Source organism: Myotis nattereri (genome assembly GCF_964212035.1).
Source record: "Myotis nattereri genome assembly, chromosome: 2".
Taxonomy (NCBI): domain Eukaryota; kingdom Metazoa; phylum Chordata; class Mammalia; order Chiroptera; family Vespertilionidae; genus Myotis; species Myotis nattereri.
In genome coordinates this window covers 9,895,363-10,039,541 of record NC_138076.1, presented here as the reverse complement: position 1 = coordinate 10,039,541, position 144,179 = coordinate 9,895,363, and the positions used below count along the sequence as shown (strand labels likewise).

Below are 144,179 nucleotides of genomic sequence, written 5' to 3'. Positions count from 1 at the left end.
ATGTTTTGTTTTATTACTACTGACCTTTGTGTGATCCCATTCGATGAGGAAGTTCTTTGGATCAGAGTACAATATTGGTCTCTAAATGAATGCTTCTTTTGGAGTTCATTTTCTGGCTAATTTGCATCCAAATGGCCCTCTCAGAAACACTGATAACAGGGCTAAAGATAGTTTAAAGACCCAAACCTTCAGGAGAAAGCTTATCAGAGTTCAGCTTGAAGAGTTGTATTTAAGCTAGAAGATCAAATTTCCTACGTAACAGTTTTCCAATCTGTCTTTTAAACGTATACTAATAAACAGGCTTCCAGGTTATTACATAAATATAACTTGCATACATTTTACAACCGTTAATAGATAACAAATATATTAAAAAGCGAAAGAAGTTGAAACATATTTAAGGGCTTGCTATGTCTCAGACGTTGTTAAATATTTACACACGTAATTTTAATAACCTACTGGGTAAATGTCATGTACAATTTTACACAAGAAAATGAAGGTTCCAAGCTGTTAAGTAACTTGTTCCACATCACAGGTAGGTCTGTCTGCCTGCAAACCCCACCTCTTCCCAATGTATCACGTGCCCACTTCAGCAACACAGTCCTGTCAGTAAGCTTCTTCACAAGGTTACTGGGTGGACGCACTGAACGAAGTCTTTGCACAGGAAAGTACAACGCAGACTTACCCAGGCAAGGGTCAGATCTGAGCCTGAAATAAAGTTAAGTGGTAGGGAATTTCATTGGATGCATAAAAACATCCACCGCGTTTTAAAGTGGGGGTTTCAAAGAACCTTTCTACAATTAGTTTTGTAATTTTGCCCAAAAATGAATTCACGCATCTTGCCACGATGGTATATCCCAGTGCCACAATTAGTGATGAAAAATTGCTTGGTCTGCCCTGTCCCTTCTCAGAAAGCATCAGGATTGGAGTCACCATGTCCTGTGTACGCAGCCTGTCGGGGACAGCACATATCAGGGATGCTCGATGGTATAAACACTGTGATGTGAATAATAAGATGCTTGCTTGTCTTTGAAACCTTCCTACTTAGCTAGTTATGAAACTGCCTACGTTTCACAGAAGAAAGTTTTAAAATAAAATGCAACACCAAATAGAAGTTGCCTGAAGAGTGGATTTCAAAAACTAATTCATCATCCATTACAGAACATTAAACTTAACAAAGAAAGAACTTAGTGCATCTTGAAGGTTCTCAGAAGTGGGTTTACTTGAATTGCTCGACCAAAGTCTACCAAAAAGTTAGCCTTCTTAACAGAATCACTCACTATTTTTAAAATGTACACTAAAAAACCACTGTTCAAAAATAACTATTCAACAGGAAGTATTTGGACCTAAAAGAAAACCAGAATATATTTCCATTGCTAAACACACACACACACACACACACACACACAGTCTAAAGGCAAATTATATACATTTTTACTTAAACAGGACATCTCAAAATCAGAATATATATATTTATATATATATATATATGAATATATGTATATGAATATATATTTAAATGAATATATATTTAAATAAGCACCTTTTTTTCCTTTTTTTGTTTCTTTTCTTTTTTTCTTTTTTTTTCTTTTTTTTTCTTCTCTTTTTTTCTTCTTTTCTCTTTTTATCCTTTTTTTATTTATTTTTCTTTTTTTAAAAATAAGCACTTCTATTGGAGTTCCTTTCCTGGCTAATTTGCATCCAAATGGCCCTATTCAAAACCCTGATAACAGTGCTTAAGTGACCCTCATACCTTCTTCCACTTGAGCAGCATTAGAGAATGCCAGGTATCTCAGTCATCCAGACACAGATTGTGCTATTTCCTAACATGATTCCAGAAAATGGGACAAGACCTCAGAATTTGTGGTGCCTGTCTTTGGTGCCATCATCTCACCGTCGGCTCTTATTTGCAGTTAGGGCTGCTGAACAGAAGGCATGGATTGGCAGGTAGCCACTGTGTACAATGGAATATCCTTCAGCCATTAAATAGATGGAGATCCTGCCATTGTAACAACGTGGACGAACCTGGAGGACGTTTTCCTAAGTAAAATAAGCCAGGCATAGAAAGAAAAATATTGTATGAGCTCACTTATATGTGGAATGTATTAAAGTGAAAATCACAGAAGCAGAGAGTAGATCGATGGTTACCAGGGTGGGGAGGTGGGGGAATTGGGAGATATTGGTCAAAAGGTACAAAGTTTCAGTTACTTAGGATGAATAAGTTCTGCAGAGCTGGTGTGCATACAGCATGGTAACCATAGTCAGTATACTGTACTGTGCACTGGAAACTTGCTCAGAGAGAGACCTCAGAGGGTTCTCTCACCACACACACACACACACACACACACACAATCATGTGAGGAGATGGAAATGTTCATTAGCTTGACTGTAGTGATCATTTCACTACGTATGAGTACATCAAAGCATCAGTTTAAAAATAGCACTGTAGCTGCTATTAGCTTTGTGAACTGATGGTCACTGGTGTCAGTTCAACGCCCACAGGAATCCCCAATTTGGGGTGTGATGAAGAAGAAAACTTTATTCAGTGCACACCAGCTCACTGTGAGGCAGCAGGGCTGCCAGGCAGCCATAGGGCCAGGCCCCTCCCAGGCTAGACAGCTCTGCTCTGCTCATGGTCTGCTCTGCTCTGCCCCTGGCTGGTCTGCCTCGTGCTGGGCTGGGCTGCTCCACATGCTGAGCCACAGAAAGGCAGTCTTCAGGATCCGGGAAAAGGGAAGGTGCTTTCTCCCAGCAGGTGGTGGGCTGGCTTACATGGACAGAAGTCCTTGCCCCTGGTGGGACTCCTTTATAAGGGCGGGCTCAGGTGGCAGGAACGGTGCCGGCAGGCGGTTCAGTACAGGGGCAGGCAGTTAAGCACAGGCTCCTCCGCAGTTTGCAGGAGAGGCCCCTGTGCAGAAATGGCAGCTAAACTGTTTTCAAAAAAATGGAATCAAGTTAGCCATCTTCTTAGTAGGTGTCTTTTTTTTGTCGGGGTTCACAAGCTTCATTGGGTTGCACTATGCTAGTGTACTCACACTTGAACACATGTCCGAATCATCTGCAGGGTCTACGACAGCAGATTGCTCAGCCCCCCTGGGAGTTTTGGATTCAGTCAACTTTGGGCAGGGCCTGACCTCAGCACTTCTAACAAGTCCCCAGGAAATGCCGGTGCTGCTGGTCTGAGACCACACTTTGAGAACCACCGCTCTATACGAACACCTTTGTTACCTGGAATATAGAAAAATAGTATGGGTGACGGCTGCCAGGAAACCACACCCAGGATCGCCAATGGCTGGTTTGAGAGTTAATTAATGGGCCTGCTTGTATCATTTGGGGTCCCAACTGGAAACAGATGGCACACTTCAAATAGGATGAATTCCCTACAGCCAACAAGTGGATGTGCGAATCTTGTTAGGCCCTGGGGTTTTGTACTGACGGTCTAAACACACAGGTAAAAAACTGAACTGTGCCCATCTCCACACACACTTGTTTAAAACAGCTGACACGAGCTCACGGTACCCGGTTACATCCACCTGCACGCTAGCTGAAGGCCCACGTAGGTATCTACTGTACACTCTGAAACTTTTACTGTTTTCCTCCAAGAGTACCTGGTGGCCTTGACTGCTTCATCCCACCAATTCATCTTCACTCATAGCAGGACTGTGGTAATTTTAAGTACCTAGAAAAGCTTTTCGTGATGGATCACACTTTTATCTAGGCAGTCCTGTCCCCTTTCTTCTGATCTATGTCCCCTTTCTCTGCTACCCACTCTAACAGCTATTCTCATGTCAACACATATGCAGAGGAGTATTTTATTTCCTTTCATTTCTGTATTTGAGGTCATATCTGTTCTTGCTACCCTCCACTTCTCCAAATAGCTCTCAAACGGGTATTTAACAGACACATTGAAAACTTTAGGCAACAGATGAACTCCATCTATGGCCCTAATTATTACAACATTCTCCTTTACTTTTGTTTGGGTGTTAAATATTTTTAATAGTAATATGGTAGTAAAAGAACTCATGTAAAATATTTTAAGTTAATAAGCACAAAATGAATGCAATCATTTCCTATCTCAGAACTAGAACAGCCCAGTACCTTAACGTATCTCCCTATCCTACCCACCAGCCTTCTCTCAAGCAACCACTATCCTCATAAAACATTGAATACTCTATATCTTACGAATATTTCCCTAAGCATCATATTGTTTAGTTTTTCTGGATTTTGAACAAATGTCTACATCTACTTCTCACTCCACATTATATTTTTAAAAATCATTCATACTGTTACCTGTCATTGCATGTTCTTTTTCCCCTGTGTAAAAATTCAGAGTGTGAAGATGCTGCAATTTATTCATTCCTTCTCCTATTGCTGGACACTTGTGTGTTTTCCAGTGTTTTGTTATTATGAACAAAGCTGCTCTAAGTTTCTATAAAGCTCTCTGCTGGCGTACATGCTTTAGAGTCCCCCGTGGGTGTACTAAACCCAGTAGCTGCAAAAATTTGTAATCCTACCAGTACTGTGTAAGAGCTCCTGTTAAGCCGCATATTCACCACATCTGATATGATCAAACATCTTGCTTTTTGCCGATATGGTAGGTAAACAAGGGTATTACATGGACGACTTAACTTTCGTTTCTCCGGTAACTAAGGAGAGTATGTCTTCCTATGCACTGTATTGTTTTCAGCATTGCCATAACAGAATACTACTCGCTGGGTGGCTTGAAACAACAAAAATGTATTCTTTCCCAGTTCTGGAAACCAGGCGTCCAAAATGAAGGTGTTGGTTTTCCTTCGAAAGCTCTCAGGAAGAATCCGTCTTTGTGTCTCCCAATTTCTGGTGGCACAGGCATTCCTTGGCTGGTGGCTATATAATTCCAATCTCTGCTTTTGCCTTCATATGGCCTTTTAGCTCTGTGTGTCTCAACTGAACGACTCTCATAAGGGCACTTATGATTGAATTTAAGGGCCAGGTGGATAATCTAAGAAGATCTCATTTTGAGAGTCTTAATGTAGTTACATCTGCAAAGGCCCTTTTCCCCAGTAGTTCACATTTATACTGGTAGTTCTGGGGATTAGGACATGGACATATAATTTCTGGGGGATGGGAGCATAATTAAACCTACCACATGTATAATCATCACTGATAGTTCCTCTTCCAAAATACAGGTTTATAATTTTCCCCATTTTTTTCTATTGAATCTTCCCTATTTTTCTATTGAAACTTCTTATTGATTGGTAGGACTTTAAAATACTAGAGGCCTGGTGCATGGATTTGTGCACCAGTGGAGTCCCTCAGCCTGGCCTACACCCTCTCGCAATCTGGGACCCCTTGGGGGATGTCAGACTGCCAGTTTCAGCCCAATCCCTGCAGGCCAGGCCGAGGGACCCAACCTGTGCACGATTCCATGCCCCGGGCCTCTAGTATGCATATAAGATCTTTGGTTAATCTCTTCCTGCCCTCCTCCTTCTCCCCTCTTCTCTGAGATTCATCAGTCTGTTCCATGTTTCTATGCCTGTGTGTTGAATGTCTGTCCCCTGGTGGTCAGTGTGCATCATAGCGACTGGTTGAACGGTCAAACAGTTGCTTAGGCTTTTATATATAGATAGTAAGTTTTATCAATTATATTTGTGAACTGAGTATTCTCCCAAACTGGGGCTTGCGTTTTTACTTTTTAAAATGGTGTCTTTTGATAAACAGAGGTTCTTAATTTTTATGTAATTAAATGTGCCAACCTTTCATGATTAAAACATTCTGTGTCCCTTCTAGTAAATCCTTCCATTAAACTCACATAAATTACTTTCTTCTAAATATTTTAACAATTAGCCTCAAAGCTTTACATATTTAATTCATCAAGAGAACATTTTTTATGACAGTATGAGGTAAGGATCCAATTTTCCTTTTTTCATGAATGGGGATAAGGAATTCCCCTTCATCCTCCCTGAGCAATGCCTAGGGCAGAAGCAGTTATTTTGTTCAACCACAAGCTTGAGAATGAAAGGCAAGATCTGACATGACAAAGGGACATACATTAGAGAGACAGTCAACATTGAAGACAGTCAGCTTTCGTACAGAGCACAATTCAACATGTATCACTTAGAAAGTATAAGAGAGCCCAGATGGACATCCCTACTCTTCTAACAGCATGAAAAACATGACATCCTGTAAGCCTTACCTGATACAACTTTGTGAACACTGAAGTCTATCTCTAGTCAGGTTTAACTGTCATCGAAAGTAACCTAGAGAAGTTGTTTTTGCATTTAGAGTTATATATATATAACAAATGACATCATTGAGCAAAGTGGCGCCAAGAAACACTCAGGTTATTAACTCTCTCTGACCCACCAGAGGGATGAATCAGCAGTGCCCTCCCTGTGTAGTTAAGGCAAGAGTTGGTTCATTGCATCCCTATACAAATCAATGATGCAAATTAGCCAATTGTGTGAGATAGTCAGCTGAATCCATAATTTCAAGTCTAATAAATGACACACATACACACAAAAACAGTGGTCGCAGAAAACTCGGTTTTACAAAAGGTATTGCCCTTCCTTACACAAGGAAGGAAATAATTGCTTACCTTAACCCATAATTTCCAGATTTCATAAATAGCATGTGCCTTCTTTTGTTTCATTTTCAGGTTGTAAGAGAAAGCTACAGAGGTAGTAGAAGTGGGCCACCTGGGCTGCATAGGCTCGGGATACAAGTTACAGAAGCAAAAGAAGGGCCCTTGGAGCTTAGGAGAGAGAAAGGCAAGGGTAATGCCCTCGGGGGAAGGAGAGAGGAAAGGGAAAGGCACAGGTGTGCCCCTGAGAGGGAGAGTGGGCCAATGTGTGTCTTCCTCAGAAAAGTCACAACTGGGAAAGAAAGCGTGCATATGGTTTTTATGTGCTGTGTTCTTTTTGACTGTTTTGGAATAGTCATTAGTTGGTTTTGAAACTTCTAGACCTGTTCTGTCCAAAATGGTAGCCGTGAGCTACCTATGACTATTTAAGTTGAAATGAATTAAAATTAAGTAAAATAACTAATTCAGTTCCTCAAACTTTTGCACTAGCCACATGTCAGGTACCCAATTGTACCACACAGGACAGCATAGGTAGAACATTTCCATCTTCACATACAGTTCTTCTGGATAGTGCTGTTCTAGACCTTGTCTTACGCTCTGTTCATATGGTTCTAGCATTCATGGAGTACTTGATGGTTTACCAAGTGTTTTCTCATCCCTGCTTTTACTGAGTCCTTGTATTATTAGTAGAAAGCCATTAATCCAAATTTTTTATCTATGGCTAAGTAACAAATTCCCCCTAACACTTAGCAGCTTAAAATAACAAACATGTATTATCTCACATAGTTTCTGAGGGTCAGAAATCTGGGAGCAGCTCAGCTGAGTGATCTGGCTAAGGCTCTCTCATGAGGCTGCAATCAAACTGGATGTTGGGGCTGCAGTCATCTGAAGGCTTGACTGGGGCTGAAGGACCCACTTTCAATCTTATACATGTAGCTGTTGAAAGAAGCTTTCAGTTTCTCACCATGTGGGCTTTGGGCTTACCTCAGAACAGATAATGAGATAGATGATAGATAGATAGATAGATAGATGATAGATAGAATGATAGACAGATGATATATGGATACATAGATACATAGATAATAGATAGATAGGTGGGTATGTTATCATCTTTTATAACCTAATCTTAGAAGTGACGTACCAATCCCTTCTGGCTTTTTCTACTGTTACACAGACCCTGGTTGGGAGGATATGGGAGGAGACTAACAGGGTATGAATGTCAGGAGATGGTAATCATTGGGGCCCATGTTAGAATACAACTGATCACGTTGCTGTTTAAGAAGCTCAGTATCCTGCCAAGCTCACACAGCTAATAAATGTTAGAGGCAGAACTCTCACTCAGCCCTCTGATTTTTAACTCCTTTCTTCCGCAACACTCTGCCTTCACCTGTCTGGGTACTACCTCAACCTCCTTAAACAATTTGGCTACTTTTGCAAAGCAATGACAGACTAATAACGTTAACCTGCAAATATTACAGCTGAGAGTCAAAGGGTCTCAGACGCTTGATTAATAACAATTATTTTTCTCCTTTTGTTTATCTTTGGTGCGGGGGGGGGGGGGCGCGGGGCGGGGGGACAATTATAGGAGAGTAGAAAGAACGGAAGGAGAGTATTAGAGGCAAACACTCTCTCTTTGACCAAACTCTAGACAGGTTCCTTTGATAGGCCTTGAACTTGGTGCCCGTCTTTGTCCAGCCTGCATCACTCAGTCATAGGAAGAATCCCATTAGGTTGGTTTAGCCAGAATCCCCTACCCTGATATCTAATCGAATCTGATCACCCTGGCTGTTCTTCAGCAAGAATCCTGTCAGATCAGTTTGGCCAGAATTCCCTCTCACTCCTGACGATTTCTTCTCAGTAATTTCTTATCCACTAATCAACACCTACCCACACCCCGTCTGCCCACACACACTCTTCCTTGGCTATGAATCTCCACTTAACCATCGTTGTTATGGTTAAGAAAAATGGGCAGTTTGCAAGACTGAATCATTTTCTATTTCCCTGGTTGTATTTCGAGTTAAGCCCAGTCCTCTACTTCCTGCTGCAAAATGCCATTGCTGTGGTCCTCACATCTGTCGTGATGGTCCTGAGGAAAGTCTGCCATACCGTTTTACCAAGTGTCATAAATACGTTTTTATCAACACTATTCCGGAAGAAACATGGCGTGGAAGAAATAAGAGGAAGATTACTCTCTCCTTTGTCTCTCATACCCACACAGGAGAAGTGACTTTTTACAAATTGTTACTTAGAAACGGGACAGGGGCAAACTGTCTTCTAGATGTACAAAACAACAAAGCCGACTTAAAGAGGACCTTATCTTCAACCACAGCACATCTTAATTACATTTAAAAAATAATTCTATTTCAAATAATGGGCAAAGTGTGGACAAAGTGGGCCGTGGTATATAAACTGATTTCACTTTTTGACTTGGCATTTGATATTGGCAACTGGAGGGACAAACAGATTCAAATCCCAAATGTCATGGATTGACCAACAGTGGGCACTCCAGCTGACTGCTGTATCCTCTGGTAATTATTTGATGTCAGGGTTTGGTTTACGTTCATTGGAAATCCTAAGAAATTATTTCTGGGAGGTCTTTACAAAGGAAATATGCTAGAAAGGCTTTGGACACTGAGAGGAATGAAGAAAAATCTTTTAGTTGAACAAATAAAATTTCATATTCTTATTTTCATCGTTGTTATGGTTAAGAAAAATGGGTAGTTTGCAAGACTGAATCATTTTGTACATTTTGCAGTTTTTTCCTCACCTTTAAGGGAAAGCACCAAGAGTCCTTCCATCTCATCATCAAAGTCAGTCTCAGTTCCTATTGGCCAATGAGTTGAGGAGGTACATCATTTATTTTTTCCCCCCAAATAATTCCTAGTACATTTAAAAAAGGATTTTATAGCTATGGGAGATGATGTCAGGTACAAGTTACCCAAATCCTGACACAGCCAACTTAAATAAGATGGAAACATATGCTCTCCCATAAAAAGAAGCCTTGAGAGAGTTGATTGGATTCATTGAGAAGCCTCATCTGACTTCCCTGGTTTAGGCCTCATCCTCAGCGAGTGAGAGGGGTGCAGCAGTCCCAGGCATGGCACCCTCACCTGACAACGCCCAGTGAAACACATGCTGTCTCTGGCAGATCCCTCTTAGGAGGGAGAAAGATTATTTTCAGAGGCCTCCAGCAAACTTCCTCTAATATCTCACCTGCTACCACTGGTCTCCATGCTCAGGACAAGGGGCAGAGAACTACCATGGAGGGCTTAGAGAAAGGATGTTGGGGTCTCTACAATCCTTATTTTCTAAATGGGAACCTTTTAATTTCTATATCGGATTAGCTTTTATGAACAAAAATTTGTACGAGGAGAAGATGGGTTCTTAATAGTAAAGATAAATACATATCGACTAAGAGAATTGCCCATTTTGTCATATGAAAAATAATAAATGAAAGAAAGGAGAACTGGTGAGATCAATGAACACTAGTCTGCCCAGACCAGCAAAGGGAAAAACAAAGTATAAATTTAAATGCTGATCATGAAATCCTGTGAGATTGTCCTTGTCAGAATTCATTGAGAATCATTGGTGTGTGTTTTTCTGCTGTTCAGACTAAACAAGTTAAAAGCCAGGCAGCAATTTTGAATTGAAAAGAAATGTGTTTAAGAGCATGTATATCTACCTAGGAAAATATGTAAGCCAAACAAATGATGGATGTACAGCATTACATATATATTTCTAGACACAATCAGTAATGCTTTCATTCTGTGATTAAAGGACCCACCTTTAAACAATTTTTAAAAATCCATACTCAGTGTAGCTGCTGGAAAAATAGAATCTTCCTCCAGACATCATTGGATAGCTTTTTGTTCTCCTCTTAGGCTGCTTTTTAAACCACAGCATTACTGACAGCAGCAGCCTTGGTTCATAAAGGGTGAAAATGAGGTTTGGAGCATAAGGAGCTACTGCATAAGAAGAGTGCTGGCCATGGACTCGGCTAGCCTTGGTTCTCAGTCCAAAAGGTGATTCAGTGTGAGTTGTCTAACCTCCTAAACCTCAGTTCCTCATCTGTAACATGGTGCTAGGCTATTCATTGCTACCATCATACAGTATTTTATAAAAATTACATGAGATTTGCATATAAGGAAGTTGGAACAGAGTTTGGAGCATAATTGGCATTACATCGATGTTACTGATTGCTATTGGTTCTACAAAGCCTCATAACTGAGTTGGGAGTGGTAGGGTGAGAAACAGTGGGGACATCTGAGTAGAATAACGGCATTGCAGTGGTTATCTTCATTTTTTTTTTTACTGGTATCTCACAATTAGAGAGGAAGATTTAAAAAATAATTATATATATATATATATATATATATATATATATATATATATATATATTGATTTCAAAGGGGAAGGAAAAGGGAGAGAGAGAGATAGAAACATCAATGATGAGAAGAATCATTGATTGGCTGCCTCTTGCACACCCCACACTGGGGATTGAACCATGACCTCCTGGTTCATAGGTTGACACTCAACCATTGAGCCACACCAGCAGGGTAAGAGGCAGATTTTTTAAAGACCATTTTAGAGATGCACTTTTATAGAGGAAAATACAGCTTCTCAAATTTGGTAATAACCAAATCCATTAGATTTTATGTGGTAAAGATGAAACTCAAACCAGATTTACTGACTTCAAGTGTAATGTTCTTTCTACCACCTCTGTTGAGAAAATATGTTTACGTTTCTGCATGATTCACTGCTTATTGTTCAAAAAGGTAGACTTAGAATCCCTCAATCACTGAGCTGGAAAAGCATCACAGGAATTATATTTCTCCAGCAAGATCTGTTCCCTAACCACCTGGGAATGTTGATCTTATATTTTTAGGGACAGAAAACCCACAACCAGCCTATTTCACTATGTATTTATCCCTAAAATAAAGGTATACTTTTCCTTTTTTATTGCTGTTGTTAACAGCCATCCGCTAAGTGATTTGCAATGCCTCTAAATATTTTCCCAACTGGCTATGGCATCTGGAATTTCACCACTAAGTGTAAAATTTTATCTTTAAGGTGTAGCTTTAGAAAATACTTGTTCTGGTGAACATAGAAGGGATCAGGAATACTAACATATTCATACCCATATTAACCTACTTATGCTTACCAGCTGACTAGTTGTCTGCTCTAACGGCCCCCCTTGAAGATCCTGGAAGAGAGCTGTGCTTCAGTGAAAAGGGTAAAATAATCCCAAAACTAGGGAAGTTGAAAGGAATGATTATTAGTATGTCAGCTTTTGGAAGTGTAGGCAGTAAGGGGGTGCAAGCCAGTGAGAAAGCAGTGGCAAGGAACGGAGAGCATAGCATGCTGGAAGTCAGTCAACTAACTTATAATTATGTAGTCCTAAGACTAGTCCTAAAAATGTCTTAGAAATAATTCTTGCTTTAAATTAAGTATTTCCCCTGGTTTTAGTACTCAACAATGGTTGAAGACAACTGAAAGGGCATGTTAAGCCATGTCAACCAACCTGCCTCCCTCCCTCCCTCCCTTCCTTTCTCTCTTTCTTCTTTCTTTCAATTCCTTTATGTTCTGCATATTAGCCCTTTACCAACCAACACTATCACCATTAATGTACTGTACATTTTAGTTGAAGGCAACCATTCTACAGACTCATTTACTTATATTAGACAAAATTAATCTCATCAAAAACTTACTGCAGTTTATAAATTCATATAAATACATAAAATGATGCAAGTAAACAAAAAGTTCAGCTTTTTTTTTTTTAATTCTTAGACTATACCTTTCTCCAAAGGGAATAATTTCCTGCCCCATGATCAGCAATAGTTACAGTTCAATTTAACTACATCAACTATTATACTTTTATTTTTAATTAATTAATTAATTAATTTTTATTTATTTTTAGAAAGAGAGGAAGGGAGAGGGAGAGAGAGAGAGAGAGAGAGAGAGAGAGAGAGAGAGAGAGAGAGAGAAATATTGATGTGAGAGCAAAACATCAACTGGCTACCTCCACTATCAGCCTTTTATATCTTTAAAAAAAAATAAGTGAAAATTACAATTTCTTACCAAAATGTTTAGTATTTTCCAAATTTCAAATATTTGCTTCCCTGCTCTCCACCCCCTTGGGTTATTGGACGTTTCAAATAAACTAAAAATAACCACATCTCACCTGCAACATTCAACAACAATCACTTGATGCATAAAATTTATCTATGTCCCCAGTTATTTTAAGACACACAAAAATGGCTGTCTATCCATCTAATTCTTATAAGTTAGAAATACCACATTTAAGAATTAACATGAGAGTTTCAAATTTCCTCCAGTTTAGGCATTTATATCTTTGTTAAGCCATGTTAATATTTCTTTTTTAAAAAATACTCTCTAGAGGATATGTTGATTGATTTTTTTAGAGAAAGGGAGAGAGAGAGAAACATTGATGCTAAAGAGAAATATTGATTGGTTGCCTCCTATATGTGCCCTGACCGGGGATGGAACTGGTCTATTCCTAGGTATGTGTCCTGACCAGGAATAGTTCATGCAACCTTTTGGTATATAAGAGGACGTTCCCAACCAACTGAGCCACTTGGCCTGGGCAAGCCATGTTAATATCTTTTAATCACCAAACATACCTAACTCATTAAATTTTGAGTCCTTCTAATTCCATTTAGTATATTGTTGGTACTTGATAAATATTTGTGGAATGAGTGAATCCTTCTGTGATTCTTTTCTTTTCTTTTTTTAAACTTTGGAAATGACTTAGTATTGGATGCATCAAGATTATGATACAAGATTATGAAAACCATAGCAAAGTCTTTAACAGTGTTGCTCATAATGAAAATGTTCTTTAATTGGCCCTGAACAACATGGAAGACATTGCCCACAAGTATGTATGTATTGAGTACTTGACAGGAACTAGTCAGATGAAGAACTGGAGTTTAATAATAGCCTCTGTGGCTAGTGTCTGCCTATGGTATTGGATCTGGCAGGTTTATAGGTTTTATTAAATGTTTTCTGCCCCTCTCACTTTGTTTTTGAACGTAGCTATTTTGATTGATTCCATCAAATATCCTATCTATTATTAATAGACAAACATGGTAATTGACCATACCTTCACTACGCCTCCCATTGGATAATCAGCACAATATGTAAATTAACCGCCAACAAAGATGGCGGTTAATTTGCATACTGCAGGCAGGGCAGGTCAGTGCCATCCCGCCTTCCCCGTGCCATCTGGGCCTGCTATCTGCAACCCAGGGCGGCAGGCATCTGTGTGCGACTGGACCCGGGGCGGCCGGGTGGGGCAGCAGCGATTGGCCGGCCCGCCCGGGCGTCCCATGTGTGACCCGACCCAGGGCGGTGCCCCAACCCCCGGATTGGCCCTGCCTTGTTCGCGGCCCGGGGAGGCGGGGCAGGCATCAAGGGATCGGGCCTGCCATCTGCCACCCGGGGAGTGGGCCTAAGCCAGCAGGTGGTTATCTCCTGAGGGGTCCCAGACTGTGAGAGGGCACAAGTGGGGCTGAGGGACACGCCCACCCCCTCTCCCCCACCAGTGCACAAATTTTTGTGCACCAGGCCTCTAGTCCTATATAATAAAAGCCTAATATGCAAATTGTCCCCTTGAATGGGAGTTCGACCGCTTGATATGATGTGAGCTGACCACCAGGGGGCAGCGCGGAACATGGCGGGCATCAGTCAGTGGGCAGCAGTGGAGGCACTGCCGGCACTGATGGGCCTCGAAGAGAGCAGGACCTTGGTGAAATGGTGGAGCAGGTGAGTGGGCGGCACCAGGCCAAGGTGGGTGCAAGTGGGGGCCTGATCGCCCCACTGGTCGCCCCACAGATGGCGACCAGAAGCCCTCAAGCCCTGATCTCCCAATTGGGGCCAGCCCCAGGCTGGGAAGGGGAACTGGGGGTGGGTGGCAGTAACCAACCTCCTGAGGTCCCTGGGCCGGGGCTTCGACCTCTTGCTGGCTACCTGGAGGCGGGGGTGATGGGACAGAGGTGCGGTGGGAATGTGGGGTGTCTGCGAGCTCGCTCTCACTCCCCCTACTATCCTCCACTAGGATGCCAGGGCTTCCATGTGGGGAAGCCTCCCCCCCCCCCCCCCCCCCCGCGCTCAGATGCCAGATGCCTATGAGGAGCCCACATGACCTCTTCCGGATGAGCCAGGCTGCAGCTGTTGGGACCGCAGGGGCCAGTTGGGCTCCCCATGGGTTCACGCAGGAGCTGGTCTGCAAGGCAGGCTGGGAGAGAGCGTACTGCCTGGCCAGGTTCTGTGTGGTGCCACTGGGTGGCCCAGACGCCCTCGCTGCACCGCCCCACTCATCGCATCTCTGCGTGGGGACTCAGGCACCGTCACTCAAGCGGAGGGAGGTGCACAGGAGTCTGGGGGCCCAGGTGCTGCCCAGGGCCCAGGGGTCAGTTGGGACCTGCCCTTCCACGCCAGATGCTCGCGCTTTGATCACCAGGCAGGCCTAGGGACCACACCCATGCACGAATTTCGTGCGCTGGGCCTCTAGTTATATATAAAGTTTCTCTCGTGTATATTTTTCTTTTTTAATAGAAATAATTAGATTTACCTAATAACTCTAAAGATTAGCAAATCCAACTGACTTGCACAGCAGTGTCTGGGGGAATTTACGTGTTATCATTTATAGAACTTGTAATACATGGCCGGTTTCTAATTTCAACTACTGACATAAAAGGAGTGAGCCTGTGCAGTTCAAATAGTGAAGCATGAGGAGTCTGTGCTTTGCAGGGACAGGCAGGCCTTTCTTTTGATGGCCTCCTCCTTCATCTAGAACCTGGTACCTTGGGGCAGCCCCCTGGCTTTGTGGGGCCTCTAAGTTTCTTTCCCATAGCTCTCCATTCTCCTAGCCTCTCCGTGCTCTCCCCATTCCAAATCAAAAAGTACCTTGAATGATGTGTGATAACCTCCCTTGAACTCTTCCTAATTTTATAGATGAGAAAACGGAGACATTACAAAGAACGAGAGTGGGTAAGACAACTAATATTACCTATGTGCTTGCTAGACACTTTATTCGATGCTCAGTAAGAGTACTGCCTGCATGAATGAATGCTATACCCCAGGCAAGTAAGTGGCATTCAATATATATTTTTTGAATGGGCAAATACAGGAGTACATTATTACCTTGTGGGACACGTATTATTCCCTTACCACAGATGAGGAAACTGACATTTAGATAAGTTATATGACTTCCTTAAGGCTAAGGACATACAACACTCCAACAGTCAATCTTTTATTCTCTTAACTGTTTAATTTCTTGTCTTGCTTCCTGTGCCCTCCGGGGTTTGCTCTTTACCTTTCCAAGACAGGGATCAGCTAAAATGACCGCTAGATGTATATGCAGTGTTGGTAGCCGCTTATGCTTGTAGTACTTCCCCCCAGCCCAACCACCCCCAGCCCTTTCCCAGGAATCTTAGAATTTCAATGCCAACTTTCTGGGAATAGTGTCAACCAGCTCACAGAAATGGCTCCCTGGGAATTTCACGCTGTTAGGATATATTTTATTTTGGTATTTTAGCGACATTAAAACAAATTCCACAGCAGATTTTTTTCCTGGGGTCTGGACAATTACGTAAAACGACGCATTCATTTATAAATTAAACGTCAACACTGCTTGCATGCATCGCAGGCTATTCTACGAGGAGCAGACAACTGATCTGTGTATTGGCCCCTGTCGCGATGGAAGACTTAGTAAGAAACATCAGAAATTGGCTCCTCCTCCACCTCTTCCCCTCCTCCCCCCCTTGGAACCTTCTCAGCTCCCCGAGTACGGTCTGAAAACCTAGGCTCTTTAGGAAAGGATTTGCAAATTAAAACATGGCTCCGTGATTTTCAACACAAAGACCACAAGCTGCGCTGAGCACAAGAAGTATTTAAAACAGATCACCTCCAGAAGTTGGAGGGCTGCAAAGTCCAAGGCGCCCCGGCCGGGCTGCAGAGGCTGTTCGCGCTTCCTTCCTGCAAACCCCAGGCAGGCGACGCGTCGCGACGAGTTTCAGCTGCAGAAGAGGAAGAGCATCACCTGCAGCTCCAGGCGTGGGAATCGCGGCCGGAGGGAGCTGGAAAGAAAGCCAGCCCGAGAGGGGCGCGCAGCGGGGGCCCGGGCCCGGGCCGGGGCCGCTCGGGGGCTGGGTGCAGGGGACGCCAGCGGTCAGCGGAGCCCCGAGAGGCGGCCGGAGGGAGAGGCTGCCCGGGAGGCACGGCAGCTCCGGCAGGTGAGGCTCTGCACAGCCTCCCAGGTCGCCGCCGCTACAGTCCCGGAGGCGGACTCCGCCAGAGAATCCCTTCCCAGCCCCTAGGCTGGGGCAAGGCGGAGCTCTGACGTCACCTCCCCTCCCCCCGTTCCTCCAAGAGGGAGGGAGTGGGGAAAGAGGCAGTGATCCACCGCCGCTCCCGGCCGCAACTCTCAAACTCGGCGGCTCGCTGCCTGGACAAGTCCAGGCAAACTTGGCTTCTCCTCGGCCCTCTCGCTAGCCCTCGTGCGTCTCAGCCAGCCTCGCTTTGGGACTCAAGTTTCGCCCGGGACGGAAGCCTCCGGAGATGGGGCCACCTGGGTCCGGGCAGCGCGGGTGGGTCGCACTCCGGTTGGGGACATGCTGAAGAGCCGAGGGAGGAGGCAAAGTTGTGGGACCTCAGACAACAGGGCTTCTAACAAAAATCCAAATCGCGTGGGGATTACCGAGCGGCCGAGGACCTTAAAGCGGAGCCCCGAGGACTCGGCTGGACTGGTGAGTTCTTTGTTGAATGCAAGCCTTGTGTGTTTAAGTTTCCACGTAAATTAAATTACGTGGGGTATTTGGCCCTAAGCGAGTGCCGGGAAGCGTGGGCATCCTACGGGCTCTCCACTCGGCGAGCTGCGCGCCCTCGGGCCGTGCATGGCTCGCGAATGAAAGATCGGTATGCGTAGGTTTGGGAATTCATAAAATACATACAGAGCACTGTTAAAGAAAACTTGAAAAGCTGTGCTGTCTGTGCATTATTTCGAAGGTAACTTATTATAGAAATAGTGCCCAGGGAGGGCGCATCGGGGCCGCGTGATTCGCAGGGGCGCAGCGCCCTCTAGGCCGGGCACCAGGCAAGGCGCGCGCTCCCCGCCGGCTGGCTTGCGGACCGCGAACTTGGACCTGCTCCTGGGACGTGGGCGTGAGCTCTGTCGCCGCCACCCCAGCCTTAATTACCCGCCCACTCCGGCCCATTCTATTCGTGATTTACCAATGCTAGCTCGAGTGGACTGCATTCAGAGGCGGTGTTGGGAGGAAAGCGTTTTTGTTTTTCGGGAACCAGCCCCCAACCCCCTGATTTCAGAGAGCCTTTGGGGACAGGGTTAGGGAGGATCGACTATTGAAGGACAAACGTGGAGCTTGAACTACATTTCTCCTTCGTGTGAAGGTAATCCGATGGTTGCAAAAAGGCACCTCGGTTTCATTCATTTGAGGCTAAAGGATCAGGGAAACCGTGGCAGCGCCGGAATCTGACATCTTTCTCTCCGGCTCTCCGCGTTTCTGTGGCCGCCCCGGTGGAACTTCTTCCAGGCAGTTCTGTTTCTCAGTGAGCTTGGAACAAGGGGATTCCCAGACAGCTGTTTCAGCTTGAGTAAACCTTATCATTTAGTAACGAATGGTAATTTTCTCCAGGAATTCTTTTGTGCCATTTTAAAAAAAATCTCGTGATTTTATGTTACAGGATGGTGTCTTTTTACCGTTGCCCCACCCCCACCCCAGCTGTTGGTGTATCTCGTGTGGTTGTGTTTTGTTGAGAGTTAGAATTCGGCGAAGGGCGCAAACCGGTTGAGCTTGGAGATCAGGCCACCTACTTTCGAGGTGTTCCATGTAGGAAATGGAGCACTTTGCGCGTTGTGGCCGTGGCCAAGAGCCTGGATGATAGTATCTGCTGGGTGTGTGAAATGGTGTGTATTCTAAATAATGCGCAGGGAATACACTGCGTGCCCTTCTCAGTGCTACGTACTAATCAGCACACTCACTCTGCAGGCATTTTCCTTCCCAGCCAGAATCTGCTAGGGACCTTCCCCCCCGCCTCCCACCAATCACCTTCTTGAAGATGGTTTTTTAAAAGAAGACTGCATTAACGTTGGAAGGAAATTCTCTTTGAAATCTAGACGTCCCTGCCCCCCCCCCCCCCCCCATCAGCCTCGCGTTCTCCCTGCAGTCTCCCCCACAGGTTCCGGGGAAATCAGATCTTTGTCCTTTGAGAGTTAAAATGTTCGCGCCCCAGAAACTTTCCGAGGTCACGCCCGCCCTCTCCTCGGGGCTATGTCCCAACGCCCGGGAGCATTTCAGGCTTCGGCGGCGTCTCCGTGCGCGGAGCCCGCGCGTCTGGAGCTTGGCTGGCGCGGAGGACGGGCTCAGAGCCCGGCCGCCGGCCTGCGCGCCCCGGCGTGGGGAGTTCATGGAGGGCAGTCTAGGCGTCCTGGGCGTCCCTCTCTCCCTAGGGAATCTGTACCTTCTAGTAAGAATGGGTTCGGTTTGCGGGATGCGGCTTACTGGCTGGGAAAGCGCACGAGGCGGCAGAACTGCCTTTTGTCCCGCCGACCAGGGAGTTGGGGGTGTCGGTCCGGGAAGGCGGGTATTGGGGTTCCTCACCTGGGTTGGGAAGTTTGGGGGTCTAACTAGCTCCGAGCGCACAGAGGTCGCGGAGGGAGCGCGTTCATTTCCCTGGCTCTTACCTTACTGTAGATTGGAGGAGGAAGTCCTTCCGACCTAACCGCATTCCTTCCAGACCTTTCGGAGGATTTTGTACCCCCCCCCTCCCCCTAAGCTATTGCAGACCCGGAACCGAGACATTCAAATGCAGATTTAGGAATTCCCTGAAGGTTCTAGTCTAGAGACTCTAAAAGGAGGCGTGGGAAGCTTTCTCATTTGCCTTAGCTGACTTTTTTTTTTTTTTTTTTAAACTTCCCCATTCCTAGCAAGAAACATTCCATATGAATTCTCTGCACAAATCTGTGCTGGCCTCACTTAACTCGGCACTAGAGCCAGCCCCACCCTGCTCCTTGGAGTGTCGCCAGATCGCCCTCGGTACTCGCTCCTCTCCTCGCCAGGTGCGGCTGCCGTAGCCGCCGGCGATCCCTGACCCGTGGCGGTGTCACTGCCCGGGGCCCGCGGGCTGCGTCCCGCCGCCGGGGAAAGTCTCCGCGAGTTTCCGAGCTGGAGAAACGAGCGCCGGCGCTGGCGGGCGTGGCCGCGGGCGGAGGGATCTACTCTGCCCGGCCGGTCGGGGAGCGAGGTGCAGGGTGGCGAGCGGCGAGCCGGGGACACCTGGCCGGCGGCACCATGCGGTCCTGCGGGCCCCCTGAGACCCCCGGCCGACCCGATCCCTGCTCCGGGGCGCGCTGAGGCCAGGAGGTGCGGGGCCCCCGAAAGCGCCGCCGTCACCACCAGCGCCGCCACTGGAGCCAACTTTGCTGTAAGTTTGATCGGAACGAAGTTGGAGCCGAGGGCGGTGGGCTCGGGGCGCCGCGCGGTGAGTGCCGGGGAGGCGTGCCGCTTGCCGCGTGGGGTGGCCCACTTGGGGCTCCGTGGGTGCTAGCCGCAGATCGCCTGGCTGCGGACCCTGCTCCCGCCCGAGCTCAGAAAAGGGGATGAAAGAAAGGGCCGGGCTGGACGGTGGCGGTGCGGTGGCGCCTGCCCACTGCAAAGTTCAGTGCTGGCCCTGGATTCGGCGGCCGGCGAGGGGCGGAGGCGGGGCGCAGGGGCGGGCGCGCGGGGACGGTCCGCGACTTGAACCGAATGGGAATGAGCGAGCAGGGCGCTGTAGAGAGCCGGCCCCAGCCGCACGGCTCCGGTGCTGGAGCCATTGCTGGAAATCAAAGCGGCGCCGCGGCGCGGGGCTCCCGGGCGGCCGGGCGCGAGGACTTCCGCTGCTCCCCGGAGCTGGGAACCCTCCCGCGCGCTCCCCTCTTCTCTCCGGTAACACTCGTGCCTGCGTAGGGCTTAGCCGTTCTCGGCTCGATTCATTCTTCCAGTTTATGAACCAGTACTCAGGGTGGAGGGGAGATGAAAAGAGGGGCCAGTAGTCAAGAGATGGCATCTTTGAAATGGAGTCTCCGAGTTCTGCCAGATGTGTTGCGCCCTGGAGGAGTGCTGCTCTGAGCTTTCTGTACTAACTGGTTGAATGGAGAGAGATGCGATCGATACATTGATAGGTGCAATTGATTAATTTCGGGCTAAACCTTTGCACAGTGTGCTGGTTGTCAGTTTGTTCCTTTTTTTTTTTCATGAAAGAGAGATGCTTTTAAAGAAAGATTCTGGTTCTTTAATGATCTTTCTTCCTCCAAGTGCCTTCTTCTGGGAAGCTAACTTTCTGTTGTCTGTAGGATTGTTTTGTTCCCACTGATGTGAACTGCAGGGCTTTGAAAACAAGGACGCGATTGTATGCATTAGGAAAGTAAACTCATAAATATTTTCTATGCAGTTAAAGGGTTTTTTTTCATGCTTCTGAACTATGGTTTCAGTAAGTGGTTTTGTTAAGCAACTCCCTGGTGCCTGGTAGAGTAGATTCTTTAAAAAAAACCCAAAAACCTGGATATTTACAGTGACTATTACAATCGAGAAAATATTTAAAAGGCAAATTATCTGGTTATGTATTTATCTTTACAAAAGCAGATTCTTAAATCTTTATATACTGTATTCAGAGGTAGGTTTCAGTGGTTTAAGAAGATATCTATCTGCACGTGTTAAATCCAGTATGGTGGTGGTTTTCCATTTACTCCTAGAGTTGTTGTTATTTACTACATCTAGTTAGTAAAGTTACTCATGAACATAGATTCTCCAGTGATATAGGTTAATTCAGATACTTGGCTTTGTCTTTGTGTTTTAGAAGGACCAGCCCTGGTTCCACAATTATTCCTCTTTCCTTGGTATATATTTAAGCTTTAAGATGTATGTAAAAATACTTAAAACATTACATAACTTTAAAAACAGTTGCTATAACTCTTAAGTTATGCCAAACATAGCATTTAACCAGTTCAGTGCAAGGTTTGATTTGAATCAAGTATGCATTTGTGTACCCATGTCTGGCAAAAATGAACATCTCAAAGGAACCAAATTCTTAGTCACTCTGAAAGGAAACCAGGTTGTTAGAGGACTTCAAAAAACCATTCAGGTCAACTGTGTATTCATTTGTGTCTTTTAATTAATCACCAGAACTATCCCAGTATGTTCTTAGCATGTTAATAGATCATTTAAATCCATATAATGGACAGGTGCCAAAAGAGGAATCTAAAATCTATGTGCACACTAACAGTTTTCATTCCTTTGATCCCCTGCCTTAGACTTAGCTCTTGAGCCACCAATGAGCGAGCAGTCAGTCACTTTGAATGTCATAGGTGAAAGGGATCTTACAGATTAGGTGTTTTCACTCCCTTATCATAAAGTCTACCACAACCTGTTTCACCCAAGTTTGGCAGATGTTACATAGAGGCAATAAGTTGAATCAAATTAGTTCATTATTGTTGCATTCAGTGTTGTCTCTCGGCCTAGACCTGCTTTAATAGCTGGAAGCCATAAGGCTAGGTGTGTGTTTAATCTTTATGAGTGGGAAATTGCTGTAGGTAAGCTCTCTTTTGACCAAATTATATAGATGATGAAGCCAAACTGTATCTTTCTCTCTAGCTTAATTGTTCAATTTGCAAGTGTTAGTGTATCCTTAGGCACTGGACAGGAGTTTTTGAAATGAGTTGATGCAGGGAACTCATTTAATGAAGATCAGAAAGTTGCCATTTTTTCTTCTCATATTTGAGAGGAGCCTTTTATTTCAAAAATTTATTTGATCAGATGAAGAGACTCTGGATATTTCACATTTAAACTTTTTAAAAAATTCTATCTTTTTTAAGTCCTAGATTTAAGTATATTGCTAGAATTCTTGCTTAATTTCATAGTCTATTATATATGTGGAGATAACTCTATATTAATAAGTGTGTTCTACAGACCTCTTAGGAAAATCAGTTATTGTTTACTCCTTATCCTTCATGGACTCTTCAAGAATGGTGCCTCATAATAAGGTCGGCAGTGTAGACACTGATCTAGCATCCCCTCTAGCCAATTTGGAAGGAAGCGTTGTGAGGTGGGTAGCGACCTCTTCTGAGCTGCTGGAAATTAGAGCCATCTGCAGTCTGCAGTGTTGTTACTGGCCTGGTGGTTGCACCTGGATTTCCTGTTAATTTTGGAGCAATGGATATATTATTATCTCATGTTATCCCTCCTTCCCTCCCCTCCCTGCTTCTCCCCTTTCCTCCTTCAGTCCTGTCTGCCATTCTCCATCCTTAATCCTCCTCCATCTGTTCATTCACAAACCCAACAACTGTGGCTCTCCTCTGTGCCAAACATTGATTGGGCCAGACATCGTGCACAGGGTGAACAAAGCATGTCTTCTGCCTTCAAGGCGCTTACAGTCCAGGTGGGAGGACAGATAAAGAGTTAATACCCGATGTGACAAGACAGATGCATCCAGGTGAGAGCAGTTCATCATAGCAGCTTAGTGAGCTGGGTGTGGGGTGGGTGGATATTAGGGTGCTCTGAGGGAAAGTGAATCTGAAGGGACTAATTCAGGGAGCGAAAATGACATGCTGTAAAGCAAGTTGTAGAAATGTTAATTACTTGTCAAGTCTTACTTGAGGATTAGGGATTAGTTGCGATTTGATTGTGGTGTGATAAATAGTGAGAAAAGAGACCCAAGACTTAAGCATGCCATGTTATCTTTAGGAAAAGGGTTGGTTGGTGGATCATCACTGCTTCTTTAATTCTGTTTTCACTTGATTATGAATTGTCTTTTTTCCTTTGTGTAGGTCTATGAATAGGGTTTACATTGGTTTACAAAGAAAGGGAGGACAATGTTATGGGCAGGTACGAAGAGAAGGAAATAAAGAAAAATGGAAGAAAAAGGTGGAAATAACAAAATTATATGGGAGGAGTGAAGGACAGGAGAAAATAAAGTGATAATGTTGGCATGATCTTTTAGAAGGTATGAGATGGAGATGTTACAAGATTAGAGCCCTCACCACTAGATGATTTCCTCAGCTCAGGACAACTGGGTTGTTTCAAGCTGTAGTACAAGCATGTCAAACTCAAAGGCTAACATGGGCCAAATAAGGTTTAAGTTTATGTGGGCCACTAAAAGCAAAAGCTCCCATTTTCATAGAAATGTAGGTTTATTTCGATAGAGACATGCTGAATACAAAGGGCTTAAATAAATGAGTCATCATTAACATAAAATAATAGAACATTTTAATAAAAATTAATATATTTTTGAACATCAACTTATCAGACACCGAATAACTGTACAAATTAATAAGTGTAACGCAAATAAATCTATTTTTCTTGTTCTTCGAAAGGAAATATTTCCTGTTGTGCACACCAAACAAGTCAGTCCAAGACTAATGAGGTGGCAATCGGCTGCTAAAATATTCGCTGCTAGTATTAGTGGAGGGAAATGAATGCAACACGATTATAGTAATCAGTCATTAGCGAATGATGTAGTTCGTTACTAATATGTATATCAGGATATTGTAAAAATTAAGTTACGAAACTTTTATTAGAACGTTTCTTACATACCGTTATATCGGCTGGGCCGCAAAAATACTGCTTGTGGGCCGCATGTGGACTGCGGGGCCGGGAGTTCGACATACATGCTGTAGGACATACTATTTTGGTTTGAAATAAGCAGTAAGATTGGGAGGTTAAATTAGTGAAGTAGGAAGTGGTAGGACTATTAAAGGTAAAGACCTTTGTTAATGTAAGGCTGAAAAGAATATACTTAATCAGCAGGCTAAAGGGAAACACTATTTATAAACTAGGGGCTAATATTACAAAGAAGCTTCAATGGGATTAACTTGATTGCAGTGTATAGGTGAAATAGTGTGGGGACCGGAAGGCAGGGAAACTGAAAGGCTGTGCAGGTGCTGTGCCTGAGCAAATACAAACATGAACTAGGTGGCAGCGTCAGACATGGAAAGGGAACAGCTTTGAGAAATCGAGAAGAAAAAAAGTCTGGAGAACTTGGTAGACCTGGAGGTTTGGAAGTTGAGAATAAAAGATCATAGAAATCCTGAATTTTCAGACAGAGTGTTTGTGGGTGTATTTAGAGAGAGGTGTGTGTAAAAGATTATGTATCTGTGGGATTGGGGTGGAGGGGGGGGGGTGGTAGTAGGAGGCTGTAAAGATTTTAGTCCAATCTCTAGTTTTTCAAATAAAGAAATGGCATCCAAGGATTAAGGAATTTCCTTCCATTCACAGAGTTGATTAGTGACAAAGTTGGGGCTGGATCATAGGTCTTATGTCTCCCAGTTCCTTCTTTTTTATTTAATTTCTTTTTTTTTTTCTGCTAAAAGCTTTATTGTTTCATTCGGTCTAATGCATGGGAGAGGGGAGGGCTCCAGGGTGGTTAAAAGAGTGGCTAGTAGTTTGGGGGAGAGGCTCAGGCAAAAGCCAGACACCAGGGGGTGCAGAGGGGCCCCTCAAAGGCCTCTGGCTCCAAAGGCTCCTAGTGGTGCTTGAGGTGAGCCTTTGGAGAGAGGGCAGCCTGCGGAGGTGAGTCAGGTGTGGCCCATCTTCTTGATGAGTTTCACCTGCTCACCCGGAAGTGGTTCTGCAGGAAGTCACAGAGACCAGGTCTGTGCGGGTAGACCCAGGGCCTGCAGCTCCCAAAGGGCCTGGGTCGGGCTCCTCTCCAAGGCCAGGGCGGCCTCCATGGCACCCTGAGTTTCGCCCACTTGTCCTGGGGGGGCTTCAGCACGTCCTGGAAGGGGATGCGGCCACCACGCTGGTTTTGCAACTTTAAGAGCCGCTCAGCACCCTCAGCTGCTTCTCCACCAACTTGAGGAAGAAGTGGCCCAGGCCCTCGAGAGCCACATCCTCGCGGTGGAAATGGAAGCCCAGAGAGAGGTGGGTGTAGGCGGCCTGCAGAGGCAGGTTGGCCAGGCGGGTGGCCGCAGCCTCCACCCGGGTGGAATAGTGGATGCATTTGGGAGCTCACGGTTGTTGGGCAATAAGGAGTTAAGGTGGAAAACACCCGGTGTGTTGGCTGGTCCTGGGGGTGGTTCTGAAGGTGGTGGCTGGATGAGACGAAGGAGAGAGGCCGGAGGCTGGAAGAAGGGCGTCCCAGGGTCTCTTCCGTCCAAACGCTGTTGAAGCAGAAGACAGAGCTGGGACTGCCGAGGGCACTCTTTATCTAATTTCTTAAGTTGCAAACTTGGGTGATTTTGGAAGAGGTGAAACTTCTCCCTAATAGGAAAATACAGTGGAATCCCTGCTCCAGGCACACCTTGTTTTATTTCTTTTCATAGATACTGTTTTGTACAAATCGAAGGTTTGTAGCAACCCTGAGTCAAGCAAGTCTGTAGGTACTATTTCTCTAATAGTGTTTGCTCACTTCCTATTGCTGTGAAACATTTTGGTAATTCTCACAATATTTCTATTTTTCATTGTTCTATTTGTTATGGTGGTCTGTGATCAGTGACCTCTGATGTTAATATAGTAATTGTTTGGGGCACCACAAACCTCCCTCATACAAGACCGAGAACGTAACCCATAAACACGTGTGTTCTGACTGCTCCCCTGACCTGGCCTTTCCCCTCTCTCTCCCGGGGTCTCCCTATTCCCTGAGACACAACAATATTGACATTAGGTGTTCAAGTAGAAGAAGAGGTGCATGTCTCTCACTTTAAATCAAAACTAGAAATGATTAAATAGTGAGAAAGACATATCAAAAGCCAAGTTAGAACAAAAGGTAGCTCCAAACAGCCAAGTTGTGAATTCAAAGGAAAAGTTTTTGAAATTACAAGTGCTACCTACCCCAGTGAACACAGGAATAATAAGAAAGCAAAACAGCCTTATTGCTGATACCGAGAAAGTGTTAATGGCCTAAATAGAAATCCAACCAGCCACAGCATTCCCTTAAGCCAAAGCCCAATCCAGAGCACAGTCTCAACACTCTTCAATTCTCTGAAGGCTGAGAGAGGAGGAAGTCGCAGAAGCAAAGCTTGAAGCTAGCAGAAGTTGGCTCATGGGGTTTACGGAGACAAGCCATCTCCATCGCATGGAAGTGCAAGGTGAAACTTGAAGTGCTCATGTAGAAGCTGCCGGCAAGTTATCCAGAAGATCTAATTAATATTATTAATCAAGGTGGCTACACTAGACAATAGATTTTTCAGTGTAGACAAAGCAGCTTTATATTGGAAGATGCCATCTAGCATTTCATAGCTGGAGAAGAGAAGTAATGCCTGGCTTCAAAGTTTCAAAGGACAGGCTGACTCCCTTGTTAGGGGCTAATGCAACTGGTGACTAAGTTGAAGCCAGTGCTCATTTATCATTCTGAAAATCCTAGGACCCTGAGGAATGATGCTAAATCTGCTCTGCCTGTGCTCTCTAAATGGAACAACGAAGCCTGATGGCAGCACATCTGCTTACAACATTATTTACTGAACATGGGGTGGGACAAAAGTAGGTTTACAGTTGTGAGTATGCAAAACACAGAGTTTAATTCTTGTATTATTATTAATTATCATATCATTTTCCATACAAACAACTGTAAACCTATTTTGCCTCACCCTGTATTTTAAGCTCACTGTTGAGATCTGCTCAGAAAAAAGAAAAGAAAAGATTCCTTTTAAAATATTACTGCTCATTGACAACGCACCTAGTCACCCAAGAGCTCAGATTTATGGGAAGAGGTCAAAATGTCAGTATTAGCAGGAGTTTGGAAGAAGTAGATTCCAATTCTCATGGATGACTGTGAGGGGTTCAAGACTTCAGTGGAGGCAGTAACTACAGATGTGGCGGAAGTGGACTTAGCAGTGGAGCCTGAGATGTGAATGAAATGCTGCGATCTCATGATAGGACTTGAACTGTGAGGAGTCGCTTCTGATGGATGAACAAAGAGAGTGGTTTCTTGAGATGGAGTCTGCTGCTGGTGAAGATTCTTTGAAGATTATTGAAATAAACTTAGTTGGTAAAGCAGGGGCAGGGTTTGAGAGGATCAACTTCAATTTTGAAAGAAGTTCTCTGGGTACAGTAGCATCGCATGCTACAGAGAAATTGTGAAAAGAAGAGTCAGTCATTGTGGCACACTTCACTCTTGTCTTGTTTTAAGAAATTGCTAGAGTCACCCCAACCTTCAGCAGCCACCACGCTGGTCAGTCGGCCGCCATTGACATCGAGGCAAAACCCTCCACCAGCAAAAAGACGGTGCTGAGGTTCAGATGATGGTTAGTATTTTTCGCAGTAACATACTCTATAATTAAGGTATATACATTGCTTAGTTAGACGTAGTGTTATTACTCACTTAGTGGACTACAATATAGGGTCGCCCATTTATACGCACTGGGAAACAAAAGGAAATGGTGTGACTGGCTTTATTGCGATGTTCACTTTATTGCGGTGGTATGTGGCAGGATCCACACTACCTCCTAGGAATGCCTGTATGTTGCAGTGGGCGGTGGTGAAAAGGCCGGATAGCTTAGGTCTGATGGCATCTCAGGAGGAGTGTTCTGTGGCATTTGAGGGAGTTAGGGCTGCGATGTGGGATTCTGTGGCAATCCTTTATGATTAAGGTATAGCGGATGAGATCTTTAAGGGTCAGAATATGTGCATGTATACAAAGAGTTGGAAGACAGGAATTTATAATACCAGACTTTAAGGTGAAAGAATCGGTATGAAAGTATTGAATAGAATCAGGAAAATTGTGTCCTTTATTCTTTATATGTTATAGATTGCCTCTGTGTTATAGGCAGTCTGTGACAATATAGAGGACACAAGGGTATTAGGGATTAGAGGTGAATAGTGTCAAATGTGGCACCAGGTCCAGGAGGATGAGTCCTGGGAAAAGGTCCTTTGATTTGGCATTGGCTTGTGGTGCCAGAAGGAACTTTGTGTTGCTGGGTGGACCTGAGATCCTGTGGAACAGTTGAGGGCAGAAGGCATCTCTTCAGAGGGGAGAGAGTTCTAAGGAAGTCAGGGCAGCACAAGAAACTACTTTTTTTGAAACTCTTTGCCAGTAAAAGAAAGAGAAATAGGGTGTTAGTTGAAGGAATTAGAGGTTTGGATTAAGTTTATTTTTAAGTAGGGATGAACCTGCAAGGAGTCATTTGAATGCCATGTTTGAGTGGGAGAGGATTTAGGGAAGAGCCTCAGATGAGGCAGAATTTTAGGGCATCAAGGATGTCTTTATTTATAGCTGAAGTTGGGGGGGGGGCACCTCTGAGATGTGGGAAGAAGAGAGAAAAGGGGAAGAGAATCTTGTAAGGAGAGGAAGAGGAGGGATCTTCTACCTGATCACTTTCATTTTCTTACTGTACATTGAATGTTCACATTCTTCTCCCATTATTCACTGAGATACCGGTATGTGTACCGAAATACACAGGAACCTCGTCATTTGACCTGTAATAAAACCTTACTAATTCGGGCTTGGAAGAATCGGCCTGTGTTAATTACTGGCTACCCTGCCAAACCATCATTTGAATGATTTCTCTTTGCAGAGAAAGATACATCCAGCGAGATTATCTTCAATCACAAGAGGTGAACAGTCTGTCTGTTGCGCTTCTCTGTGGGCAGAGTTTGCCTTGGAGTGTGGATGAAGAGAAAGTGGTCATGATAGTGAGGAGAGAGAGAGAGAAGGGGATAGCTCAGGGGTGCCTGGCCCAGCCAGAAACACAATACACAGCCCTTGGTCGCCTGTCTCGTCTCTTAGGTCACAGTAGCATGGAACCGCCAGAAATAGTCATCTTCGAAATGCCCACAGACATGTTTTATAGGCTCATGCAGCCGGTAAATTACATAGTACATTTTATATGCAGGCTATTTAAAAAGTTAGGAAGTCTGTTTAACTTTCTTCAGGGCGAGAAAACTTTAAAAAAATTATTTGGGATTAGTTAAATCATGTAAATGCTGACATTTACTTTCTGAAAGAGTTGTAATATGCTGAGGAGAGAGATTGGTAGTTTTTCCCTGTCAGCATCAGTAGTTTAAGGACTGTTTTCACTTAACTTGGAATCAGTTGTTGATCATTTGAAGGCAATATGGGAATTAAGTTATTGCTAGAGTAATCAGACTTATTGCAGCAACAATAAAAACTTAACAACATACAGAGTTACCAGAGGTAGTTAAATATACACTAAGCCTAAGGCTGCTGTTCAATTCTGGGTTCATAGCTGGGCCCCCACCCAGTTTTATTGAAAAATGTATTAGGATCGCTTAAAAAGATTTAGTATGCGCCCAGACAATAAAGACCTACCCATTAATTTTTTCAGTGTAAGAACGAAAGCTTTTAAAAGTCCTGTCTATGACTATTAGAATGTAATTAGAAAATGCAGATTTTCTTCCCTGATATAAATGTTATCTGGAAGCTGTGAATTAATTATAGCTGAGTGACAAATAGGCTTTCTTAGGAAGATACAGTGCTTTTATTTGACTCCTTAGTAAGTGATTTGAGATCATTAAACATTTATTTAACATACGATATTTAAAAAACCAGGAGTCATTTAATTTCACATTTTGTTTTTTGACAACTTCATGACATTTTTATTTGGAAATGCAGTTATCTTCCTTGCAATTTAGACATCTTTAAAAAATACTCTAAAAATGTGACACTGTTGAAACCGAACGTTAAGCTCTAACTTTGAGTGGTCAGTTAGGATCTAGTTGCATCCCTGGCCTTGGTACGGGTGGGAGCTGCAGGAGAACATGAGGAGGAACACAGTTCTCGGATGCTGTTGCATGTTTTTATCATGTGCAGTGGAGAGTGTAGTACTGTTCCCCTATTGCATCGAGGGCTAGAATGACTGAGTAATAAATATACACCACCAAGTAGAATCTGTGTGTTGCGTAACCCTGTGTCCCACGCAGTGTCCCGTTTCCCAGCGTAGGAAACGCTTCTGAATCTGCAGCGTTCCACCTAAACATGCGCAGCCAGGTCCTCAGCACGGGGCTGGGTTCAGATCTGTGAAGACTGTGCAGTCACAGGAATTGATTGGAACTCTTTATGTGAAGCTCTCCCTAATGCAGACATATGAGCATAGTAATATCTGAGCTCTACCAGGAAAATTGTTTTTCTCTTCTTTTTGCATTTCCAGGGGCCTGTACTAAAGATATTTAAGCTTTGGACCTGAGCCCCTTTCCCTAAAGGCTGCACTGGGTGAACATTCTTTGTTTTCACTTTGGGGAAGGCGGAAGAAACCCCGAATTACTGCCGAGTTCCAGTAGCTGATCACTTTCAGAATATCAAAGTGTAGCCTTTGGCTAAAATGGGTTTTGGAGTTTAATTTTCATAAGCATGCACTCTAGGTGAGAATGTACTTTTTTAGACTTTTTAGATGAAATGGTATTAGTGTCTTCATTCCCTTCAGCTTGCTTGTTATGCATAGAGGAGCAGCCATAGTTTTTCATTGTTTGTTTGTTTTTTGCTCAGGGCATTTTATAGTGAAACCTGAGTTCACAGTTCTTGGTTATATTACTTACTGCAAAGTTAACAATATCTCCTAAAAAGTGGCCTTACTTTTTTCTGATCAAAAGAACTGCACGTAGTCATTTATTCTCATTACCATGGCATTCTGTTAGGAGGCTTTGCTCAGAACATTCAGGGTTTTTAAAGGTCTTGGTTTATAACGTGGCGCAGTAAGTTTCTTCCAGCTGCGCCGTGTCCCACGAGAAGTGTGGTGGGTGAGCTGAGAGAGGTGACCGAGGTGTTTGGGAATCCAGATGAGAGAAGTAAGGGGGTGCTGGCAGAGCTGTGGTCGGACTGAGTGACTGAGATGCCATGGCCAGAGAACAGCTGCAGTAACTTGACATGTTTTGTGTTTCCCTAGTGACCTGTGGGGTCAGGGGTAGGGGTCGGGGGGGAGGTAAAGAGGGGATCCAGGGCCTTTCAGTGGTGGGGGAGCAGCATGGCATCAACGGGTATTTATGGGTCATTCATATCCAAGTTCTAATCTGGCTTCAGATGTTCAAGAAGATTGGTTTACTTATGTCTCCGTTACACCCGTTTCTTGCATCTACCTCCTCAGCTGCTCTGTCTCCTTCGCTGGTTCCTCTCCTTTGCTGTCCTCTAAATCTTGGGGAGCAACGAGGGTTGCTTTTTCCTCTATCTGGGTGGACTCCATCCATTGGTGATCTCAGTTTTGTGGTTTTCGATACCATCTTCTATATCCTGACCATTCTCACATTGATGTCTCCAGGCTGGTCCCCTGCCACACATCTAACCACCCATTTATATTTACAACAGGCATTTCCACCTTGACTTGTCCAAAACGGAACTCCTCATCTTACTCCCTTAAACCTATTCTTCCCTCTTTCTGTCCCCGACAGCTCATTGTTTCTTGCTCAGCACACCATCCTTGGAATCTTCTCCAATACCTTTCTCTCCTCCCCTCTGCTTCCAATTCATCAGCAAATTCTGAAATAGATCCACAATGTGATCACTTCTCCCTCCACTGTTACCACCATCACCTGGAACTGGCCTCCCTCCAGCTTTGCCCTGGCCACCCTGCATTCTATTCCCAACACAGGTGCCAGAGCCAACCTTTTCACTTTACTTAGAGCATGTCACTCCCTGTTCAAAATCCTCAAGTAAAGCTCAAAGTCCTAAAAGTCACCTGTCATCCTGATCTGAAGAAATGATTGAGTACATACACAAGTGGGAGAGACTACACAGATCTCCCCGTAGAAGAATTCTAAATAATTGATGAAACATAACTCTCCACCCCTTAAGTGTGGGCTGAGCATCATGACTTTCTTCTAAATAGTACAGAAAAGGGGGGAAGAGTAACTTCATCATAGAGAAACCTGGCAAGCACCGAATCTGCTGAGCAAGATCAGCACCTACATGGAGAAGTCATGGCGATGGGATGTGATTTAAAACAGCACCTCCCCTCCTCCCCCAAGCACATAGCCCAGTGTACTCATGGGAAGAACATCAGGCAAATTCCACTCTAGGGACATTCTACAGAATATATGACCAGTGCTTCTCAAAACTGTCATAAGGGAAATCTGAGAAACTGGCAGCCCAGAGGAGTCGGAGATAGGATGACCCAGCGCAGCGTGGGGGTCTTGGGTTGGGATCCTGGGACAGAAAGAGGGCCTTCGGATTTAAATAGTTAACAACAGTGTATCACATTAGCTCACTAGTTGTGACAAAGGCACCATAATAATGTGAGAAGTTACCAATAGGGGAAACTGGCCTTCCTAACTTGTCTGTACATCTGAAACTATTCTAAAATTGATGGATTACATAAACAGTGGTCCTCTGACTGTCCTCCCCTCCTCCATGTGCCCTAGCCACAAGGATCTCTGTTGTTTCTCTAACTGGGCTTCTCTCCTGAAGCAGATTTTGAGCCCCAGAAGATATTTGGAAATATCCAAAGACACTTTTAGTTGGTGGGGAAGTGCTGCTACAGGCTTGTAGTGGGTGGGAGACCAGGAATCATACTAACATCCTGTAATGCATGGGAGAGCCCTCTAAACCTTACTCACCTCCCCAAACCCAGAATGTCAACAGTGCTGAGGCTGAGAAGCCCTGGATCTTTTGAAGTTAGGGTTCGCTCTTTCCCTTCGGGTTACTGACCAGTGTCTCTTGCCCTGATTTATTTATTTTTCTTCTTAGCACTTTATTGTCAGCCTCCGATATGCAGGGTTTTCTCATTTGTCTCCGGGAAATGTATCACCATGGGGATGTATTGGTAGGTTGTGTGGTTCATTTTTATATCCCCAGCATCTACAACTAATCCCGGCATATAGTAGGTGCTCATTAACCGATTAACTGCCATAAACGTCTATAGATGCAAGCAGTGGACTTTTTAAAATTAAATTTAAAATTTCATGGCAGTGAACTGGTTAAATGTTTGTTGAATGAATCAAATAATTGATGAAGGGAGTGAATGAATGACAAAGATAACATATGCTTATGCCAAAACATTTGGATAGAAAAGTGAAAATGTGAACATTTCTCCAGCCGCCTAGTCTCCAGAAGTTACCACAGTTAACAATTTATTTTTTTAATTTGTGTCCAGAACGATTTGGTTCATTTTTAAGCACATTCATGTACTCTGCACACAATTTATCTCCCCCACCCCCTTTTTTTTGCACACATACATGGGATCAGTTTAGATTTTCCAGTTAATATATCTGGACATCTTTACATATCAACATACAAAGTGTGTTCTTACTCCTTTTAATGCATAATATTTTATATGTAGAATTAAGCAAAAATATTTTAATTGCTTACAGTAGAATCCTGGTATAATACTTGGCTGTAAAGTGGGTAATAGTAATTATATTATTTCCAAAAACAAAGAAATGCTTATTTAGCATATCTTTTTAAGTGTTCTTTAAAGCATTTTATATATTTATTTATTTATTTATTTACTCCTACTTTTAAATACCTCAGGATGGGCATCTCTGCCTTTTAAAATGATCTTTAGTTCCATGTGCCTTTGTATGGGCTGTTCCATAGCAGGCTCTCAGTACCTGGAGGTGGAATGGAATTAAGTTTTCACTTGTTTTGATAAAATTACTGGATCATTACAAAATATTAAAATTTCCCTGGGTTGTAGATTTGCTGGCCAAATTAAGAAATAGTTCTGGGAGGAAATTGCTTTGTTATTTTATTTAAATGAGAATTTTTCTTTTAGAGGCTGGGAATCTAATTTCCCTACTTCCCATGCGAGCTGAGGGATGATAACCGAAGAACAGGTTAGGGTGCCCAACTTGAACGTGATTCAGTTTCAATTACGCTTCTCATTGCTTCCAGCATATCAGGCATTTTCCTTTTTTCCCCTGGTGAAATGAGCAATGGGGCAAAGTTGGCAGTAGCAAGCTGCGCTAAGATACTGTAAATTAATGCTGCCATTTCAACCTGGCTGCTGTCCCTTCCAGCTTTGGTAGCATTCACATTTGGTGAATGGCCACTCTGCCAAGGGTACCGTCCTGTCCTCGCCTCTCAGTGCTGGGCTGTTTTGTGAAGCTACAGTGAGGTATAAGGTGAGTTTGTTGGCATTTAGGTGAACAGATGGTCGGGAAATAATTGTTCTGCTCTCCTGCCAGACCTCAGCCCGTGGACTGCCTCCCTTCCCGACGTCTCCCTCTGACCTGCAGTCCCTACCTCCTTGTTGCATTGATTGGGCATTAGCTTAGGTGATTTGGCTGTGTGTGTGTGTGTGTGTGTGTGTGTGTGTGTGTGTCTTATGTCCTGGTGACAGGTGTTCAGTGCCCTCAGGACAGTACTAGTTGTTGACAACAGAAGTGAGAAAACGTTGGTGTGGTTGGTGAGATGTGATTGGTGGACTTGGAGAGGCAAAATTCTGTTCATCATCAAACTGCGGGTTTTCCTTTTGTAAACTGACTCTTTTTTTTGGCTTGTGGTGGATAAGAGATGGCCTCAGTATCACACTGAGTGACATAATTACTTTAATACACTTATGTTGTTGTATAGCACTGAGACAGTAAACCCTCACATTATGTAGGGAGTGAACTTAATCATAGAAAGAAATACTTTCAGGATAAATTCTGGGAAATGAGATTACAAGCTATCATTATGGGAGTTGAGTGTTTTGTTGTTTTACATGAGTTGTTCAAAGCTTCCCATGCTTAGGAGAAGGTAATAGAATGAAGTGTGTGAGCTTTTGAGCAATTATTATTTGTAAGTAAATCTAAACAATGTCCTTATCCATTTTTTTAACAATTGCTTATACTGTATCTGCCCTGAAGATTTAAGTATAAGAATACACTTTAGTTTTTTGCCAATCTTTCATCTGATGCCCATTAGGATTCTTTTTTTTTTTTTTTAATTAATTTCAGAGAGGAAGGCAGGGGGAGAGAATGATAGAAGCATCAATGATGAGAGAGGATCATTGATTGGCTGCCTACTGGGTGTGGAGCCCGCAATCCAGGCATGTGCCCTGACCAGGAATCAAACTGGGACCTCCTGGTTCATATCAGCCATTGAACCACAGCGGCCAGCCACTCATTAGGATTCTTTAACTTGAGTCGTTAAAATATGAAAATAGAGTATTCTTCAAGTTAGTATCTCTAGACAAATAAGTGTTGATATACTTATATTGGAAAACAGAAAAAAATCTACAACCGCTGCATTTATTCATATTCCACAAAGTTGAAAATGCTTTATTAAAACCTAGGGTCTAAAGTAAAGTGTAAGAAAACAGTTTACATGTTTTGGCTTTCTTTCCCCGAAGTGATGATTCTTCTTCCTCTCGTCTGTTAGGTCCCTGCGAGGGGAGCGATGGGGAGACACCTGGCCGCGCTCCTGCTGCTGCTGCTCCTCCTCCAGCACTTTGGAGACGGCGATGGGAGCCCGGCGCCCGACCAGGCGCCTCCGCAGTTCACCCAGCCCCACTACAACGTCACGGTGCACGAGAACTCCGCCGCCAAGACCTACGTCGGGCATCCCACAAAGATGGGCATTTACCTGACCCACCCAGCGTGGGAACTGCGGTACAAAATTGTCTCGGGAGACAATGAAAACCTATTCAAAGCGGAGGAGTACGTGCTTGGAGACTTTTGCTTCCTAAGAATAAGGACCAAAGGAGGAAACACCGCTATTCTCAACAGGGAAGTGAGAGACCAGTACACCTTGGTAGTCAAAGCGGTGGAGAGGAACACGAACGCGGAGGCACGGACCGTGGTCCGGGTGCAGGTGCTGGATACAAACGACTTGAGACCGTTGTTCTCGCCCACCTCGTACAGCGTCTCTTTACCTGAAAACACAGCCATAAGGACCAGTATCGCAAGGGTCAGTGCCACAGATGCAGACATAGGAACCAATGGGGAGTTTTACTACAGTTTCAAAGACCGCACAGACATGTTCGCTATTCACCCAACCAGCGGTGTGATCGTCTTGACCGGGAGACTGGATCACGCAGAGACCCCGCTGTATGAGATAGAAATCCTCGCGGTGGACCGGGGGATGAAGCTGTACGGTAGCAGTGGCATCAGCAGCATGGCCAGGCTCACGGTGCACGTGGAGCAGGCCAACGAGTGCGCGCCCGTCATCACCGCGGTGACATTGTCGCCGTCAGAATCGGACCAGGACCCAACATACGCGGTCGTAACCGTGGAGGACTGTGACCAGGGAGCCAATGGGGAAGTAGCGTCTTTAAGCATTGTGGCCGGTGACTTCCACCAGCAGTTTAGAACGGTGAGGTCCTCTCCGGGGAGTAAAGAGTATAAAGTCAAAGGCACGGGTGGCATCGACTGGGACAGTCATCCTTTTGGCTACAATCTGACGCTTCAGGCTAAAGATAAAGGCACGCCTCCCCGGTTCTCTGCGGTGAAAGTCGTCCATGTGACTTCGCCACAGTTCCGAGCCGGGCCGGTCTGGTTTGAGAAGGATGTTTACCGGGCAGAAATCAGTGAACTGGCTCCTGCCAACACCCCCGTGGTCATGGTAAAAGCCATGCCCCCTTATTCCCACTTGAGGTATGTTTTCAAAAGTGCGCCCGGAAAAGCCAAGTTCAGTTTAAATCACAACACTGGTCTCATTTCCATTTTAGAACCGATTAAAAGACAGCAGGCATCCCATTTTGAACTCGAAGTAACAACAAGTGACAGAAAAGCCTCCACCAGGGTCCTGGTCAAAGTCCTAGGTGCTAACAGCAACCCCCCTGAATTTACCCAGACCTCCTACAAAGCATCTTTTGATGAGAATGTCCCCGTTGGCACCACTGTCATGAGTGTGAGTGCAGTAGACCCCGATGAGGGCGAGAATGGGTATGTGACGTACAGTATTGCAAACCTCAACCCCGTGCCGTTTGTGATCAACCATTTCACTGGTGCTGTGAGCACCTCAGAGAACTTGGACTATGAGCTGATGCCTCGGGTTTATACCCTGAGGATTCGCGCGTCAGACTGGGGCCTGCCATACCGCCGGGAAGTTGAGGTCCTGGCCACCCTTACTCTCAATAACTTGAATGACAACACACCCTTGTTTGAGAAAATAAATTGCGAAGGGACGATTCCCAGGGATCTAGAGGTGGGAGAGCAAATAACCACCGTGTCTGCCATCGATGCCGATGAACTTCAGTTGGTCCGCTATCAGATTGAAGCTGGCAATGAGCTAGATTTGTTTAGCTTACATCCCACCTCCGGGGTGCTGTCCTTAAAGCAGTCGCTAACGGAAGGTTTGGGGGCAAAGGTGTCGTTTCACAGCCTGAGGATTACAGCTACAGATGGAGAGAATTTTGCCACGCCGTTCTATATCAACATGACCGTGGCGGTCAGTCGCAAGCCAGTGCACTTGCAGTGCGAGGAGACCGGTGTTGCCAAAATGCTGGCGGAGAAGCTGCTCCAGGCAAATAAGCTGCACGGCCAGGGGGAGGTCGAGGACGTCTTCTTCGATTCTCACTCGGTCAATGCGCACGCCCCGCAGTTTAGCAATCATCTTCCCGCGGGCATCGAGGTGAAGGAGAACCAGCCCGTGGGTTCCAGCATCCTCCTCGTGAATGCTACCGACCTCGACACTGGCTTCAATGGGAAACTGGTCTACGCCATTGCTGGAGGAAATGAGGACAGCTGCTTCCTTATTGACATGGACACTGGAATGCTAAAGGTTCTATCTCCCCTGGACCGGGAGGCGACAGACAGATACACCCTGAATATTACCGCGTCTGACCTTGGTCTGCCGCAGAAGGCCGCGTGGCGCCTTCTGGATATCAGGGTTCTGGATGCCAATGATAACCCCCCCGAGTTTCTACAGGAGAGCTATTTTGTTGAAGTGAGCGAGGACCAGGAGACGGGGAGTGAGATCATCCAGGTTGAAGCCACCGATAAGGATCTCGGGCCAAATGGACAGGTGACGTACTCCATCCTCACGGACACCGATCAGTTTTCCATCGACAGCGTGACCGGTGTGGTGAAGGTCGTGCAGCCCCTGGATCCGGAAGTCCAGCCCGTGCATTACTTGAAGATCGAAGCCAGGGATCAAGCCACGGAGGAGCCCCGCTTGTTTTCCACGGTGCTTCTGAAAGTCTCCGTGGAGGATGTTAATGACAACCCCCCCAAGTTCATTCCAGCTCATTACCACGTGAAAGTGCGCGAGGACCTTCCCGAAGGGACCATCATCATGTGGTTGGAGGCCTATGACCCCGACCTCGGTCAGTCTAGTCAGGTGAGATACAGTCTCATGGACCACGGCGAAGGCCACTTCGATGTGGATAAACTCAGCGGAGCGGTTAGGATTGTGCAGCAGCTGGACTTCGAGAGGAAGCAAGTCTATAATCTCACCGTGAGGGCCAAAGACAAAGGGAAGCCGGTTTCTCTGTCATCCACGTGCTACGTGGAAGTTGAGGTCGTCGATGTGAATGAGAACCTGCACCCGCCCGTGTTTCCCAGCTTTGTGGAGAAGGGGGCGGTGAAGGAAGATGTCCCTGTTGGCTCGTCAGTGATGAAAGTGTCAGCTCGTGATGAGGACGCAGGAAGAGATGGGGAGATCCGCTATTCCATCAGAGACGGTTCTGGCATTGGTGTTTTCAAAATAGATGAAGAAACAGGTAACTATGTTCCTATTTCTCTGTTTGCTCTCCCCTCCTGTTTTTTCTACAGTGACCACCTGCCCTGTGCTAGCTCCTTCACGCTCTCCCCTGTAGGTCCCTGTTGGCCTGTTAGGGCTCAGGGTAGCAGTGGCAATGCCCGTGCGTGCTTTTCGTCCTCTTGCAGGTGTCTGTATGTATAGTGAGTCACGAAGATGGAACCAATGGAACCTGGTTGAGCTGCCCTATAATCAGTAAAAAACAAGGAAGCATTGAAATCATGACCACCGATATGGATCTCTTTGTTTCTGCTCTTATCTGATCAGAAGCATCCTTGTGGTTTTGCTTAACCTGGAGAAGCCTCGGCAGAGTTTTTGCAGCTAGAATGTTTGCAGCCTTAGAACAGTCACTACCACCCCGGCTAGCATGCCATGCAGAGGTTACTGCAAACATGCAGAATTCTGCAGTGCACCAAGAGAAGGCTCTGCTAAAACTTCCGTCACATGATCTGCTTTGCTCAGTGCCCCCTGCAGGTCTTGTTTAAGAGTCTGATGTAGAATGTTGAGTGGAGAAGACCTGGATTGGAGTTCTGGCTCCTTCAGTTGTTAATTGGGTGGTTTGGGACAAGTTCATTATCTTCTTAAAACTGACTTTCTTCATCTGTAAGATGGACACACTCAAAATTACCACAAGGTTTACGCGAGGATGAAGTGAAATAACACGGGAAGGATTCCTAGCAGGTGTTAGAGTCTAATAGTGTCTTGGAAATGGTAGCGGTGCTTTGTTAGGCTAGTCTCCCACCTAGCAAAGGTCCTCACGCCAGATCATCTGAGGCAGCCAATTTATGCTAGAGAGTACTGTTTTGCACTTTGTACGTATCTCTGAATTGAGCTGCTTTACATAGATAATTCCTGTAGTTATATGTCATTCTCCTCTGATGGGATGCGAACCTTTGCATTCCTTTGCTGGGGCTGCCATAATGAAGCACCACAGACTGGGTGGCTTAAACACAGGAATTAATATTCTCAAAGTCTGGAAGTCCAAGATCGAGGTGTTGACATGGGAGGTTTCTTCTGAGACCTCGCCTTGGCTTGTAGATGGATGTCTTCTCTCTGTGCCTCCACATGACTTTCCCTCTGTATGTCGTTGTCCTAATCTCTTCTTATAAGGACACCGGTCGTATTGGATCAGGGACCACCCTGATCACCTCATTTTAACTCCTTTAAGGCCCTCTCTCCTAGTACAGACATGTTCTGAGGTAGAGGGATTAGGACTTCAATACACGAATTTTGGGTGTTATAATTTACCCCTAAACCACCTCTAAGGGCAGGCTTTTAATGGTAGCTCATGCGTTCTCTATCCTCAGCATCTAGCCCAAAGTGCCTGCCATGTAGAAGCTGCTCACTAAAGATTACAAGGCTGAATGATTAATTTAATGACTACTTTGGCTTTGAATGCCGCCCCCCCTCCCCCCCCCCCGCCCCCCTGAGAAGGGTAGTGGAAACAGAAGGAAACTGGGTAATCACGGCATTTATCAGCATAGATGGAACTCACTTTGTTTACTAATCTCATTGATGTTTCCTGTATTACTAATTCCATTCTAAAAAGGGATGTTTTCTTATTATATTAAAAGTTTCTTTTAAAGTAATACCTTGGGTATTCAGTCAGTACCCACCCCCGTACCCGCTCCCACATCTAATAGGTATATAACACATGAAAAATAGGATATTCTCCTAGAAGTAAGTTATTTAGATGCTATAATATTTTAATGTGTTCTGGTTTATTCAAGAGGTTCTTTTTCTAATGAATTAAATACTACCAGCATATATCACACACACTTTATCTACCACTCATCTGAAATACCCAAAATAGTTCAATTCAAGAGAAAATAGCATAATCAATAGCAATTAGTAGTCCTTCATCTGAAGAGTAGAATAGATTTTTTGTTGTTGTTGTCATATTCTCCAACATGAGTTAGAATTTTCAGGTGCGATGTCAACAGAGAAAAATACCCCGAAGTTAGGAGCTGAAACTCTGAAGTGTTTTGAATTTCCTCAGGATAGTTATCCCTACTTTTTTTCCTTTTCCAAAGTGGGTTTTAAAAGCCTAAAAAGAGCTGTTGTAACTGAAATTTCGAACAGAAAATAGAACCAAAACCTTAATTTACATTTCTTTGATGACTTAAATTATATGAGCACTGCCTTTTGGGTTTTTTTCTTTCAAGTGAAAAGAGTATTTTTGTTGCTTTTTAAAGCCTCATTTAGAAACGAGTACTTTTCACCTATATATTTAAGAGACTGAGATATTTTTACTACCCAAGAAAGAAAAAAGAGGGAACATCCCACCCAACACTGCCGCGTCCTGAAATAGATCCCCAGCGGTTTGCAAGCTCCTTTTGCAAGCTCCGTGGCAGGGCCAGACTCCATGGGACGCCGGGATTATGGGCAGTGGGGCTGGGAAGTATATATGAAACTGTTCTGCGTTTGTATAAATATTGACATTTAAAGGTGAGAGAAAGAAAAGTTGCCGTTTCTAGGTCACCTATTCTGTAATTCTTGCTTTCCAGAGCAAAATACGGCATGTACAGTAGACTTAGGTTTAGATGCGTTTTGAAATGAAATACAAGTGATATAATAATGACATATTGGCCTGGTATACATTACAAGATGTATTTTTGGCAATAGAATTATCAGTGCAAGTTATTTTAGAGAATCCTGGCAAGTCAACAGATGTCATAATGTTGAATTCCTGCAGGGAAGGTCAGTGGGTTTTGTGCAGTAGAAATGCTGAAATTAGATAGGCTAATTTCTTTCATTTGGGGTTTGCCTGATTAATTTCTAGGACAGGTTGGAGGTGTAGAGAGGTGCCTGTCGGATGAAGAAAAGCCGGAGCAGTTCAGGAACACCAGTGGGGATCCCCGTGGGACCCAGCACTGACTCTTGGTATGGGTTGAGTTGGCTCAGGTCAGGTGTGTTAGCACCTGCCTAGAGCTTCAGTGTTTGCTCATTGCCCGTCTCTGCCAGGCTCTGACTCTCTCTCCTAGTCATGCCTTTCCTGTTGGGCTAACTGACATGGGCCCACACAGGAGTCCTTTGCCTCTGAATACCAAGAACCTGCCCACTTAACTGGTTAGTACTTCTTGCCTTTGACTTTGAGTAACGTAACCAAGTATTCGGGATGTTCTGCCTATTTCAACATTGTCAAGTATGTGTATCATTTGTATACTTTTCATAGAACAGAGAACATATTCAGAAATCTGGATTTAGTTCTTACTGTTTTTTAAGATTTTTTCCTAAAGGAGCTTACATTTGAAACATCCCTTGAAAAGTAGTTTTGCGTGTGTGTGTTTTTTTTTTTAAGAAATAGAAATTCCGTGGACTACCTAAAATATGCACAGTTCTGTCGGGTTTAGGTGTTGTAGGCACTTTATAACTGGCTTTGCAGGGAGCTCACTGTAATTGCCCTGTGGGAGTGACAGCTGACTCATCTGCTAATCTCTGTATCACATGCTTTGCCTGGCGAGGCCTCTGGGTGGGCGTTAGGAATTGTTCTCACAAACCAGGCCCACATGATTGCTCTTCCCTGTGAGGTTTGGAAGGGCAGAGAGTGATGTGAACAATTACTCGGAAAGTCAGTCTGGTTAAGAGCCAATCTCCAGTGCTGTCATTGAGATCCCCCCCCCTTTTTGTCCCAACATCTACACCAAGCATGTCAAACTCAAAGGCTAACATGGGTCAAATAAACAAGGTTTAAGTTCATGTGGGCTGCAAAAAATAACAAAAGCTTCAATTTTCATAGAAATGTAGGTTTATTTCAATAGAGACATGCTGAATACAAAGGGCTGAAATAAATGACTCATCATTCACATAAAATGATAGAACATTTTAATAAAAATTAATATGTTTTCTTGAACATTAACTTACCAGACACTGAATAACTGCACAAATTAATAAGTGTGACGCAAATAAACCTATTTTTCTTGTTCTCCGAAAGCAAAATATTTATCGTTGTGCACACCAAACAAGTCAGTCCACGACAAATGATGTGGAAATCGGCTGCTAAAATATTCGCTGCTGGTATTAGTGGAGAGAAATGGTGTGCCTGCGTGTAAAGGGTGTAAGGGAAATGAATTTTTTATTAAATCGTTTCTTACATACCCTTATATTGGCTGGGCCGCAAAAATATTTGTTGTGGGCTGTGAGTTTGACATGCTTGATCTACAGTGAGGATTATAACGCAGGTTTAATAGGTGTTAGTGGGGCAAGTATCTTTAAAGCATATGTAATTTCCCATTTACGTTTGATTTGCCTGACTTCATAGTGCTCAGCATTCACTTCATTCTCACTTCAGATATGCTCCTGGTTCCCTTTGTTGTAAGCTTCAAAGTTGAGTGGAATAGAATCTTGAGCATCTGTCCTTAGATTTGTGGAATCAATTCAGTTTAGTGTTCGGGGCTGATGGGTACCCTTCCATGTTAATTACTACTCGAGCACCAATAAAAAGTTGCAGCCTTTTGCCAATTTTGAAATCTAAGGATACGTCCAGAAAAATGGCTGGCCAAAGACTTTTCTCAAATTGTTAATAGAAACTTGTGTAGGTCTGTCCCCCTGACGTGTGTATTACAACGGAATGCCTGTGAGGAGGTTCCCCTTCTGTCTCTAGTTCCTCGGTTCAGCGTTTGGCAGTTTTTGTGATGCAGCCCAATCAGAGTGTTTCCCTCTCTGACAACTTATTTGGGGAGACCGTGTTTTTCATTAAGATAAGAGCAAATTCTAAACTTGATTAGAGCTGTGTTACCTTTAGAATCCCACTCGGGGTTTCAGGATTGAAATGGACGTTTTGATGAAAAGACTTGGAATGAGTTAATGGGGAAGTGCAGCTGTTGCAACAAGATAAATCACCGGTGGTGAAATATGGGAGGGGGAACTAGGACTCCCTTCTTCTTAAGAGAATTTGGCCACATTCTCCTTGCGGGGGAGTGTCACTGCATCCTCCCCGTGTTACCCATTTGGAGACTGGCTCCTGGCCTTCCTGAATTAGCGGGACACAGGACGAATGAGCTTGTGTAGTGGGGACCAGGAAGAAGGGCCTTGAAATGAGAGGGAGGATGTTTCTGGGGCTTCTGTCTGGTTTGGCAGAATTCTTGAGTTATTTTAATTTATTCAAGTTTTGAAACAACCTTTCTCAACTGACAGTAGCATATTCGGCATAGAACAGGGACCTCTGCTTTTTCCTAGGGCCCGTTCTCTCACGACAGGAAATAGAATGAGGAGGGTTGCAATGGGTTCACGCGGTATGGCAATACGTCTGTCAGAGTGGCTGTTGGAAGTGTGGTCTACTGGGGGGGGGGGGGGGCAGTCCCCTGGGATGGAGCTGGGTCTAGAGTTCCCGGCAGCAGGGACTTGGAGATGCTGGTGGGAGGCCGCTGGAGGGAGTTCAGAAATGTGCTGGTGAAAGGGCTTTTGTGTGGCCGTCTCCTCCCTACGTGGCTGCAGCTGCTGTCCTGCGCTTTCCGTCCTCCTAGAGAAGTTGAAGAGGCGAGAAATGGATTTCCTACCCACAGTGAGACTGACAGTCGGGCTTGGGCAGAAGTTCTGTTAGGATGGCGAGCCGTGGCGTGTGTGGGAGCATCGATCCGCTCTTTTGTGATTCTGAGTCAGCCCGGGCACAGAGTAATTTCTGCTGAGGAACGGGAGCCTCCTTTGAAGCAGGAGGGTGTTTAGGTGACAGTAGGGTCTAATGAGCAATCCTAAGGAAATTCCATTTCGATTTCAGAGGAAACAGGGGATCAGCTTGCCTTTAGTTCTTCGCATGGTATTTAGCAAGGTGACTCTTTCAGGACTGACGGGCGTTCCGGTTGGGTTAGGAAGCTGCGGGGACTGTGACGCAGGGCGGTATTATGCTCTGAAGCAGAACGTGGTGAGGCTGCGCGATGCTTTTGTATGATCTGAATGATGTGTAAGGGCCAGGACTTGGGTGCGATAGGGTAGAGGCAGCTTCAAGTCTGGTCTCTTTGGCCTCATGCTTTCAATGGTAACGGTAGTAATGGCCATTGTCATGGACATTGGTATAATCAGAAACCACAGACACTGTTACAACCAGGTGCTGTTCCAAGCACTGCATTTCTTTAATCCTCACACCTCCCAGATAGAGGACACATTCACCAAGAGGTTAAGTAACTTGCCTGAGCCCCTTGGGTACTCAGTGGCCAAACTCTGGAGCCTTGCTTGCAAACACAACCTTGTCCTGCCTCTCACTTCTAAAGAACCATGTTGAGATGCTCTAAGGAAGCCCATATGAAAACTACCAGTGGAGTAGGGCCCTGGGCTGAACTGGGCTGAGTCAGGCTGGAGACTTGAATCCTAGATTTGAGGCTTTGTCTTGAAGGAGCAGAGCAGCGGTTCTCAACCTGTGGGTCGCAACCCCTTTGGCGGTCAAACGAACCTTTCACAGGGGTCTCCTAAGGCCATCCTGCATATCAGATATTTACATGACGATTCATCACAGTAGCCACATGACAGTGATGAAGTAGCAACGAAAATAATTTTATGGTTGGGTCCCAACATGAGGAACTGTATTTAAAGGGCCAGAAGGTTGAGAACCACTGGAGTAGAGTGTCTAAGAACCTTCCATCATTTTTTTCTCAGAATGACATGCTCCTCTTTAGCACATTTAGGAGAACAGGCTTTTAGCGTTACAGAGTGGTGGCATTTCAGCAATTTCTAAGATTATTCCAGCGAAGTCATTGGTGAGTAGTGGGTGAATCACGCTCCAGTTGAGGTGGACAGGTATCTTACCCGTGTTTTCAGTTGTGAAAGTGTGATCTCATATAAAAACACGTGTCAGAATGCTAATTGGAGTGTTTTTTCATCAAAACGAAGTTTTTAGATGGTTGTTAGGGTTCTAGCTAACCTTGGAAACCAAACTAACCCACAGGGTAGCTGAAGTTAACTTAATCTGCACTTGCCCTTTAAGCAGGTTGCGTGTAGTCATTGTTCTCTGGCAGCGTCGGCCTGGATGCCCCGGCTTTGGCAGCCGTGCCCACCCGCCATCCGGTGTGCGGCATTTAAACGAGGGCACGTGGCTCTCCTTAGTCCTCTTGGCAGGGAACCATTTTCTTCTTTTGTTCTTAGAGTTGTGTTCATAACTCGGTGAGTGACTGTGTGTATAGAGATTTAATGCTCAGTTCATATCTGGCCTGTTTTTTCCATGTTGTCCACCTTGCCCAATTATGAAAATGGAGTAGATTTTAAACTTTAGGTGTTTGTCCATGTTGGATTTTTTTTTCTTACCCATGTAGTTCCTGTCGTTTTGACTTTGTGGATTATTTCAGTTCAGAAGGCTGGACTTGTCAAGCTTTTATTATCTATTAGTGTCTGTTTTGCATAGTGTGTTACATTGCATTACCTTTTATGGCACTTAATTAAAAAAAAATCAAACCATGTTGGTTATAAATCCCGCATGCTCAGCGTACAGGACACAATGCCACGAAATACACTCTCTCATGCCTTTGTTCCTGGGAACACGTGAACTTGGGAAGATTGCCATCCGGGGCACATGCCTGTACTAGCTGAATTGGCAGGTAGCCAGCTTAACAGCAGTGATAGTGAGTCTGGAAGCCATTCACATATTTCCTTCAGGGGCCAGCCAATCTCATCAACTAACTTGCCTTGTCAGTTGAACTACACTCTCTCCTCGGAATATCTGATACTGTATTGAACCCGTTTCATTGCTAGGCCTCCTAGCGGCTGAGTGAATGGACCTGTTGAAAGAGGTTCTTTAGATTTGTCTGTTTATTTGATGCTGGGGAAAATGTACTCAATGTAGTTATTTTTAGTTTTAGTCTAATTGGTTTCTCTTTCTTTTTTTTTTGATAAAAGTTACCCAGCTATTTCTATAGTTTCTAATGTGTGGTCATTTCACCGTGTTATATCTTATCTCTGGTGAATATTTCTTCTTTATCATGGCTGGTATATAATTATAGTTGACGTTTATTGAATGTGTATCAGTCCTATTTTAAGCCCTTTGCATAGTGTCTCAGGTCATCACAGTAATTCATGAGGAAAATTAGATGCTAATACCTATAGCATCTAGGGCCTATATTAAAATTCATGTAGGACCTATATTAAATTATAAAAGCATGTCAATTAATGGAGATTAAGCACATACTGGCCTTGTATGATTTTGAAAATGTTTTAAATTAAAATAATGTAGTAGAAATGGATGTGGTTTAAGGTGTAACATTTGAGGCCATTCTGGTAACAGATGATTCTCGAGCAGAGGTGTTCCATTTCTCATGGAATCCTCCTTCTAACCATTCAGTCTCTCCCGTACATAAAGTCCAAGCCCGTTGGCATAGCCAGCAATACCCTAATGAACTCACCTTCCTTCCCAGTTCACTTACGTGCTCCTCCCATCAGCCCCTGCTCATCCCTGTGCTTTGCCAAGTGGAGCCAGCCCCTCCCCATGCAGCATTCAGTTCTTGTCTCCCCGCCTTTGGGGAACACATTGACCTCTTGGTTGGCTCTTATTATCCCTAACTCTTCCTAACACATCTTTCCTTTTCATTTGGAGCAAATTCTTCTTTTCTTATATGTACTTAAAAAAACATTTTAAGTATCAGTCTAGTGTAATGGTTTATTTATATGTCCTTTCCCTCTAAATTGTCAGCTTTGTGTGGGGTAGAGTCTAAATCTTCTACTACTGGACTCATAAAACAGGCACTCAATAGATATTTGGTAGGACAGCCAGATAAGCCATTGTTACCTCTCCTGAAAATTCTTTCCCAAGTCCCAGGGACTTGGTCTTTGCTTTTCTTTGTTTCAGTGGTTCTTTCTATATGTTCTTCTGTTACCATGTATGACTCAGGGTGTTGTTCAGCTGTCTCCTTCATGTCTGTCTCCCAGAACTCAAGGCCGGAGCACAGCCTTACTCATGTTTCTGCCCTCCCCTGAGCACAATCCTATCGTAACATATAATAATGGTGTTCGGGAAGAGTGAGCGAAGCCTTTCTCCCACCGCCAGGATACCTAGTTCTAGATCTCCAAAGCAGGGGTTCTTAATGTTTTTGGCATCAAAGATACTTTTGAGAAGCTGTTGAAAACTGTCATTCTTGTCTTCGGCGACATATAGTGATTTGGTTACAATGCCAAGGTATCAAGAAGTGCCAAGCCTATTCATGGACCCTCAGTGTCCTGGGACCCCTGGCTTGAATTCCTCTGTTCCAGAGGTTCCAGGGCTGCCAGTCCTCACAAGTTCTCGTAAAGGAGGACCAGAGTGGGAGGAGAATGGCGAAGATGATGATGATGACGGCGGTGTGACACTGGTAATGACAGGCATTTGTATAATGCGCTCTATATAGTCTGCAGGTATTTCTACGTGTATAGCATGCCACCTAGTCTAGTATATGGTTATTCTATAGCGGGTTTTCTTTCTATTTTGTAAGTGAGGTAGGTAAATACTTTATGGTGAAGACATAGAAATCACTTTTCTATAGGTTTATACATGTGCTTACAGTGATTCAAGAGAAACTAGCATGCAAGGTTGTCTTAAGTTAGATGATAACCTGTAGTTCTTTACAGACCTGTATTGGCAGCGAGCCCTGTCTTTCTGTTGAGGTGTATGAGACAAACTATTCTAATAAACTAAGTATAATACACAGTACACCTATTTTTAAACCAAGGAGCCCTCCAGGCCAGGATTTGATCTTCAGTGTTGCCAGCTTACCATGGAAACCTTCCTCTGCTCAACTACTAGTAGAGGTAAAACAATCTGTCAGAAAATTCTCATAATAAAGTTAACTTTCTTGATAGACTAGGTTTTTATTTAAATGAACTTAACAATCAGAGCATTTGGGATTTAATAAACTGTTTAAGGTTTCTAAGTAGTCCCATTATTCAGCACAAAAGAAAAATTGGTAAATAATGCCTATTTTTATGGGTTAGTGTTCATTGTAAAAAAGAGCATTAAACAACTTTACAGTGAAAGATGAAAGAAATGCATGTGTGGCAAAATGTTCTGAAATTTGATTTATAGGCATTAATTTTTTATAATGTCCAGTCAATATGTTTTTTGACCTCTATGGAGGTCATTTTTTATTTTATTTTATAAACAGTGATTTTGGAAACTCATGCAATAACATGTTTTCTTTACCACAAGTTGAGGGCGTTTTCTTAGTTGAAAACAACTTTTTGGAAGATGACTTTAAAGCAGTTCCACCATAAATTCTTAAGAGATTCTCTAAAAATCCACTTGTTTTTAGCTCTTTACTAAATTTTTTACTAGGTTCTTTACTCTTAAAGCTGCTTGATAGCAGGATGTTCAAACATCTTTATTTCTCATCTCCGTGCGGGCCCACAGTACTTGTTCCGTAATGTTCATCTTTTGATAAAGCCACTAAATGTTTGTCATATGATGTTCTTTTTTTTATTTGTTTCTCAGCTCGAAGGTGTTTACATGTTTAAGAAAAAAAAAAAAAGGTGAGTTTGTCATGTCAACACCAAGTTAGTTTCTAAGTTGAGACATCAGAATGGAAATCAGTTACTTTCAAAAGACCTAAATTTTTTAAAAGTATTTTTTCTTAATAGAGTGATAACCACATGTAGAAGAAGAAAGCTAATTAGGAAGGCATGAATACAAAGAATATTCATGTTTGGTTTTAATTAACTCAATGTTATTGGTTTTAGAAAGAAGTCAAACCTAAGTATCACATCTACGAATATAAAGTTCTATAATTTAGGACCCATGATTTAAAAAAATATGTCTTGTATCTAGTGCATAATTTTCCTGACATAGTAAAACAAATCTGCTTTTCTTATTTTACTGCCACCACATAAAGGCTTCATGGGGGCGGGGACTTTGCTTTGTCCGCCCCTGTATTGCTGGTGCCTAGAGCTGTGCCTGGCACATGGTAGGCACCCAGCTAGGCTTGATGGGTGAGTTCAATTCCAAATTGAAATAGATTATCACAAAATTATAAAAGGAAACGTATCTAAGTAACTATTACTGGGAAAGACCTTAAATTTGTTATATTGGGTAAATAGAAAATTCTAATTAGGGGTACAGGGGTGTCAGATTTGCCATAGTTCTGCCTGTTTGTTTTTTTTTTTTAATATATTTTTATTGATTTCAAAGAGGAAGAGAGAGGGAGAGAGAGAGAGAAACATCAACGATGAGAGAGAATCACTGATTGGCTGCCCCCTGCACACCCCACACTGGTGATTGAGCCTGCAACCTGGGCATGTGCCCTGACCGGGAGTCGAACCGTGTCCTACTGGTTCATAGGTCAAATCTCAACCACCGAGCCATGCCAGCCGGGCTGCCTTTCTTTTAATGCAGTTAAAACCGCTCTTCCGCTTAAAGTGCCCTCTTTCCCACACCCATGAAGCAGCTAGAAACAAAGCATTAGAACACCCGCCACAGCAGAACTTCAGTGACAGTGGCACGTGCCTTTTTATGTTTTGCCTTCTCTTGAAGATACTTCATTTGTCAGACTGAGTACGAAAGCCTGGAATTAGAGTCCCGAATTCATAGGATTTACTTGGGTTAGGCATTGTTGTTTCCTTGGGCTAGGAAATGGTGATACTGCCTGTATCTCTTTCTCTGGATTAAAAAAAAATATTTTTTTCTGTTTTAAATATCAAAGATATGAATATCCGTTTAGATTGTACATTTTTTGACAAAAGCTTGAACTCTTGAAAGACTTTAAGATTAGTAGAGTCTATTTTTATTTGCTAGTGTCATTATTGATGAATTTCCTAAGACTTAAAAGAGATACTCATTTTTAGAGATTCACAGAATATTTTTGAAACTGTCAGTTTCCTGGATTAAATTAAGCACACTGACATGTACCGTTTAGAAAAGGCATTTGTTGTGTATTGTTAATCTCTTGGTTATTTCTGCTAAAGGGCACTATTACTTATGAGCAAACCCTTCTTTTAAAGCCTGGTTGAATAAAGGGAAATTCAATGACTAGACTGTTTTAAGGAGAATAATGTATGCAAAACTAAAAATATTTCCTTTATCTTAGTGACCTCATCTAAATAAAAAAGGTAAACTCTTCTTTTTGTAGTGCTTTTGCTATCTAGGGCATCTGGTTCTATACCTTTCAAAGGCAGAGGAGACAGGTACCAGTTCACTTAACTTAGTTTTTCAGTAACTCTTTAGGATGATTTAAGGAAGGCCAGAAAACCGTTGAGGAAGTTTCTTTTTATTTATTTCATATGTTTGGGTAGAGATCTGTTCACAGGAGGTACCTTTTAGTGCCTGAGACCCAGTAAGAAATGATATGGTGGCCATGTCCCATGAAGGAGAGTAGAAGATTCAGTGTAGTAAGTGTAGACAAATCCAACGCTGAATTGACCTTTTATTGTCTTTGGGCTGATATAAAATACCGTGAGGGGATCACAGACAACTGATTTAGCCTTTTGTTGAGAACTAAACCATCCTAGGTCTTAGTGGCTTCAAACAACCACCATTTATTTAGACCACGATTCAGCATGTTGGGGATTGGGGCTGGATTCCGCTGGGTGTCCGTTAGATAAAGGTGATTTTCACAATTTCTAGTAGCACCCGTGTGTAAATTCTGCCAGCATTTTTTATTTTTTAGATCGTCAGTGGAGTTAGTTTAGCAGGGTAAGGCAGCACTGCTCAATAGTACTGTTCATATATGTAATTTTCAATGTTCTAGTTCAGGGGTGGGTAAACTTTTTGACTCGAGGGCCACAATGGGTTCTTAAACTGGACTCAGAAGAAGGAGCTGCGGCCGTGTTTCCCGACGTTGCCATGTTAACACTGCTGCTGGCGAAGGAGCGGAGGAGAGAGCAAGAGAACCCTCCCTCTTTCGGCTCCGCGGGCCGGATAGAACAGCCAAACGGGCCGGATCCGGCCCGCGGGCCGTAGTTTGCCCACGGCTGTTCTAGTTGCTGCTGTAAGAAAAGATAAACAGGTGATATTTTAATGATATATTTTATTTAATCCAACATATCAAAAAGTATCCTTCCAGCATGTGATCAACATAAAAACATAGTAATGAGGTAGGGCTTGCACGTGCTGTGTTCATGTGAAATCTTGAAAGCGTTGTGCACGTTACACTTAGAGCACATCCCAGGTGGGACTAGCCCCCTTTCACGCCCGTTCCCACAGCACAGGTTTAGAGATCTGTGTAGAGCTCAGCTACTTTAAAGGATATTTATCCTGTAAAGCAAGGCTCGGGCACACCCGGTGGGAAGGGGAGGTAGAAAGAGTTAGTTGGTGCACATGTAAAGTGTAGTGTTGTGTGGGAGCCAGGCCCCTTCTTCTAATGGCATTCGGGGAGAATCATAAAAACCCGTTACGCTGGTGCTGCAGAAAATTTCCTTGTCAGAGATGCTGATGGCGTAGACCAGGGGTGGGCAAACTTTTTGACTCGAGGGCCACAATGGGTTCTTAAACTGGACCGGAGGGCCGGAACAAAAGCATGGATGGAGTGTTTGTGTGAACTAATAGAAATTCAAAGTAAACATCATTACATAAAAGGGTACGGTCTTTTTTTTCAATAGTTTTATTCATTTCAAACGTGCCGGATCCGGCCCGCGGGCCGTAGTTTGCCCACGGCTGGCGTAGACCCTGGCATGGCTCCTAAAATACCACACTGAAGCGATTCCTGTGATTTAGACTCGTGTCGAAGCTCAGTGGAAGCTCATTCTGCCGTCATTTCACTTGGGCTCGCACTTGCTTTGTGTTAATGGATGTCGGAAAACAACTGAGCAGTTCACTGCAAATTAGAACTGTTTTCCGTTAAATAGTTTCCACTGGTAGCTTCTGTAAAATTCTGAGTGAATCAAGAGTCCTTTTTTCTTTTTCTTTTTTCAGAATAAACATCAGTTATTAAACTTGTCCCATTCACGTTGCTTTTGGGGGCCTACTTGGGGTCAGTAGCATAATTTTAATACAAAGATTAGAAGTTTATTTCACCAATAAGACATCTTTTTTATGTGAAAGTATGTGAGGTCCTAAGACAGCTATTTTCAACCCTTTTCATCTCAGCTCATGGCACACATAAAATAATGACTAAAATTCTGCGGCACACCAAAAATATATTTGTTGCCAGTATCTGACAAATAAAAAGGTATAATTTTGATTCATTCACACTTGCTAAACAGTTATTGTCATTTTTAAAAATTCGACAATCTAAGGGAAAAGAGGTCAGTGCCCCCGACTAAACAGTCAGGTGCTGCATGTTTTACAAATTCTTGCACCGCACCGGGTTGAAAATTGCTGTCCTAAGACATTGTTTTACAGAGTAATTTCCCCAAAGAGTTGATTAGGTCAGGTCCACCGTATCCAAGGGAAACAAAGCCTGTGGTCATTAACAAACAAGCTCCTGCAGGCTTGCAAACTCGCTAACCTGTGTAATTCGTTCAAAGCTGGTAATTTCCATACTTCTCTTTGGAATTAAGGGCCATAAAGTAGTCCTTCTCTGGACTTGCCCTTTGTATTGATTCGGGTCACACTTCAGGTATGGGAACTCTCTGTGTCCATTTGGGGACGTGCACAGGATACTTTTCCATGGACACAGACTGTTAAAGCCCCCTGTGCCCTCCTGCCAGCGGGAGCCGCCCACAGACCTACCTGTTCCCATCTGGGCTTCAGCAGTTTCACATGCAGAGCTGTGAATGAAGCCTAAGTAAACATGTTTGTTCTGTGCCTGCTGCTGGCTGGGAATCTGCTGAAGCAGCTGGAGATTTTCTTTAACCGCTGCCGGGTGAATCCGCACCGTGACAGGTAAATAGCATTCCTCCGGGGAGCGGGTCCCTCCCCCTGCCGCCGGCCCCCTGCATTTCTTAGGACTGTTGAATGGAGGGATTGTCTTGCTTGGAACCCTGTTGATTGGGTCACAGCCTGGTCCTCTGAGAACTGAGCTGCCCCCGGCCACCTCCCTGCAGGGGGCATTTGTTAAAGCCCCGGTGAAAGGGCCGCCTGGGGGCTCACTATTACCTTAGGAAGGGCAATCAGTTCAGGCCGCGGAGTGCATATTCAGGACCTGTTAACTTCGGCAGGCTTCTGGGGGCTCTGAAAAGCACGTGGGAGGGAAGGGATAATGAGAGGAAATGGTTGCCAAAGCCCCCGAAGATGCATCTGCCCCATCTCTGCGGGAGCATCCGTTCAGTTGCAAATGTATTTTCTGCTGGGGCTTGTTGGCTTGAGAAATCCCCTTTAAGGTCTTGGAAGGAGAGTTTGAAAATGATTACTTAATGTTGATTCTTTGAAGAGTTGACTCTCCAGTGCATTTGAGCAACATTGGCCGAGAAGAACCCTCATTTTAAAAGTGAGTTTTATTTTTCAAGGAAAAAAATTAACATATAACCATTGTAGAAGTCTGGGAAAATGCAGACTATTGTAAAGAATAAAGAAATTTCTTACAGCTCTATTCCTTAGAGCACCATTGAAATATTTTGCAATTTGTGTACACACACACACACACACACACACACACACACACACACACACACACCGCTACAGATCCTGGTGCTGGATTAAAAATAAAAGTAAATATATACACGTTTTGTTTTGTTGACTGTCTTTTAATATATCTCTTTAAGATTCTTGAATTCACTTAGAGAATATGGCATGCCATCACAGAGGTAAACTATAATATGTATAATACCCAATTTTTGAATATTCAAGCTATTTCCTTGTTGGTGTGTTTCTCTGTCACCCCAGCATAAATTCCACAAAGTGGAATTAGTAGATCAAACGAAATAAAAGCTTAAGCTTTTTGTTGCCAAACAAATTGCCACATTTTTATCAAGGAGAAGACTCATCCGCAGTTGAGAGCACACATCTCTGCATTCTTGGCTGGAACTGAATCTTTGGATTTAAAAACAAAACCCAAAAAGTTTCCTGTATCGTTGGTGAGAAAATTACCCCGTTCAGGGAACTATCATAATCAAAACAGTGGTGGTTCATTTTGTGCCTTTAGTTCTCTGTTGAGGAAAATTCTTGTTTTTATAAACCAACCCTTTGAGACTGTTCTCTCAAACTTAACTTAGCTTTTTCAGATCTTTGTCCCCATTGGCATCTTAAGACTTATTTATGTTAATTTGTTGTTATTTTTAGATGAGTTTTTCCTTATGTGCCAAATAATGGCCCTGTGAAAAAGAACTCTAAAATGGCGGTTGACTTTATATTTCACTTGGTTAGATACTGCTTACTCCATGAAAGCACATGTTTAGTATTGTGAACTGATGGTCATTGGCATCAGTTCATCTTCAGCGGGAATCCCCCATTTGGGGGTGCAGTGAAGAAGGAAACAGTCTAAACAGCTCAGTTGCGATACCGCCCTGCTGTGGACCAGCTCCACTGTGTTACAGCTCCATTATGAAGCAGCGTGGCTGGCTGTGAAGCTGCACAGCTCTGCGGGGACCCTGGGGTCAGGCCCCTCTCCAGCTAGACAGCTCTGCTAGGGAAAGTGTGCTCTCAGAGCCAGAGGCCACCGACTTATATACACAGAAGTCCCCACCCCTGGTCCCTGATTGGTCCATCCTCATGCAAATGATGACTCCAAATCCTCACAGTTTGATTGGTCTAAAAGACACTGTCCTGATTGGCCAGAACGGAGCTATCTGATAGGTGGATGAAGATGTTGATAGGACTACAGCTTTGAAGCTCTGATTGGTCAGGGGGAGCCTCAGTCCTATTGGTTGAAATAGGATCCCAGGAACTTCTCTACAAAGGCTGGACTGGCTCTGATGGCGGAAACGCAATGCAGGCAGGCAGTTCAGTGCAGGAGTCAGGCAGCGTAGTACAGGCCGCCTCTCCCTGGAGTGAGGTTTGCGTTAGAGGCCCCTGTGTGGACATTACTGCTAGGCTCTGTTTTTTAAATTTGAGTTTAGTTAGCTGCGAAGAAACTAACTGGAGCAGTGGCCTCCAGTTAGGTATCTACTAAGATATCTTCTTAGTAGGTATCTTCTTTTTCAGGGTCCACTGTATGACTTTCTAATTTTAGCTGCTGTGAGGCTTTTCAAATAAAAAAAAATATGTTTTTATTGTTAAAACCAAGAAAACAGTTTTCTCTCTCTTTCCTAGGTGGTCAGTGTAAATTAATTCACCATGTTCATAGCTAATATATACTCAGCAGCACAGTGTGAATGAATTAAAACAAATTATCTTATTCACGGGATGATTTGTTAAGAGTTATCAAAGATCTGCTGTTGGGCAATCAGCAGTTCCTTGGCAGCTATTAACTCAAGGTCTTGGGAGAGACTGGCGTAAATAAAAGACAGATTTCTATTCAAAACAATTGGGCAAAGAACAGTGTTTTCAAAAAAGGGCAAAGTGATAACGTTTTGGGTTAATTACTTACGTAATAGATATGAGAATTAAATATGGAAATTTGATGTGGAGTGAGGCAGAGTGCTGCATTTGCATGGATTAGGCCTAGATATTGGAGGCTCATAAATTGGTTTAGATATGGTGACTTGATTGAACCCTTGGAAAAAAGAACACTCATTCAGAAACTGATATTTCATTCTTTGTTAGGTTCGTGTTTCATGCTTATAATTGCAGTAACTCAAGAAAACTAATTTGCCAATAAAATGAAAGGTGGGAGGAGGTACGCAGGAACAAAAGCTCCTACAGGTTTCTGGAGTGTGGGTAAAAAAGAATTCACCAATACTTATGGCACACAACTTTCCCTGTCTTACCATGCCTCGGGGGACTAGTTCTAAAGGCGCAGTACTGACTGGATGCAGCTTCAATCATGTGGAAGCAGGAATTCCATTATTTTTCTAAACCAGACAGTGGTTGTCTGTTTCTCTGGAACAGTTGGTTGATTACATTTCTTCAGGGCTTTATTTCCGAGCGCATACATCCTATATATATTTGAATTCCAGCTTTAGGGATTGTCGTGAGTGAGTGAGAGAGTCAGAGAATTGAGAGTAGGGATCTGAGGTGGATTAATCTGTTTTAGTAGTTTTTATGACATCGCAATCCGACTGTTTAAGGGAAGTAGATTTCTTTACCACAACTTGGGTACTTAGAAAGGGGCCCAACTACAAATGCACAAGCATTTGTTATAGTGTGACCTACCGAATAGAATAGAGAATTCAGTGTCTGCCAGTGTTTTCTTTACAGCAGAGAGAATAATGCTTCTTACTCTCGTTGAAGGAAATAAAATAGTCTGTTGTAGAAGTTAACAAAAAAAATCTCCACTTTTTTACAGTAACCAAATGTATGCTTTATGGAAAGCTGAGTTCTGTTTTAATTGCAGACTCCCATATATAGAAAGCATTTTACGGTTTGAAAATTACTGGCTAAATGCTTCAGAAGGTTAAAGAAAGGAGCCTCTGAGATGTATTAAAAGGAGAAGTTAGCTGGAGTAAATAATATGTTGAATGCATAATCCCTACCTACGGGATAACTAAAAGCACGAAAGCAGTCGCGGGCCACTGTTTGCTGGTGGTGAGATCTGCTGCGATTTTAAGAAAACCTTAATGAAGGGTTTTCATTTCAAGGTGGAATTTTTAGGCCTTCCTGTATTTTCTGTTCTTACTAAAAACAAAGGAAGTTTGCTTTCCCATGAACTTTCTCTCTCATTGTAGTCACTTGATGATGGTATGTGCGAGTTCTCTGATTGCACTCTCATATACCGTCACCTCTTTGAAATTGTATTTAAGGCCACAGAAATGCTTCATTACAGCTTATTCATTCATGAAATGGGAGGCTGGTTCTCTCTCTCCCTGGGAGGAGAGGTGCATGTGAAGGCTGTCTTTGCCTTTTAGGAATGCTTTGTTTGATCTCAGGGGAATGCCCTTGGAGTCCCCTTCCTGTAATGAAAGAAAGGTGAGGAGAATCAGTCAGGCCAGATAAGACAGGAATGTGCTTCTTGCTTGCTTACTTCTCTCATTTTGGCTTTGAGATGGTGGAGATATAGATAGATATAGATATAGATATATATAGATATATATAGATGTAGATATATATCCTTTCCCTTTTTTTGCCTAAGGGGGTGGCAAAGTCAGATACAGTAGTGTTTCATGCACAGATGCGACTGGCCTGCTGAATTCCTGAAATTCATGCCTTGATTTGGGACATAAAAGAAGTTGCCAAAAATAATACGAGATGATGGCATTTTTAGTTAGTTGAAATGGAACTCGGAATAGTAAGCGAGAACTACCCCTCCTTTGTTTAATAGGTTACCCTACCCAAAGGTTACCCTTGCTGCTTAGATTTGTTTCATTTTTGTTTAGTTTTGTTACCCTCTTCAGATTATTTGTCTGAAAATGTTCGTCCGCCGTCATTAATACTGACTGGTAGGTTAAAGGGACCTGTGATTTTTTTTTTTCCTCTTTTCCTGTTACCCCACAAAGTTAATGATTAACATGTGGCCATTCAGTTGTGAAAGGAATGTTGATTGCTTTGGAAAAATACATGGTAATTATTTAAAGTTTCCTGAAGAAGCTTGCTAGTTATTCCATTCTGTTGAAAGCCGGCCAACCGCCAGGTCCACTTGGTGCTGGCTGGAATGTCCAGGTGTGGGAGGCAGCCCTTTCTTCTGGGGCGGAAGCCCAGCCAACAGTAGCTGGTGAGTCCTGTCCCAGAGCCAAAAGGAAATTTACAAAAGCACTTTCTTCCTCTCAGCCACAGGCCTGGCCTTGCTAAGCGACCATTCCAGTGTCCAGCACAGCAACACCAATGAGGGCTGTGCCGTTGAACCTAAGTCTGGGATGGGATGTACTGGAGCTGGAGGAGAGCACTAGTCTGGATCACAAGCTTAAAGAGAAAAATGTGTAATGAAGAAAATCTTGAAAACAATTTTTAAAAAATATATTTTTTATTGATTTCAGAGAGGAAGGGAGAGAAAGATAGACACATCAATGGTGAGAATCTGATTGGCTGCCTCCCGCATGCCTGGGGATTGAGCCCGAAACCTGGACATGGGCCCTTGACCGGAATCAAACCCGGGACCCTTCCGTGCACAGGCCAACACTCTATCCATTGAGCCAAACCATCTAGGGCAGTGGTTCTCAACCTTCCTAATGCCACTACCGTTTAAAACAGTTCCTCATGTTGTGGTGACCCCCAACCATAAAATTATTTTTGTTGCTACTTCATAACTGTAATTTTGCTACTGTTATGAATCGTAATGTAAATATCTGGTATGCAGGATGTATTTTCATTGTTACAAATGGAACATAATTAAAGCATAGTGATTAATCACAAAAACAATATGTAATTATATGTGTTTTCTGATGATCTTAGGCGACCCTGTGAAAGGGTTGTTTGACCCCCCCCAAAGGGGTCGTGACCCACAGGTTGAGAATCGCTGATCTAGGGCGAAAAAAGAATGTTTTTTTAAAGAAGATAACAGTTTATTGTTATCAAATACACATTGTTCATAATGACCTAATGGAGTGGGGTAGTTAAGAGAAATTTCTTATGTACCTAATCTATCCTTAAATACAAGAAACATGACAAGTTCCAGCTTATACCTATAGTTCTATCTAAGCTATTCATTTGCATATTCAATTCTTCGCATAAGTGAATTACATAGCACCTATAATGTGTTGGCCCGGTGGGATCAATGATATAGTAATCTCACTAAGCCATAACTCTTGAAAACAACTGGAAAATTCAGTTTCATTAAGTTTTATGTGAAATATCTTGTCATTTTTGTTTTTATTTTTCAGTGAACATTTTGTGGGTCACTGTGGGAATTTTATCTGTTTTCAAAGGGATCTCTTATTCCTAAAAGGACTCATCACTCTAGAAGATGAGCAGAGAGAGCGAAGGGCCAAACCGTGAGCCCCGATGCCCCGGTGGTCTGGGTGTGACCTCATGGAGAAGAACCAGTTGGGTGGACTGTCCGAGGCTCTGGGAGGAAGAGATGGGGAAGGGAGATTGGGGGGGATGAGGGGGTAGAGTGTGTATGTGGTACTGAGTCTGTGCATCAGTAGCTCAACTACTGCTTGGGTCCCCAAAGCAGGGGGACTTTGAAAGTGAAGCTCTGGGAGAATTTCACAGCGGCAAGATTTGAGAGGATTAAAAAACAAAAAGGCCTCGGTGAAGAGTTCATTCTTCGCCCCTGACTGTTTACTGCAGGCCCGCTACCTGCCGGAACCTGCTCTGGGTGCTGACGCCCCGCAGCGTCTGGGATCCACACTGCTGTGTGGTCCCCGTGGCGCTTCTCGCTGGGGAGAGGAGACGGCTAATGCACACGTAGGGAAGAGGGTAAACACAGACTGCGCTTGGCTTCGGCGTGCTGCAGAGAAAATACACTGGGCGAGGTGACCGTGGTGGTTTGCAGGGTGGGGCTGGCCTTCTCTCCATTGAGTGGTCAGAGGAGGACTTCTGAGGAGGACGTGTGTGCTGGGACTCGAAGGACAAGAAGGGAGAGCCAGCCACGTGAGGACAACCTTTGAGCAGAGGGAGTAGTGGCCCCCAAATACAAACAAGCTCCTAATCAGCGGTTCTCAACCTGTGGGTTGCGACCCCTTTGGTGGTCGAACGACCCTTTCACGGGTTGCCTAAGACCATCCTGCATATCAGATATTTACATGACGATTCATAACAGTAGCCACATTACAGTTATGAAGTAGCAACGAAAATAATTTTATGGTTGGGTCACAACATGAGGAACTGTATTTAAAGGGCCAGAAGGTTGAGAACCACTGCTCCTAATGGTGGGAGTCTGAGGCGAGGTAGGTGAGAAGGCAGGGCCAGATCCTGTGGCGGCTTTGGGTCTGTGATGAGGTGAGTGGTGGGGATGCAGGACAATCCCAGGGGAGGGAGTTACCTGCCCTCTCGCTTTTTTGATAGATGCTCCTTTTTTCCCTACGACTGTCATGCCCCGGAAGCCCTGTTTTGAATTTTGTCCCAGTTCAGGCTTTCCGCCTGGCTCCTTGGGGACCTCCGTGCTAGCTGGTAATCATTAGTGACAAGGAGAGAAGCAGCAAAGTGTTCTTCTAGTCATCTGACTGCTCTGTTCATATTTGCTGCTTTTCCCAAACCAGTTTTCCTCCCAGGTCATAGGCTTTCTTTTGGATATAAACCTGTGAAATCATATTGCTGTTTTAACTACTTTAAACAAAAATCAGAAAAGCAAGTTGCTTTTCCTCAAAAGTTATTGTGTGTATTCAATTTTTCCCTAATTCAGTTCTTTAGTTTTTTAATGTGACAGTAATTTGAGACCCACCAATGTATTCTATTTTTAAATTTTATTTCAGAGAGAAAGGGAGAGGGAGAGAGAGATAGAAATATCAATGATGAGAAAGAATCATTGATCGGCTGTCTCTTGCATGCCCCCTACTGAGGATTGAGCCCGCAACCCGGGCATGTGCCCTTGACCAGAATCGAACCCAGGACCCTTCAGTCCGGAGGCGATGCCCTATCCACTGAACTAAACCAGCTCGGGGACCAGTGTATTCTTTATATAGCCTTTTATTATCTCAAGTTAAGGATTATGTCTCCATAGTCTTTAAACTGATGAATTAGCAGGAATCCTTCTCCAGGAGCCGTAATTCAGTGTTTCAAAGTAGGTACTCCCTGAAAAGCTTCCTGATTGCTTAAAATAGTGCAGATTATATAATTCCTATATATGCATCACAGTTCCACTGGGGAATCTTGGCTAGGATTGTTCTGTTTGTGAGTGTATGCAGGATTTTATAGCTCTGTTCAGTCTTGATTGTTCTCTCTGGTTTGAGAATCCACTGATAAATGTAGGTGTGCACCTGTCTTTTGTGATTTTTTTTTAAATAAAATATATTTTTATTTTATTTTTTGGAAGAGAGACAGAGAGAGGGATAGATAGAAACATCAATGAGAGAGACATCAATCTGCAGCTTCCTGCACGCCCCCTATTGGGGATCATGCCTGGGTCGCCGCTTACCCACTGAGCCACACCAATTGGCTGCCTTTTGTGATTTTAAAAAATATATCAAATTAGTCATCTTCAGCAGCAGTTGAGTCTGTCACTCATACCTTTCTTCATTTAAAAAATCTGAATTTAGATAGGTGAATTAAGGGATCATATGTATTTACAAATTTGATGTTTTGCCTTAACAAAGATTCTTAGTAAGGTTTCAGTAATCAGATCTTGCGATGCTTTTAGGTCCTTATTGATAGGTGTCGGGTTTAATTTGCAGTGTTTGTTAATATAACACATGGTATACCTGGCGTCTCTCCTGAGTTATTAGAGTCAGTGAATCAACTCAGAACTAGTTTAGCTTCACCTAACTTAAGTTTCTGAGTTCTTACGGTATCAGGTTTGGCAGCAAATTCAATATTGAAAGTAATTGAATATTGCCTCTAAATTATACCTTTTCAGTTTGTAAACTAATTTGGGTTTTTAAAAACTGCTTTATGGTTGAAATAGAATGTAATAGAGAAACCAGTTTGTTTTTTTCACTTGATCAAAAGTTAAAGAAGAATGCCACGTGGGAGTGGATGGGAAAGGGATTTATACAGGATCATTACCACTGGAACCAAGAAGGAAATGGGGTTTCATTGCCTTTAACTGGTATTCTGTTCATGTTCAACACACCTTCCTTTTTGCATAGCTGGGCTGCATGTGGGCCTTAGGCTTTATTTTAAGAAAAGTAAATACTCCTCACTGCGTTCTGGATTTAGGATCTGTTTCACAGAAACCTCAGCAGCCTTAGAAAAAGGGCAACCTGCCCTTCCACTGGCCTCGTGCATTCTGGAACTCCCAGACGGCTGTCTCTTGGAAAAAGCCGTGTTTATACAATGGCCAGTGTAATACTTGGCTGCAGCAGGAGGAATCTCATTCCATTCCTTCTTTAGCAAGGGAGCGCTTGAAGGAGTTTGGCGTGAGGCTTAGTCATTTCAACTGACATTTTAATAATTGAATAGTGCCTTGTCTTCGTGCTGGACATACTTTGCAATACTGATGTCTCGGGCAGTTGGTTTACCCAGCTTATGGAGACCTGGGGTCACTTCTTAACCTTTAAAGGTTGCTTTCACATTTCTGGAATTTCTCACGTTCTGTTAGTACACTTTGGATTAATCCTTGATACAGGTGGGTTTTAAAAACATTTTTATGCAATATGTATGTGTTTCTTGTAGAAAAATTAGAAAATATTGACACAAAGAAGAAAAACATCATTCCTGTAACCCACCATTTTTAGTGTCTATACACACCTTCCTATCTTTTCTCACAAAATGGAATTAAAATTTATTTTTAAAAATGATATAATTACATGTTGCATCATAAAACTCAGGCCCGGACTTTACCACCTAAGAAGGGTTTGTTTGACCTTTGTGTAAGATAAAATAAATGGGAAGCCCTTATTAAATTGGCTGGTGGTTAAAGTATAATGCTGCCCTTTGAAACACGTATGGTTTCTCTCCCTTTTCCCCCTGTGGCTTCAGGGGATAAATGACCCTTTACTTTCTTTTCCTGACTTAACTCTTCTGGGATTCTTTAGCACCTTGTGCCATGTTGGCAGATAGTAGGAATCCTGTGCATGTTGAATGAATTAAACAGGTTCCAGATGAACTTCTAGCAAGATCCAGGCCACTGCCACAACATGAGATCCCTTTTGACGAAGAGGACAGTATAGGGTCCAGTTTTTTAAAAGTCTGTTACCTAAGTATTGTGGACTAGAGTAAAAAGGCCCCAGATTTCTTTTCTTAAGAGGGATATTTCCTAAGACGTTCGTTTTTATCTGGCACAGAACTTTGACAACTGGCTGGTGATTTAGAGTGTTTGTTAATACGAATCATGGTATATACCTGGAGTTCCTCCTGAGTTATTAGAGTCGGTGAATCAACTCAGAACTAGGTTAGCTTCACCTAACTTAAGTTTCTGAGTTCTTATGGTATCAGGTTTGGCAGCAAATTCGATATTGGAAGTAATTGAATGTTGTCTCTAAATTATACCTTTTCAATTTGTAAACTAATTTGGGTTTTTAAAATTTAAAAACTGCTTTATGGTTGAAATCGTTTTTCAAACCACCCTCAGTACTTCAAAGTTAATAACAGTAACTGCAGGCACAGCTCAATTTTGATGGTCTCGCCATGATTCCAGTATTATGTAATGCTGTAGACAACCTGTGTTTCATTTAACATAAATTTAGTCTGCATGTTTACATTAACAAGATGGTGTGATAAATGCAGCAACCTCCTGAATATAAAACAGAGTTAGATTCTATTTTCCTGTTACCTTTTTTCCTTTTTTATTCTAAATGGACCTGGTCACCTGGATTCTTGAACTCTCTTCAGGGATGTGTTTGGCCCGCAGTTAGTTGGGTTTATACTTTGTTATGTCTTTCCTCCCGCCATGGGCCAGTGCTGGTAAACTTTGGCAGCATCAGTGCTGGTAAACTTTTGTTGATGTGTTTTTGTTTGTTAGTTTGTTTTTTTCCCATTAACAGTGGTGGGTTTATTTATGGGCTTACAAGGAAAGAGCCGAGGCTTGCGAGTCAGACGTGGCTGTTGTGTTACTCTCTGCCCGCACAGCCCACGGGAATGGGAAAAGCAGAGCGCCCCGGTGGTTATGCGTGTGGACTGAGGAGCTAGTCAGCCAGGTTTTGCATCTTGCTTCTCCTCTATAACTAGTTGGGTAACAAGGCAACTTCCTTAACTTTTGAGTCTTAAACAAGTTACTAAATATAAAGCATTCAGGTGGCTAATTGGTCAGGGAATGCAGTAGTGAATTTGCTGATTAATTTATTACTGTTTTAATGGTGAGTAACTGACTTTAAAGCAGTGACTTTTCCGCTGTAAACCTCTGCATTCACATATGGAAATCACGAAAAGACCTCCGAGTTTACAGACTAATTGTGAGGACTATACAGCATGGCATATCTGCCACATCTGCGGAGTGTGTGTCCAGTAAATACCAGGCAGGAAGAGTAATGAACATTGGTTTCTAAAACATAAAACAAAATGCTAGGAACATTGCCATTGGCATATGAAGTGTTTCCTTTGAATTTGAATGTCTCCAAAAGCCATCTTATGTATGTAGTTTTATCCAATTAATATGTGTTCCAGTGATACTTGTGATAGCCACAGATGATCCTCTTTAAGAGAACTCATCCACGAAAGCCCTCATTAACAATAGTAATTATTCTGACATGGAAATTAGAACTTGGAATCACTTCCCGACCAAGCATGCAAACGTGGTTTAGCAGAGCTTGCTGTGGAATGACTTAAAGAAATCCCTGGACTTGAAACCTGATGCTTAAAATCTGATTATGAACTTAATTAATGTTAAGTTCTAGTAAGTTTGTAAGTAAAAGAGCCTCCTCAGCTAATTTTAAAGTTACTGCAACATTTTTAATGGAAAGAGCTGACCGACCTACATTTTAATTAAAATGATTTAAACAGTCAATCTGAATAATGAATAAAAAGATTGACAGTTGCTATTATAAACAAACTTTCCTTTTAATGATTAACTTGTGACCTAATTCTGGGCATTACATTGATAGAATTTCCTAGACCCAAAACTTTGTAAGTCTTTTCACATATAAATACTTTTGGAATAGTAAATTGTTGAAGCTGTCAGCATATACATTTAAACATCTACTCAGATTACACAAATAAATACAAACTTGAAGTGGAACTATGTCTGCTATGCAAAGGGGAAATAAAACACGAAGGTTATACTAACAACACTTCTGAAGGACTTGATGGTACGTTTTATTCGGCTTTTTATTATATCCATTTTAAATATGGCTTAAAACCTATTGTTGTAGAAATCCACAGCTTAAAAACATTAGCTTATTAGATTGATTTTTCTTTATTGCCCCTTCATCACCTTATTCATTCTAGACTTCTTTTTACTCGTGTTGTGTGTGAGTAGCTTTTAAATTTTGAAATGGAACTAAACAGAACCATGGTCAGACTTTATACAGTTTTATAAAGATTGACATTTTTCACTCAATTTGTGTATCACATTCTTCCGGGTATTGAATGTACACATCTTACTTTAAAGCTGTATCTTAGTTACCGTTATACATTAAACCGCCCCTCCTTTTCTGTAGACCCCATGGAATGCGCTGAGTGTCCTAATGGCTCAGAGCAACACGGTTTTTGCAGCATCACTTTACCCCGACCCCCAAATGTCAGGGAAACAACAAAACCAGTTTTCCCCATCTGGTGACTCCATTTTTGCATCCCAGGGAAGCCAGGACTTTTTCTCCGGAAACTGCAGCGTGTGTTCAGTTGCTGTCCTGTTTCTCACCAATGAGAAGACTTTGGGCAAGTTGTCCAACTGCTTTCTCAGTTGTAAACCAGGGATGATCGTCATACTTCTTAGGGCTGCTGTAAAGAAACAGTGAATTAGCATGTGGGAGGTGCTTAAAAATAATAGCTGGCACACCGCGAGCTCCACGTATGCATTTGCTGGTTGGTGATGTCACCCTCGCCATCAGCATTTCCCTGACCTTGCTCTGTTCCCCGTCTCAGATGTTTCCCACAGATGCCATCAGAGCAGGTCCTTGGTTTTGAAAGGTTGGCTCTTGGTAGTAATCAGTGCCATGTCTTTGGTTAAACTGGAGAGAGAATTTTACAACCCAGCTCACTCGGTTTTTAGCTGCGAGAGGGCTGAGAGGTGTCCGTAGAGCTGTGCGGTTTGTGAGTAGCCTGCCAAGTGTTGCTTAGCCCCTGAGGGTTGCTTCTTAGTTGGCTTTATTTTATGTATTTTGATCTATTTTAAAATTATTAAAAGCATAGGACATTTATCTTACATTTGTGGTCTCACGCACTTAAAAAAATAATTATTTGTACCTCAGGAAGTAAAAAAATTAATTGTATCTCTCTACTTTTGAAAGTGCTAGGATTTTTTTTTTGCGGAGAATTTTTCTCTGCAAAGTAAACTGTTAAACATGACTGTATTTTCCATATGTTTTTATGATTACCAACCAGTAAAGGAAATAAGAATGGCTTGTATAATTGAGGTGAAAGGAAGTATAAAGTTTTAATTTGAGTACGGAAAGCATTTCTCTGTCATTTTCTAAGTGGACTGATAGCCATTTTAGAATCTGAAAGGCCTTCAACTTAACACAGACTCTTATCTCACTTGTTCTTCACTAGTCAGTAGTAGTAACACAGTTTTGCCAACTAATGGCAGAAACAGGCAGGAACATTGAATATACATGTTATATATTTATATTATGTTTTACTGTGCTTACGTTTCCTAAGGAATTAAAGGGCGAGCATGTCTCATACTTGTGTTTTGATGTACATCCTCTTCCCACACATGCTTAATCAGCAACCCTCTGTTTACCAGCCCCTGAACTAAACAGACAACAAACCCATGCCCTCATTGGGCTTGCATTTCAGCAGGAAGCTTAGCCCACATTTTAAATTTAATTTCAAGGAAGAAAGAATGTCTTATAGTAGATTAATATTGAATAGAACAGTTGTGGCACTTCTGATTTTTTTTCTGTAATTATCAGGAAAAAATTGAGTAACTATTTATGGATTAATTGCAAAAACCTCAATATTAGATCTATAGTGTGTAGAAGATATCTTTCTTCTTTTTGTTTTTTTGTTAATCCTCACCAGAGGACATTTTTCCCACTGATTTTTAGACAGAGTGGAAGAGAGGGGGGTTGGTGGGGAGAAATAAGTGGTGAGGAATGAGAATGAGAGAAACATTGACGTGAGAGAGACACATTGATTGATTGCCTCCTGCATGTACCCTGACTGGGGCTGGGGATTGAACCTGGAACTCAGGTACTGCAACCCAGGTACATGCCCTTGACTAAGAATCAAACTAAAGACCATTCAGTGCTTGGGCCAATGCTCTAATCATTGAGCCACACCTGCCAGGGCTGTTCTTTTTTATTTGGGAAGCACTTATTTCCAAAAGAGTTATTCTGTTTATGGCGAGAGTGTAGAATTAGAGAGAAGAGTAGTCAGTTCCTTGTTGCCTACAGACAAATACCATGAAAAATTATATTTTATGTATAAGTTTATCTTGTGATTGACCAACGATTGTTGTCTTAAGCTTGGTTCCAGAAAAGTGTGTGTGTGTGTGTGTGTGTGTGTGTGTGTGGCGGGGGGGAGGGGGCGGCAGGGGGGGAGACACGCGCGCATTCACACACACACACACACACACACACACACACACACAAACCATATGTAGCATGGTATATCAGAAAGGTGGTAGGGTTTGTAGCAAATTTAAGTTGCCAGGCAGTTGGTGATTATAAGTATTTTGGAGTTGGAGCAGCTGAAGAAATAGTAACATTTTGTTGAAAGCTTTGGCACTAGGACTTGATCGGGGGCCAAAGCCAGTTAAACAAAGAAAATAGGAAAATTCCAGGAAGAAAGGTGTTCTGTGGCCATGGAAATTTGAGTCAGTTAGGTTGTTTTTGGCAGAGAAGTGGCTACATATAACTTTATTTTTATCTTAGAAATGACTATGTTGAAAGGCTCTTGCTCCACCGGGGTCAGGTGGAGGGATGCTGGCTTTTCCTGTTCAAGGACAGTTTGAGTTAACAGCAGCCTTAGACATCAGTGCTGGGGGTAGAAGTTAGTTACTTGTTGAAACCTTATTTACTTTTGGACCCCTTACTGGAGCACCTGATACTGTCCCCTGTGACCTTCGAATAATCAGGCTGTCGGAAGACAACATCAACCCCCGTTTAATTAAATATAGGAACATGAATGAATCCTTTTAGAAAGAAATTTTGTCCTGATCTGGGTTTTCAGCTCCATTGGTCAAGCTCTTTGAACAATTACATTGTGTGTGTGTGGTTTTTTTTCTTCCTCTGTCTGTTTTTTCCACTGTATTCACATTTAAAATCAGTTTCCATAGTGACATCTGGTGGTGGCTTTGGAACCCCAGAGAGTATGTTTGGAATGATAAACATTTTTACTTAACAGTTCCAAATTTCAGCTTCTTTCCATTGTTTCATCTTATTTAACAACTTTTCCTGAGAATGTCTTCATTGTGTTCTTGAGTTTGGAAAGCTAGGTATTTACCTCTGTGATGTTTCCTTAAAGCAAATACAAGATTCTTTATACCATGGCTGGGGAGTGCATCTAGCAAGCTTGTGTGGACTTGTCTTCTGTGCTCAGAACATACAACATAACACTACATAGAGACTGCAGAGTTTGTATATGGTGTATATAAGTGACGAATAAGATGCAGTATTATTCTGCGTATGTGTTGAAGAGAAATATGCTTAAAGTTTTTGTTGGTTCCTTAGAGAATTGTTTCAGGAAAAGTGAATGTATAACCCAGGGTGCAAAGAAGTAGTTACTGCAAGTTGGATGGTAGGTGAGCCTGGATTGAGTGAAGCAGGAGTGAGGTGAAGTTTTGAGAATGAGCCCTGTGGGTTGATGGATTAGCTTTCAGTGATGGCTAGGAGTGCAGTTGTTGTTGTTTTCCTATATTAAAGGTACTGATTAGAAGTCTTCACAATACAATTTTGAAAAATTGTTTACCTTTTATGAGTTCAGGTAACTGCCGAAGTTCCAGGAGAAATCCGTCCATAGATGCTAGTTGGGTTTAGGAAGGGCTGGGAGCAGGGGTGTAGGAATAAAGACTTGAAGTGACCGAAAGAATAAACACCGCCTCTGGCGAGTCATCTGGACAGTTGGTTTGCTGGTTGTCTCAGAGCCCGGATCCCTGTGAAGGATGACTAGGATTCCGATAAGCCCCTGATTTAGGAGGTGCCTGGCTCTGGAATCTGAAATCTGTGTTGAGCTTCCTGAAGTTGAGTGAATCATTTCAACCTCCTTTCAAAACGAGAGAGTTGCACTGAGGGTTTCCAAGGGGTTGCCAGTCTACAAGTCTTGACTTTGAGATGCTAAGGCGAGGGCTACGGGTCTTTCTTCGCAGGTTATCTAGATGGTGTCCTGCCTTGCCAGCACTTGTCTGCTCCTGGATTCCAGAGGGGAGCTCAGTGGAGGGCTGCCTCTGTGCCTGGGGGTCGTGGAGGATGTATCTTGTGACTGAACAAAATGATTGAAAAGCAGAACACAGTGTCCTTGCACATGCATGTCTTTTCCCCGCCTACTGGATGCTTTTGTCCTGGTGCCTAGAATTAGAATCTACAGTTAGAGTCATGCTTAGGCTCCAGGCCCTGAGCCTCTGCGGCGAGGCACGGTCCTTGGATCTCCTCTCCTTTCAGTGTGGGGAGGACCCTTATGTCAGCAGTTGAAACCTCCTTGTAGCTTCTCATCATGGCTGTGGCCCCCCTGCCCCCGGGGTCCCCAGCATCCTTGGTGCTGTGGGGTGTGTGACAGTGATGCTGTGGCTAATGATGACAGTTCAGCTAAGCGCAGCCATTTTCAACCGGCGTGCCGCGAGGATTTTGGAAACATGCAGTACCTGACTGTTGAGTCAGGGGCACTGACCTCTTTTCCCTTATTTATCAAATAAAAAAAAATGGCAACAGCCAGTGTGAAGGGATCAAAATAATACCTTTTTTTTTTTGTCAGATCAGAAAATATCATACATTTTTTGTGGGCTGCAGAATTTTAGTAGTTTATGTGTGCTGTGAGATAAAAAAAAAAAGTTGGAAATCACTGCCTAGCATCCTGGTGAAGAGCCTGAGTTCTAGAATCAAACTGGCTCAGATACTAGTGCTACCAAGTTACTGTTGATCTTGACTTTGCTTCTTCAACTCTAACGCTTGGGCAAGTTCATTACTTTATGTGAGCTTCTGCCTCCTTATTTTGTAAAACCGGGATGAAAATCATACAAGTTTTATGTCTGTTAAATGACTTAATGCATGTAAAGCACCTAGTGAAATCCTTGGCATACAATAAATATTTCTGTTATTAAATGACTAGAGGCCTGGTGCATGACATTTGTGCACTGGAGTGTGTGTGTGTGTGTGTGTGGGGGGGGGGAGTCCCTCAGTCTGGCCTCTGCTCTCTCGCATTCTGGGATCCCTCAGGGGATGTCCGCCTGCCGGCTTAGGCTCGCTTCCCCAGGGGTCCTTAGCGCTGCTGCAGAGGTGGGAGAGGTTCCAGCTACCAGCCACTGTGCTTGCCAGCCATGAGCCCGACTTCTGGCTGAGCGGTGCTCCCCCTGTGTGAACGCACTAACACCAGGGGGCAGCTCCTGCATTGAGTGTCTGCCCCCCTGGTGGTCAGTGCATGTCATAGCGACCGGTCATTCCGCCGTTCAGTTGATTTGCATATTAGCCTTTTAAAATATAAGATTATAAACGCAGTGAATACACTTGTATTAACATGAATTTGAGCATTTTGTTTAGACGAGACTATTCAATATGCCCACATTCCCCGTTGACCGTCAAAATTCACTTTATAGTTACCTAGAAGCTGTATTAAATAATGTTGTTCTTTTACGAGGATGCAGTAATTAGAATACAACATAACTATCTTAAAATCACCACATGATATTATAAAACATATAGTCTATGAATTAATGAAACATGAACCTCTGAGCATCTCACTATGCATATTTAATATTTAAATGGCTAATTAATGCCATCTTAGTTTTCGTCCATACTTATGTAGAGCCACTGTGCTGTCTCACATTTAACCTTCATTAATATCCAGGGATTACCCGGAATTCGGAAACTTCCCCCTAACATGTCTGGGAGGTCATGCGAAGGCCGTGGCTGCGCCCCCAGGGCCACCACAGACAGCATCGATAATTGTACAGTGCAGTCTGGACACTTGCACACCAGGCACAGAGTGGCATTTGATGGAAAATAAATAGCTGACTTGCCTGTGATTTAAGCCTCATATGATCCTTTCCTTTTCTATTTTTTCTTTTCCACCCAGACACTAGGAAAAGCTATTACTAGTATATATGAACGAACATTGAGTACACTACTTCTGAATACTGACATTTTAAAAAATGAATGAAATATGAGGTTCCACTTGGCTTTTCACATAAATTTTGCATACTACACGTGGGTCATAGGAATAGCAGGACTGACGCGGAATTTGCTGGCACTGCATTCAGGGATCCGTGGTGTCTGAATGCAGTCTGCATTTACTGTGACCCTGGGAAAGTTCCTCCTCTCTCTCTCTTTTAAAAAAAATATTTTTATTGATTTCAGAGAGGAAGGGAGAGGGAGAAGGAGATAGAAACATCAGTGATGAGAGAGACTCATTGATTGGCTGTTTCCTGCACGCCCTTTACTGGGGATTGAGCCCGAAACCTGGGCATGTGCCCTGACAGGGAATCAAACTGTGACCTCCTGGTTCATAGGTTGATGCTCAACCACTGAGCCACGCCGGCTGGGCTCTCCTCTCTTAATCCAAGTTTTGCATCCATGATTTAGAGGTAATAACACCACATATGAAAGCAGGTTGGATGTAAGGATTACATGAGATAATGCCTGTCAGACAGTTCTCCTAGTGCTTGGCATATAGTAAAGTGAATGAATGTGTTTCCATAATTATTGTTGTCATTAAATGCCTACAAATCGCAGGTCGAGGGACACAATTTACAGAAGTGGATGATAGCAGCATGGACTGCTTGAGGATTAGAACCTAGAGGGGCGAAGACAAGCACCATGTACCTGTCCTGTTCAGATTTGCTAGTAATCCTTCACCTGTCCGGTGAATGAGGCTACATTGTTAGGAAAGGCAGGACGCAAGAGAAGCTTATGTGCATTTGTGTGTTAATATGTAATCCCAGCAGAGAGAACGTTCTGGGACTCCCCGGCTGCCTTGTATCGGCTGATGGGAGTGATGGAAAGCTGAAACCAGAGAAGAGGATTTTCTCCTGTTTACTAAGGGCACGCTTCTCTCAAGCTAACGCATGCTATTTCGCCTGGCCGCAGTGGCTCAGCGGGCCAATCCCTAGCCGGGGGCGTGCAGGAAGCAGCCTGTCAATGGTTCTCTCTCATCGTTGATGTTTCTGTCTCTCCCTCTCCCGTCCTCTCTGAGATCAATAAAAATATTTAAAAACAAGACACACATACTATTTTACTAATTTCGGGGGTAGAGTGCATAGACTATGTTTGGACCAGAGGAAAAGGAAAACATGCTTGAGTTTATCTGACAGTTGTCTCTGCTGCATGGGGAGGCCAGGTACCTGGATTTGATTGAAGAGTTCCGAGGCTCTAGTCCTTATTTCTGTGAGTGTCATTCTCGATCCATTTATAAATTTAAGTCCATGCATATTTGAAGTAGTCAGTAGGGGGAAAATCTCATTTATTTTGTTAGATAATATCTAACACTACCAAACAGGTTACAACTTACAAATAGCAAAGCTACCAAATATTGAAATGTGAAATAGATGATCATAAAATGAATGTTTATTGCTATTCAGAAGCATTATAATTATTATCGCTTCATTAATTCTTAGCAAACCTTCAAAACAGAATTGCGTTAAATGGGAAATTTCATGACTCAAGTGTTGTGGAGTTTCCAAAATCCAACCTGGACCATGGTGTCGAACCCTAAAAGCAGAACTCGTTTGGAATGGTTAGTGCACGTGAAAAAATGCAGTGATGTATTTTTGGCAAGCCAGAGGACATGATTACACCACGGGGTTAGCCTAAGAGAAATGGCTGTTTTCACTGTTCATCACCCTGAGAAGAGGTTAATCCTGGGATCAAGTGAGATTTTGACTAATTTCAGTGGTGGGGCTGAAATGATACACTAACCCTCTCCTTTGTAATTATATAGCTCCATCTTTTACTAGTCGACTTAAATGAGATATGTGTCCTAGGTTGGGTCTTAATTGAGGACTTTTCTGTACCAGTTCCAGATCTCTATTCATTTTTGTTCACTCATTTAAGGAGTAATTATTGGGCTTTGGGCAAGGTGCTGGGTATACAGATATTTGAGAACCATGTGGCCTCTGCCCTTTTGGAACTTACGGTGTAAGTGGGAGAAAGTATATTTTTAGCACACGGGTTGTCTTGCCGTAAGAAACTGAAGGTGTCATCACATAAGAGACCTAAGCAGTTCCTTCTTCTGGACTTTGAAAGGCTGTCCTCTGGTTCTTAGCCACTAGGCAGGGCGTGTCTATCAAACTAAGACATGCGGAGGAGTGTTGCTCCAGCCTCTTCCTTTTAACTGTAGCAGGGGTCACACGAGTGCAGCGTGGGGAACAGGGGTGCTAGACTGTGGGGCTCAGATCGGGGCCATGTCTCTGGTCTTGTCTCTGGTTCCTGGATAAACTCTAGAAAAGTCAACTCATCCTAACCAACCATAAATGCCATCCTTGGAAGAGCAGATGATGGGGCCATTAGATAATCTCGTAGTACATCTCATTGGGTTGTTTGGAAATGTAAATGAGATAATATTTGCAAAGTGCTTCACATAGTACCTACCACCTAATACCAATAATGACAAATACTTGAATAGCCAAGTCCCATTCTAATCCTTAGCATGTGTAGGAACTCATGTAACCAACTTGGGAAGAACGTACTGCCATTATCTCCATTTTATAGGAAAGCAAACGGGCACAGAGCTGAGCTAACTTGCTCCAGATCTCACAGCTGTGACCCATAGGCCCTCCATCAGTCAGAGCTGTCATTTAGGTTGACACTTTCTCGAAGTGGCAGTGTTGGCGATTGTTGACATGCCTCCTCATGGTCTCCTCCTTTCTCCCCAGGTGTCATAGAGACTGCAGACCGCCTGGACCGCGAGTCGACCTCCCATTACTGGCTGACAGTCTACGCCACCGATCAGGGTGTTGTGCCCCTTTCCTCATTCACAGAGGTCTACATCGAGGTGGAGGATGTCAACGACAACGCACCCCAGACTTCAGAGCCAGTTTATTCTCCAGAAATCATGGAAAATTCTCCCAAGGATGTATCCGTGGTCCACATTGAGGCCTTCGATCCAGATCCCAGCTCTAATGACAAGCTGACATACAGAATCACAAGTGGAAATCCACAAGGGTTCTTCTCCATACATCCTAAGACAGGTATGCCTTAAAACTATCGTATGAAATGTTCTTGTTTATACTTACTCTCCCAATAGGGGAACATTTTAAGAACTAATGCTCCGATTTTCTTTAGTTTTTAATAAGTTGTTTTCCTTTGGAGTTGTTCAAAACAAGTCTGTTGCCAGATGAAAATTTAATCCAAGTGTGTTTTTCCTTTGAATTTGCTTTTGTAAAGCGATTTTATGATTTTGTGCGTTAGTGGAGTTTCATTTGCAGGTTAAAAAGCAAATATTGTTTCAGTAATAGCTGCTAAATTAGTGATATCTCTTAAACTTACTGCAAACTCTACGGCTGTTAAGTATTACAGCTTTCTTAACTACTTTTTTAAAAAAAATAAGATATTTTTATTGATTTTAGGGAGGAAGGGAGGAGAGAGAGAGAGAGAGAGAGAGAGAGAGAGAGAGAGAGAAACATTAATGATGAGAGAATCATTTACTGGCTGCCTCCTGCATGCCCCCTACCCGGGCATGTGCCCTTGACCGGAATTGAACCTGAGACCCTTCAGTCCACAGGCTGACGCCCTATCCACTGAGCCAAACCAGCTGCAGTCTTGACTACTTTTTATGAAGAATATCTAGAGTTCATTTCACAATTCACAGTCGTTTTTTGGTTGTTGTTATGTTGTTTGGAGTTTTCCATTGAGCAGTAGGGATCAGGATTCAGTGTTTTCAAACTGGGAGCAGTTACTTTCGTGAACTGATACCTCAAGTTTTCTGTTTTCTCCTGTCAATGTCTGAACCCTTGCTTCTAAGCAGAAGGCATCTTGACTCCCAAATCCTCTTCCAAAATTCTAACAAACTTCTAACTGTTATTCCTTTACATTGGACAATGTATCTATTTTTTTCTTAGTCCTTGGTTTCTTTTTTCCCCCCATTATTTTGCAGAGAGAGGGGGAGGGGGTGGGGAGAGATATTCACCCTAGCTATCATTTGTGTGTAGTGGAAAGTTGGCTATTGTTTATGCACTGAAAATTTCACATGTGGAAATCTTCAGTTTCTTAATTAGAATTGAAACAGGAACCATCACATGACATTGAGAGATTATTTGTAGGAAAATAAAGGTACTTATCAAATAGATCACTTGGCCTTTGAGCCAAGATGTTTTGGTGATTCAGTACCTTCCTGTGGAATCTAATTATGAATTCTGAAGAAGGAGATTTGCTGTAATCTGCATACCTCTATCATGGTTTTGCTTTTTAGGTCTTTTCTTATTCAAGGGGAGCTGGCCTATTCAGTTACTGGGTTGTCTGGTTGATATATGTCAAGGAAATAATATACGACAATCAAAATTAAAGAGGCATTTCCAGCTTCCTTAGCAATCTTTTTTATCCCTTATTTGTACCATTTTTTATTACATAATTTCCTTTGTTGAATTTAAAAGGAAGCAATTATTTTTTACTCTATTGTAATTTTATTTAATTTTTATTTTTTCCATCACCATTTATCCCCTCTATGCTGTCTTCCACCTCCAGGCCCCCTCTCCCCCTCCCGCCCGCCCCCCCCCATCACCACCACCACACTGTTGTCCCTGACAGTGAGTTCTCTCCCCCTTTTTTTCTTTTTTGCTCAATCCCTCCACCTCCTGCCCCCAACACCACCACCCTCCCACCGCCATCAGAGCTGTCTGCCTGCTCTCTCTGAGTCTGTCTCTATTGCTTGTTAGTTCGGTTTGTTCATTAAATTCCACACATGAGTGAAATCATGTGGCACTTGTCTTTCTCTGACGGGCTTATTCCACTTAGGTGCATCCACGCTGTCACACGGGGTAAAATTGTCTTCCTGTTTACAGCAGAGTAGTCTTCCATGGTCTGACTGTCCCACAGCTTTTCACCCACTCACCTACTGATGGGCACTTGGGTTGAGGAAACAATTCTTAAGGTGGGAAAAAACCTGAATTCAATATTTGTATACTCAAATGTCTGTAGAAAGACACCTGATAGAGATCGTGTATGTGTGTGTGTATGTAATATTTTGTCTTTTAAAAGGCATGTTAAAATGTTAGTTTTAAACCTCTTGTTAGCATACACCAACTTTCACAGAAACCCTTTCTTGATAGTTAAAGGTAAACACAGGTTCAAGATGGGTGTTGCGCATCTAGGATTTGCTTTTGCTTTGAGATCGTTGGTCATGCTCTAGTGTTTGGCCAGATTCTGCTGTGCTCCTCTCATGGAGCCTTGGAGGGAGGTTTGGAGTCACAGGAAACCAGCAGTTGGTTAATGGCTGAGCCATATAAGAACCTAATTATACGGGACAGAAACGGGACCTGAGAGTTTTTCCTCTGGGAAGCATTAGGGGCAGGGCGCAGGACCCCCAGCCTATGAAAAAGGGCTGGAATTGAGAGATTACGCAAGAACAGGAAGACCTGACACAGCGTCTCTAAATGGTTAATAAGAGGCTGGTGTAAGCAGTGCAGTTCCACGCTCTTTACCGCACAAGTAGTGACCACATCCAGCCGGCTTCCTGTGAAGTCACTGAAAGAAAACGAAGAGCTGAAAAATCAGGCACTGCCAGATGTAAAAGAAGCAAGATTAGAAATGCATACAGATTCTGAGGGAGGATTTCAGAGTCAAGAAACTATTTGCCTGAAAGCAGGGGGTGGGGGTAGGTGGGGCGGGCCGGCCTTGAGAAGCAGAGACATTTAAAAGTCAAAGCCGCCAGGTAGTAATTCAAAAACTAACAAACATAACCGCCCCTTTTAAAAAACGGTTTGATGATTTAGACTTTAAGATGATTCCATTTTCCTTTATGTTGTCTTTTAGGTTAGGTTAACTTCTCTGTTGAAGAGACAGGCAAGAGAGCCATCCATGGCCTTTGAATGTCTGAGCAAATACAGGTCTGGACCTGTTGTATATTTGAGGAGAAAGGAACGTAAGGAAATTCTCTCTGTCAGAGCCTTTGTGGGGAGGGAGCCTTGAAACCGAGGTTATCTCTGGGGCCTCTGAAGTAAAGATAGCGCTGCTCTCCTGTTATGTCTTGTGCAAATGGGATTAATGTGGCATTGCCTCTCCCTTTTACATCCCTCTGTCCTGACAACACTTGGGAAGAGATGTTTGCAGAGACCTCTTCCTTAGCATCAGGGAGAATACCCCCGCCCTACTCCCCACCCCTCCAGCCCCAGCCCCAGCCTGCTCCCAACCCTGGGCAGGAAGCACATGCGTCCTGCTGCCGGGACAGCAGAAGAAAATTCATAAGGATTACAGAGAGGGTTTATTTTCTTATGGGTTGAGGCAAGTAACAGTGGGGAATAACTACAGTTAGTACATAGACATGTTTGTCTTGAAGTATATCATAGACTGTGTAGTTAGTAAAGAAATCTGATAGTTCTGCCAATCACCTGATGGCTTTTCAGATCAAGAAATCATCGTATTTTGCCTGGCCAGTGTGTCTCAGTGGTTGAGCGTCGACCTGTGAACCAGGAGGTCACGATTCGATTCCGGGTCAGGGCACATGCACAAGGTTATGGGCTCAATCCCCAGTGTGGGGCGTGCAGGAGGCAGCCGATCAATGATTCTCTCTCATCATTGATGTTTCTATCTCTCTCTCTCTCCCACTTCCTTTCCCTCTGAAATCTATAAAAGTATATTTTTAAAAAGAAATAACCACATTTTAACATGGGCATTGTTGCAGAGTGTAGTAAATGTAGCTTCGCACGGCCTGTCTCTGATGGCTCTATTCCCTCAACTCAGCAGAAAATTTGCACGTGATCCTCGGGGTCCAAAAGTGCAGCGCTTCAAAGAATCCTTCTTCCTCAAGACTTTCAAAGCAGACGTATTTCTAATAGGGAGGCCAGATTGGGAGAGCTGATGAAAGACAGTCTGGTCGAGAAAGTTCCCATGATTTACTGACCCAGAACACCACCTGGAGGTCCTGAGTCATGTTGTTTAATAATTACTGGCTGAGTGAGAAAATTACTGGGCTGGAAATCCAGAGGTCTGGGCCACAGCGAGGCTTTCCCTCTGGGATCCCGGGGAAACGGGCTCCCTGGCCCTTGCGTTGTGTGACCAGCGATGGTTTAGCACGCCCTGCCCGGTAAGTAAGGCCCCTGTGTGCAGAGGGCGGCGCACTCAGAACCGGGTGTGGGGAAGATGCCACAGCCTCTCTCAACGTGCATATGTTACTTTATTAACGATACAGAAGACAGTATACGTGTGCATCTCCATTGGATAAACAATGTTGACGAAGTAAGATGAGTGTTAGGAGCCTGGGGAGTGTTCGGCGGGCGAGAGGAAAGCCTACATTCATGGCCGTTGAGATCATGTGTTTATGCAGCAAGTGTAGGTGAGCTTCATCCCTGTAGGCAGCGCATTGAGATGCTTTGAAAGGTGGTCGTCGACGAGGGTGAAAGAGCAGAGAGAAACGGGGTGGGGGGGGCATCGATAGTGTGCGCAGGTCTAATACATGCCTGCGGAGGAAGTGGGGATGCGAGTCACACGGGGGGACACTTGGAGTGGTGAGTTAGTGGCCAAGAGATAGTTAAACGAGTTACACTTGATGGAAAACCTTAGCTACCAGAGTAAGGGTGGAAGAGGACTATTTATGTGATGTTTATAAGCAGTGACCTATTTTTGAGTGTCTCCATGCGATCCCTTGGAACATGATGTGTAAACATAAATGCAGTGACCTTGCTCAGTCATTTTGGAGACAAGACCTCCACAGCACCCTTCCTCCCTTCGTCATGCCACGGCACAATACTTAAAAACGAGACCAGAAAACCTTCCGAGGCTGGATTGGATCATCTGAGTTTTGGGTTCCAAATGACAAGTTTGAATGAACCTTTTTTATCTTTCAGCCAAAGTTTTGGGGCTCGATGGTGTTGCCAGGAACTGTCTTTCTACGTCTCAGATGGTTCTTATTATATTGTTTAGAAGGAGAGTGATGGGGTGTGTTTTTGTGGTGGTGTTTTTTTTTCAGGGTGTACAGCACGGGTCCTCAAACTTTTTAAACAGGGGGCCAGTTCACTGTCCCTCAGACCGTTGGAGGGCCGGACTATAGTTTAAAAAATACAACTATGAACAAATTCCTATGTACACTGCACATATCTTATTTTGAACTAAAAAAACAAAACGGGAACAAATACAATATTTGTATTTGCCTGTGGCCCGCGGGTGGTAGTTTGAGGACCCCTGGTGTACAGGCAAAAGAGGCTCGATCCGTTTCCCTTTCCTGATGCACACACAAAATTTTGTTGACACCAGAATTTTTTATAAAAATTTTTTATAACCAAATTTTGTCTGATTATGTTCAATATCAGTTAGGGTGAAATTTGCTTCTTTTAATATAAATTGTGCAGTTGCTGAGGATGGGAGACAGATAAGGTGTAGAATGTTAGATTGTCTGAACCTCCGCCACCCCGGCCCTGCTGACAAACGCGTCACGGCCCCGTTGTGGTATGTCAAGGACAGCTAAGGAGGGGAGTCCCGGACAATGGGGACCAGTGTGCTTCAGGGGTTCCATTGTCCACAAGTAGCCTCAGGAAACTGACATGACCCTCGCAAAGCGTCTTCTTAGTCCATGTTTTCCATTTGAACTTCGGAGGAGTGATGTGCAACTTATAATGGGCAGATACACTTTAGAAAAGACCAGCGTTTTATTCTCTTATCTGTATGTTTGGTATTTTCCATGCTTTAGGACGCAAAGCAAGTATTGCTTTTTATTCTTGAAAAGTTTTATTGACGTCTAATTGACATACAGTAAATGGCGCATATTGAAAGCCTACAATTTGCTAAGTTTTGGCAGAGCTATCCAACTGTGAGACCATCACCACAATGGGGCAGTGAACATGCTCACCATTCCCCGAAGTCTCCCCTTCTCTCTGTTCCTGGCCCATCGTCCTTGCTCTGGGGGTCTACCAGTTTCCCATCTCTCAGGATTCCGCCATTGTTCTTTCCCAGAAACCACAATTTCATTTATTTTGTCTTATTTTCTGTCTGTTTCATATTGGAGGGTGAATCTGAGCCCCCTGGCTAGAAGTGGAGGATCAACTATTGCTTTTTATCTGGGAAAAAAAAAAAATCCTTATTTAATTTTAGAGCTGCCACAAATATGTGTTATACTGTTAAACCCTCCCTTAATAAACAGTAGGAATCTTCTTAACGAAGATTTTTTTGTGTTTTTAAGGAATTAAAATTGAATTTCTAGATTTATTTTAAACCTAAATTTAGCAACATCCTGAGTATGTTTCTAGAGTTTGTAGTTTGTAGAAATACAGATCACTGTACAGTTTCATCTGTAAAATTGTGCCACTGTGTTGAACCTGAAGCCCAGAATCCTGACCCTCGAGTTCTGGCTGGTCCTCCCCCCCCAAAATGCCACTCCTTCTCAGTATAGTGTGCTTACCAAGACCAGGAAGTAGATGTGTGTTTGAGGGTGTGTGTGTGTGTGTGTGTGTGTGTGTGTGTGTGTGTGTAACATACTTCATAAATTATATTACTTGTTATAAATACGTAATGAATTCACATAGTACAAAATTTGAAAGGTACAAAGAAGATACCCATGAAAATTTTTGTTCCCGTTCAGTTCCCCAGACAGCTTTCTTCCTTAATATATTAGCTGTTTCATTCTCTGTATTCTTTTTTTTTTTTAATATATTTTATTGATTTTTTACAGAGAGGAAGGGAGAGAGATAGAGAGTTAGAAACATCGATGAGAGAGAAACATCGATCAGCTGCCTCCTGCACATCTCTTACTGGGGATATGCCCGCAACCCAGGTACATGCCCTTGACCAGAATCGAACCTGGGACCCTTCAGTCCGCAGGCCGACGCTCTATCCACTGAGCCAAACCGGTTTCGGCATTCTCTGTATTCTTGAGGCTCTGGTGTCTGGATTCTCCCTGTCAGAGACTGCCCCTCTCAGGGCTCGATGGTTCTTAGGAGGCAGTAAATGACTCACCTGTCACAAGAGTCATTTACTGGCTGGCCCGCTGGCCAGTCCAGACCCCATCCTTGGGGCCACCCTTTATCCAGCCAGTATCCCCTGTCCTTATCACCCCAGGGCCGGACCAGACAAGTAGGGCAACAACCCCTGAGCTCCAGGCCCACGGAGATCCTCAAACTGGCCGGTGCTGCGGAAACCACAAGAAAGGCTCCTGCCCGCCTTGGTGCAGCCTCCTGTGGCCCTGGCGGTATGGGCAGGCGTGCCCGGTGGTATTGCCTTGCATGTCCCTCTTCTTGAGGATTGTGGGTAGCCAAGTGTCTTTTCAGTGACAGTTGCTGCCTGACCTGTTGGCCTCACCATCCCTGAATAATAACAAAACCTACGTTGGAAAGCCTGGGAAAGCCATAAAATGTTATCGTAGCTAATAGGCATGCTCATCTATGTTCTAGTCCAGGATCACAGTATCACTGTTTTTTTCCTCCATCAAAGTAAGTGGCATTTTATTGTGGCTGGAACAGGGGCTGAACAAAGTGCAATAGGAAACAGCTACAGCTGCAAACAACTTCCAAGGATTTCCGGTGACATTTGATAGCCGCAGCGGAAGGAAACGGGGGGCCGGTCGCTCACAATGGCAGGAATTCATTTAAAAAGAATAAGGGTACCTATTTGCAGTCTTTTCCCGAAGATATGCAAATATTATAAGGAAGGATCAATAGGTTTGTCTTACCTAACCTGCTCATTTTTAATTTTTTAGTGAAGTATGTTATCCTAAAAGCCTGAAAGAAGTCAGATTTTATTCAGTGCCTTTTCTCTACACATGTGACATGATGACATGCTTTTCTTTTAAAATCTGCTGATGTTGAACCCTTAGGATTCAAGTGGTATTCCATTTTTTAAAACATGTTGCTGAGTATCACTTGCTAAAATTATTTTAAAGACCAGTATTTTAAGATTTTCGCGTTTAAGGGCCTGTGTGCAGCTCCCCTTTTCTTGTCAACATGGGGTTACCCTTGAAAGTGGGCTGAGCTGCTTCCCCTCTCTCTCTCTCTGCTGTAGCTGACATTTATAGGAATGATGAAGGCAACTTCCAATAAAGCACATTTGGCTTCTGATCTTATGTTTGTCCTGGTTTTCATGCCACCAGTTTCCAACAAGATACAGCTACTCAGATAGAATTTAAGCCAGAAGAGAAGCCTGGAGATTTCTGGGTGTAAATTCCCGCTCAGCCACTACCTGTGTGGCGTGATCTGTTTGATCAGCGCTTTCTCTGGGCCTCGGAAAGTTTGAACTCCGTGAGCCCTGAGCTCCCGTACAGACTGGGCCGTCTGTCAATAGAATTCCATTTTTGGCTCCGAGCCTAATCCTGCCGGCACCAGGGTGACCACAATAGCTGCTCAGATGGCCACAGCTGCCAGAGAGCCCTCGGCAGGCTGTGGTCAGAGGCTGTCTTAGAACAGCCCCTAAATAAAGGCATCACGGTGCTGTGGAGCATCTCTGAGCTCATGACCTACAGCTCCAAGGGGATGGATGTGGAGTGATAACCGTAGGAAACACTGAGCGCTCGCGTTTGGCCTATAAAGCCACCTGTATTTTTAGAATGGGGTTCTGGGTAGCGATGCCCAGCCTCCCTGCCTGCCTTGCAGGTCTGCTCTGCCTTTATTTTCAGTGTGGGTGCTGGTCTTGCCGGTAGGGGATGCAGTCGTGGCTCAGGTCCTTGATGGCAGGACCACCCCATATTCATTTGTTGTAGCCACCAGAGAGCCAAACATGGTACTGGATGTGTGGTTGCTGCTTCGTACTTACTTTCCAGTCGACTCGCACAGATGTTAAAAGTCAGTACCTGTTGGAAGAGACAGCTTCAAAGTCTGCACAGGAAAACAGTGTCCCTGATTTAGTTTCTGCCCTTGTCCCTCCTGCCTGTGGTGCCCTCTGCCCACCTTCTGTGCTGACCTCAGGACTTCGGCTGTGATCTTTGTAAATGGCAGTGAACAGCCTTGTTCTGAGAACATTTTACTTTATTAAAGCTGGTTGGGGCAGGTATGGACAGAATGACAGTCGTCTGCTACATGGAAGCTGTAGTTACTATCTCCTGCTTCCCCGTGCTTTGCTTACTTTAATCATTTATTTTAAAAATTAGAATGATTACCAGTTGTATTGCCTCCTTTGTTTCTATACATTTGATTACTCCCTGTAGTTTTTTGATAACTAATTCAAAGCATGTTATGTTTTACTAGTGTACCATGAAAATTAACAGTATAGAATAATACCCTGTAAAGTCATAAAACATTTCAAATGAAGACTTCAATACAATGTAGAAAACAGTATGCAATGGTGGTCGCTTGGCCGGTCGGCTTGCGGTTGGCTGGTCGTGGATGGCCTCACTTGCATAGTAGGTGGTTGGTTGGTTATCCACAGGAGCAATGGGGTTGGCTAGACTGCATGTCTCATCACCCAAGTTCAAACTTACTTGGAATACAGAGCCCTTAGCAAGAGCCCTTGCTTTCTCTCTGCTGTTTTCAGTATGCACCCTACACTCTAGGCCAGCTGTGGGCAAACTACGGCCCGCGGGCTGGATCCGGCCCGTTTGAAATGAATAAAACTATTGAAAAAAAAAGACCGTACCCTTTTATGTAATGATGTTTACTTTGAATTTATATTAGTTCACACAAACACTCCATCCATGCTTTTGTTCCAGCCCTCCGGTCCAGTTTAAGAACCCATTGTGGCCCTCGAGTCAGAAAGTTTGCCCACCCCTGCTCTAGGCCCTCTTACTGTTTGTTGAATGTAGTCTTTTGCCTTCTCCCCTTCATCCTTGTGTCTTAAACACTCTGAAAACAAGACTGTCTTAGTCATCTGCATTCTTACTGGGTAGCACAAAGAAGCGGAATGGATGCAGAGAGGGAGTTTCACCTATGGGGACTAGCTCCGATTATCTGTACCTACTCATCCTCTAATACTCACCAGTATGTGCATTCTAGTCCATGAAATCTATTTGATCTCTTAAACTGAGCAGTTTGTCGATGGTTTCTGGTACGGGCTTGTAAGAAATGTCAGAGAATAAAAATTTCTAGTGAAGCATGACAGTTAACCTACCATTCTCTCTTTTCTTAAATGAACTCTTTCTCCAAATGTCTAAAGTAGCATAGAAAGGCTATGAATCACTTTTAGTGATATTCATAAAATATAGGACAGTTTGGTTTCTTAGTTTTACATACACGTAGGGGGGTAAACTTGAACTGATAATTGGTGAGAAGATGATGCAATCTGTTCTCTCAGCCCACCCATATTTATAATAGCATTGGTCTACAATTTTCAACTGGTGTGCCGCAAAAAAAATTTTAAAACGTGCAGCTCCTGACTGTTTAGTCAGGGTCCTGAACCCTTCTCCCTTAGATTGTCCAATTAAAAAACAACAACAGCCAAAAAAGCAATAGCTGTCCTGTGTGAGTCAATCAGAATTATAGCTGTTTCTTTTGTCATATCAGCAAAAAATATAATGTACCTTTTTGGTGTGTCACTGAGGTTTAGTAATTAGTTTATGTGTGCCATGAGATGAAAGAGGTTGAAAATCGCTGCTCTACAGAATGGGATGTTTTTCTAGGTCAAGGAAAGAAAGTTTTGTATTTTCATTTCTATTTTTAATTTAATAGTGCTTCGCAGAAAAGAAAGATAAAACACAAAGTTACAAAAGCCAGCACTTGCGTATGCATTTTCCTGCTTTCACCCCTCCTGTTTTCTTTCTAACTTGCATTGTTGGACCCGCTAAGTGAATACTGATTAACTATGGCTATCCCCCCCCCCCCCCAACCCCCCCTTTAACTTTTATATAAGTCACAGTTCAGAGTTTATGGAGCGTTGAAATACCATAATGCAATAAACTATGCAGTGTGTGGTGGAATGGGGAGGGGGAAAAAACAAAACAAAACAAACCCCTTCTCATCTGGGCCTCAGGAAGGCTAAACTCTAAGCCTGGCTCTGACGATGACTTACCATTGACCTTGAAACACTTTAACTTCTCCTTGGCTCAGACACCTGAGCATCGGGTTTCTCTGCAGTTTGGAAATATTGTGCTGTGTCTATTAAGCACATGTCTCCCTGGGATTTAGTAACAAACATTACAGATGAGCGCAGATGTTTAAAATGAAAGAAACGGATGCCCTTTTTAGACTATGTAATACCTCCACGGTTAATAACATGTGCGAGGTATATAGAAAAGGTACACACTGGGTTCATTTTTGAAGTGAGTGTTTATCACAGTGGTGAGGGCGGGGCAGGGGTAGCAGGGTGGATTAGCAGGGTCCCAGAGGTGAAAATAGGTGTGGAAGGCAGAGTGAATTCTACCGCTGAACCCAGGTGGTCAAAGCAAGCTGTTGCCCTTGTGAAGTGCCCATTGGCGATGACTCTTGGATGGACACTTTGGGACAGTTGGATGGGACTCGTCCCGGTGACTTCCTGTCATTTTTGAACTACTTAAAACCACAATCAGAAGGGGTGGTAAACTTTTGATGGGGGGGAAAAAAAGAACTTAACTTGAAAAGGTTTTGAAGGAATGGACATTAAACTTGTGCCAAAGCAACATTTTCACACCATGAAGCTTTGTGAAGCATTTTCCTCGAACGAGGGAAAACCTCAGAGTATAACTACAAAACAGTCTTTTGTTGTTCTTATTCAAAAGAGAGCATTGCTTCATTGAAGTATGGGGAAGACAATGTGGATTTAGATTCTTAGTGACTAATTAAGAAAAAGAAATACTTCAAATTACATGAAAACACAAGCCCCTCTCATTTACAAACGTAGAGAAACATTTTGAATAGCCTTTAATTGGTAGTTTTGTGAAAATAGGATATTAGAGAAGATCCAAAAGAGGGATAAAGCCTGCTCTTAAATATGAATTATTTGAAGTATTTCCGTGCAGAAGAACCACAGAAAGCTGGGCAGGGGAAGGTTGGCCCTAGCCGTTGTCTGGCCACATGAGGCTGTACCTGACCTTCAGAGCGAATGTTGGAGCCGCTCAGCACCCACCTGTCCATCATCAACACAGGCTGGGGAGGGTGTTTCAGTGGCTGGGGCAGTTTTGTGTGTACATTTTGTGAAGTACAAGAATAAATTCAATCAATTTTAATGGTCTTCTTGGTTCCATATGTTCACAGTTTACCAGATAGTTGTCATAGTTCAGGAGAGAGATATAAATTCAATATTGTAGTTTGGTAGAAAAATCAAAGAAATACGGGAGGGGGGGTCTTAATTTTCTTCTTTTGTTGGAAATGAAATGATTGTTATTTGAGCAGCATTACCTGGAAAATCACATTTCTTTTATAATCTTCATTTTTGAGAGTAGATGATGCAAAGGTAATGAAACATAGTCATATACATTATATTTTCCAATGGCCCTTTTCTTTTATATGTATTGATTTCAGAGAGGCAGGGAGAGGGAGAGAGAAACATTAATGATGAAAGAGAATCATTGATCAGCTGCCTCCTGCACACTTCCTACTGGGGATCAAGCCCGCAACCCGAGCATATGCCCTTGACTGGAATCGAACCCGGGATCCTTCAGTTCGCAGGCCAATGCTCTATCCACTGAGCCAAACCAGTTCCAATGGCCGTTTTCACTAGTTACAACAATTGCTTCTGTCAATTCTCTGTTTTTAAATCCTCACCTGAGGATATGTGTTTTTTTAATATTGATTTTGGGAGAGGGAGAGACATACAGAGAGAGAAGACGGGTCCTGCAGCAGTTGAAGGAGATATGGATGAGGTTGAAATCCTGCATAATTGCATCTCGTGTTCTAAATACCTTCTTTGACAATACAGATTGAAACTATTAAACCAAAAAATGTAACTGGTTTGAGTTTTTCACTTTCTCAATACTTCTGTAATATACCTATTGAGTTTAAGAATTATTAAATGAAAATAACATAATTAACTGTTCTTTATTAATCATTCTTTTCCCTTGAGAATAAGTTAAGAGGTTTGCTCAGACTTACATACAGAGTGTGATTATGTGAGATTACGGTTTCTTTTTGTGAGGACTAATGAACTGTTATCCTTTTATAGGCCTCATCACAACTACATCGAGGAAACTAGATCGAGAGCAGCAAGATGAGCACATATTAGAAGTAAGCATTTCTTTATTTTCAGTTATTTTGAAAATATACTCGTAAATATCATGGGACAGAACATTCTTGTTCTCATTTACTAGTATTCATAGCTGTTAACATTTTGTTATATTAGCTTACTGTCATTAATAAAAAGGAATATAAAACATTGTGCATATATTTTATGCCTCCTTTATGTCCCTTTGTCTCCCTGGGATGCAAGACCACTGTCCTAAGTCCCATTCTAATGTTTGTACTTACTCAGGCACACACACAGTAAGCAAAACCGAAAACAGTGATTTGAATTTCAGTTTCATTTACATAAGTGGTTTTTTGTATGTCTTCCACATCTTTTTCTTCAGTGTTATGCTTTTGAGATGTACTTTTGTAAATAGATTAATTCAACCTTTTAAACTGTAGTTAGCTTGTTTCCAGGTTTTTGTTCGTTTGTTTTCCATTTTAAACTGAATTATGTAAAGTTTATGCCTTTTTTGCCCTGGCCGGTGTGACTCAGTTGTTAGAGCATCGTCTCCTGGACCAAAGGGTCCTGGGTTTCATTCCCTGTCAGGGCACATGCCTGGGTTTGTGGGTTCGATCTCCAGTAGGAGGTGTTTGGGAGGCAACCGATCGATGATGTTTCTCTCTCATTGATGTTCCTATCTTTCTATCCCTCTCCCTTCCTTTTCCTCTAAAAGTCAGTAAAAGTATAGAACAACAACAGCAACAAAACTGTGTTACTGGCTATTTGTTATTGAATCCAGGCTTAGGAACAATTTGGTGATGAATTCTATAAAGCATCGTTCTTGATTGTAGTCCTCTTTAATTTTTCTTTTTTTCCCAAATATCAACTGGTCACAGGGAAATGGTGTGAGACATTAAAATTGCAATAGCAATTTTTTTTTTTGTTTTATTTTGAGAGTTTGGGAAGGTAGAGCATGTACTTGACAAGTACTGTCAGGATCCATTCACAGTTTGTAAGTAACAGGATTTACACCTATCAGCTTCAAACAGAAAATAGTTCCCTGGGAAGCTTCAATCCACTTTAGTTTTTAGTATTTCAGTAATTAATTTGGGAGGATGCGTGAGGGGAGAATAACTGTTACTAAGGTCATTACTTTTAATCTACACACTGAAGTAAAAATGGACATTTGATTAAAGGGTGAAATTGTTTCTTTTGCATCTAGAAGCACATGCCAGTGCATCACCAAGAATCCTGATTTTTATTCCACACTGATGACATGAATAATTTACTTAGAATCAAAGCGACTTTACATTTCTTTTACTGAAATTTTTATTTCATAAATTGGTATTAAATTTAAATGTTTGTGGTTCACCCTACTAAGGAAAACTTCTGTGCAAGAGCCAAACAAAATAAAACGATGATTACTAGTATTAAAAGGCGTGCTGCTTAGCACATATTTTAAATTGATGACTTAGCTTATTTTATTGATGAAGCTTAAAAATGACAGTTTTTTTAATGGACTGTGTGGAGATTTTATTTTTAAGTATATGCAGTATCTATATAGTTTAAGAGGACTCTTTAGATACTTAAAGCAAAATCTTCATGTATCCCTTCCTTGGCTTAAAAATAATAAGTTTGATAGCTTAGCATTTTGGTGACATTCACAGTACGGTAACAGTTCTGTGAGGGCCCTGGCCTGGTAGCTCAGTTGGTTAGAGCATTGTCCTGTTAACGCCAAGTTTGCAGGTTCGATCCCCAGTCAGGGCACATACAGGAATCAACCAGTGAATGCATAAAGTAGTGGAACAACAAATTGATGAGTCTTTCTCTTTCTCTCTCCCTCTCTTGCTCTTTACAACCAATTTTTAAAAAATGGCAGTGTGAGGAAGGGAGATGCCTGGTCAGGAGAGGTTAGGGCTCACAGCCAGTTCTTTCTTAGCCCTTGCCTTCCCTGAGTTTCTGTCTGAAAATGGGAGAGGTTGTCCTGCCTCCTCACAGGGCTGTTGCTGGAACGAGGGGAGGTGGTTTGTGGTCAGAGCTGTGTGCACTGGAGAGGTTTCCACAGATGCTGATTCTCATTGGGAAGAAAGCAACCACTTTTATTTAGTGTCTTTTAAAAACATTGTTGATCTCTCACCTTTAAAAAATAGGTTACCGTGACAGACAATGGTAGTCCCCCCAAATCAACTGTTGCAAGAGTGATTGTGAAAATCCTTGATGAAAATGACAACAAACCTCAGTTCCTGCAAAAGTTCTACAAGATCAGACTCCCAGAGCGAGAAAAGCCGGACCGAGACCGGAACGCCAAGCGCGATCCCATCTACCGGGTGATCGCTGCCGACAAAGATGAAGGTCCCAACGCAGAAATCTCCTACAGCATCGAAGAGGGCAATGAGCACGGAAAATTTTTTATTGAGCCCAAAACCGGACTGGTGTCATCCAAGAAGTTTTCTGGAGCTGGAGAATACGATATTCTTTCAGTGAGTGAAGATCGAGTCTTTGAATGTCTTACAAACATTTATTATTAATCTAGTCTTTGGTCTCGTTCTCTTATAACTTTATTCCGTAAATGGCCTCAGTATGACAGTGGGAAGTATGGGTTTGTTTTCCTCTTTGCAGTTGTCACTCCAGTTATTATTTGTTGAGTGTGGCCTGAAGAGGATGCTTTCTGATCAAGCATTAAACACGTGGAATATTCAAAGACAGATATTAAATGGTTGAAATTGGCTCAAGTCTAAGACCAGCCCAATCCATGCTTCAGTGATGGGATGCTCCTAATAATTTGCCGTTTTGATCCCCTCTGCTCATATAGATCAAGGCAGTGGACAACGGTCGCCCCCAGAAGTGGTCAACCACTCGCCTCCATATTGAATGGATCTCCAAACCCAAACCGTCCCCGGAGCCAATTTCCTTTGAAGAATCGTTTTTCACCTTTACTGTCATGGAAAGCGACCCCGTTGCTCACATGATCGGAGTGATAGCTGTTGAGCCGCCTGGCACCCCTCTTTGGTTTGACATCATTGGTAAGCGTTCCTCATAGTTGTCATGGTTATACTGTGGAGAACCTGTTTATGCTCTGCTGATTTTTGTGCATGTCTCAGAAATGTAAAATTGGGAATAAGACCAATTTGTTTTAAATTGCGGTATCTTGATTGCAAAGTTTGCCTCTGTACCCAACATATATTAAACTTGTTTAAAATAGGTGCTCTATGTGTACCATCTCAATATGAAAATTAAGGTTTTTAAAAGTACATCAAGGATTTATAGGGAAATCTAAGCATTTTGGTCCAAAAGTATAGTTTCTGATCCCAAAATATAGCTTTTTAATTTTTCCCTCTTGAAACATAGCATATGGCAGATTACCATTTTCAGTGGATATGATTTAAATGTTTAAAATAACTATGTGTGGTTGTCACACATCGGTATTTTATAGAGAATAAGCTTAAAATTTTTAATTTTATAACTTAAAAACGATAGTGGCAACCGTGACTTTTAAAGTTTTATTTACCTCATTTTCAGTAGGAAGCAAGATTCACTAGATTAAATTACATGCCTAAACCAGTTTTTTTTTTGTCATTTAATTCAGCGTAGTTATAGAATCTAATAACCTATTCCAACATACTTTTCAAAAGTTCACATTAGACTTTGACACGTTTTTATGGTTTCTTCACACTATTTTAATGATAAGGATATTTAAGATCAGAAGCACGCATTACTATTGGGACTTCATGTCCCTTTTCCCTCGTCCACCTCTCAGCCACGATAGCCCCAGATGCTGTGTCAGCAAGTCGAGCTGGTCGGCCATCGGCTGAGCGACACAGGTGCACTGTGTACGGTTTTCCCCCTTGAACTTGCACACTAGACAGTTAGGCTCTGTTCATCATGTTGGTCAATGTATGAAATTGTGGATGTCATCAACACCTATGAAACCATTACAGGTTAGTTTTAAAGACAAGAAATGAGATTGTGTCCATAGTCCACTGCAATCAGAACAGTTCGTTTGCTGTCTGTTAATTCCTATCCCGTTTCCAGATGAGCAGGCTGCTCCTGGGCAGCCTCTAACATCACCGTGTAACCCCGCCTGCCTTTGGAACCGGTCTGATTGACGGCTCTGCCTTGTTCTCTGCTTTCTTCCATGCTTGCTTGCTTCTTTTTGGCTGTGCCAGGAGACACACTGGCTAGAGAAGTGTTTTACATCTTTCAGATGACTTGTGACCTGAACTGTACAGCAGAAGGTATCTGCTGAGATCACATAATTTGTCTCAGATTATGAGATCTGCAATAAAAAGCATCATTTTTTTTTTTTTTTAGAACTTTTATTTCCAGGGCCTCCCTTTCATTGCGTTTTCTTTTCATAGTGTGCACGCGGTCATCCATTTTAATTGCAAACATACCAACTTCTCATCCATCCCTAGATCCTTCGTTTTAACTGAAGACTTTGCTTTGTGTGTGTGTGTGTGCGCGCGCGCGCACGTGTGTGTGCTATTTTGCTTTTTGGTAAGATTTAGTAATAGAACTTCACTGTGATGTTAAGACATTTTCATTCCATTTCATTGATATAAGTATCTCAAGTTCAATGGATTTGAAAAGTTTGTCAAGAATATATAATTGGCATTGTATTTGGATAATGTAAGTAGCACAGAAACGTTTGCTTCATTCTCTTTGACAACAATGGAAAAAATTTCACATACTTCATATGAGTCATGGCTAATTCTTGATAACTATCGCTATTTTTTTCCAAGTCAACATTTTTTTTTAATAGGTATTTTATTAGGGCAATATGCCCAAAGTGTTACAGTTGTTATTTTTTATAATTAAACTTTTAAATGGCCAACGTTGGTTACCAAATATCTTATATAGCTACTGCCACATAAATTAAAGATATATTTAGAACCCCCGAAAAATCAAATTGGCAGTCATTCATGGGCAATATTAGCAATGTTTTCCTCTTTTCAGAGTTGCTTTCTTGCTTCCTTTCGCTTAGTTGTTGCCTTGACAGTTAGGTCTCCACTCTGCGTCTCTAAAAGGGATGCCTTTGTCCTTGCCCTTCCTTGTTCTCAAAATGAAAGCGCTGGGAATCACCTTGGCCAATATTGATTATATACCAGAAATTTTGTTTTACTGGCATTAAGAATTAAAAAGCCACAAAATAGTCAGCAGGTTTTCATCCTGTTACCTGTTCTTACTTGTTTGTCCTAATTGAATCCAGGTGGCAACTATGAGAGTCACTTTGATGTGGACAAGGGCACGGGCACCATCATTGTTGCCAAACCTCTTGATGCGGAACAGAAATCAGACTACAACCTCACAGTCGAGGCGACAGATGGAACCAGCACGATACTGACTCAGGTTAGCGGAGGATGAGGGGGTGCTTGTCAGAGGAGAGTATGAGCAGTTCATTCTGCCCCCCCCCCCCCCCACACACACACACACCGAGGTTCTCCGATCAGAAGTTACCATGTTGCTGTAGTTAACACGCGTGCACACCCAGGACTTTTATTTGCAGAAATAAAATTAACTGCAAATCCCGAGAAATTTTTGAAAGAAGACTTAAGAAACCCACACATTGTTATATTATCAAGATATTTTCATATTTTACTCCTTTTCAACTGTATTAGTATAAAATACTATCTCTGATGCCCTGGCCGGTTGTTCAATGGTTAGAGCATCGGCCCAAAGGGTCTCCGGTTTGATTCCAGGTCAAGGGCTCATACGTCCATTGCAGACTTGATCCCCAGCTCCGGCCAGGGTGCGAACGGGAGGCCACCAGTCGATGTGTGTCTCTCTCACATCGCTGTTTCTCTCTCTCCCCCCTCTAACCCTCCTCTCTAAAAAAACAAAACAAAAACAGTGGAAACAATATCCTCAGGTGAGGATTACAAAAAAATGTGTCCCTGGTGAGGGATGAGCTGTCCAAGTCGTTTTCATTGAAGCTGGTTAAAGCCTTGGCTCCCTTGGTGAGGGCTGTGTAAAATAACTGGTAACATCGTTCTGAAAATCCCGTTAGCATCTCACTCCTACCCGAATAAATACGCACTCATCTACCAACCCAAGGCCTAGGCAAGCAAAGCTTTACTTCCTCCTGAAGAGCTTCTCTGAAAGGCTTACTTGGTCGCGTATGAAACCTCATTAGACTTTGTAGGTACAGGGCATGGCCCAGGAGGTTGAAAGCTTCTTGCGGGCGGGATCGCCACATTTATTTTACACGCTCAGCGCTGGCCTGTAAGTGCCCAGCCAATGTCGCGGCTGAATGGCCTGATCGAAAATGGCTGGTTTTCCTTCAGCGGTTCCTGCTCACTTGTGATTAATGGATCTGGGAGCAGGATAACACGATGTCTGCCCAACACTCCATGAGAGGAATGATCTTTAAATCTATAGTGGGAGTAAATGCATAATGATTTAATCTGTAGAAATTGCCGTTAGAGCCATCCCTTCTGCATCACCGTTGACATTGAAGAGTGAGGCCTCCGTAGTTTTAAATATTTACGTAACTGTCACATAAAACCTTTCTGCACTTGGTGATTGCATTTAGTATTCATATAAAGTCTGATCCATCATGGACTTGGCGTTCTCTGAGAGCTGGTACCGGCTTCTCTCACAGGCCCTGGTTCACACGCCTGGGGCGGTGTGTTGGTAGCTTCACCTGTGCGTTCCTCGGGCCCAGGCCTCCCGTGCCATCGGGACTAGCACACCCCTTTCTCCAGACGCACCAACGAAGCCTAGATTTCTTGCGCATACTGTAAATCCGTGTTATAATCAGTGGTGATTTCCACTGTGCCTCATCCACATATGCCTTTGCAATCTGAAAATGAATCCTGCTGGCATGTAAAAGGATTTTACTGGGGACTGAGTTTCTTAACATCAGCCTTTTTCCTCTAAGGTTTTTATTCGATGCCGATATGTTTAAGAGAGTTTATCTTTTCGTTGTACTTCAGTTGCTTTTAGGAAGTAGATGTATTTACTATTGATACATAGGTTTTACGATCACAAAAAGATAAGAATTTGCAAGCACATTTCTTACTTTTCCATAAATAGAAAAATAATCTGTCGATAAGAAGTTGGAGTCTCAAAGATTAGAACAAGAAATTTGGATCCTGTGACAGTCTAGTATTATCCTCACTCAGCAAAATGATAGGTACAGATTCAACTCTGATCCAGGAAACTAGTCTTCTGTAAACCTGGGAAAGTAACTTCTCTGTAATCGTTATCTGAGGAATCTAGAAATAACTCTGCTGCATTTCGTAAGGAAATGTGTGAAAGGTGTTACATTTTCTCTCCAACGTTAGCCTCAAGAATTTAGAGAGGTCTTCGTTATCATACTCAGGCATAGAAATAGTATACCAATGAAAAATTGAACGATATTTTGATTTTTGTTACTTTTCTCATGTTTGCGTTTCATTTTTGCTAAAAAGAAATCAATTTTTAAAAATGTGCATCTGAGTCACTGGTTATGTACTAACATGTCAGACTTAGGAATATTACTGTGTGACTCGCTCTGTCATTATAGGTATTCATCAAAGTCATAGACACAAATGACCATCGCCCGCAGTTCTCTACATCCAAGTATGAAGTCGTTATTCCTGAGGACACCGCGCCAGAAACAGAGATTTTGCAGATCAGTGCTGTGGATAAGGATGAGAAAAACAAACTCATCTACACCCTGCAGAGTAGCGTCGATCCGCTGAGTCTCAAGAAGTTTCGCCTGGATCCTGCAACTGGCTCTCTCTACACTTCGGAGACACTGGATCACGAAGCCATTCACCGGCACGTCCTCACCGTCATGGTACGGCTCTCTGCCCATTCTCCGGCCACCCTGCAGTCCTGAAGGGTTTCATGCATTTGAGAGGGATTTTAAGTCAGGAAAATTCCAACGGGATTGATAATGCTGATTTTTTTCAGGTACGAGATCAAGATGTCCCTGTGAAGCGCAACTTTGCAAGGATCGTGGTGAATGTCAGTGACACGAATGACCACGCGCCCTGGTTCACGAGTTCCTCCTACGAAGGGCGGGTGTATGAATCTGCAGCGGTGGGCTCGGTGGTGCTGCAGGTCACGGCGCTGGACAAGGACAAGGGGAGGAATGCCGAAGTGGTGTACTCCATCGAGTCAGGTACTTGGGGAGCACTCCAGAGGTTCATAACTTAGCACTTGTTAAACGTCTGTTTCTTCTTTTCTAAAATTGGTTCCGGAGGTTAAAACATTTCTGTGTATCACTGCGAAAATTACTTACATGGAGCTTACATGTTAGGAGAAAGAGAAAACAATTTAAGTTCTAGCTCTTTAGGAAGCTAGGATAGAGTCCTAACAAGTTTGGGTCAAGTGCTTGGAGACTCACGATATTAGCATAATTCAAAGCTGAGAGGTCCTACCACAAAGAAAACTTGATTTGGCCAATTTAGTATTTCTAAACTTGTATTTTTTTAAAATATATTTTTATTGATTTTAGAGAGGAAGGGAGAGGGAGAGATAGAAACATCAGTGATGAGAGACAATCATATTGATTGGCTGCCTCCTGCACACCCCCAAGTGGGGATAGAGACTGCAACCCAGGCATGTGCCCTTGACTAGAATCGAACCTGGGACCCTTCAGTCCGCAAGCTGACGCTCCATCCTCTGAGCCAAACCAGCTAGGGCTGTACTTTTTAAATATATCTTTATTGATTTAAGAGAGGAAGGCAGAGGGAGGGAGAGAGAGATAGAAACATCAATGATGAGAGAGAATCATTGATCGGTGGCTGCCTCCTGCACTCCTCCTCCTGGGGATGGAGCCCACAACCCAGACATGTGCCCTGACCAGGAATCTGACTGCGACCTCCTGGTTCATAGGTCGACGCCCAACCACTGAGCCACACTAGCCGGGCTCTAAACTTTTTTTCACCACACAATCATTTTCCTTCTTAAACTAGGAAACGTTCTTAGGAAAATGCTGGCCTCTTAATGCAGTGCTTTACTTGTATACTTGTAGCGAGTGTTTTCTCCTAGGCAGAGCAGGGATTTCGTGGTGGACTGTTGACTCTTCCAATTATGACCCACTCAGATCTCACAGAGAGAGGGTCACGCCCCTGCTCCTTCCGGGTTTACTGTTGCTGCCACTGTCACCCCCATGCAGCTCGCACAGTTGCGTGTCACTCATGGCTCGCGCGGTCGGTCCCCAGGGGTGGGATTTGGACTCAGAGATGTTGGAAAGCTGAAGGGGCAGGAGGAGCTGGGCAAGAGGCAACCAGGGCAGGGAGGGCAGCTGGAAGTGTGGGCAGTTCCAGGGAGGATAAGGCAGGAGATCTGAGTCTTGCCGGGGGTTATAAGGAGGAGCATCACAGGGCAGCACTGTGGCCAAGCAGTGTTTTTGTTCTCTGCTGAATGCTGCTATTCAGCCACCCATGTATTCATCCCAGGGTCTCATTGAGCTCATTTCATGTGCAGGTGCCATGTTGGGCACATTCATATTCGAACTTGATAGGTGTAGGGGTCGCCATTGGTCCACACAGGCATGTTCTTGCTTGAGACGGGTCAGTCTACTTTAGAGATCTGATGTGTGCAGTCAGAAATGGCCTTGCTTTGCAGCTTTTCCTGCTCATGCCAAATGATAGGAGTGATTCAATATGAGAAAGCACTTTTCAGTTCTCTGTCTTCATGTCATTGTTAGTACAAAGTCTCTCTCCTTGTTCTGCCTTTATAATGAATTTAAAGTATTGAGATCTTCCACTTAACTTGCCTTTTTTTTTGTAAGTCCATACTGCTACATTTTTAGAAATTGCATCTATCATAGGCACTAGAATTCAAAGAGGTGTCAATTAGCTATTAAATCATATCACCAAAAGCCAAGCAAATGGATAGTAATTAAAAAAAACAAACACTTTGTTGATGTAGTTTGTGGTCAAACTGTTTTTATTTCTTAATATATTTGAAGTTTCATTTATTTCACTGAAAGCGACCGAATTTAGTCCATTCCTCACAAGGAAGACCTCATCTGCTGCCCATGGTTGCAGCAGTAAGATGTGTTTTCATGTAGTTAGTGCCTTGCCTAACGATGGAGGTTTTCCCACTGGTTCAGAAATGTCGCCGTTAAAAAAGCAGCACATTCCACGTGTGCATGCCCGAGCACTTCAATGAAATAATTTTCCCGCAGACAAACTGGCTGGGTTTGTGTAGGAGAAAATGTTAAACTTTCCCTTAGCTTTCACATAATTTTCAACAACTGGGTGGTTAAAATATGATTGTTGGTGCCCGACTGAAGGCATACACATTCCTTAAATGCTTGTAGGGCTGATGGAATTAGTAACTTGGTATTCCAAGAATGGAACTGTATCTCCACTCAGCGAATACATAATACCAAGGGCCTATTCCAGCACAGACCTTGGACTTTTACAAAGATACTGTTTTCGATTTGGTATTATAAAAATAGTGCTGAACAAGTACTTTATAGGAAATGACTCCCCTTAAATGCTATGGAATTGTGTGTGTGTGAATCTGTTCGAACAGCAGGGACTATAAAATGGTCCTGTGGCCGCTCACTTACCATTTATTCATAATCGCCTGTTTCTAATGTCTCTCAGATTACATTTAATAAAGTTCAAAAGACTAGTTATGAATTCAGGCCATCACACGGCATGTTTAATTAGCAGCGATTTATTGAGCAAAAGGTTGGGTCTGATGAGGAGTCTTCAGGGGAAAAGGAATTAATTAAAGGGTATGTTCGGTAGCAGTTGAGTTATGTGCTTGGAGACACATGCTCAGCGCCGTACTCTGGGCAGCTTCGTGTTCTCTTTATTTTTTGAAAGTAGATAATTGTAACTTCAAAACCATTGGAACGCCTGGAAATAGGAGCCTCTCAGTAAATATGCTTATTGACCAGAATTGATTTTCTTCCCCAAACTTAGGTTCACTATCGTTGCACTTGAAGTTTAGAGAGGTGGCCGCACTGGCCGGCGGTCGGCATCCACAGCGTGTCCCTGTGGGAAGACACGGATTCCTGTGCGCAGCTCTCTGATGCCCTGTGGGGTGTGCGTGTGTAATACAGTCGTAGCTAATGAGCGCACGCGTGCACGTTTGCTCAGATAGTCGCCTGGCTCCAGTAGTGAGGACAGTGTAAGGCTCTTTAGAAATCACCGTATCTCCAGCTAAGGAGACTGACTAAGCCCCCAGCCGAGTACAGACTTCCGCCCCTGCCCTGTGAGTTCGCTCACAAACAACATACGTGTATTTCAGTATTTGGTGAGCGTGTCTATTACTAGATCAGACGGCATGTCCAAGCCACTCAGCAGCCCTCGGGGTTCTTCCAATAAACACCACGTTGCTCTCCCATCTGCAAATCTTGTGCTTTCTGCTGTGGTCTCTGTGGGATCCATATATTAATTGACTGGCTGGGTTCCTGTTTACCTACTTGTTACCAATGCCAGGATCAGAACTGTCTTTAGCAAAGCCAGGCAACTCCAGGTGATAAAGAATGTGAGGCCTTGTGTACGTGAAGCATTAAGATTTTACTGTCCACTTGGCCGGCGTGGCTCAGTGGCTGAGTGTCGACCTATGAACCAGGTGGTCACGGTTCGATTCCCGGTCAGGGCATGTGCCCGGGTTGCAGGCTCCATCCCCAGTGGGGAGCGTGCAGGAGGCAGCCTCGGATCAATGATTATCTCTCATCATTGATGTTTCTATTTCTCCCTCTCCTTTACTCTCTGAAATCAATAAAAATATATCATTAAAAAAGATTTCACTATCCAAGATAAGAGAGAAATGCACAAAGATGAATGAGTGTAAGATATAGTAGGTCAGCTTCTCTTTTAGGACAGATAGAAGGAAGTCCAAGGAGTGGGGATGAAGGTTTTCGCAGTCTCCTCCATGATCCAGACAGCCCGTCACAGTTTTGGAAGGTGGGGTGATGCGCAGGCAGGATGAGAGAGGACTGTGATGACTGCGTAAGAGAGAGAATCTGGGATTGTTGACTCATAGACACAGACAGGCCGTGGCCCGTGTCTGCAAGGCCTGGCAGAGACAGCGCGACCCCGTCCATGGGCCAGGGTTTAGCTCAGAGCTCAGGAGCCTGGAGAAGCCTGGGCCCCTGCCCTGGGTGCAGAGCCAGGCAGGCTTAATGAAAACCAGACTCGGTCGGGCCTCAGAAAACATTATCATGGATTTTTTGGAAAATGTATTAAAGGAAGGAAATGAAGGCCAGAGAGGAAGCGTTTCCTAGTAATGAGGTGGAGAAAGAAGTGCTTGGTTAATCCCCTGGTTTGCAAATCACACTAAGTCATGCTGTTCTTTGAAGGGCCGCACTCGATTGCAAACCTGGAGGAAAGCAATTGGAGGAAGCAGTTAAGTGGCAAGTCAGCCTTGTTTTGGGGGTGAGTGTAATAGTTCATTTGGGAAAAACACACGCAGTTCTATGTCTAGGATAAGGGAGCTGGACTCCTGTTTATAAAACAGAATAGGGATGAAGGGTTCATGGATGGGTCGAACTCTCACACTGCCTTGATCTGTTCAAAAAGATAGGTAACTGCTAAGCTATAGTCAACTGCTGGTTTTTGTCAGAAAGATTTCAGTCGGTGCTATACAACAACAGGACTTGGCAGAATTGCCTTTGTGGCTGAATACATGTTTACAGTGCAGGTGGAAAAGGTGCAGGAAAAGCCAGTAAAACAATCGGTGCTAGAGGAGAATTTCTCAGCCTCAACATGGCTGACTTTTTGAACAACAGATTTTGGTTTTGGGGACCGTCCTGTGTACTGCAGGAAGTTTAGCAGCATCCCTGGTCTCTCCCCCAAGTAGTGCCAACCCAAAATGTCTCCAGAAACCCCAGCTGGTGTGGCTCAGTGGTTGAGTGTTGACCCATAAACCAGGAAATCATGGTCCAATTCCTGGTCTGGGCACACGCCCTGGTTGTGGACTCAATCCCCAGCAGGGGGTGAGCAGGAGGCAGCCGATGAATGATTCTCATCTTGGATGTTTCTGTCTCTCTCTCCCTCTCTGAAATAAATAAAAATATATTTTAAAAAAAATGTCTCCAGGCATTGTTGAACATCCCCTTCTGGGTAGGATCACCCCCACTTGAGAACCACTGACTTAGGGGATACATTGACCTGAACATGATTCAGAAGAGACTATTACCAAAATCCTCTAACGTGTAGGAGAAGTTATACACAAGCTTATTTATCAGTACCTTGAATATTTAACATAAGGGACAGTTCTCTTGAAATTTGTTAAATTCTCTTAATGAATATGAAATTTGTTAAATTCTTATAATGAATGAGAACCTTGAGTATTTTCAGGTGATAAATGCTGAAATATAAGTATGTTCTAAAGGGTTTTTGAGGGAACGCTTGGAAAATTACGAACTTAACTGCTTTATGAAAGGTAGCCATACCCTTCCATAAGCGCATTCTTGGTTCAAGCAAAAGAGAGTGTGTTTGGTGTTAGATCCAGAGTGATATTTCTTCTGTTTCTTACTTTTCATAATTTATGGACAGAACTCTGACTAGTCTGCCTTATTTTAGTTGGACAGAAATGAAACAAGTTGAAAATTTGAGACAAGTTCCATTCAAATGTTGATAACCCCTGAATTTCCGTTTAATCTCAGAATATAATTTTTAAAGCTATCTTCATTGATTTCTGTATTTCCAAATAGTATTTGATCCCTGTAGTTTTCTCTAACATGCTTCTTTTTTTTTTTTTTCCCCTCCCAGGAAATATTGGAAATTCTTTTACAATCGATCCCATCTTGGGCTCTATCAAAACTGCCAAAGAATTGGATCGAAGTAACCAAGTGGAATATGACCTAATGGTTAAAGCTACAGACAAAGGCAGTCCACCCCTGAGTGAAATCACTTCCGTGCACATCTTTGTCACAATTGCTGACAATGCCGCTCCGAGGTTTACGTCTAAAGAATATTCTGTTGAAATTAGTGAAACCATCAGCATTGGGAGTTTTGTCGGAATGGTTACAGCCCACAGTCAGTCATCGGTGGTCTATGAAATAAGAGATGGAAACATAGCTGATGCATTCTCCATTAATCCACATTCTGGAAGTATCATCACTCAGAAGGCCCTGGACTTTGAAACTTTGCCCATTTATACACTGACAGTCCAAGGAACCAACATGGCCGGCTTGTCCACTAACACGACGGTCCTCGTGCATCTGCAGGATGAAAATGACAACTGGCCTGTGTTCATGCAAACAGAATACACAGGACTCGTCAGCGAGTCGGCTTCCCTGAACAGCGTGGTCCTCACAGACAAGAACGTCCCACTAGTGATTCGAGCCACCGATGCTGACAAGGAGTCGAATGCTTTGCTTGTGTACCACATCGTTGAGCCATCGATACACAAATATTTTGCCATTGATTCTAGCACGGGTGCTATTCATACAGTACTGAGTTTGGACTATGAAGAAACAAGCACTTTTCGCTTTACCGTGCAAGTGCATGACATGGGAACACCGCGCTTGTTTGCTGAATACGCAGCTAACGTGACTATCCGTGTCATTGACATTAATGACTGCCCTCCTGTGTTCTCCAGGTCCTTGTATGAAGCCTCTCTCTTGTTGCCCACATACAAAGGCGTCAAAGTCATCACGGTAAATGCGACCGATGCCGATTCTCGCGCCTTCTCCCAGATAATGTACTCCATCACTGAGGGCAACATCGGGGAGAAGTTTCTCATGGACTACAAGACGGGCTCGATCACGGTGCAAAACACAACTCAGTTAAGAAGCCGCTACGAGTTAACCGTCCGCGCTTCTGACGGCAGATTCGCAAGCTTCTCCTCGGTGAAAATCCACGTGAAGGAGAGCAAAGAAAGTCAACTGAAGTTCACCCAGGATTTCTACTCGGCGACCGTGAAGGAGAATTCCACCGAAGCCAGGACGTTGGCTGTCATTACTGCGATTGGCAATCCGATCAACGAGCCCTTGTTCTATCACATCCTCAACCCCGATCGCAGGTTTAAAATGAGCCGCACCTCGGGAGTCCTGTCCACCACTGGCATACCCTTCGATCGGGAGCAGCAGGAGGCCTTCGACGTGGTCGTGGAGGTGACGCAGGAGCACAGGCCTGCCGCAGTGGCCCACGTGGTGGTGAAGGTCACCGTGGAAGACCAAAATGACAACGCCCCGGTGTTTGTCAACCTCCCTTACTACGCCGTCGTCAGGGTAGACGCCGCGGTAGGCCACACCATCCGCCACGTTACCGCCGTGGACAGAGACAGCGGCAGGAATGGGGACGTGCACTACTACCTGAAGGAACATCACGAGCACTTTCAGATCGGGCCGTCGGGTGACATCTCACTGAAGAAGCAATTCGAACCCGACACCTTAAATAAACAGTACCTCGTCACCGTGGTTGCAAAAGATGGGGGAAACCCTGCCTTTTCGGCTGAAGTGATCGTTCCCATCACGGTGATGAACAAAGCCATGCCCGTGTTCGAAAAGCCTTTCTACAGCGCTGAGATCCCGGAGAATATCCAGGTGCACAGCCCCGTCGTCCACGTGCAAGCCAACAGTCCCGAGGGCTTGAAGGTGCTCTACAGCATCACCGACGGCGATCCCTTTAGCCAGTTCACCATTAACTTCAACACCGGCGTCATCAACGTCATCGCCCCCCTGGACTTTGAGGCCCACCCAGCCTACAAACTGAGCGTCCGAGCCACCGACTCCTTGACGGGGGCGCACGCCGAGGTGTTTGTGGACATCGTGGTGGAAGACATCAATGACAACGCCCCCGTGTTTGCTCAGCAGGCCTACGCCGCCACGCTGTCGGAGGCGTCTGTCATTGGGACCTCGGTGGTGCGTGTTCGAGCCACAGATGCGGATTCGGAACCCAACAGGGGAATCTCTTACCACATGTCTGGGAATCACAGCAAGAGTCACGATCATTTTCACATCGACAGCAGCACGGGTGTCATTTCCCTGGTCCGGGCGCTGGATTACGAGCAGGTCCGGCAGCACAGGATTGCCGTGAGGGCCGTGGATGGCGGCATGCCCCCGCTGAGCAGCGAGGTGGCGGTCACGGTGGATGTCACGGACCTCAATGACAACCCGCCCCTGTTTGACCAACAGGTTTACGAGGCCAAAATCAGCGAGCACGCCACGCACGGGCATTTTGTGACCTGCGTCAAAGCCTACGATGCAGACAGCTCAGACGCAGACACGCTGGAATACTCCATTCTGTCCGGCAATGATCAGAAGAGTTTTGTCATGGACGGTGAAACGGGGATTATCACGCTCTCCAACCTCCGCCAGGTCACCTTGAAGCCATTTTACAGTCTTAACATTTCCGTCTCGGATGGCGTGTTCCGAAGTTCGGCGCAGGTTCACGTGACTGTCACTGGGGGCAACTTGCACAGCCCCGTGTTTCTTCAGAACGAGTACGAAGTGGAGCTCGCGGAGAATGCTCCCGTGCACACCCTGGTGACGGCGGTGAAAGCGACGGACGGGGACGCTGGCGTTTACGGCCACATCACTTACCACATTGTGAATGACTTTGCCAGAGACAGGTTTTACACCAATGAGAGAGGACAGGTATTTACTTTGGAAAAACTCGACCGAGAAATCCCAGCGGAGAAAGTGATCCCAGTCCGCTTAATGGCGAAGGATGCGGGAGGAAAGGTTGCGTTCTGCACCGTTAACGTCATCCTCACCGACGACAATGACAATGCACCCCAGTTCCGAGCCACCAGGTACGAGGTCAACATCGGGTCCGATGCTCCCAAGGGCACATCCGTCATTAAAGTTCTTGCAAGTGACGCCGACGAGGGCTCCAACGCCGATGTCACCTACGCCCTGGAGGCCGATTCTGACAGTGTTCAGGAGAACCTGGAGATCCACAGGCTGTCTGGCATCATCACGACAAAGGAAAGCTTAATTGGCTTAGAGGACGAGGTCTTCACTTTCTTCGTGCGAGCTGTGGACGGCGGGTCTCCGCCCAGGGAGTCTGTTGTTCCCGTCTACGTGAAGGTACTCCCCCCAGAAATGCGGCTCCCCAAGTTCTCAGAGCCGTTTTACACCTACACCGTTTCAGAAGACATGCCTATCGGGACCGAAATCGATCTCATCCGAGCGGAACACAGTGGGACGGTCCTGTACAGCCTCGTCAAGGGGAATACTCCCGAGAGTAACAGGGACGAGTTCTTTGTGATTGACAGGCAGAGTGGGAGGCTGAAACTGGAGAAGAGCCTTGACCACGAGACGACCAAGTGGTACCAGTTCTCCATCCTCGCCAGGTGCGCTCACGGGGACCACGAGGTGGTGGCTTCTGTGGACGTCAGCATCCAAGTGAAGGATGCCAACGACAACAGCCCTGTCTTGGAGTCTAACCCGTACGAGGCCTTTATTGTGGAAAACCAGCCAGGGGGCAGTCGAGTCATCCAGGTCAGGGCGTCGGATCTGGACTCGGGAGCCAACGGCCAAGTTATGTATAGCCTAGATCAGTCCCAGAGCGTAGAGGTCATCGAGTCTTTCGCCATTAACATGGAGACAGGCTGGATTACAACCCTCAAGGAGCTCGACCATGAGAAGAGGGACAGTTACCAGATTAAGGTGGTCGCATCGGACCACGGGGAGAAGGTCCAGCTGTCCTCCACGGCCACGGTGGACGTCACCGTCACCGACGTCAACGACAGCCCCCCACGGTTCACGGCGGAGATTTATAAAGGGACCGTGAGTGAAGATGACCCACCGGGCGGTGTCATTGCCATTTTAAGCACCACAGATGCCGATTCTGAAGAAATTAACAGACAAGTAGCCTATTACATAACAGGTAAAACATTTCAACTCAGTGGCTTAATTTAAAATTAAATACATTAGAAGCATAAATGCTGAGATATGTATTTTATGGGAATTAGAAGGTGAAGGGATGATTTTAGTTAAGTAAAACTAAAATAAGGAGAAATAGCACCATTTAGCTATATTTCAAGTTCTTTGCCTGTGCAAAGGAAATAGTTGCTTCATTATACCTTTTTTATTTGTATGACTCATTTATTCAACTTTATCTTCGTGTATAATAAATATGCAGTAATTAAAAAGAAAAGCTATAGTTTCAATGTAGGCTAATGTATTATTTAGTAGTCTATATTTTATTTGGCTGAATGCTGTATTGAAATACAAATTTTAATGGGGAAGGTCATAGACCAAATTCAAATGTAATTAAAAAAAACAACTTAATTATTTTAAACCATAACATTATATATCTATTCTATAATTTATTTTTTCTATCACGTATTTCCTTCTTTATTTTAACAAGTTGGACTGTCATCTTTCTCCATTGATTTAATAGGAGGGGATCCTTTGGGGCAGTTTGCCGTTGAAAATATACAGAATGAATGGAAGGTGTATGTAAAGAAACCTCTAGACAGAGAGAAAAGGGACAATTATCTTCTGACAATCACCGCAACTGATGGCACCTTCTCATCAAAAGCTATTGTTGAAGTGAAAGTCCTTGATGCCAACGACAACAGTCCAGTTTGTGAAAAGGTAGGCTGCTCTTTAAGTTTCTAGATTACGAGTCCAGGTTTCTCTCCTGAACCACCCAGCAGGACTGTGGTGGGCAGTAGGACAGTGGTGGGATGCCGTGGTGTCACTCGGTGTGTTTCATATCATAACCTCTTCCTGTTTAAGCAGAGGCGAGTGTGCAATGGGGCAAGAGATGGGCTAGCCTCGGAACTGGTTCAGGGCGTGCTCCAGTAGTTTGAAATTTATTCAGAATGCTATCAATTATGAGCCGGATTGCAGTTGCGTTTAACTCTAAAAATGCCCTGTAAAGTTTTCAGGAAGCGATTCCCTTCATTTGGGGAAGAGTTTACTTTGGAGGAAGTATCTGGCCAGCAGTTCTTCAAACAGAGCTCGCTTTTGCGCTTACAGTTTTGGGGACACTCACTGTTAACGCACTAGAGAAACTACAGGGTTCACAGCGCGGCTCCTGCAGCTATGGAGCCGCTGTTTCATATGAATGACCCAGAGCAGAGCTGTCTGTGGAGGTGCAGGGTGTGGACTTGGGCAGGAGTGATCGCTGTCTTATGTTGTGGTTTATGGCATGGATTTCTAAACAGTTGGAACAGGAAACACCCCTTCGTTTGAGAGTCGGTTGGATATGAAGAGAGGTTAGAGCTGGTGATGGAAGAGCCCTGGCCTGAGCTTCACTCACCCACAGGGTCTGGGGGAATCTTTTTTTTCTCCCAAGACACGAAGATCGAAGATCGCTTCTTTCTGAACTGCCTGTATTTGGATTTGTGTTAAGAACGATTACCAGCAATAGATTTCAGTATTGGAAATTAGTAGATACGATATAACAGGCATCTGGTCTCTCCGATCTTTAGGGCAATGTAGAGCACTATTTATATTGTCTCATAAGAATTTAAACTGAATAGGAACCCAGGTCCAAGTCATAAAGCACTGCGTTCAGAACTCAGTAGTTAAATGTCAGGTCAGACTCGGCAACATCGGGTTGTTCACTGTTCCATGGCTCCTCCTCGTTTCATAAGGAAAATCCTTTTGAAAGCTCCTTGGATTTTAACGTTAGTCATTTCCCATGTTTTCTATGGCCAAAGCGAAATGATTGCTTTTCTGTTACTTGCTCGGCAGCCATGCTGTCAGTGTTTCATGTTGACTGTATTGTTTCCAATCTCTGTAGACTTTGTATTCAGACACGATTCCAGAAGATGCCTTCCCCGGGAAGTTGATCATGCAGGTCGCCGCCACGGATGCAGATATCCGGTCCAACGCCGAAATCACTTACACCTTGTTTGGTCCAGGAGCAGAAAAATTCAACCTAAATCCAGATACAGGTAATGATGGAGTTTGGGCCAGAATTAATTGTACTCCAACAAAATCGTATATGTTGGGAGTTTTAGACCACTCGCAGAATTTGAAATTCCATTTTGTTCATGTAAAATGTACTTGGTTGCTACAAAATTGCCATCTTTTAGAAACCGAAACAGCAACTTAACGTGTAAAATGTGGGAGGAGATAAAAAGTCAACAGCCAAGGATTTAAAGTCGTTTTTATCACTTTTAAAAATAAAAGAAAACCTCACGATGTTAAAGTATATTTTAAGCTTTCACTGTCTCCATTTTATATATAGCTTGCTTTCATGACTACGTGACCATAAAGTCATAATTTAGCATATTCATTAAAATAACTCACGATGTGTGATTCATCTTTAAATTGTGCTATAGTTGTATTTCTCTTATAATTCGTATTTTATTAAAATTGGGGTCCAGAAATAGTGTTCTATTAATCTGTCCCCCACCAAAGAACTAATTATGAACATAGGAATCTAATATTTTGAGTCATCTAGAAACATTTAAATTTGGCAAATCCGGTAGCTGTTTTGTTTTGTGACATACATATTGCAAGAGGCCCCAGCTTTGCTATCCTTGGGACTTAAAGAGCTGGCACCTGGCAGGTTGGAACCTGGAACTCACTGTACTCACACAGCCGCTGGCCCTGTCATGGACAAAACTGTTGTCCAACGGAAGGCTGTTGTTCAGACTTAGCAAATGTAAGAGAAAAGGGGAAGACGTAACATTTGGTATCGTGGTTCACATCGTAAATTTCAAGGGAGGCCATTTATTTTTGTTTGTTTCTAGGTGAACTGAAAACACTAGCCCCCCTCGATCGCGAGGAGCAAGCGGTTTACAACCTTCTCGTCAAGGCCACCGATGGAGGGGGAAGGTTCTGTCAAGCGCACGTGGTGCTCACGTTAGAAGACGTGAATGACAATGCCCCCGAGTTCTCCGCCGATCCACACACCATCACCGTATTCGAGAACACGGAGCCCGGGACGCTGCTGACCAGAGTGCAGGCCACAGACGCGGATGCAGGTACCCCCGACGTGCTCCCAGATCCTAGGAGCCTCTCTTTCCAAACACATCCCAGATTCGGGCCGCGGATTTATTATACCTCCTGCGTGTTGAGTAACTCCTCATTGTTGTGTTGTTTCATTCCTTGGCCTTAAACATGGAATGAAATATTTAGAATAATGAGTTCACTTTTTAAAAAAATGTATTTTATTGATTTTTTTACAGAGAGGAAGGGAGAGGGATAGAGAGTTAGAAACATCGATGAGAGAGAGACATCGACCAGCTGCCTCCTGCACACTCCCTCTTGGGGGTGTGCCTGCAACCCAGGTACATGCCCTTGACCAGAATCGAACCTGGGGACCCTTCAGTCTGCAGGCCGACGCTTTATCCACTGAGCCAAACCAGTTAGGGCATGAGTTCACTTTTAATGAGTATTTGCAGTCTCAGAATTGTGCCCAGTGAACATGCTGTTAGGTAGCTGTGGTGTCCCTACAATTCTGGTTAGTGACTATGTTGACTGATCTTCATTTCTCATTGAGTTAGGGAAGTGTTGTTTTGTGACTAAACCATTAGTGACATAAAATTATTTTAGCATCATAGGAACAAATGCAATATTTCACAGTTTTACAAACCTTCCAAGTTTTTGTGGAGAAATAAAAGTCTAGGATGTCTAGCATTTTGATAGCAGAGAATAAAAATAACTTCTTCAGTCATATTAATATTGAGTAAGTAGAAGAATAGCAGAAATGCTACTTTTGTCACTGAAGGTAAATAATAAATAGACTTTAAAAGAGCTGCTGGGGGTCCTGGCCGGGTGCTCAGTGGCTTGGGAGTGTCGTCCTGTATACCAAAATGGTTGCGGTTTGGTCCCCAGTCAAGGCACATATGGGACGCAGTTGATCAATGTTTTTTCTCCCTCTCTTCCTCTCTCTCTCTCTCTCCTCCCCTCCCCTCCCTCCTCCCCTCCCTCCTTTTCCTCTCTCTAAAAAAATAAACAAATAAACATATCCTCCGTTAAGGATTAAAAAAAAACCAAACATCTGAGTATTATAGCATAAGTTCATATAAAACAGTCTTAGGAAGCTGGATAACTACGAAATTATATTTACTTTAACTCAGTAAATTGTTAATCTAGAAGTTTACTTTTTTAAGGTCATAATCACAATGACCTTTAAAAGAATGTGTTTTAGCCTTTTTCCTTTTCAATATGTATGTTACATGTATTTTTAAAAATATAATTTGTTTAAATTCTTTAAAATTGAGCCTTCTGGCGTGATGTCCTCTATTTACAGGATTGAATCGGAAGATAGCCTACTCTCTGATTAACTCTGCGGACGGGCAGTTCTCCATCAATGAATTGTCTGGGATCATCCAGCTGGAGAAACCTCTGGATCGAGAGCTGCAGGCCGTGTACACCCTCACCGTGAAAGCCGTAGACCAGGGCCTGCCACGGAGGTTGACAGCGACAGGCACCGTGGTTGTGTCCGTCTTGGATATAAATGACAATCCTCCCGTGTTCGAATACCGCGAATACGGTGCCTCGGTGTCTGAGGACGTTCTGGTGGGAACAGAAATCCTTCAAGTGTACGCAGCCAGTCGGGACATCGAGGCAAACGCAGACATCACCTACTCCATCATCAGTGGAAACGAACACGGGAAATTCAGCATCGATTCTAAAACAGGTGACTCACCAATAAATGAGATGACGCCCTTTATTCTGCCGTAAAGGGTAGATTGCCCGGCACTCGGCCTGATGTAGAGGGACTGGTCATAAAGTGTTAGTAGATACTCTAAAAAGATGAAACTCACGTTTCCTTTATATTGTTATTTTAAGTGGGGTTTAAAGTGGTTTCAAAGACTTCAAAATATGGTTCCACATAATAGATACATTTCTGATATATCCATTATAACTACAAGCAAATTAATTTTAAATAGAAAATTAAAGTATCTCACTTGAGGGATTTAGTAAAGATACAGATATAAGATGAGATAACTTAATGAAGATAAAGACTGGAGGATAGAAAAGGACCTTGTATAATGACTCCGTTTTATCCCCGTATGGAGCTCATGGGAAGTAGCTTCCCACATGAAATGGCAGCCCCCACCTCTTTGATCTTAGCATCTATGGGGGCATCTGATGATTCAGAAAGATGACTTTTTTATTATGCCAGGTACGCATAACAGGTGGAGTACTTTCAATCACACTGATGGGATGACTGCCAACAAGGTCAAAAGTCATCGGAGTTTAGGCTCTTGCTGCTTTAATACTTCCCTAGTCGTGGTAACCTGTGGTCTACATCGCTTGAAGTGTTAGCACATTGTAAAAAGTTGCTCCATTCAAATCGTATTTAATTGTCCGTAACTATTTCCTGGGGGATGTAAGTGTATGAGGATGCTATTTCAAAATTTATTTTTAACACATATCTTAAAACTTATTTTTAGGGCTCTGTAAGTAGTATGGGCAATACAGCGGTGAAAAGGAAAGGTGTTAAACCATTGTTAAATCAAAGGGATTTTTAAAATGATGAGATGTAGTTATTCTAGTGATTTTTTTAAAAAAAGGATGTGTATTTCCATAAAAGAAAAAGTATGAGAAGGAAAAGAAAACAAAGCCAAAAGAAGGATTTTTATGTTTTTATTTTATTAAATTACAGTGAAGTCTGTGATTGAGAAGAGATAAGGCAAATAGCCATTTTTATAGGTGGGGTATTGATGGTATTGATTGGGAGAATAACTTAACACAAAGAATATAAGGAAAATAAGAGACATAAATAAGGATCAGGGATGGGCAAATTTATAATTCTAATCGGTGAGTTTAGAAATTAGAAAACATCCATAAAAGGGAAGTAAACTTTTGAAGTGGAGGTTCCATTTATTTACAAGTGCCTGTTTCAGCCCTGAGTAAGCGGTAGCATTTTAAAGCACGGGAGTAATTTTGATTTTCCGTACAGGGGCCATATTTATCATTGAGAATCTGGATTACGAAAGCTCTCACGAGTATTACCTGACTGTGGAAGCCACTGATGGAGGAACCCCTTCCCTGAGTGACGTGGCCACTGTGAACGTGAATGTGACAGACATCAACGACAACACGCCGGTGTTCAGCCAGGACACCTACACGGCCGTGGTCAGCGAGGACGCTGTTCTGGAGCAGCCTGTCCTTACGGTGTGTATTTTTTTTCTAAAATACATTTTTATTGATTTCAGAGAGGAAGGGAGAGGGACAGAGAGAGAGAAACGTCAATGATGAGAGATAACCATTGATTGGCTGCCTCCTGCACATCCCCTGCTGGGAACTGAGCCCACAACCCGGGCATGTGCCCTGACCGGGAATCAAACTGTGACCTCCTGGTTCATAGGCCAATGCTCAACCACTGAGCCACACTGGTGGGCACAGTATGTATTTTTTTCCTTACAGTTTTCTTCTCCTGGATCACTGCAAGAGGTTTTTCTGTTTGTTTGTTTGCTTTAGTAAGATTGATCCAGCTTTTCTGTAGTGGCCTTACTTGAATATATTTTGAAGATATGGAAATGTCTTTTGTTAAGCCAATTACTGACTCTATTATAAGTAACTAGAGACCCAATGCACAAAATTCGTGCGGGGGGAGGGGGAGGTGAGACGGTGGTCCCCTAGCCCGGCCTGTGCCCTCTCGCAATCCGGGACCCCTTGGGGGATGTCTGATTGCTGGTTTAGGCCCAACATCCCTCTCTCATTCCAGGACCCCTCGCTCCTAATCGCCCGCCTGCTCACCCCTTACTGCTTGACTCTCCGCTCCTTAGTGCTGCTGCGGAGGTGGGAGAGGCTCCCGCCACCGCTGCTGCGCTCACCCGCTGTGAGCCCGGCTTCTGGCTGAGCGGCTCTCCAGCTGTGGGAGCACACTGACCACCCGGGAGCAGCTCCTGTGTTGAGCGTCTGCCCCCGGGTGGTCAGTGCGCATCATAGCGACTAGTCGTTCTGGTCTTCTGCTGTAATAGTCACTGGGCTTTTATTATGTAGATTGCCTTATAACAGCTAGGTGTTGATACCAGAAATTCGCTGAAAGGTTTCAGTCCCTTTCTTCGCTGTCTCCTAAGCGAGATTGTCCTATTTTCTAGGTGATGGCTGATGATGCAGATGGACCTTTAAACAGCCACATCCACTATTCCATCATAGACGGCAATCAAGGAAATCCATTTACCATCGACCCCACCCGAGGAGAAGTGAAAGTGACCAAACTTCTAGACCGGGAAACAGTAAGCGAAAACATTTGGCTCCCGTTGTTCACTGATGACAAAATCAGTACCTAGACGTGCCTCCTAGTCAGACCCACCAGCGGGATGGGAAGTGCCCAAAGGGTAGAGCCAGCCTCCTCCTTCCCAACTGACAAGCACAATAGAAGTACTTGAAAACAACAGTATGAAAATACAGTGAGAGTATGAGAGCTGTGCTTCCTACTTGAAGTTGAGATGACTTGAGGGTATAGTCAGGAGGAAATTAGTGTTGGCTCCAGTGTTTTGAGGCACTTCATGGAGCCAGAAGCTGGGTTTTAAGCAACAGCAAACATTCGAGAAACCACAGGTGCTGAGAGAAGGGCTGCAGAACACACTCGGGATGTGGACAGCGTTCCCGCGCCTCCCACCACTCGTCCGGGAAAGGCGAGCTGAGCAGGGAGCGGCCCTGGAAAGGAAGCCGCCTTACTGGACTCGGTTTTTTATAGGACGTCATGACGGGAAGATCTCTGGGGTTGTAGGCAGTCCAAGGGTAAAACTGATGGGAGGGGGATGTGGAATGTCCTGAGGAGTTGAAATCGGCAAGCGCTCGGGTAGGACATGCGCCTCACGTCTGTCTGCCTCTGGCTGAGAGTAGCGCTGGGAAAGGTTGCCTTTCTTCTCGTGACAGCTGTGGAGATCCATTAGCATTTTATTCTCATCGTTTGAATTACGTTTCTGTATTAATTTTTGTTAATAGGTCCGTAAGTTTTTCACGTTTGAACACTTGAAGAGAATGAGTAGGTATTCAGGGGGCATCAGAGAATCCAGTCACCATTGGTGTCGTTTTCTGTTGAGCCATTTGGCAGCTCCGTTATTGGCAGTGAACTTGCTGTAGGTTGGGGAATTGCCACTTGCAGGACATAGCAAATGGTGACGGGCGTTCAGATCTGCCCTTCCCGGTTGTCGGGAGTACATTTCTGATCGAATCCCGTCCTTTGGCCTTGTGAAAACGGACACGCCGTCTCTGTGTCTTGTCCCCGAAAAGATTTCAGGATACACGCTCACAGTCCAGGCGTCCGATAACGGCAGTCCCCCCAGGGTCAACACGACCACCGTGAACATCGACGTGTCCGACGTCAACGACAACGCGCCGGTCTTCGCCCAGGGGAATTACAGCGTGATTATCCAGGTACCTCGGGCGCTGGGGGCTCATGGCACACGGCCCTTTGGAGATGAGCTCTTCACTGGCCTCAGCTATTCCTCTGAAATGCCTTTCTTCCCCAAAGACTGCACCTCAGAAACAGGAGATGGGTCAAAGGAGAGGGTCTTCTTCGAGACTGACAGATGAGCGTTTTCATGACGAAGCCAAGCTTTTCTCTCCTTTTGTGCTTTGGTGTCCAAGATATTCTCACTAGCCTGATTCTTTTTTTTCTTTTTTTTTTTAATTTAAATTCTTTATTATTTAAAATATTGCATATGTCTACTTTCCCCCGCCATTGACATCTCCCCTGCCGTTGTCACCTCCCCCCGCCCCCCACCCAGCACATGCCCTCACCCCCTACTGTCTATGTCCATGGATTATGCTTATGTGCATGCATACAAGTCCTTTGGTTGATCTCTTACGCTCCCCCCGCCTTCCCTCTAGGCTTGGATGATCTGTTCGATGCTTCTATGTCTCTGGCTCTATTTTTGTTCAGCAGTTTGTTGTTCATTATATCAGCCTGATTCTTAATCTTAAGTTCTGCTGTCCCTCTTTTCCTCCCTCCCCTTCTTGACCTTCCTCACCCCACCCCCACCCCCACCCCCACCCCCACGCCTCCTCCAAACACCCCTCTTTCCATTCCCCTCCTCTTCCACTTCACTTTATCCCTCCCCGACTCCACAATGCCCCCGTCCACTCCCATCTCCCTCGTTAGCCCCCTTTCCCTTCCTCCTTATCACAGCCCCCCCCCCCCCTTCTTCTCTCTCTTCCTGTCAAATGGAGCAGCGGTAAGATTTTGCTTTCCATATATTTCATAGTATAGGAAACTTGCCCATGTCTCTTGCTCTAAGGATTTGGTTTTGTTGCCCTAGCCGGTTTGGCTCAGTGGATCGAGCGTCCAGCCTGCGGACCGAAAGGTCACGGGTTCGATTCCAGTCAAGGGCACGTGCCTCGGTTGCCTGGGCCCTGGTCGGGACTCAAGCAGGAGGCAACCAGCCGATGTGATTCTTTCCCATCGATGTTTCTCTGTCTTTCCCTCTTCCACTCTCCCTAAAAATCAGTGGAAAAATGTCCTCGGTCGAGGATTAACAAACAAACAGAAACAGATTTTGGTTTTGTTGAAAGTTGTGGGTTTATTTTGATTTTGTTTTCTGTGCAGGAAAATAAGCCTGTGGGCTTCAGTGTGCTGCAGCTGGTGGTGACCGACAAGGATTCTTCTCACAACGGCCCCCCCTTCTTCTTCGCCATCGAGAGCGGAAACGATGACGGCGCATTTGAGGTGACCCAGCAAGGCGTCCTCCTGACCGCAGCCGCCATCGAGAGGAAAGTGCGAGATCACTACTCACTGCGTGTGAAGGTACTGACGTCTTCCTGCAGGATTCTCCTGTGGGCTCCTGGAGAAGAGCTGCTTCTGTCGTTACCTTCTTGTATGTAAACAGCTCACGTTTCATGAGAAGACAACAAAATGTATAGAATTGTGGTCTTCGTGTTCCGCCCTGCCTTCATTTTTATTCCATGCATTTCTGGGGCCCATTGCTTCATTTGGTTACTTTATCATAGACATTGATAAGCGTCTAATGGGGAGAAAAAAAGAACCTAATAATTGGTCATTTTTAAGAACTTAAGCAATGTAAGTACATTTTTATTACGAAGTTGTGAACAGTGATCTGGACAGTGGTGATTTCTTGTTTTCCTCCTCTCCCAGGTGGCCGATAATGGAAAGCCTCAGTTGTGGTCCCTGACCCACGTGGACATCATGGTCATCGAGGAGAGCATCTACCCGCCTGCGATCTTGCCCCTGGAGATTTTCATCACCGCAGTCGGCGAGGAATACGCGGGCGGCGTCATCGGGAAGATTCACGCCACAGACCAGGACGTGTACGACACTTTGACCTACAGCCTCGATCCCCAGATGGACGGCCTGTTCTCCGTTTCCAGCGCGGGGGGCAAGCTGATCGCGCACAAGAAGCTGGACCTGGGGCAGTACCTGCTCAACGTCAGCGTGACCGACGGAAGGTTCACGACGGTGGCCGACATCACGGTGCACGTCCGCCCCGTGACGCAGGAGATGCTGAACCACACCATCGCCATCCGCTTCGCCAACCTCACGCCGGAGGAGTTCGTGGGGGACTACTGGCGCAACGTCCAGCGGGCGCTGAGGAACGTCCTGGGTGTGAGGAGGGGCGACATACAGATCGTGAGCCTGCAGCCCTCGGAGCCCCAGCCCCACCTGGACGTCTTACTTTTCATAGAGAAGCCGGCTGGGGCCCAGGTGTCGTCTAGGCAGCTCCTGCACAAGATCAACGCCTCCGTGGCTGACATCGAGGACCTCGTTGGCGTCAGGATCCTGGACGTGTTCCAGAGGCGCTGTGCGGGCCTGGACTGCCCACGGAGGTTCTGTGACGAGAAGGTGTCTGTGGACGAAAATGTGATGTCCACACACAGCACGGCCAGGCTGAGCTTCGTGACGCCCCGCCACCGCAGGACGGCTGTGTGTCTCTGCAAAGGTAACACCCGTGCGTGTGTGCAGATCGGGGGTACGTGCTCTGGCCAGCGTGGCTTCGTAGTTAGAGCGTCGGCCCATGCACCGAAGGGTCTCGGATTCAATTCCTGGTCAAGGGCACGTACCTGGGTTAGGGTTCAATCCTGACCCCATTCAGGGTGCATGTAGGAGGCAAACAATTGATGTGTCTCTCTCACATCAGTGTTTCTCTCTCCTCTCTCTCTCCTCTCTCTTCTCTCTCTCTCTCTCTCTCTCTCTCTCTCTCTCTCTCTCTCTCCTCTCTCTCTCTCTCTCTCTCTCTCTCTCTCTCCCTTCCTCCCCCTTCCCCCATGCTTCCTTCCCTCCCTTCCACTCTAAAAATCAATGGAAAAAATGTCCTCCGGGGAGGTTAACAAAAAGAAGAAACTAGGGGGTACACATGATTTCACATACACTCTTTGAAGGCTGCACATTAAAGATCATTTTCTTGAAATTCCTCTTCATTAGCTCTCCCTCCTCCCCTCTTTTTTTTTAAAGAGGGAAGATGCCCGCTCATCCATCATGGGTGTGAAGACAGTCCGTGCCCCGAGGGATCGGAATGTATCGCTGACCCCAGGGAGGAGACATACACCTGTGTCTGTCCAGGTGGCAAGTTTGGGCAGTGCCCAGGTGAGAGTCCAGTGATTAGGCGTGCTTTTATTTTAAAAAGCCACTTTCCGTGTTTCTAATCATTTTCTTCTTTAATGGGGTGAGAAGTATTGTAAATTATGTTTATCATAACATGCCTGACAGAGATGCTACCTTCTTGTTACATGGCAACTCACCTGAGTGAATAGTGTGGCGTGTTTCCTTCTTTATTATCAGCGCTCGTGTGAACAGACAGTCCCACGTGGACAGATTCATTGTCCTTTCTCTCTCACATCCTCTCTTTTTAAAAAAAAGAAATTAAAAAGTACCTTACACAGTCCTCTACCGCTTGCTGTTTCCTGCTTAGCAGCAAGTCATGGGCATCTTTGCAAGTTGCTGTGTGTAAACCTGATGCTTTTTAATAGCTGTCAAGTGTCTCCTGTTGTTCATTCAAACAGTTTCCTTATGTGCAGAGATTTAGGTTGTTAAAATGTTTTCTTCTGCTAAAAAAGGAATCCTTCGTGTGCATCCTTACCCATTGGTGCTTCCATTTCTAAAACTAGGACTATGGTCAAAGACTAAACTACATTTAACATTGTTAAATGTACCATTATGTTAGTTTCGTAAAAAGTTGTACCACTTTCTAGTTCTCCTAGTCCTGTGTGAAGGTCCCATTCCCCATTCTCTTGCCAATATCAAAGGTTTTCAATTGAAAAATCAATACCCCCTTCTAATGGGCGTGAAATGATTACCTAATTATTTCACTTTGCATTTGCCTGGCTTCTTGTGAGACTTGTCTTTTCATTTGGTCGTTGCATGTGAGCATTTTTCCTTCTGTGACTGGCCCGTTCGCACTCTTTGCCTGGTTGTCTGGGTTATTTAGTCCGTCTCTTGTATTCACATATGGAGCTGTTTGTGTGTTGCAGTGTTAACATTATCTGCATTCTGCTGTCTGTATATTGATCTTTTTGTTTATTTAACAGTATCTTTTTTACTTTGAAATTGAATTTCTGTTGTGTCAGTTGTACATAATTTTACACAACAATTTCTATCTCTGGCGATGGATAGTATTTTCATCATTTTGGAGAATCGGGATTGTTTTATATCTTCCTTCAAAGGTTTCCCAAACCACCTCGAGGATATGCAAATATTTTCCTAACGCGCCTTGTAGTAATTTTACATAGAACATTTTTATAGTTACTTTTTAAAGTATTTCAGAATTCATTTCTTTTTGATACCATAGTCTCATCTAAAATATATTTTTTGTTTTAGTTACACTATGCCGTTCATTAAGCAACTAGACGTTTCCCATTGAATTCAACTTGATAATGTTCTAATCTTAAATAAAAAACCGGGTCAGTCTCTGGGCGGATGAAATCACACGTTTAAAATATGCCACAGCTTGGTTCTGATTCATTTTTCCTCGCTGTGGTTCACAGGCAGTTCATCTGTAACATTTACCGGAAACAGCTTTGTGAAATACCGGCTGAAGGAAATTGAAAGCAAGTTGGAGATGAAACTGACCATGAGGCTCCGGACGTACTCTTCGCACGCGGTCGTGATGTATGCTCGCGGCACCGACTACAGCATCTTGGAGGTTCGTGTCTGTTCCACAGACTATGGGCGGCTTTAAAAATATTCCACTTGATGTTCACGTGGTCCATTTTTGAAGGAAAAAAAAAGTAAAATGATTGAATTCCTCCTTTAAATAGTTCATTGATACCTCATAGGCTTTCGACTGTGGGCTGAAAAGCTCTTTTTGCTGTGCAGTAGCTTGGAGACTTACTTCTGTGGCTTACAAACATTTTTAGGTACATGTGACCGCTAACATTTAAACTCTAAGTGCTGTTACATCTTATTGTGACGCGAGAGCCTACACAAGCATAAAGTGATCATTATCTTGCCCACCCTTATTATTTTGTTAAGTGTGATTAGCTTTTGTATGCGAAGGAACCGCTGAGCTAAAGCCAGCCCAAAGCTTTTGACTTTTGATATAATTCAGTGCTATTTTGGGTTGTTGTTCAGTTACTAGTTGAGTATTAGTCCCTTCCATGATGCTTTTTGGATGTGCAGTTCACAACTGAACTCTGTATCCCCAAAGGTCTGCTGTTAGGTGTACAAGGAACACACGAGTGTGGGGTCTGTAGTACTTAAACCCAAGGCCTTCCTAAGTTTCTGCCTTCAATTGCCCACATACCCCTCTTCAGATGCTTGATCTCATAATCGGAGATTCTATGAGAGTAACGCGAGCTGTCCCCGTTTCTGCCGTAGATTCATAACGGAAGACTGCAGTACAAGTTTGACTGCGGGAGCGGCCCTGGCATCGTGTCTGTGCAGAGCATCCAGGTCAACGACGGGCTGTGGCACGCGGTGTCCCTGGAGGTGAACGGCAACTACGCTCGCCTGGTCCTGGACCAGGTCCACACCGCGTCGGGCACGGCCCCGGGGACTCTGAAAACCCTGAACCTGGACAACCACGTGTTCTTCGGTGGCCACATCCGTCAGCAAGGCACGAGGCACGGAAGGAGCCCCCAAGTCGGGAATGGTTTCCGGGGTTGCATGGACTCCATTTATTTGAATGGGCAGGAGCTCCCTTTAAATCACAAGCCCAGAAGCTACGCCCACATTGAAGACTGGGTGGACGTGTCCCCTGGGTGCGTACTGACGGCTACGGAAGATTGTTCCAGTAACCCCTGCCAGAACGGAGGTGTTTGCAACCCCTCACCTGCGGGAGGTAGGCTTCGTGATGTCGTCAGCTTTTAAATGTTACATGTGGTTTCGTTTTTCCTCTATTTGTTTTTAAAATATATTTTTTATTTCAGAGAGGAAGGGAGAGGGAGAGAGAGATAGAAACATCAATGATGAGAGAGAATCATTGATCGGCTGCCTCCAGCATGCCCCCTACTGGGGATTGAGCCCGCAACCCAGGCATGTGCCCTTGAGCAGAATTGAACCCAGGACCCTTCAGTCCACAGTCTGACACTCTATCCACTGAGTCAAACCAGCTAGGGTTGTTTTTCCTCTTTATTCCAATGCTATGGTCAGGTCTTACATCAGGGTAGGAATCGCGGCGTGTGTGTTATAAACAGGAGAACAGAGCAGCCAGGCTGACAGGAGCAGTGTCTGCCTGCTGAGCTCCTGCAGTCACGTCTCATTCCGCACCTGGGACCACAGGTAATTCGGAACTCTCCTTCCAAACCCAGACATTGACCCAGCAGGATTTAGAATGGGTATGGCTCAGTTCTCCTTGCGCACCATGCCCCCTTCATCCAATGGCCCCGCACAGGGGAATGCTGCTCCTGCCACTGTAGGTGGGAGGACTGCTTTTCCAGGGACCTGAAGTGCCCCATCCCTGTCTCAAAGCCCTGGCCTAGTGGAGGGTCTGGCTTCTGCATCCTAGGCCCGTTTGTCCGCTTACCGGTAACAGAGCGCGGTTATGAAAAGGACAGTCGCCGTGCTCAATAAATAGAGCTTTGTGTAATGAATAGAGCAGAAATCAAAATAAGCCTTTCATTAAGTGGGATTTCAAAAGACTTGGCTTCCTATTGTTTTCTTTGGAACGAGCCTGCAATCTAGATGCAAAGAGTAGGCCAGGTTATCCCCACAGTAACACTCGGACAGCGTTCCTGTGGTGCTCCCGTCACGTGTCCCAGGAGGCTGTCCTCACTGTCATCAGGGGTGGGACCAAGAGGCATTTTCTTGAAATCACCGCAGCAGCAGGAGGAGGGAACTGGGAGACCGCACAGTGGCTCCTACAGCTCTGAGCCCGAAGGGCCACATTTCTGTGGCCAAGGCCGAGCATTGGAAGTAGCCCCCACAATTCCCAGCTGTCTCAGTCTTCACAAAGTGAGGGGTCTGGCATTTATCTTTGTTCCTTTATCCAAATTCGAAGACCACCTTTCTTAAAATGGTAGTTCATGGTTTTCAAAGTACTTTTTCCCTTACTACTATCTCATCTAATCCATAAAAGCTCGTGAGCTGCAAATAAATTGCGATGTAAATACTAAGTGTTGTCAACCCAGTGGCCACCCAGATACAGGACTACCTTTTCCCTGTTCTGGGTGCTTGGCCGAGTCATCTTACATCTTGATGAACGAAAGCTAATGACGAGTTCTCTCTTTCGTTCTTCGTGTTTTGGTTCTACCAAAACAAGCAGTGGCTTGTGGATCTCCACAGCGTTTTACCTAGAGGGAATGGGAATGGTCCTAGCTTTTACAGGTCTTAGAGAACTAAATCTTCACCTAAACATAAAAGTAAAAAAAAAAAAAGCCCAATGTCCTAAGATTTGTCTTTTGAGTTTTTGAGTGACAGGACGTTTTTGTTCCCTCGTGCTGATGTAGGTTATTACTGCAAATGCAGTGCCTTGTACGTTGGGACCTATTGTGAGGTGAGCGTCAACCCCTGCTCCTCCAACCCCTGCCTTTATGGCGGTACCTGCCTTGTGGACAATGGAGACTTCGTCTGCCAGTGCAGAGGGTTATACGCTGGGAAGAGGTAGGTGTATTCTTCTTTCTTAGCTTTTATAATTAATTCTGGTATCTAAAAACGTTTGAAAGGTGATCGTGTCCGAAAAACGTCTGCATGCCTTTGTTAACGTTTTCTGCCTGCCTTGCGGTATTCATCGGTGGCAGGAGGATTCGATTCACGCCTGCTCCTTGTTCCTCAGGTGCCAGCTTAGTCCATACTGCAAGGACGAGCCCTGCAAAAACGGTGGGACCTGCTTCGACAGCTTGGACGGTGCCGTCTGTCAGTGCGACTCAGGTTTCAAAGGAGAAAGGTAACTGCCTTCTTTCATGACTTTATGTCCAGCTCTCTGTAATGTCACCTGGAGTGGCAGATGCCAATAAACCCTAGTAATTTGGACACTGTTGCTTCAGAATTTGATCATTCTCATATTAGCTCCTGGTGTAAATTATCTCATTGCTCTTAATAAAAAAAACACACACACAAAAAAAAAAACAACAAAAAAAACCGAGCAAATGAATATAATATAATTCTTGGAAAAAACCTACTTCCATACTTTCAAGGTATGTATAAACAAATTATGTGTGGCTTTTTTGCAGAAAGTAAATATGTGTGGAATGAGTGAGATTATTATGTTTTTTAAGCAGCCACCTGTGGTCTGCTGTCTTTGAGGATGGCGATAATGACATTTTCTCATAATATGCTATAACTGCCACTTGGATAGCATCCGGAAACCTTTTCCAGCATCTAGAAACCTTTTCCAGCTCTCTCATTATCTTTCGTAATCCTTACCATAATCCTAAGAGGAGATCATTGTTTTCCAGGGAAAAAAAATGAGGCACTGAGGTGCCTGTTGTAGACCTGGAAGGAGGTAGATTTTGTTTCAGATGCCATTTCTCCTTAGGCTTCTTATCAGTTCAGTTTTAGAAAATGACTCAATGGATGTTCTTCGAAAGTGCCCGTGTAGATGAGCCTTGACCATCAGGCCTTAAGTGTGACCTGCATGTAGGAATTCCCACGGGGGTTTGCTCTCATGGAGGTTGTAGTCTTGAATTTTGCTGCTGGTCACATCGTCTTAGTTCATATGTTAACTTTCCCAATTCTAACCCATTAATACTTAATATCATGGACAAATATGTCTCAGTAGTCAAAATCCTAATGCCAGGTCGGTGTGGGGGTAGTAAGTAGAAGCATTTTATTAAAGGAGGAAGGGTTTGAGAAGCATCAGGGAAATACGCACAGGTGCAAATGTGAACCATCCGTAAGGGTGAGGAGCTGTGGGGTGTTCAACAGGGAAAAACACTTACAAATGGGAAACCGAGTTTTCTAGCTTTTGACGTGTGTGATGGAACTCTCATAATCCCCTATGGGAGGGTTTTTCTTAGAAATTTAATCTAAGCCTATTAGAACGGTTTACACTACAGCCTACCATGTATCAAAATGCACATTATAAATGTCTGGATCAGAATAGAAACAAACAGCCAATGCGTTTGATTTAGTCACCTTTGAGTCCTAGCAACATGGCAGTTAAATATTGGCTTGACCTCGTGGCTTTCTCCCCAATGCACCAAGTATAACACAAATGATTAATTACTCCCCGGGAGGTTTCTGGTTGTAGTTATCCTTGCGGGATAGTGTGTTTTTGGTCGTTATCTGTTTGATTTTATTTATGTTATTAAGAAGGGATCCGGTTAGTCTTTGGTCTCTAAGAGTTCTAGGCCTGCCACGGTCTGACTCACAGGTGAAGGTCGCTCCTCATCCTTGGCTCTCTCGGCAGGTGTCAGAGCGACATTGACGAGTGTGCGGGGAGCCCGTGCCGGAACGGGGCGCTCTGCGAGAACACGCACGGCTCCTACCACTGCAACTGCAGCCGCGAGTTCCGCGGGAGGCACTGCGAGGACGCGGCTCCCAACCAGTACGTGTCCACCCCCTGGAACATCGGGCTGGCCGAAGGCATAGGCATCCTCGTCTTCGTCATCGGCATTTTCTTCCTGGTGCTGGTGTTTGTCCTCTGCCGCAAGATGGTCCGCGGCAAGAAGAAGAAGAAGCACCAGCCAGAACCCGAAGACAAACACTTGGGACCGACCACGGCGTTCATGCCGAGGCCGTATTTCGATGCAAAACTAAATAAAAACATTTACTCAGACACACCCCCCCAGGTGCCCGTCCGCCCCATCTCCTACACGCCAAGCATTCCCAGCGACTCCAGGAACAATCTGGACCGGAACTCCTTCGAAGGCTCTGCCATCCCGGAGCACCCCGAATTCAGCACCTTTAACCCCGAGTCTGTGCACGGACACCGGAAGGCAGTGGCTGTCTGCAGCGTCGCCCCAAACCTGCCGCCCCCGCCCCCGTCCAACTCTCCTTCGGACAGCGACTCCATCCAGAAGCCCAGCTGGGACTTCGACTATGACGGTAGGACCGTGAGATTGCCAGTCCCTCCCAGAGCCTCGGTGCTTCCAGCCCAAATGTGGAGTCCTTGTCCGTGCAGACGGGCTCCGGAGACCTTGGAAAGATGGGACCATCTTTTCCGGGTGCCTTGGGGCCTGGCTGAGCATTGTAGCTGTGACCGTATTTTAATTCAGGAATGGAATCTGGTCATGTTCCAGTTAGTCTGGAAAGATGTCATTTCTGTAATTGATATGGGTCCTCAACTATAATTTGGGAGGGTAGGGGTGGGGCTTAAAAAATCGGGAGGGTATTTGGTAGGATTTTTTAAAAACAGGACCAGAAAAAGTGACAATACAGGGTGGGCAAAAGTAGGTATACAGTTCGTAAGGAAAAAGAGTTGCAGGTTATGATTACTACAATAGCTTTATTAACTCAAAAGAGTGTCATTCACAACTGTAAACCTGCTTTTGCTCATCTTTGTATTTATATTCATGGCCTAACATGTATGATGCTTTCATACTAGCTCTATGGCCCTGGCCTGGGTGGCTCAGTTGGTGGGAGTGTCATCCTGTACACCAAGCGTGTCCAACTCAAAGGCTAACACGGGCCAAATAAACAAGGTTTCAGTTTACGTGGGCCGCAAAAAAACCAAAGCTTCAATTTTCATAGAAGCGTAGGTTTATTTTGATAGAGACATACTGAATACAGAATGCTGAAATAAATGAGCCATCGTTAGCATAAAATAATAGAACACTTTAATAACAATTAATAATTTTCTTGAACATTAACTTACCAGACACTGAATAACTGCACAAATTAATAAGCATTACGCAAATTAACCTATTTTTCTTGTTCTCCAAAAGCGAAATATTTACCATTGCACACACCCAACAAGTCAGTCCAAGACTAATGACATGGCAGTCAGCTGCTAAAATATTTGCTGCTGGTATTAGTGGAGAGAAAGGTGTGCCTGCACGTAAGGCGCGTAAGGGAAATGAATGCAACATGATTATAATCATCAGTCATTAGCGAACGTTGTAGTTCGTTATTAATAATTATGTTAAAGGATATTGTAAAAATTTAAGTTATGAAATTTTTATTAAAATGTTTCTTACATGCCATTATATTGGCTGGGCCGCAAAAATATTCGTTGTGGGCCGCGAGTTTGACATGCTTGCTCTACACCAAGATTCCCAGCCAGGACACATCCCCAAATTGTGGATTCAGTCCCTGGTTAGGGCATGTATGGGAGGCATCTGATTGATGTTTCTCACATTGATGTTTCTCTCTCTCTCTCTCTCTCTCTCTCTCTCTCTCTCTCTCTCTCCCTCCCCCTCCCTCTCTCCTCACCCCTTCCTCTCTCAAATCAATAAAAACGTATCTCTAGGTGAGGATTAAAAAAATGTAAAAAGTTGTATGTACCATTTTGAAACAAAATTTTAGTTCCCCAGGTTGTCTAATGATATCCAGGGGCAGGTTCATTTCTCTTCTGTGCATCTGCAAGGAGTGCTATAGGGTTTTTTTCTGGGGTTTTCTGTGTTTTTTGTTTGTTTGTTTTTCAAATATTTATCGCAAGTGTTCTTTGAATAAACCTCAGACGGTCTTGGTAATGCTTGCTCTGTGTCAGGCTACAGCCGAGACCAAAACACAGGCCGAGCCCTCATGGAGCCTCCTGTCTGTCGTTTCTTCCTTGTAGCTAAAGTGGTGGATCTTGACCCCTGCCTCTCCAAGAAACCTCTGGAGGAAAAGCCGTCCCTCCCGTACAGTGCCCGGGAGAGCCTGTCTGAAGTGCAGTCGCTCAGCTCCTTCCAGTCGGAGTCCTGTGATGACAACGGTGAGTCAGCAGCCCTGGAGCCCTGGAGCCTCTGCTCGCTTGCTTGTTCCTCGCGCTGATCGCGTGGTGTGATGTGATCAGCGCGATGCACCCAGGGCCCTTGTTAGATCTCAGAGTGTGTCCATGTTTCACCGTGGGCCACTGTTCACGCCCAGTGTATACATGCATGAGCATCTGCTGGGGAAGATATTAAAAATGTTGGTAGCGGATTGGTGTTTGAACTGTGGCAACTTCCCAGCAATAGGGCAGAAAGTAGAATGAATGGAAAGATACTGTTTATCTTGGTGGCCAACCTTATATTGACTTTTTTCCACACCAGAAAATGTTAGAAGTTCTGTGGATTTTTTCAAAGCCCTAAGTGCAACTTTCTTGAGCATCACTCCCTCCCTCCTTCACCCCTCCCCTCTCCCACGCCCCTAAGAGGAGAGGGGCGGTCTGCAGTGTGACCTTCGGTATTACAAGGTTTTATTTGTTTCTTCCTCACCCCCTGCGGCCCCAGCTCCCATGTGGATCAGAGCGTACTGACTGAGAGCACAGTGTAAGAGATTGCTAGTAAGTTTGCTTACCTTTCTAATGAAGACAGTTTGACAGCGGGTTCTGTGATGCCAGTCACGTGTATCTGGTTTCCGTAGGGTAAATGGCATGGATAACCAGCTTCGCCGTAATAACACACATACCAGTAGAGAAAATTGTCAGTATTTCACTAAACACAATAAAGTGAGTTTTTAGTGGAAATTTTCAAATCCCAGAATTAGTAAAGTTTACTGTAATTTTTTTTGGGGGGGGGAGGGCATAAAAATGTAATGTGTTTAAACATTTCAAATATTTTATTGGTGGAAAGAAGTAATCCACTAATAATTATTTGTTACTAAATCTGGAGTAATAGATTGCAAACTAAACTTTTCCAAACTAAAGGTGACCTTAAGTATGATCCATTCTTTTCTGACTTCAAGCATGCTATATATGATATGAAAGTGTACCTGTGTTTATTATTGTAATGCAGTATATGAGCATAGCTTTGTTGATTATGCCAACCACAACAAATTAGAATTATTTTTTCATTACACTTAATTCTAAAATGTTACAGTTGTCAGTTTATGTAATAATTTATATTTTGATCCCTAAATGCTTTTTATAAATACATTTCAGAATTTTCTTTTTTTTTTCTAATTATTTTTCTTAAAACATTCTTTTTAAAAAACTCCTAAATACTTTAAATAAATTATGGTCAAATTAGTTATAAAAATTAATTTTAGATAATGCAGTGTGAGGGGGAAAAAAGAAATATGTCCAGGAGTTTATATTTTAATCTTCATCATCATTATCAATTGTGAAGTTAAGTCTGTATTAAGAGTCTGTACTTAAATTATAGTTTTAGTTTTCTAAGGCTATTGTAACAGATTACCATAAACATAGTGGCTGAAAACAAGATAAATGTATCTTATGGTTCTGAGGTTTGGAAGTCTAACATTAGTCTCCGTAGGCTAAACCAGCGGTCGCCAACCCTTCGTCTGTGAGGTCCGAAAGGTTGGCGACCACCAGCTTAAGGAAACCTTCGGAGCAGTGGTTGCCAACCGGTGGTCCGAGGACCACTGGAGGTCCGAAAGGTTGGCGACCGCTGCACTAAACGGTGTCAGCAGGGCTGTTTTCATTTCTAGTTTCTAGAGGCTGCCTGCCTGGCTTTCTCCCTTCGTCTTCCGTCTCGATGGCCATTCTTCTGTGGTCACTGCCCCCTCCAAGCACAGCTGGGAAAGGCTCTCCCCTCTAAGGACCCTTGTGGTTACATTGGGCTCACCCAGATAATTCAGGAAAATCTCCCCACCTCCAGCTCTTTAACATGATCGAATCAGCAAAGTCTCTCTCGCCGGGGTTGGCAACAGTTAGCGTTCCCAGGGTCAGGGTGCGGACATCTCTGAGAGCATCCTTCTCCCTATGCGTGCTCACTCCCTTATCTTTGCGTAAACACTTTAAAACAATTGGATACACAGATGACAAGGAATTTACACAGGAAACAGCCAGGCAGGCCGTCTGCATTTTTCTGCTGGGAGTACACAGACCAGAGACAAAGCACCCCCCTCCCCTTTTTGGCATTTGTATTGCATATTTTACCTTATTATGTAGCTCTTTAAATTTCTTTTTCCTGGAACAATGTGTGAGTTCATTACATGGACTCAGAAAATTGTCTAAATTGTCTTAGCAAGTATTTTACTCTTTGAATGTGAAGTCTTTTGCCCGGGAGATGTTAAAATAAGGACTTTTATCATGATTAGATCCATAATTGTAATTGTGAAAAAATTGACCGCTAGATTTTTTCCCTAAATTACAATATGACATGGTTATTACTCTATTTCTCTGATTAATAATAACAAATATATAGCTCGATTAGAAAAATCTCTGAGATACAGAACTAACAGGAAGAGTGCAGGAGTCATGCATCACATTAACATTGTGTTAAAGTGTTCGCTTCACATTTTTAAATTTCGAGGTAGAAATTACGTAAAGAAATCCTGTTTAATGCACTGTATTCTCATGAGCTGAAGATTTCCCTAACTTTTCTTCCCTTTGTCCCTTTTTACAAGCTTCCGTAGTGACTGTAATACACCTTGTCAGTACCGCGGCTGGCACGGTGACGAACGAAGGTACAGCCATCATGCGTGTGCTTGCGTTTGTGTTACAGTGACTGTCGCTAGTGTAGTGTGCTTCGGCCTCTCACAGGGTTAGAAATAGCCATTTGTGGTTCTGAGGAGGCTGCGGACTTTTATTTTGTGCAGGTGTACATATTCACAATCCAGATCCGTGGCAGAAATATGTTTATGTTGTGCGTTTCCATTTCCTTTTGTCACTAATAATGAACTTCCACAACATCAGAAGTAACTCAGGGGATCCTGACAACGTTGCCTTTATATGGCAAGAAGTTTAGAAATAATTCTATCTAAATAGATTTTTAATATAAAAAAGTTATATTCATATGAATAAAAATAACACACCGCGTCTACAGTTTCCTATAGCTGGCTCTTCACTTTCGGATTTTCCCCGTATATGAGCCAGGGAAATGGTTGAACATGGCAGAAGGTCGATTTTCATATATTTGTCGAAAATTTTCATAAGAAAGGGCACTGACCACCTCCCTGAAAATTATTGTAAGTTAAATTAGCCCTTTCTTAGTGTACTGAAGATTGAGTAATCATGCAAATTGCACTCTAGTTTTTAGTTTTTAGATGATAAATTGGATCGCCTGGAGGGCTTGTTAAAAGCCAGCTGAGTGGCTGGGTCCCAGCACCAAAGTTTCTGATTGAATGGGTCTAGGTTGGCCCTGAGAATTTGCGTTTCTAACAAGTTCCCCGTTAATTCTGATGTTACTGGTCTGGGGGTCATACTTTGAGAACCAGGGGCATAGACCACCCGGAGCACACAAAGCTTAGAGACCTGAACTGCTGGGACACGTATGATGTCAGGATTGAGGGAGAGGAAGGATGGTGGTGTGCCGCATTTGATGCGGGGGGCAGGGGGGGGGGGTTGGGGGGGGTGGGGTGGTGAGGCGAGAGGTCTCAGTGTTGCCCGTCCCAGTTACTGATGAGGCGGATGCTTATTTTCCTGAGAAGTACCGTGCTTTCGTTTGGCGAACCAGCAAGTAATCTGTATTTTGCCCTAGTGAATTTTAGTTTTAACATGATAGGATTCTAATGTTTTTAATATCAATAGCGTTAAAAGAAACAGAATGGAAACAGTTATTTCACTGCAACCTCCTTTGTAAAATAATTTGAAGGGGGGCATATTGATTTTAAAATTGAAAACTAGCTTACATTTTAAGAATTATCGAGTGCCCATTTATTAACAAAGGCTGTCAATCCTCTTTTTAAAATGCAATGATTGCATTTTTACTAGACTTTTGAAAATATTCTATAGATGCATGTTAACTAAATGGTGGCTTATTCATTTTTTAGAGCCACCAGTTTTCTTCAGTTCTTGATTTAAATGCCTGGAAGAGAACCGTCAATCAAATCTTATTTGTTCCAAATTACTTTATTACATGGGTTTTTAAGAACATTGTGGAAGGCATAGAAAGCATTTAGAAAATCACTAAGGTAACCACACTTCTCCCATGATTACAACTTTCGCAATAACAAGACTCAAGATGATAGCTGCCAGTGAGAGCTTGACCTGCCTTATCTTACTTAATCCTCGTAATAACTCTAAGGGATTTCCACCCCCGTTTCAAAGACGAGAGCCTGGAGCTTAGCCGGGCCAGCACCTGCCCTGGGCCTGGGATTTGCATCTGCCTTCTCTCGCTCCTGCTGGGGTTCTGGGTATAAATGAGTGTGCAAAGCGTGAGCGTAATTACAATGTGGGTGCGGTGAGCAGTAAAGTGTAGCTAATGGTCCTCCAGGGAAAAGTGAACAATGTAAATATCAAATCATACTCGAAGGGGAGGTGGGGTGGAGAGATTTACTTTTAATTACTTATAAGTATCTAAGTTCCTTCTTGAATATCTCTGACTTCATGAACATTTGAAGGCTATACTGTTTTTATTAAGTATGTCTTATGTAGCTATAGATGTATTGGGGTTATCACCTAAGTAACCTGATGCTACCTGGTATTAGACAAAGCGATTTCATCATGTTTCTCAGTACCATGAAGCTGTAATTTCAGTTTTTAAATCAATTGACATTTTATTACAGACTATATACTTTATTTTAACGTTTCCTAACAAAATCGTGTGCTTTCAGGTTTAGATTGCTGAAACAAGGAAAAGAAAGTAAAATAATGTTTGAGCTTTCCGGCAGAGTCGCCAGGTCATCATCCTCGGTCATCGTTTTTTGCTCCATTCTCATGTCCCGTTATGTTCGTGCTACATAAATGTCTCAGCCATTTGGAATTTTCGTAGCGAATGGCTGACAGGCAGGGTCCATGGCTGACCGGGCGTTACGAACAGTTTGCGTTGTATCATGTACTTGTCTTGATTGCCTTTTCAGCCGTCTTTCGGTTTTAATTATGAATGTTTTCTTTTCTCTCTACTCTGCCACCAAAAGAGTCTTTGGCTGCTCCTGACCTGGGCAAATCAAGAGGTGACTTATGCATGCCAGTTGTTGATTGATATGCACTAAAAATTGGCAAAGATCGGGCCCCAGTGCTGACTTGCTTCCCTCGTTCGCTCGGTGGATGCGCAGTAACCAAGTCCCTCCTTATTTGCGCCCTGCATTCTAAACGCCCTCCGCTCGCCTTTCCCTCTCTGCCATAGGATTTCACAATCCTAAGGGAGAAAAAAAACTATCCGCACATTGGGAGGGTTTTAAAAAAAAAACTATTATACTTTTATATTCTCTAAAGTGATCTGTAGACTTTTAACAAATAACAAATTGATGTGGTCTATCAAAAATGTATTATGTTTCAGCGTTTGCATTGTGCTTGATTTGGAAGCATGCTTTGATACACACCTGTATTAATATACTTCATTGTGTTTTTTAGGGCTAATGAAAAATAGTATAACTTTTTATATTAAACTTACTACATTATCATTATTATATAGGAAATTTTTAAGATGTTAGCATGTTAAAGATTACTTTTACTATTTTAAAGAGTTGCATTAAAGAGTATTTTTCAATGACAAGTAGTTAGTGCAGATCAGGTGACATTTGATACTTGACATGGAGACCTCTTTGAAAGGACAGAACTTCCTCCCTGTGTCCTGAGCTGAGCGAACCCCCCTCTTCACATGGAGCAGACGGGCAGCTGAAGGACGGGGGTCCTTGGGGGAAGGTGCATGTCTTAGATGCTAGCACACGGCTTCTGTGCAAACTCTGTTTCCTGGAGTGGAAGGCACTTGCCTAAAATGAAGCCCACATTTTAGGAAGTGAGCCCGGTTCTGAGAGGCTCTCAGAACTGGGCTGGGGTTGGGGGATGTCTTCAGAGCAAAGCCGGGGTCTCCAGAGGAGGCGCCTGCCTGCGCGTGTGTGAGGCGTGGCGCCTCTGCTGCGGGGCGCGCTGAGCACTTCCCCCGCGGCCTGGGCTCGGGAGAAAGCACGCTGACCCCTGCCGTTTTGTCTCCCGCCCAGGCTACCACTGGGACACATCGGACTGGATGCCCCCCGTCCCGCTGCCGGACATCCAGGAATTCCCCAATTACGAGGTGATCGACGAGCAGACGCCCCTGTACGCGGCAGATCCCAATTCCATCGACACAGACTATTACCCCGGAGGCTACGACATCGAGAGCGATTTCCCGCCCCCGCCCGAGGACTTCCCCGCGCCCGACGAGCTGCCCCCGCTGCCGCCCGAGTTCGGCGACCAGTTCGAGTCCATACACCCTCCTCGGGACATGCCCGTCACGGGCAGCGCGGGCGCTTCCTCCCGAAACCGGCAGCGGTTCCACTTGAACCAGTACCTGCCCCATTTCTACCCCGTCGACCTGTCGGAACCTCAGAAAGCCGGCGCTGGCGAGAGCCTCCCGTGCCGGGAGCCCTACGCCCGGTACCCGCCCGGGTACCCCCGGAACTGCGACGCGCCCCCCGCCGAGCACGTGCCCCTGGCCGCGTACGCCTCCACGGCCTCCTGCTCCGACGTGTCCGCGTGCTGCGAAGTGGAGTCCGAGGTCCTGATGAGTGACTATGAGAGCGGCGACGACGGCCCCTTCGAGGAGGTGACGATCCCGCCGCTCGACGCGCAGCAGCAGCACACGCAGGTCTGACACCCCGACTCCCCCCGAAGTGCCTGGACTTGAGGGAACCTCGAGGTTCCATGAACGGCCCGCAGTGTGCCCTGCAGCGGCGGGTGCGCGCTGGCTGCGGGGGGCTGCGGGGGGCGCGGCTGCACCGCACCGCCTCCCTGGGTTAGCCATTTCCAGTGTCCTCACCTACTGTACCGCGCGCAGGGGGCGTCGGCTGTGCCACGTCCCAGCAGTTGCTTTGTCTTTGCGTTTTGTCTGTGTTAACGGTAATGAAACGGAAACCAGTCCTGCCATCTTGTTAGCATGATTCATGTATTTATATAGATTTGATTATTTTAAATTTCCTGTCTCCCCTACTCCCCCCCCCTTTTTTTTGTAAATGTTATGTACAGATTTAATTTTTCATAGTTTTAACTCGATTTTTTTTTTTTTCCCCAAGACATTTTGTGGGGTTGGTTTGTGTTGTTTTTACCCGATTTGGGTGGTGTTAGTGTCATTGCCTAGCACCCTGATCGTTTCCTATAACCAGGGTTTCACGCTATGTCCTTCTTCACGGAAGTTTGACATTTCATTCGTACATTTCAGTGTAGTCATGCATTTCTAGGTGTACATAGGATGAGGAAAAGGTCTGATCCATGCCATGTCTTAAATGGGTTGCTGTATTTTAGAATTATCAAACATTTTTCATTATTGGAAAGTGTAAGGGGACCTTCTGCATACCTGTTTAGAACCAAAACCATCATGACACAGTTTTTATAGTGTCTGTATATTTGTGATGCAACGGTCTTGTAAAGGTTTTTACTGAAAACTACCATTAGCCAGTCTTTCTTACTGACAATAAATTATTAATAAAATATTTTAGCTTTACTGCCTGTTTTTCTTTCACATTTATACTCCTGGTCAGGATTTAGTTAATGTGTTGAGAAGGATGGATGGATGGGTGGATGAATGGAAGAATGGATGTAGGAATAGCTTTGTGTGGCTTAAAAGTGAAGTCTCTTTCCAGTTGCCAAAACCAGGCGATATTTACAGATGTGACCACTAGGTGGCAGTATATGGCTACGTGATACTGCTCAGAATTCTGGGTATAAAGGTAAACAGCACTCTTAAAAATATTTTCTAGCTAAAACCTTAAGAAAGTTTTCCTTTACATCTTTTTATCTTATTACTATTTATTGGCCATTATTTAAATGCTTTTATGGTTTTCGCCTATGACTTATATAAAAAGCAAAGTCTTTTTATATAAGCATTTTATCTTTCTGTGGTCCAAGAACTCATTCTACTTTTCTGTGATTTATTGTGAAATCCAGAAGCTATTTTCCGTGAGTATTTATACCGACAGATCCATCCATCCATCTGGCAAATATTTTTTCGGTGCCTATTACGTGCCAACCACTGTGATATGAATTAGAAAGAAACAAGTACTCTGAGAACTTTGGAAAGATATTTTTTCCCTTTTTGTAAATGTTTGCTTTATTTGATCAAATGATATATATTTTATCAAATTGCATACATAAACTATATATATGTAGTTTAAACATCAAAGAGAGATAGATATGCCTAACAAAAAAACCCCAGCAAATTTATGCACTCTAATAACAGCTCTTTAAGCTGTTTTCTCATTTTTTTCTTTTCACATTTTTAAGTGTATATATTGTTTATTTCTTGAGTCACCGATTTTAGGAATTGTCTGTTGACTTAGCATGATGTTAGAAAAAACTAGGAAAACCTACATTACTCTTGTTATTAGTTATAGCATAATTTTTGGATTCATTCTTATATAGTGTTTTCAATGTTTTGGTGATGTAAATATTCCTGCTGAGCTAAGTAGTATATGATGTTTATTTCCATTTTCTTAGCAATTTTTTCTTGAACAGTTGCTTTAATCTTTCTCCTACTTATGTTGTAAAAATGTGGGACCATTTCATTCATTTATTCAAATACTATTTTTAGGTCACCTACCATGTACTATTTATTCTACATGAGCAGACAGAAATTCCCTACCTTGGATTTTGCATGGCTGGGGTGGGTAGCAGAAGGAGATGGCCTCTATGTAAAATTTGTAGCAGTGTATGGAGTGATGACTACTAAAGAGAAAAACCGGTACTTGGGAAGGAATGTGTGTGATGGGCGTGGGGGCGGGGTTGGGAGATTAAAATTTTGAGAAGGCGAAAGGCCTCAATGGCAAGCTGGCATTTGGATAAAATCCTTAAGTTGATAAGGGAGAATGCCATGTGACTCTGGGAAATGAGCATCCCTAGCAGAGAAATGGTATAAAGGCCCCGAGGTTGGGAAGTAGGAGAAAAGAGGGGAGACAAGTGTGGCCTCGCATGGATTTGTAAAATGCCTCTAAATACCTGGTTAAGCTATTAGAAACCCTCTGCTGATATCTATAGATGTCTTTGAAGAGACTCCATTTTTCCAGGGGAGGGACCTTCCTTTTCCGGTTTGGGAAATGTTGCCTTATTTTCAAGTTGGACGGGTCAGAACACTCAGTCCCCCAGCTCTCAGTTCCGTGACTTTTGTGCTCCCTCCTCTTTCCCAGACCGTAGGTCTGCTCAAGTCCGAGCTGAGAATCTGGGGTCGAACTTGTGTCCTGAAGCAGGCAGATGCCTGGCGCTCACCCCAATGGTCCCCCTTTCCAGTGTCTCCCCTGCAGGCTCCCCGGTCTGCCTCCTCCTCTGCAGATGCTACGGTGTGGAGCGCAGAGCGATCTGTTGTTAGAGTGAACAGCAATCTCCTCCTTGCTTAGAAAATGACGCTGTGGAACCTTTCCCCCTTTCCCTGTTCTGGATTTTCAAGAGGAGAAATTGGGCAGAAATATGATACCCCTTTTAATGCAAGTTCTAGAGCAGTGGTTCTCAACCTTCCTAATGCCGCGACCCTTTAATACAGTCCCTCATGTTGTGGTGACCCCCAACCATAAAATTATTTTCGTTGCTACTTCATAACTGTAATTTTGCTACTGTTATGAATCGCAATGCAAATATCTGATATGCAGGATGTATTTTCATTGTTACAACTTGAACATAATTAAAGCATAGTGATTAATCACAAAAACAATATGTAATTATATATGTGTTTTCCGATGGTCTTAGGCGACCCCTGTGAAAGGGTCATTCGACCCCAAAGGGGTCGCGACCCACAGGTTGAGAACCGCTGCTCTAGAGGAAGCTGTAGGAAATCGGTGCTTTGGGTGGCCAGCATGACCTGCCATAGAGGTGTTGCCTACGGTTACTCACTGGTAATTGAAACAGATCAGTGGCCGGGTGATCAGCAGGGATTGGGAGAGGCTTTGCATACGTGAGTTCTTTTCCTTGTAACGTCAAAGAGTGTAGGGACCATCGTCCCGGGAAGGAGGAAGGTGGGCCCTGAACGTGCACCAGGCCCCGGCACCCAGAGCCTCCTATTTCAGCAGAGCTTTCAAGGGCTGGAGTTGAGTCACTTGAAGATGGTAACAACATGATCCAGAGAATACAGAGCTGCTTACGAAAGTCAGTGGCAAATTAAGACAAGAACATACTGAACGCTCCTCTCATGTAACCTATTCGTGTGCGTGAAACAAGGGGCTCTGGCTGTACTCATTCATCTAACCACCGTTCATCGAACTTTTACCACGTGTCAGGCACGGCCACTCCAGACTCTCCCTGACCTCTCTCGGTTTCCTCTAAGAGTCCTGGGACCCTTCTCTTCCTAAGTAGAATAGTTCAAACACTTTTCTTTAATGGTTTAAAACATCTAGACATAAGCATTATAAGAGATTTGAAAGGTGCTTATTGAACTTAGTGATTAATAACCAGGGTTAATAATCAGGGGAAAACACCTGCTTCCGTCCACGCTGCCTGTTGGCATTTCTGCTTCCAGGGGTGACGGGTTTACTTCTGCTCACATCTCAGACAACAGTGGATGCAGTTGGTCTCTTCATTTTGTTATTTACCTGCATAAGAAGAAAGTCATCTGACATGTTTATATATTTTAACTTTTAAAAATCATAAAAGTCATCCCAAACCTGTAACTTACAGACATGTAGAGTTGAAACTAACTGATCACTTCAGGCACATTTTCTTAGGATTTCTGGAATATAATCAAGCTTTTTTAAAAATTGCCACTTGATAAAATCACATTCTTTTTGGTTTAATGAATTTTTTGGAAAAGTGCAGGAACATAATCCTCTCACCCAGAAACAAATGCATTGTCTTTTTTTGTGTATAATCTGATTTTTGTTTCTGAGGGAACTACCTCACTTGGGTTTACAAACTTGGTGTCTTGCACACAATTTTGTACCCTGCTTTTCCCCACTTCACAGTATCAGTGATCCATTTTAGGATCATACAGAAAATGCCTTTTTAAAGAGCTGCATAATAGTTCACAGTATGGATTTATAACTTATTTGTCTGTGTTGCTACTTTTAAGATGATTGCAGTTTTTCACAGCAATCCCAACATTAACACTTTCATATATTTATTTTTGCTCCTCTTTAGGACAAATTTCTACATGTCTGGCTTATTTGTTTTCAAGTATTGCATATAATTGAACAAAATGCTAGAACCTGACAATATCAAAGGTGGAACCTTGGTGTGCTCACCGGTCCTTCACATTGATTGGCGTATTGCTCTGCTGTGATATTCCTGTGACGTCTTCTCCCCCTGCCTTTCCCACATCACGGCATGTGTAGAAGGTGATAATATTTTCATGGCCACGTGCTCTAACCCAGAGGTTCCAGCTGTGTATTGTGATGCCCCAGGCTCCTCCCACTGCGCGGAGGATTGTGTGTGTGTGTGTGTGTGTGTGTGTGTATGTGTGGGAATGGTCAGCACGTCTGTTCAGGGCAGCTCTGGTAGAGAGGTCTCTGAGAATCCTGCTATCTTTTCCTGTGAAATTTATCCTACAAAAAATAAGGTCTAGACACGAACCGGGCGATCTTTGTAAAATTATCTTTCATTTCCATTTTCAGTGACTGCTTATACATGTATCATTGAGGTAGGCATCTCTCAGACCTGGGAAACGATCCCGCCCCACATCCCAGTGTCTCCCCAGTACCGCTCCCCCCCGCCCCCCGCTGAATCCGGCCAGTAACTCTGAGAAGGTCGATGTGGGCTGCTTTCTCTCTTTTGCAGACTGCCATTCCGTGTCGCTTCTGATTGCATTTCATCAAAGGCATTAGGTTCCATTTCAATTAGTGCACCAGCTGAGCAAGAGGGCTGCTTGTCAGAATTTAATTTCCTCACCAGCAGTTTATGCCTCTATTGCAAACAGAATGAGCCACTTGAAAAGAATGACAAGTATTTTTTTTTTTCCCTCCAAGAAACCCTCTGCTGTGTGAGCACTTAGGTAATTAATGCGCTTGTCACTGTGCTGTTAGAAAGTGTGGCCACAGAAGAGGCTACACTGTCATGTATGCTCGCCGTGGAGGAGGAAGAAAATGGGTTACACATTCGAGTGAAAATGTCATTGGGCCAGATACATCTTGTAAAGAGCTCATCGTGCGGGGTCTGCAGGGAGGCGGTGATAGATATGAGTGCAGTGATTTTAGATCAGGGCCATTAACCAGTCACCTCAAGGGGTAAAATGAAATTCTCAAGATGTCCGATGACTGTAGCTCCAATTCACTTTAATGGTTATGGCTACCACCTAATGGTTTTAGGATAAGGAACAATTACAGGAAAATACAGGAAAAGGAACAATCTATCCAGAGGGCGTGTCAACCCCCTCACGCCTGTCCCAAAGACTTGGAGGCACAGTTCTACTTCTTGGCCAAATTTGCAAAGTTAGCCTTCAGACATCAGTGGCTGGTAGAGGCTGCGTGCGGCTTTCGAGTCATAGACCAGAGTTCAAAATTGTTCTCTGCCCCTCTTCAACTCTAGGATGTTTAACCACCTAACTTCTCCTGCTTAGCTGAGTTTCCTCAGCTAAAAAAGCAAGTGGACGAGAACCCCAAAGAAGTCGTGTGGAGTCAATACTAACAACCTGAGTGAGAGTGGTACCTCCTGAAAGCTCATTATATACTTGGCGTCCATCCAGCCATGCTGGCTATTACCCCATTTTCCAGATGAGGAAACCGAGGCTCAGAGAGGATCACTCTCTGAAAGTCACACCACCGGGCAGTGTTGCAACTGAAATTCAAAATCCTGGCTCTGGCCTCAAAGCTCCTTTCCACAAACCAAAACAGCAGTTTTGGTACAAAGTAGATGTTCAATAAATGCTTTGCTGTTGTTACTGTTTTCTTCTAACCCATCCCCATCTTCAAATACAAAATTTAATAAACTTTTTTAAAAAAAAACATGTCCAAAGAAGGTTTAGCCCCTGCAAAACATGCTACAATTCACAGGCGTTTGATAAACTATTAATCTAGGTCATTTAACAAATTGACTCTAATTCAGCAGACTTTGGGTCATTTGAATTCTTGTTTTGTACCAACTTAGTGCATGCAACACGGGAGACTTTATATGATGCGGATGCAGTGAAGTCTGAAGGTGGTACTGTTGCTGATCATTTATCCAAACATGATTTCTGAGAATCTGCTATTGTCAGTGAAAGCCAGAAGCACTATGTTTGCCACCCAGTGAAGGGTGAACAAGATCAAGTCCCTGCCAGTTAGGAGGAATGAGAGTGGCCAGGGTCAAGCTCACAGCTCATGCCCTCTCATCCTCGTGCCCTCCCTCCCCCCGTCCCCCTGCTTCATTTAACAGAATGGAAATAATCTCTCCATGTCATCTTGGCTGCACGTACTGGTGCTCCTGGGGCTCAGGTGCCCCTCCTATCATTCATTCATTCACCCCAGTCCATTTATTTTGCAGGCTGCAGTAACAAATACTTGTTTAGTCTTGACCCTTTGTGACACCTTGTGCACATAAAAGTGAATGAAACTTGGCCTTTGAGGAAAACATGTGTCCGTGTGGTCCAAGATTTGTGCGTATGAAGCAATACATTTAATAAAAACAGGACTGTCATGTTTAGTGTTTTATTCTCCCAGCCCCTAACATGCTCTAGTGCAGTGGTTGGCAAACTGCGGCTCGGCAAACCGTGGCTTGCAAGCCACATGCGGCTCTTTGGCCCCTTGAGTGTGGGTCTTCCTAAGCCTTAGGAGTACCCTAATTAAGTTAATAACAGTGTACCTACCTATATAGTTTAAGTTCAAAAAATTTGGCTCTCAAAAGAAATTTCAATCGTTGTACTGTTGATATTTGGCTCTGTTGACTAATGAGTTTGCTGACCACTGTCCTAGCCAAACCCACCCATCACCTACCAATCCCGACCCAGGTGGTTTGTTTTTATACAAGCACCCACCTTCCCTAATCCCACTGATGACTAGCAGATTCACGGGTACATCTGTTTTATGACTGCCTCCACAGTGCGCATAGTAGGCAAATTACCGAATTGCTTTTGTACTGTATCTTCATGCATATCAACAAGAAACTTGAATATTCCTAATCTTCCTTAAGTATTTTCTTCTGTACACAATATCTTACTTGGATTAATGTGGAATCAAACATTGTGAATGACATGAAGGAATCATAAAAGATTTTTTTATGGTATACTGTAATTAGCTCTTGAGATTAAGATACATGTATATTTAGTGAAAGTCTGTATGCTCTAAATAAAATTTAAATTCTTGAATTGCATTGTTTTACATCTTACAGAGTTATACAATGTTCTTACAGTATGCAAACAAATAAAATCCACGCGTATTAACTAATAACGCAACACAAATATTCTTAGGGTGAAAAACATGTTTCCTCCTTCTTGCTATTGACAGGAGAATAAATATTTAAAAAGTATCATCCCTTTGACAAATGCATTAAAAATCCATTAGTCTGACAAATATCATCTTTTCCTGATAAGTAACAAGTTCCCAAATATGATAAAAGACATAATTCATAGAAATTTTGTCCTCTTAAAGCCGCCAGACAATGGGTTCCCTCATTCTCTCATTTTATGCAACAGGTAATTGTTGGTGTCCACTGCATCCTAGACACGGGGCTGCTTCACAAGCCGGGAGTGAGGTTCCAGCAAGAAAATAGAGAGGCGCAGAGTGGCACGTGGCTGGTGTCAGGATGATGGACACGGTGAACCGGGGGAGCGCAGGGGAGGGGAACATAGCCCAGACTTGGGGGATGAGCTCACGGCCACTCTGAGCGACTCCAGAGAAGCGGATGGGAAGTAGTGTTGCATGCAGCGGGAACTTGTGGGAAAAGTGGGAGGAAGAGGGTGAATGTGATGTGTGAGGAACCAAAGGAAGTTCACAAGGTTGGCGAGTGGAGCAGGTGCTTTTGAGGGAAAGGATGCTTAGGAAGGTCAAGGCTGGAAGGCCACGTTGTGAAAGGTCTTGGGAAATGTGTGGAACTTGATTCAAAGGAGCAGTGGGCCTCCATGGAAGGGTTGTCTGGAGGGATGCATATATTTGTTTATATGATTTTAACCCAATGGAATTTTATAATTAAATTGAGGTGAAAATCATTGACTTTGAATATATTGAAGGGGTGTAAGATGGGAGCCAGGGGGGTTAATTAGGAGGCTGTGATAGTAATTCCCGTAAAAGACAATGATAGACTCAACTGGATTAGAGGCCGTGCAGATGGAGGGAAAGTAGATGATTAGAATCAACAGGATTTGGTCTATTTTGTGCAAGAGGCAGAGAAGGTTTCCAGACTTACCTCACACACTTGCTGGGTCCCCACAGGGTGGGTAGGGGTGAGGAACTCGGTGGGACCTCTTTTATAAGGGCAGTAATCCCATGCATGAGGGCTCCACCCTCATGACCTCATCACCTCCCAAAGCTCCCTTCCCCCCAGACCATCACATTGGAAATTAGGTTTCAATGTAAGAATTTTGGAGAGACACAAGCATTCTATCCACAACAAAGTCTGTTTAGTCAATGCTGTTATAGGCTGCATCAGTCTTACCTTTGCTTTATATTTGAGATACATCCTTCATCTTTTTTATTCTCAATGGTTCTGACCCTTATGTATTAGGTGAGACTCATGTAAATCGCATAAAGCTTCTTAATTTTTATTTAATCTGAATATCTTGGGAGCTTAGTCCATTTACATTCTGATTTGACAGGTTTGTTCTTTTAGCGCTTCAAGGACAGCGTTCCCATGTCCTTTTGTCCTTCATCATTTCGGTGCTATTTAGTGTAATGGCCCCCAAACATGCTGTTCCCTCAACCCTGTGAAATGTTGCTTTACACTGCCTATGGGGCTTTGCAGACTGGAGGCAGGGAGGCAAGGCAGAAGTTAAAGTGAGAGATTTGAAGCATGAGTGGGACTTGACCCGCCATGGCTGGCTTTGCAGATGGGGAGAGAAGTGGGGTCAAGGCATGCAGCCACTGCCTAGAGCTTAGGTGGACCTTAGTCCTGCAGTACATGGAGCTGGATGGCGCCAATGGCGTGAACACACTTGGAAGCGGATTCATCCCTAGCAGCTCTAGGAAGGATCACAGCCTCGCTGACCTCCGATTTTGTCCTTGCGAGGCTCCGAGAGGGCCAGCCGAGCCACTCCCTGCCTGGACTTCTGGACTAACTAACTGTGTGATAATGAGTGAGTGTTGTTAAGCCCCTAAATTAATTTAATTGAGGTAATTTGTTATGACAGCAGTAGGACGCTAACGTGGTTTCTGGTGAGAAATCAGCTGTTGGATGGATTAATTGTTCCCCAGAATGTATAATACACCACCTTGTTTTTCTTTGAAGACATTTAATCTTGGGCTTTCAGCTGCGGAGGATGTGGAGCTCCAGGAACTTTCAGTCCCTGCCGGTGGGAATGCAAAATGGTGCAGCCAGTTTGGAAGACAGGCTGGTGATTTCTTACCAAACTAAACAAACTTACATGTTCTCCAGCAATCACTCTTCTTGTTATTTACTCAAAGGAGTTGAAAACGTATGTCCACACAACAACCTGCACATGGATGTTTATAGACGCTTTATTCATATTTGCCTGAAGCGGAAAGCAACAGAGATGTCCTTCAGTAGGTGAATGGAAAAACGGTGGTACATCCAGACAATAGAATATGTATTCAATGCTAAAGAGAAATGAGCTAGCAAGCCATGAGAAGACATGGAGGAACCTTAAATTCCTGTTAGGCAGTGAAAGAAGCCAATCTGAGGAGGTTACCTACTGTATGATTCTAACCACAGACACTGGAAAAGGCAAAACTAAGGAGACAGTAAAAAGATCAGTAATTGCCAGAAACTGCGGGGAGGGAGGGATACATCAGTAGAGCAGAGGATTTTGAGGGCAGCGAAAATACTCATAATGATGGACACACAATTGTCCAAACCCATAGAATGTACAATATCAGGAGTGAACCCTAATGCCTTTGGGTGATAGTGCTGTGTCAACACAGGCTAATCGATTCTCAGAAAGGTACCCTTTTGGTATGGAATGTAGATAGTGGGGCGGGGGGCTGTGCATGTGGGTGGACAGGGGGCATATGAGACATCTCTGTACTTCCCTTCAATTTGGCTGTGAACTTAGCATGGCTCTAAAATAAAATGTATTCACTAAAAGCCCTATTATTTAACTCGGTTAATGCAGCCGTGAATTCCGTCCTCGGAGCTCCCATTCCTTGCAGACACCTCTGCATCTCACCCGCGCATCCTCAGTGCACGCTGCCACCTGCGTGGTGAGGACCACGTTTTGGTCCAAGCGTGTAAACTATTTCCCGAACCAGTACGTTAATGAATGACAGGGCACTGATTCTAATCTAGGACTTGGCGGGGATGGCATGGATCTAGGAAAATGTGAGAGGGGAAGCCCTAGTCAGACAGGGGATACGGTGGATTTATTTAATTCCTTGCTAAGTACCGGTCCGGCGGCTTGACTGGAAAGTTGCAGGCTTGTCTGGTCCCATCGCAGACGCTTCTGGAATGACTCCAAAGGCCTGGGGGCCCGTAAGTTACTACTGAGGCTGTAGATTCCATGGTACTTTCATGGCGTTATTTTGAAGAGCTATCCGGTGATTACGCGTCCGACAGGGTGGGTGTCTGCAGGAAGAGCTCGGCAGGTTTGGAGACTAAACGTGTTCCGGGTCGGTTTCTGCTCGGAGGAAATCCGGTAGACCTGCCTCGTGCGGCTGCGGAAGCAAGGTCGTGGCCACCTTAACGCGACTCCGTCCGTGGCATTTGAAAGCGACATGAAAAGTTTATAGCCGCCCCGAGTCAGGGTTCCCAGCGGAGTCGCTGTCATTTCCAGCGGCAGCACCCTCCACTCTCGCGCTGATGGCCCCGGGAAGCCCGCAGCGGCGGTGCCCACGTTGAGGACAAGCACTTGGGATTTGAAGGGCAGCGTTCACAACATCTCACCACAGAACTAGCTGTTGGGGAAAATGACGGATGGCAAAAAAATAAAACTACTAAAAAATGTATATCCAACATAAGAAATTATGGATGGCCTTTTTCGGGATGTGGGGTGCAAGTGCAGAGAGCTGGGGAGCGATTTCTGGTTGACGAACAGTGCCATGCCTGCCCCAGGACGGGCCTCGATGTCTGCACCTCTTACCATCTCCCGGCTGGATGGCCGATCCTCCCTGATGCCCAGTTTCCAGGGAGGGACGCTGGGGCATCCGGGGGCTCACAGATGCTCCTCAGTCCGAGGGCGGCTTCGCGCCCACGCGGTCTGCTGCAATGTCACGGAGAGGAAACACCACGGACCCGAGCGACCCTGGAGTCGCTGCCCGCTTGG

At 43.9% G+C, this 144,179-nt stretch overlaps 1 protein-coding gene across 1 annotated transcript; it reads left to right on the top strand.

Annotated features, from left to right (window-relative positions):
- Positions 1 to 35,836: 35,836 nt before the first annotated feature.
- FAT1 (FAT atypical cadherin 1) lies at positions 35,837 to 133,364 on the top strand (the record flags this gene model as incomplete). The annotated part of the gene is made up of 26 exons (XM_081083140.1): positions 35,837 to 39,101; positions 74,590 to 74,904; positions 87,857 to 87,918; positions 90,010 to 90,339; positions 90,672 to 90,882; positions 93,069 to 93,208; positions 95,367 to 95,642; positions 95,759 to 95,969; positions 101,536 to 105,603; positions 106,120 to 106,316; positions 107,473 to 107,626; positions 108,431 to 108,664; positions 109,936 to 110,325; positions 111,595 to 111,809; positions 112,739 to 112,876; positions 113,880 to 114,023; positions 115,195 to 115,392; positions 115,741 to 116,542; positions 117,055 to 117,186; positions 118,584 to 118,741; positions 119,416 to 119,878; positions 121,485 to 121,638; positions 121,811 to 121,921; positions 123,386 to 124,023; positions 125,696 to 125,833; positions 131,887 to 133,364. The coding sequence occupies 26 exons, from the start codon at positions 35,837 to 35,839 to the stop codon at positions 132,516 to 132,518; spliced, it is 13,776 nt and encodes a 4,591-aa protein (XP_080939266.1). The 3' UTR covers positions 132,519 to 133,364.
- Positions 133,365 to 144,179: the final 10,815 nt, after the last annotated feature.